This window comes from Rhodamnia argentea, chromosome 5 (assembly GCF_020921035.1).
Source record: "Rhodamnia argentea isolate NSW1041297 chromosome 5, ASM2092103v1, whole genome shotgun sequence".
Taxonomy (NCBI): Eukaryota; Viridiplantae; Streptophyta; class Magnoliopsida; order Myrtales; family Myrtaceae; genus Rhodamnia; species Rhodamnia argentea.
Genome location: NC_063154.1, coordinates 27397322 through 27503110, shown reverse-complemented (window position 1 = coordinate 27503110; position 105789 = coordinate 27397322). Strand labels below are relative to the sequence as shown.

The window sequence follows — 105789 nt, the reverse complement described above, 5'->3', positions numbered from 1 at the left end:
GATTCATTCTCGTGTTATGAAACCTCTTTGGCGTAGGATTCATCTTTCAAAGCTGATCCTAAGCCAAAATAAAAGAGCGCCGTGGTTGGCAGTTCAAAACACACAGGGAAAATGACGAAAGTGATTTTTGAAATTTGATGCAATGTGCTAGTTAGTTCTTCAATTTTTAATTTGTTCACTTTAATCCTTAAATATTTCATGAACTTTTAATTTGTTTGATATGGTTCTCAACTCTTTAGTGTTTTTCAATTTAGTATCGGACTAGATAATCGAGGGATTAGATTGAATCCAAAGATATAATTGAGGGAGCAAATTAAATATTTATAAAAAATTAGAAATTATATTTGAACAAATTAAAACTTTGGGGGTTAAAATTGCAAATTAAGTTAAAGTTTAGAGATTTTATTGAATAAATTAATATAGTTCATAGGCCATATTACATATACGGCCAAAGTTCAAAGACAATTTGAGTGATTATCTGAAAAACAGAGTTACTGAAAAAATAAGGTGCAAGCTCAAATGGGAATCATTTGCTATAAATCAGTTAAATTTGATTGCATATTTTTTTTTTATGGAAAATCAGGTTACATAGTACCGAGGTAGACATATAAATATGTGCAATCAAAGACCAGTTAAGGAATGGCATGTGCCAAAGTCCGGCATTTAAATTCTGTAATTTGGATGTGAGGGCTCATCCTCAGTTCTCTACTCACATGCAATCAACGATCATTAACCCTCTAGTTCATTAGGACCAAGTTGGTCCTATGCAATTCGGGTATCGGGCCAGGCTGAGCTCAGGTCGGTTCTCTATGATACCCGGCCCGACCGGTCCATTGACATCCCTACGACCCTATGCCAGAGCCAGGCCGCCATACCACTCTGGCAAACTTCAGACAGCCACAACCCAACCTCAGTTGATGCACTCCTTTCATCGAATAATTCTCGACCACAAGTACGAAGCTCAGTCCGTTGTATAAGATGAGATTAAGACAAAGTCAATGTCTCTACCAAGAGATGAAAGAAAATTTAACCATGGAAACTCAAGAAACCAGACACATAGAAGAAAGAATTTGCCATTAATGATTAAATCCTCGGAAAACCTGCAAATGGCTTTAACTGGAGATGAGGTCACTGAAAACAAAGTTACAAACTCCTTCTCGTGCAAACTGCCATGAAAACCTCCTATTCGTCACACCAATTTTAGAACTCTAACAACCCTTTGCCTTAGTATAGAACAGTTTTGCATCATCTTCTGCACCGAGGCCTAACCAGATTACGCGTTCGACAGGAGCATGTGGCAAAAGTCAACTGAATTTTCCGATTTCCCTCTTCTTGATAGCTTTTTGCCCATGGTAGATGAATGAATCAACTATGCCAGCAACCGTGAATACTCCTGAGCCAAGTAAATGATGTACATAACCGTTTCAGCCAATCAAAAAGCATGACCAAAGAACTAATATTAATACCCAGCAGAAAAACAGGACGAAACCTCGTTTCATGCTGAAATCCAATAAAATAAGCTCAGAATCTGCTCCCTGCTTTCTCATACATTATAGTGTGTAAATCACCCAATGATAAGGCTCCCATTCTTTCAATTTATTGCTCCCATTAGTTTAGTAGTTGAAACCAACAACATTTTATGTCGTACACAAATGTGCTACTGGCATCTCTTGCTAAAGCTACCAGCTCATAATTAGCGCGTCATGTTATGTATGTTATGTTCATGTTGATAACGAAGGTCTATTTGGAAATGTTACTAAAACAAAAGGAACTAAAAAAATTAATATTGGATGACAGAAAAAACATAACTTCAGAAAGGATCTCACTTTAGAAGGTAAAATCGACATGGGCATTGTTAACAAGTGATCCCTAGGGCACTAGATAAGTTAACGAAAAATGGAAATAACACTTTCCAAGACATTTTGAAAAAGGAAGAATTGCACATTTCACTAAAGTCACTCACTTCAAATGGTAAAATAAAATTAAACAAGTTCTAAGGGACGCTGTTTTAACATTTTCCTATCAATATATGTTTTACCCTAGTTAGGATTAAGTGTAATAGTTCCAAATAGTCAGATGGTAGAAACATATAATGAATAGCAAATTAAAATTAGAACAATCTATCTTGCTTGTGCAAGCACGTAGGGAATCCAATGTAATTGTGAGAAATTGTGGAGACAAAATGCGATCAATCCCCTAAAATAATTCCCTCGAGGGGCAATCTTCTCTCTAAACTAACTTTTCCCCTTATGACCTTGGGAAACACAGCCTAAATATCGGGTTTTCTTAGCAAACTTCTTCCTTGAATTCCCCCACCTCCCCTCCTTGTAAAGGGCATACAAGTGTCTCTAGGGTCAGGATTTGAAATGCTTTAAAAGTTGACACAACTCATGTTGTATAGATTGCTGGCTGTAGTGATAGATTCCAGAAGGAATTTGTCAGAAAAGTAGAAGCTAATAGGCCAGGGTCTTAATTGGATCAGCGAAACCAAATACTATGATTCCCCAACAGATTGTCATTATATAATAACATTGGAAAATCTTTGACTGCAGCAAAAGAATTACCAAGAATTGAGATAGGCAGCCAGTGTCAAATAAAGCACAATGTAAGAGTAGGCACACTTGGATGTACAGTCCCTCACACTGAAAAAGTATATGCATGCCTACATGCATGCATGTATGCACAAGAGTATGTTGGAAGGTGCATAGACAACAAACATGCATTGGAAACAGGGGCACACTCGAATCACCAACCACCCGCATGTGCGTGCACACGTGCGCGCGCGCAAAGAGAGAGAGAGAGAGAGAGAGAGAGAGAGAGAGAGAGAGAGAGATCACCCACCCCCAACTATAGCACAAATGTGGGTTATGAAGTGCAAAAACGGAACGTGCTCCTCTTTGAAGGTAACCTGCCACATGATATCCTCAAGTACATTGAAACAATCATAACTAAGAAAAATATAGACTTAATTGAACATTTTGCACACTGATGCAATTATTTATATTACAATGTAATTTTTTTGGCCAAAAACAGTGCATCGAAATATACTGAGAGTGAAGCAAGACTACCATGGAAAGAGTAATAAAGACAATAACCAAATCTCCACGAAAAGTTTATTCAGTTCGATAGTCATGTAAGTCTTCCAATAAAATACACAAATAGAAGACACTACCTTTATTGGAGAAAAATCATAGAAGAAAAATACTCCAGGAAGTAACTGAGGACGACCCATCTCAGAATTCCTAAAATGCTCGGTGACAGAATACTGGGCAGAAACAAAAGTGGTGCATCAAGACTTGTTCAACCAAACATTCCATAGCCAGAAAAGTATTCCTCCAATCTGTTAATATACCTGATTTGAGTTTACTGTTCGGCCTCTGATATCTTTATATATCGTGGGGACAACCTGCAGTGCAAAGTGATGCCGAAATAGATATTTAAGTCGCATGCTGACCAAGAAAAGTCATGTCCATATAGCCAAGATGAACAGAAAAGGAAAACTATACGAGGGCTTATGTATAGAAGAGAACAAGTTCCCTGTACTCTCTGATAGATTAAGCAATGTCAGAATGCTTTCATCACAACTAAGGCGCGCGTATTATCAAGAACAAAAGGAAAACTAGTGCATAACCAATAAAGTTGATGAATCGACAATCTGAAATTAAAAATAAAAGAAAAATAAAGAAGAAATGAAGAAGCAACTAACTAAAGATTCAGCAAAGTCCTTTTCACATGGCTTACAACTCATCTTAACTGTGAATCCATACTCATTTGCTTACTTTCATAATTCTCACACACAAGAGAGCGCGAACCTATAGAAACAAAAAGACAGTTTAGGACTCTCTACGTGTTCCCAGAACCTTACAATGAATTGTGTCAAATTAGGATGTGTTGGAATATATAAATATTAAATCACACCTTCTTCTATCAGCTTAAGCTTTTAGAACAGTTGACTGTGGTCCCACGAAATCTTTCGGGATGAGTCTTATCTTTTGCCAAGTAGATTCTCAAAGGTTATTGTTTTGTTGTATTTCATATCCTGATTCAATTCACTCCTTTCTTCACTTAAGATGGTTTCTTTCAAAAGAAACATTTTAGATTCAACGCCAAGAAAAATTCTTACAAATTTAAAAGAGTCACTTTTTGAATTTTTTCCTGTGAATCAGCTCTTTTTGACCTCTGCAATTGCTTCAATCATCATCTATTTCTATCAACGAGATGCACTAGTGAAAGCATGTCAACAGAATTGCCTGCACCCATTGGTTATTAGTCAATTACAACCCTTGTTTGTTTCTTCCAGAAGAACTTTCTTTATTTCCTTTTTTTTTTTTTGTGCACTAAAGACCACAATTCGTAGATCTAATGAAAAAGGATATAGTAGCCATATGGACAAGAATAATCCCTAAGTTAGAACAGTCGTGCATTAACAGAAGATATTGTTCATATGAATATAACAACCTTGATGAAGTACTGGTACATGCCATTGTGTGTTTCATGCGCCCATTGCACCCTATAAAGGTAGCAAAATGTCAACCAAAGAATCAAGTTCAAGGATCATATAAACAGAAAATCCTATCCAAATTACATCATGGTAGCTTGATTTCCAGAAAACTGTTTTTTGATGATTGAACATTATACCGCATGCAGGATCCACTTGTACTATAAGGCATTGGAGCTTAACAAAAGAAAGTAGGTCCCTCTGTGTTTTTCCTCAGTGGGTTTGTAGTTGTAATTTTGCTCAATTACCTTCACTCTCCTATCAATCAGGTTCTTAAAACAGGGGAGCAAATTAGGTCTTTCCAGTTGCTTCTTCCTATCATACATAGACAGTATGAAGATGAAACTGGACCCATATAAACAAGATTAAGGACTATAGCAACTATACTAACAGTCCATGTATAACAGGGTTTGGACAACAACTGCACAATGATGTAGCTTGAGTACTTGGCAATAGATATTCTAAAGCTGCGATACCTTAAGACTGGATGAGGCAGCTTCTCAAAAGTTGTTGTAACTGCCATAGCATGAGGGTGATGCAGCAATGAGGTGTTTTTAAACACATAATGAAAGTTTTGTCACCCTGTTTTTTAGCTATTAGCTGTTGCGGCCAAGCTGTAACAACAACCTCTTAAGGGGTTTAGCCTTCTCAAGAGGCAAATTCTTCACAAGTAGTGACTATAGACTCGACTCCCCTCTATTCCTAAGGAGATAATCCAAGAAGATGAGCTAATCCTTTTCTAATACCCGCAGAGTGGATAGAATATTCATATTCAAGGGTTTTACTTCGCCTAGTGGTGATTTTGACAAAAGACATAACAAGACAAAAGCGTACAGAATAAGACTTAAAAAGAGAAAGTTAGATCAGCAAATGGATGCTACAGGGCAATTATAGCATCCTTATAAAAAGGGTACAATAGGAAATTAGGACAATAAAATAAGTAATTAAACGTGTTGAAAATTAGATCCCAATTTTTGTATCACAGGGAAATTTCCACACTAATTCTACTAAGAATCAACAAAAGTTCCTCAGGTTTCTTCAATTTATAACCCTAAAATCACGCTATGCCATAAATGCCCAAAAAAAAGGGTTTCCCACAGTGCGGAGAGTTCCCTTTCCTTTAATTTTTGTTTTGGGTAGGGTGGGGTAAGGAGAAGGAAAAAATTACCCATCTAGAGGATTCACCGCACCGGGAAAGTAATCACCAAAACTTAAGCTGTTGATCTTGTGACTGATCTGATTCAAAATCCAGCAAGAGAACAACACTGATCAGAACATTTGGATGATAAAGTACAAATACTGGATTAATTCCTCCAATTGAATAGGCAAGTAAGTGTTGCGTCTTACATTGTAGCTCTGTGATTGGAAAGCAATCAAATCTTGCACATTGAAATTCGATAAGTGAAAACTCTTCCCAGCTGCAAAATGAAAATTTCCAGCCACTTTATTAACCTCTAGAGATCCGTGGATATTACATCCTTCACCTGCTTCATCTTTTATTTTTTGGACAAAACCTTCTCGCTTACACTGATGGCAAAGAAAATAAAAAGAACTTTAGCAAGATATACATTAAAACTGGTGAAATATAGGTAAAAAATTAGCTCCCCATACGCTCAGGTTTGAGGAGGCATCAGGATGACAACACCAAATGTTTATTGTTTCTAAACCTACATCAAAAGGAATAAGAAAGATTCAAGGCTTTCCAGCCCAAAGATGCACACATATAAATCAGGGAAAGTTTCGTAATCAGGCAATGTGAAGTTAACTTTGACAAACTTTTTCACATGCAAACCAAATGAAGAACGTTACATGAAACTGAAGAAGGGGAAACTAGACCAAAAAACTCCACACACAAGCAAAATGTAATTTGGATCAAGAAATTGGAACTTGGCTTTGATGAAAGGATGTTCTTAACTCAAAAGTTAGCTTAAGTTTCTAGAATAAGTGGCTGTCTGACGCAATTAATGCAAAGACATTGTTCTTGCCCTCTTCTTTCTTCTGCTAATTGGACATGCTATCAATAGTCAGATAACATGTTTTTCCCTTTTAATTTTGGTACTAACTCTTTGAGATTCCATATCCCATATTAAACAAGCATCTGGAGAAATGAGCTAGGCAAGGCAAGGAAAATAATGATTTTGAAGATATTAACAAGTTCATTGCCACCTACAGAATTTGTCAAAGGTGCTAAGTAATCTCATTGTCTAGAATTCAGTGGGTGGTTCGCACATACTTAACCCTACATTTGTACAATGGAGATTCATAAATGCCATGTGATTCCACAAGAAACTTCACATAAACTCATATTCACTAGCCATGTTATAAACATCTGACCCACAAAAAGAGTATTTCCGACATGCCACTGGCACTCAATGTTCAAACAGGCAATCAGCAATTTGAGAATAGCAAGCAAATCTTTGGTCTATTTTACTAGACCTAGTAGTACTTGGAGCAGCTAAATCAAAGTTATAAAAGCATGGGCTATTCACAAAGGATTGCTGTGTCTGCCCAAATTTCATATGGCCTGTTGCAGTGATGTAGGTGTGAATAAACCTAGTTCTAAATGAAAAAGTAATAAAACCTACATTTCTTGAGTTTCAAGAGAAACAATTTCAGGGGTCTTATAGGAAATTCAGACTAACCTGGTCGATTAGATCAACATTTGTCACCGCCCAACCTTTTCTTCTGTATGCCTCACGAACCTCTTCACAATTATTGCAACAATCGTCGTCTGACTGGACGGATATGAGACAGAAAGTGAGAACATCAGACACAAAAACGTGAGAATGGAACTACAGTCTCCAAGGTCCTCAGCAATCAGAATCGCATTCCAAGCCCCAGTCCAGTATAGGAAAGAAATTCTTGACACTTGATTTTTTAAAGTAGCTTTTGTAGTACTATCATGCAAGAAAGGGGAGGACAAACAAATGCGATCAAATCAAAGCAGATCGTCTATCCTGTTGCCCACTATAAATCGGGGACTTTAGAGTTAGTACCCCAGAGACAAGGTGAGCACCTATCTAATCTGTGTTACAAACTATTATTCAAAAGACCCACATGAGGACCTACTCTGGAGCCTCTTGGGTGGTGTTAAAGCAAAAAAAATTTAGGTCTACATGAATGTTTACCAACTAAATTAAGCAAAGTATATTGATACGTCCACCACCAGTATATATACTAAAAAATAAAAGCAGAAATAAATAGATTTAAATAGATTTCTCAAAAAAAGTAGAACCGGTGGTGACCATTTCCCATAAGAAAGCTATAAAATATGAAAAGGACATGGATATTGATTCCTGAAACAAGAATAAGCATATAAACCATCACAGGCAACCAACCATGTATATATATCTGACAAGAGGACAATGCTGCTATCATGGATAATCCAATCGATACAAAGAGTTGCCTCCCCAAAGTGCACACCACTGATGGCAGAGCCATTATTTACCGGGGAGAAAAAAAAAGAAGCAAGACTTGCAGACAACTTTTGCTGATAACTTACGAGGAGTGCAGCATTTTTCATGCAAATTTAGTAAGGGTTTGCCAAAAAATGACATCTCAGTGCATCTTGGTACCACTCTCGAATCTCGATCAATACACACTCAAGAAAATTCTAATACACTTCGTATTGTGCATTACAACAAGAGAAGGCATTAAGGATGGCATTCAGCATCTTGAACAAAGTGTCAAATATAGGTGCATATCAGACAATGCATTTCCACGCAGAAGTGCAAAATAGTGACAGAGACTAACAACAGTCATCATACCGCTTCAGCACCATAACAGGTCCCACAATACGTTTCATTATGCTCAAGCCTACCGCCATGTTTCTGTAAAGGCTTCTCAATCTGAACAAAGAAAAAGGGCAGTGATTAGAAAAAAATGAGAGAAACAAGATGAACCTGAATTACATATAGTGAAAAGTTACTAAAGAAAACAGCAATTACAGTAAATGATGTGATAAAGATAGCAAAAATGGCACCGCTTAAGTAACAACAATGCACGTGATAATACTCGCTCAAACAATTCAGCGAGATTCAAGTAAGAATTTGGTAGTAAACAACAAAGGGACCTATTGACGAGTTCTGAGAGTTCCTTTCAAGTGAAAGCTGACTAGCAGACCCAGACTTGACCAGCTGTTTAACAGGAAACAGGTGGACAGATGCTACAGACAAAAATCCAACGCTTAAAATGCTGGGCCTCTTTCCACAAATAGCATCATTTCATTACTTAAGTGCAGTAAAAAGGAAATCTGAATTTTTCATCCGTTTATTTGACCATTTAAAATGGTTGGTTCTGAGGTTTAGTGCACAACAATTCGACAAGCAAGAAAAAAATCCCACTGAACCCAAAAAGAAGAGGGGAACGAATATTGCCGGTCTCAAGTCCACTTTACTGTCCACCACAAAGTGAGAATTACCAAAAGACTAAACACAGTTCCAACCAAATTTAACACCAAAAAAAAAAAAAGTCTAGTAGTCACCTTTGGTGCACCGATCACATCAGGCCTGACTTCGATAACATTATGGTGAGGATCGATTCTTTTCTTGACTATGTCATGCCTCTGAGGAAAACAAATTAACATCAAAGACGAGTCAGAAATACAGCGAAAGCCTAAAATAAGGTAATAGGAATGCAAACCAGTAACAGTCAAACAAGTCTCATGGAAACAAAGGAGGAGCTATAAGTTACTTGGTCAAAGAAGTGCATACTATATCAAGGTGTTGCTCTCCACTGATATCCATCGCATCAACACTGAGTAATGAACACGGAATGTCGGGGAATGTAACATCAAACTGCACATTTACAAAGACGGAAAAGAGTTATGAGCCCAATATCAGCCATCCAAATGGAAACTTGGCAAACAGTAAAATTATACTAATATCAACGAGAATAACACAATACGGCAAGATTATTGAGAACTTCATGCCGCCAAAAATTTTAGAATACATTTATTTGTAGATGTGTTTCATTTCACTACATGGTAATCGTACTACTTTTTGATGTAACAAAACACACTTTTTGTCCCTTTATGTGATGGAAATGGATGGGAATTACATTTATTCTCAACTTTTCTCCTCTTGAAGTATCAACGACTAGCTTTGACTCAGTAACAGTATGAAGATAATTTCCTGCAAAATGACAGAGAAAGACAAATGTGAGTGGATAACCCAATTCAGATTTCACAGTATAACCAATGGGTGGTCGTGATTGCAATGATATTACAAAGGCACTTGAAGGAAAGAGCTAAGGCATCTGAGAAGGTAGGCAAGCAAACAACACCACGTTAGAGATTAACAACAATCCCAATGGCCCGATAGCTCTCACTCTTGACAGCCCCTGTTCTATCGAAAACCCGTCCAAGAACAGGCAACAGACGTTTGGAGTCAACTAGTTTAGACTCCATCCACACACTGGCGGGTAACAGGTTTCCCACCTCAAAACCCATCAACAGCATCACTCCTTCAGCAACTAGGCAATGTCAATGGGGGGGCTCAACTGCAGAATTCACACTCAAAATCTACTTTTAATCTTAGTCTGTCCCTAAAACTACCACCTTGCAAGCTCCAAGTCTGTTTTTTTCTCTTTTTGAACTTCAAAGTGGGTAAAAGAAAACCCAAATCAGCATCGAATTCGAGTTGCCTCTACTTCCTAGCCAAAAAAAGAAAAATAAATAAAAGAGAAAAAGAGAAAACAGACACCGGCGAAATTCAGCGGAACAAGCAGGCAGAGCAGGGCGACGGAGGAAGTGACGTACTGAACTCCGAGAAGAAGAGGAGGAGCATAACGATGGCGGAGACGAGGGTGATGACGCCGCCCGAGAACGTGCGGTTGTAGAAGTCCTCATTGATCTTAGGGTAGGCGTCCAAGTTCCGCAGCTTGTTCAACGCCTTGTCCATGTCCAAGCAGGCAAACCCCCACAACCCAAAAGCCCCTTCAATGCCCACCGATTCTTCTCTCGCGCATCAGGCGATTGTTCTCAGGAAGGAATCTCTCGCTCTCCCTCTCCTTCCCTCTCTCTCTCTCTCTCTCTCTCTCTCTCTCTCTGTGACTGAGAGCTTCGTGTTGGGAGAGAAAGAGAGATCTGATGGATCGATTGGGGTTTTTGTTCGATGAACTCGTCCGAAGCTGCGAAATCGAATGATTGAATTGAAGGGAGGATGGACGGAGACGGAAGAACTGGTCAACGAATTCGTCTTGGTGGATGCCTTGGCCTTGGTCAACCGTTCAACAGGAAACGTTTATTTTTATTGACCTAGGAAAAACACACTGGGGTTCAATAGAAAAGTTTGGATAAAATTCCAAATAAGAATTGGAAGTATCTTTATTCTTTTTTAATAAAAATCTGAACCGAATTTTATTTCAAATAAAATTTAAAGTGATCATATTAATCTCAAATAAAGGGTTGAAATGATCATGATAATTTCGAATAAGAGCATGACGTTGACTCCGTAAATATTCTCACTATTCAATGACATTTTCCATCAAAGAAACTTTTAATTCTAAATTATTTTTTTTCATTTTTTTTCTTTGCTCCGATGAGCGATGTTTCACTTGTGGCTTTCAAGGGCGGTCTCGCCCAAACGAGCGGGCACCGCCAATCGTCGGCAAAAAGAAAAGAAAAAAGGAAAAGAAAGTGAAAAAATCAAAATAAAAAAAAAACAAAAATACTCTTGACCAGCTTTAAGGTAAGCCCTTCTTTGAGATTAACATAGCGAATATGGTCAAGGTCCTTCTCAAGCTCTTCTTCGATAAATGAGGACAATTCTAACCCTTATTGGAAACAATAATGTACATTTTAGGCTCTTATTTGAGAAAATAATGACACTTCAAGTCCTCATTTGATACAATATCCACTTCAAACCTAATATTTCAAGCTCTTATTTAAAATTTTTCTAAGAAGTTACGATTTTTCACACCTACCGAGAGGTTCTTCTAAACTACAAAAATTGCTCCCACATTTGCACACACATCACAATTTTCAAAATTCTTAATGGTCGCTCCCAATTTTGCCCTTTCATTTCAAGTAGGGGCCTGCATGGCGACGATTTTGATCCGAAAAAGTGATTCCGATTAGAATTGATTTTTTCTAATTCAGTTCCTTAGACGAGTTTTAGAGAATCCGAACATTTTTAGTAACTAGACAAAATTTATGTACCTGGAAATAATTTTTCTTCTTAATTTTGGTTATTTGAGTCAAATAATTATGTAATTATTTTATGAAATTTTATCCTACATTTCGAATTAATTAAATATTAATTTATATTGATTCTTTCATGTAACATATTGCATATGATATTTCTTTTGTGCTATTCCATCTAACCTCCCGTGATAACGAGTCATTTTAAGCTTAAAATAAAAGAGATCATGTTAAGCTATGTGTGATTTCATATTAATTTAATTAGTTACCTTTTAATTCTCACTTATCCAAATAGATTTTAGGCTCTCGAGCGAGAACCGCCCATGTCAATTTGGGCGAGGGCTACCCTAATCGGTCTCGAACGAGGAGACCATGGATAGAACTGAGTCATGCAAAACTCACCAAAGTCGTGCGACGACGGCGGCGGTGGCGGAGCCGGCCGGTCCACCACCCGGTCATAGAAGCGGCGAACGAGGGAGTGAACTAAGACCTCATTTTGTTTTAGGTTGAGAGAAAGTGATGAGAAAACTTAAAGGAAAATGTGAAAGGAGAAGAATACCACAAAAGCGAAAAATTGTGTACAACGCTTACTTTAGTGATAAAAGTTTCGCTCGGATCACTTAAGTGCCGACTTCAATATGCTTAGCCGAAAATCCGACGTGATTTTTTTATTAATATATATAGCTGATGTGACTTGCCAGATGTCTAATCAGCAATAAAAAAAAAGATAAAATTTGGAAAAACATAACAAAAAATACAAAATTAATTAGATTAAAAATAAAAAAGCCAAAAATTCCAAAAAAAGAAAAAATTTTGGCTAAATGTTTTTTTCCAGAAATTTTAAAAAAATTAAAATTAGATGTAAGAATTTTCTAAATACTAATTTTTCTTAAAATACAAATTTTATGTAAATTACATTTAAAAATAGGCTTAAAATTTTACAAAAAAAGTTGGGAGGGGGGAGAACTAGGCGAAGGTAAATGTTTTTCAAAAAAATGTAGCTTTTTTAAATTTTAATTTTTTTCTATTTTTAATTTTTTTAATATCCCCTTTTAAATTTTTTCTTTTAATTTCTTAATTTTTTTTTAATATCCCCCTCTTTTTGAAAATTTTAAAATTTTTTAGAATTTTAGGTTTATTTTTAAATTTAATTTAAGAAAATCATAGTTAAAAAATATTTTTTTGCAATTTTTTAAAATCTAATTTTAATTTTTTAAAGTTGAGAAGTCCATGTAGACTTAATTTTTTTTAAAATAATGCCACTTTATATTAAAAATTTAATAATAAATGTCACATATTAATGTTGATCGGAATATCTTGCCGAAGGTACTTAAGTGATCGTTTTCTCGAATTTGGCACTTAAGTGTTCCGACGAAAATTTTTGGCACTAAAATGAGTGTTGTACAAAACTTTTGGTACTTTTGCAGTTCTTCTTCCGAAAAGTAAAAGATGTGGGACTTCATACTGTTTTGTGTTTTTGAAAAATGATTCTTTTTTCCATAATCAACATTTTTTAGTCTTGTTTTTGCTCTACAACTATTCCCGAGAACAAAATCATAATAACTTATATTACCAAATATGTTTCTCATCTTTTTTTGTTTTGGAAAACAGAACTAGAGAATCAAAATTGATGACATGCACGCCCTTACAACCTTTATGTTATTCACATGCTCGTTACGTTGCCCACAACTCCCTATGCTTTTGACATTGTACTTTCCAAGGTGGCAAATGAAAAAGGAAACATAATTTCTAGTCACGTATTTTTCAATGTTGTGTAGGGTCGAGTCATATGCGATATGGTCCTCGAGTGATCTTCAGTTGTGTAATAAACGGTTTGTATGTCAGTACAACATAACCAATTCATCAAAGCAGGACTATATGAAAATCTTCAATTTATGAAAAAATTATCATAACAATTTTAAACCTATTGAAATTTTTTCAATTCACTCATAAACATTTTTTTTCAATTTTGTCCTAAACCTTTTGCATTTGAACTAATTCAGTCCTTTTCGATCAACTTTGATCCGAAATCGCTTACTTAGTGTGACCGGTCCTGACGTGGCGCGACTCACACGTGACGCTTACGTGGATAAATTTTAATACTAATTTTATATTCTTTAATTTTAATTTTTCCTTCTTTCCCCTTTCTTCTTGTGAATAAATTTTTTTTCTAGTGCCTATCAAACTTACGAGTGGGTGACCAACCAGAGAAAAAAGAATGAGAAGAAAAAAACTAAAAAATTAGGAATATTAAAATATTATTAAGAATTGTCCACGTGCCACATCATCACCAACTGCACCATTTCAACAATTTTCGATCAAAATTGATCGAATGAACTGAATTGACGCAAATATAAAAGATTTAGGATTAAATTATAAAAAACAATTAACACAATTATAATAAATTTATAATCTTTTTGGTAATTTTTCCCCAATATAATAACTTCCAATTCGTTATGCAAAGCGAAATATACATACCATACTCCCCCGAACTGAACTATTTGCTCGCGGAAAATGTTTGGCTCTCCAACTCTTAGGAGCCGGAAAAGGATCCGAACGTCAAGCAGCGAAAAAAGCACCCTCTAAGTTGCTGTTAATTACAACTTGAGCCTTTTGAGTCTTACTTGGCGTAATTGCAGCTTTAGTGGTCGTACGCTGTCTCTGTTTGGCAATACTCAAGAAAAATTGGTCCAAGAGTATATATACATTAGACATCCCAAGACATTAGAACCTCCTATTCGTTACACTAAGAGCAGCTACAGTCCTAATGAATCCAGAAGCTCTCCGGCTAAATTGTATTCGGGTAGGTCTTCATACATGGACATACACGAAACATGACCGCAAGCAAGCGTGATAAGTGGCCCGCTATTCGCCCATCTTCATGGTAACGGCATTGACCGAGTTTGCGGCCACGATCCCATAAACCACAGAAAAGAATTTTGGGATGCACCTAAAGACCAAATTGTCAAATGGGAGAAAGAAGAAGCCTGAACCTCAGAAAGGTATGAGGGGAACCAACCTAGCTTTCTGTAATTACATCAGCGGAAGCAAGTAGCGACACGGCATAGACCCACGGAGAATGCAGTAAAATCCCGATTTGTCAGGTATTGTTTATACAGCGATCGTGTGGAAATTCACCCATAAATAGGTATGTGTTGTACAATGGCGAAAGCTTTCCATCATCAGCGTCAGTCCTAGGACGCCTTTTCCGCTTCAGCGACAGCTTCCTCTTGTCCAGCGTCTCTCTCATTCTTTACAGGTGGACTGGCGACAGACCTATGAATCTATTGATCAAGAAGGAACAGATGAGCACAATGGAAAAAATAAATGAAGATGAGGAAATGATTTGCCTGGAACATACGAAGCTAGTCAGAGCTCACCATGACAATGGACTTGGGAGAGGAAGCATCACTACCAGGCAATACAGACAGATCCGAGGGTCGGTGAAACAATAAATGCGCCACAGAACGATCTATTGGATTAGTGTCAGTTTCCATATCCAAAAATCCACTACACCTGAACCATAGATTTGTAGAAAATCAATAAACGCTTTTCAAAATAAGAGCCTAAGAAAGGTCTAACTTGTAACAGCAAGCTCCTCTGTGTAGCATAACATTAGGCTCAAATTACACCAAGTTAAGAAAATATGAAGACTCCTTCCTATTATGTAATTGATTTAAGTCTACCACACTAACCTAGCATCTAAGAAAAACGAATAACAAGAACAAAACCTTTGTGTTACTACAACACCTTTCTTAAAGTAAAATTAAGTGAAATCCATTGAATATTGTTGAAGAATGTGGGTTTCTATATTTCTACTGGCATGTCCTTCAATGCTTTATGTGCAGGATAAAACAAAGTAGCTGTGAACTGGTTTCCTTCTCCATCCAAACCAACCGGGGTAAACTTGTTTTCAACTACTTCAGATGAACTCCCAACCACATGTGATTCGCATGACTATAGCATGATGTTCTCAACCATATATCAAACAAGGAGCACCAATTATATGATCTATTTCACCTTAAAAGGAAAATTACAAGGTCTACTTAATTGTTCCGCTCTTTTGTTTTTGACAGGAGTGATACAGAGAACTTGGAACTTCTAGGATTCAACAATATTAGAAGAGAGATTTGACTTTATATAGGTGTTTTTAGCAACTTTTCACCCCCAACAAAGGTATATCAAACCTCCTAACATTTTGTGATATCGGATTTACTACAGAGATTGGGATTTTCCATTTAGTTGCATATTAGATCATCGTAAGAGATCATAAATTTCTAAATAGATTGCCCAAGTAGGATGAAGGACCAATTTACAGATGCAATTGCTTAATAACCAACCATATTGTTCTTGTCAAAGGATTGACTGAGGTTTGTATGGTGCCAAACAAGAATCAGTGTATAATCTATCTAAACAAGACTTACCAACAACCTGTTAAGGAAAACTCAAAAGGATGCAGCGATGCTTTTACTTACTTGTTTGTTTCTTCAGCAGTCATTACTCCACTATGAGCCCCATCGTTTTTGCTATCAATGACAGGAATCACACCATTATGCCTCTGTTCAGCACTCCTTGCTAAGCGGTACAGACTATCCCTTATGCAAAGCTTTGTCTTGATGTCCAACTAAGAGAGAAATAAGACAACAGTAAAAACTTGCACTACCATGAAAGCAGAGGGTGCAATGGAAAAAGTTTATTCAAAAAGACCCTAGGTCTATAAATCAAAGTGAAGGTTTAACAGCATAAATAATTACATATTGGAGACAATGGTCAAGACATGTACAAAGCAAAGGGTACAATATAACAAAGAGCAAATGAACTTACATGGACAACGATACTAATTAACCTTTATCCCCTAGGTTGGGTCGTCCATATGAATCTTTTCATGCCATTGGGCTAAATTATATGAAGCCCTCTGTAAGTTATAGGTGCTATATATCTTTCCTTACCGTCTGCTTTCATATTTTTTTGTGTCCTCCCCTTACCCCTCCTACCCAGATCTCCCTCGCCTGAACACATCTCTTCTATGGACCATCCGAAGGTGTATATCCAATGAAACAAAATCATCTCAAACGAGCCTCTTATCCATCCTCATCTGGCACCCTTTTTTTTTCCCCGGGTAAATTCATCTCTAGTACTGTCTTTTCTCGTGTGTCCGCAAAACATTCTGTTCTCAACTGGAACCACACGTACTTTCACGGCGTAAATTCATCTTCAGTACCGCCTTTTCTTGTCTGTCCACACATCCAACAAAACATTCTTATCAGCGCCATCTTCAATTCATGCATATCTTGGTATTTTAATTGTCCAGCATTCTATATCATAAAGCATCCCGGTCTTATAGCTGTCCTATAGGATTCTCCCTTGAGATTACATGGCATTTAACCTTCATGCAGAATACCAAACTCACATCTTACTTCATTCACCTATTAAATTTGCATAATTCTACCAAACTGAAGAGAACCTTTTTCCCAGACATAGCAAATGCAAAGAGTATCTCTCTTCCATTTTATGTTAACATGCCTTCAATAGGCAAGTAGTGGGGTAGATTGGAATTGCACCTGATGATCGTATCTTCATAAGAGTGGACCAACAACACATGAAAAGAAAATTGACACTCTATCAAATGAGAAATGAAAAATATGCAGTGCTCCGAACTCTATTAAGCAAAGTACCATAATTTCGGGTGCACTCTATTTAGCATACACCGGTTAAGAATAATAGCTCAAGACACAGGCAGGTTGACCAAAAATCCGAATTGTCTAGTCTAAGAAGGGCAAAGAATTGCACAGTGTAACAACTTGCACTGAATGAGCCGAGCTGACTGCCTAGGACCATCTTACTCTTCCTAAAGGCAACCCACTTGAAAGTTTCCGACAACAGGTTCTTTCCAGTAGCTCAAATCAGTTCTGTCTCTCATGAATCAAGAGAAGCACTTAAAATTGCTGCATTCTAATAATTGGCAATAACATTATTTTGATGGTTACATTGAATGATTTTTCCCAACCACAATTTATCTCCCTTGTGGACATTTGAACTCAAAACGGAGTTGGTGATAGGTACTTAAACCATAAAGCAGAAACCAAAATTCTTGTAAATGCAGCAGACACCCAACTTCATTTGAGAACTGAGATTCCCTGTTTCTCCTCATGTTTAGTGCTTGTTGGCATAACAGACAATGGTCATACATATTAGCCAACATAACACATCTATACACAGAACATACCTCTCACTAGAAGCACCAAATTAACAGTGAATCAACAGCTTCATCTTTATGTCAATCCAGGAAGCGCAGAAAAAAATTACTGCTGGTTCCATCAAGCATAAAGTGGACACTAAGTGAGAACAATTAATTTCTCTTCTATTCCATCTGACCAAACAAAAAAAAGTCAATCACGCCTGTTACCATCCTCATCACTGAAAGGAATGCCATTCTTCCATTACCACCATGCTATGAACCAGAATTGTTTATCTACAAGCCACCTGACCCCTTACAACCTTATTCCTTTCAGGAAAACAAAAAAAGACTTTTTTTTACACACAAAAGCATAAGGAATAAAAGAGGACCACTGATCCACCAAAATGGAAGCCAGCTAGGTGCATCACAAGTGTTCCTCAACTAACTCCTCCAATGGTTCTCCGTACTTAACATTGCTCCAACATCACCGGAAACATCCCATTTCCAGAGAAAGTGTTCAATCCAAAGATGTTTTTTCAGAGAAAAGAACATGTCAGACCATTGAGAAGGACCAAACAACCTAGAAGGATAGCTTTTCTCCTAATTTTGAAGAGCCAGCATTGAACTATATGCAATGATAGTAAACACTTCGCATTGCAGTGGCAATGGAATAATGAAAATACAACTTGTTTTACTATGATTACTCTCCTTTTCATTACTTTGTGTAGAAATGGCAACAAAAATTATGCTTCTCAATAGGGTTGGACACCCACAAGTTCAAAATGACTAGAATGATGCAGATCAGTAGACATTCTAGTGGCCATAACGTAAGAATGGCACTAGAAGCAGTCATCCCTCAGGAAGAAGGAAAAAGAAGAAACAGCAAACTATATGAAATGAACCAAAAGAGTAGAAACCTCAGACAAAGAAAAGATCCTATCTGTAAAAGTAGGGACAGTCTTTCAGTTGTGTGAATCAGTGTTAAATGCTCATTGTGCAGGAAGAAAATATCAAGTGATCTATCCTAAGGCAACAAGCAAAGAGTACCATAGATAAAGCCCATCAATGGATATTTTTAAGCTACACATAAACCAAAATGGAAGTCACATATCCATCCAACATATAGAAAATCAATTCTTTGAGATTCTCCATCCTCTGCACTTGGAGCTGCTGTATCAACTGACTGGAAGATTGTGATTACTTGTTTAACTCATAGTAAACTAGAAGAAACACGCAATAATAATCAAAGACCCCAAAAATAGAGAGTAGGAAAGCCTATCCCTTGTATCAAAGAAGGCCAGTCTACAAGTCAAAGAAACAGCGCTACAAGACAATAAATTGTGTATTGGGTAATGTACTAAAATAAAAACCCCAAGACATAATCCACTTTGACCCAAAAAAACACAATCCACTGGAAAGGCTCCCCCCATGTGGATCTAGTGGTTGTTCCGATTTCTAGCATTATTGAGTCAGCATGAAGCCACCAGACAATTTATTCTCCTTGGCAAGAAGATTCAAGATCAAATTGTATTCTGATTACGCTCTTTCATTATCGCCAGTTGTTCCCTATGTTCTGCCCACTTGCAACATACATTTCTTAGATGTTGTGTCTAAAGTAATCATTGGACCCAAGGAAGACTGAAGTTGAGACTAGTGGAGAATATTACCTGTTCCATGACTCGTTGAAGCTGACGAAAGCTGGCAGCTTCTAGTGACATTTCATCCAATGCAGAGCTCATGCAAGAGCTTTCCTGCATCAGGGAAGAGTCCATATCTGCTGGTACCCTGAGGTTGACTTCACCATTACTGCGACTTTCTATTCCATTTTCACTTGGATGCAGACATTTCAAAACAACATCTGGGTCACAGATTGATGCACTTGGACTTGTCACATCAGCGGGATTAAAGTTCGTAGCCAAAGAGACCTGCAAATTTGGCAGTCAGATGCTTTTCTCTCCTATCAATGTCATTATTGCCACTAATTAAGGCCCAAAATAAAAATGATTTGAAATTCAACGGACCGCACCTGATTAGACGAATAAGAAGATTCCTTTGGAGTAGGAGAGAGCTGGTCATCAGACTTTACACTAGATAAAGTTGAGCATCCTGAGATTTGGTTAACATGATGAAAGTAGCCCGAGTGCAAGTATTCGTTATGCATCTGCAGATGTATCAAAGAATTAGATCCTAATCTGGCAACAAATGATACAAAATATGACAAGAATAAACCTGGTTGGATGAGTCAGAAAAGGGAACTTCCACATGAGGAAATTGATCTAGGATGCTATGATGTCGGAAAGAACCACCATTTTCTAGGTATCTGTCTTTCCTTTTTAATTCTGATCGGTGTTGAAGATTTGACTGCTTTTTGTGCTTATTCATCTGTCATGAAACAGTCAGAATTCGAATAAGAACATTTTTGTAAAGACCAGCAATACCGCAAAAGCGCAAGAATGACAATTGTACAATGCCCAAATTCCAAGGAAACATTGTATTCAAATTTGCAAGCCAATGACAATCATAAAGGGCAAAGATATCTATTGAATGGACAAAAAGAAGTATTTCATGTGAAAAATTTCTTCACATAAAATGAGGTTGTTAACCACAAACTGCTCCACTAGAGTAGTATCTAATGCTTAGAAACAAACAAGGATTCACTCAAAAATAAACATTTGTTCTTCTTTGGCTCAATACTTAAAGAACACCTCAAGTTACTACAATTTCTGAATATCCTCTTATGTGTAGGTGTGTGCCACAGAAAAGAGGATGAGCAAAGTCATTATACATATCATTGATCGAAACCATGAATTAAAAAAAGAAAAGCCACACTGATAAAACCGGTTTCTGAGCATTTGAAATAAAGCAAGAATTTAGTAAAAAGGCCGACCAAAAATGGAGCATTTTAGTTGCACCGTTCGAATAAGAGATAGAAACTTGGGTGACAATGAATATTCTGGTGCTACTCGCCCCAAAAGTCGGAACCTGTGACAAGCTTATAAACCAATGGGAATGACAGAAGGAAGCTCCAAGAAGAATCCTAGAAAGGGTTTTAGTTCTTTGTAATATTAGACAATCATAGCCATTTCACTCATGCAAGAATCAAGTGAAACTGGAAAATTTGAAATATAAAACGTGCGTGCACACACAGAGTTCTGTCAAAAAAAGCAGCGGTGTGATGAAACATGGGCTATAAGTGAGGTCATGAGAAATTGCTGTCTCTTTCAAAGTTCAGTTCTTGTCATATTTTAGAAACCCTAAATCTGAAGTATCATTACAGCATCGCCATGCAGCTAGGTGCACCCTGAATTTCAACTGTAGTATAGTAACCATGGAACACATTCAAACATAATAATATGGAGTAACCTCACCAACAACAATCATATTGATAATAAGTACAAACCAGTAGAATTTTACAACCTCTTTTTCACTCATTGAGTCTTCCTTACTTTCTGATTGTGCACCTGATCCGTTCATAGACGATATGTGACCAAGAGCAGCAGTTTCACCAGAACCATTAACCTGCATGCTCATATTGTCACACAAGGTTGCACTTTTCTTCCTTGGATCATCGTGTGAAAGGAAATTGCCGTGTGGCAAAGAATTCCCGCAAGTTTCTGATGCTCTGTTAACTATTTTCGAATCCGAGCATGAAAATTCAAGCCCGGATTTTATGGCATCTTCAGATCCTTCAATAGCCTCAGAAGTTGAGAACCACCCCAAATCATCATCGTTACTCAGACTTCCAACTCCAAATGTGGAATCACAGCTCCTGGAAGAACTGATGTCAGGATAGATGCTCAAAAAGTAATTATAAACATCATGAGAAAGTACCACTAGCTTCAACGATTACCTGAATATTTTGTCAACATCTTCAAAATTCCCTATATCAGGCCATCCATAGTAAAGATCATTACTTTCTTTGTCTTCGTGATTGAAAAAGTTGAGATTATTCTCTGTTGGAGAAATATGGTTGAGAGAATAACTGTACATGCTATTGTCCACTGCTGCACATCTCTCATCAATAACATGACCATCAGCACAAAAAACACCATCGGCGTTGCTTTTGAAACAGTGTGAAGACATTCTTGAATCATCAGATGCCATGCTTCTAACTTCTTTTGAAGACAGGTTATCACATGAAGCAGGAAACATGCCATCAGGTGTGTGAGACCATGCATCCTTTTCCAGCATTTTCTCCTTCTTAATCAGAGTCTCTGAATTCGATTCTTCCTTTCCCAAAACAACAGAGTTAGTCCCACCGTCAGCATTACTTGTGACCCCAGTTAATTGAAGACGAAGTTTCTTGCGGCTATCATTCTGAACTAGGCACTGATCCTCGGCTTCATCAGCAGGATGGGGAACTATATGGTCATCATTCTCACCAAATTCATCCCACACATTGTCTTGAAGCTGTATTCATGATAATAATTAGCCAAGACCAAATCCAGTTGGCGGAAAATTCATACTGGACAGACAAAATTAGAGAAAGTCGTGGATGTTCAAGCTAAAATAGATAGATTTCCCCTTTTACGTCATACTATCACGGCCAGGTCAGAGCTCCCTGAGGACAAAGTTCATATGGCAGTGAAAGAGTTCTGTACCAGCATGGTGCCCCAAGACAGGGCAGTCTCTCTTTCCTTCTTCTAGCATAGTTAGAAAGAACAAAACAATTTTGTCCTTTTTTCTTCCTCAATTTTCTTTCCAGTGTGTGAAATATTTTGATCACCATTGATCTGAAAAGGTTAAGGCCAGACTTAAGGAATCATGCATATTGCTTACGATGGAGAGCACAGGCTAAAATACCAAGTGCAAAATTTTAGATTACAGGACTGTTGCTAGATAACTCCAAATTGCCTTTATTGAGGAGAAAAAGACATCCGTGAATCTCATCACTCTCAAGAAAACTTCAATCCAATTCTCTCTCGATATGTTCCTCAAACCCGATTCGGACAGATTCTTCCCCCAACTAACGAAGAGATCTTGGCGGAATTGCCACATATGAATTGAGCACAATTTTGCAAAGAATAGCCCGCTTGTTTATTGAGAAGAGATGGGGAAAATGCTCAATACCATTTGATTGAATAGTTATTGAGAAGAGATGGGAAATATGCTCAATATCATTTGATTGAATAGTTGACCTAGAAGAGAAGATCAAGCATCATGCATAAACTGAACATAAAAACAGTACATGACTCGAACTATGACCTTGATCTTAAGATGGATATGCCGGAAAAGAAAAATTTGGTCCTTCTCTTAAAATATTTGCTTTAAGCATCCTTATTTTCTATTGGTATTACTACGGGAACAATTAGGGAGATCTCTATCTTTTAACCAGTCTTCATCCTTAACTGGAGGTCCTGATTATCATGCTTCAGAAATAAGGCGACAACAGTATATTGATTCTGCGACATCCTGATGGCTCAGAAGAGAAGTTGCATGATCTTTTGTTCTCTCAGCACTGTTTTTACAAAGAGTGTCCACAATGTTAGATTTTCAACTAATGTACTCAAATGAGTTTCATAGTAAATGGCTTGTGTTTTTCATGTGCAACTGTGTATTAGGTGGGGTATTCAGTGAATCCTTTAACATGACTAGGGCTTGTGCTGCTTTCTTTTGGATATCAAAATTTTTCGATCATCCACACAAAAGAGGACAATGCAATACAAAATCGCATGTGTTTCTGATAACAAACGTAACCTCAACTCAAGTGGCTTATTCCAAACAAAAAAAAAAAAAAAGGAAAAAAAGGGAGAGGGAGGGAGGGAGAGAGAGAGAGCCTCAAGCAGAATGACTCATAAAACTGGTTAGACAAATTGATATTTAGGAATTCAACATGAAATAGAAAGGACAACATCTTTAACTACATAGGATAATTAGAAGAAGAATGTCAAACTATGACCAACAATAATGTACTGCAAAAGTATGCGACAAAATCGCATAATAGTCATGGCATGCAGTGCTAGCTTTATTGCAACATTTATAATTGGCTGAATATATAGCTTCAAACTTCCTAAGCTCCCATATTCGAGTGGCAAAATGGAATAAGATGCCTAGAAGCCCTTTTAAGTGCAGTAATGCTGAGACTCGTCTAAATAAGAGTGCATTGGAACAGGCAGGCCAATGAGGAAAGACACTTGCAAGTATTTGCTAGAATCGATTACTTCAAAGTGGCGGTTCTTTCTTTACTCTATAGTACTACTACAATCTATCTAACATGACTACACTCTCGTCTGGACTGAAATTTTTTTTGGAAATCTCATCGATCATAATGAGGCCAAAATCAAATTCATAAATGCTAAATTGGTTGAAAATTTGAGTAACAGCTATGTTACATGAGGCTAGAGTTGGCTTCTTTAACTTCGTGGTCACATTTGGAACATCTGTGCATAAGCTTGTCGTCACCAAACTCACCACTGGCCATAAATATCAAGAGACGGAGATAATTTGCAGCTCATGCAGGATAACGAACTCCCATTGACCTCATCATGGTTCGTGTGTCAAATGCAAAAATAATACATAAATCAGGAAAGTCCAACTAAAGATACAAAATTCCCACCTCATACATGCACAAGTCTCACATTCCTTTGAGATCTTTTACCCGCCCCCGAATACACATATAGCTGGATGATCCAATTTCATATTTTTTTGGCCGACCCACACGCACTTTTCTGCAAACAAAATTGACCATTCAAAATGGTGTAGAAAGGCGCTTCAAAGAAATGGTGCGGGCAGATATATCAAGGCAGGATTTTAGTTCAACTACCCAGCTAAATTACTATCAGATAAATAATTGTCACACAAGCATACCAGTTGAAATCCATTGCAGCACTACTCAGAAAATCACAACTTTCCTGGGTTCCTAGCAGATAACAATTGTTTGATTTGCCTAATCATTATTAGAGCTACCAATGACAAGCAACCGTAAGTCAAAAAATAAAGATTTGCATCGGTGTTTATCAGTGTATTAAAGATAAAGGAGACAGCGCATGAAGAATCCCATCTTCAAGCTCTGCACACGTTATAAGAACTGGCAGAAGATGAATCTCAAATGAAGAAGTAAGGGTAATGCCTTTCAGTTAGTTTCCGAAGTATCATAATTGTATTGGCAAGATTTAGTACGATCAATAAACAGGAAATATGCAGAAAAAACTCACTAAACTTAAATTATAATTTCAATATACAACAAAAAATCACATTCAATCAAGTTGGGCTCTGTTAAAGCAGAAGAACTCCACTTAACAACTCCAGTTAGTCGCATTAGATAAAAGTTGAGCATATCTTCACTCAATCGCCAAAGCAAATTGCAGCAACACCGTCACTCCAAAAAACTCAAGCATAACGTCACATTGAGAAGGTTCAGTCTTCATTTGTCAACATCTTCCAGCTCCACTCCACCATCAAAGAAATTCTTCTGAGTAGAACTAACAGCTTGGTTTTACTATCATAAACTTATTCAAATTTCAATACAAAAATCAATACGTCCACTGCACCTAACCCCTCATAATTCTTCCCTGAAAAACCATAGCTTTTTTCTACTTTGCACACAAAACAGGACCAAAATCAGCGAGTACAAATAGCAACCAAACAACGAAGCCCATCAATTAAATCATGTAAGACTAGCTTTTACCACTTCTAATTCTATCTATACTCCCCCCAATCCTGCTTCCACCGATTTTTTCAGCAAAATTGAGAACTTTCCTATCCTCAACTTCCACCAAACTGTAAAACTGGAACAAACACAAGCGAACAGAGCTTGGAGCGTGAACTACTTCAGCTCAAAAATCTCCTCTCCTTCTTCTTTTCCTTACAATCCCTCGAAACTTCAAATCCCAAGACCTCATCAAACACAGATCTGATATCCAAAACTCACCTCAAAACTCCAATCCCTTCGACGAAATGAACGATCCAACACCACCGAGCCGGTGAATATCCCCCGAAACGAAGCTCGATTCAGCACGAGAAACCCTAACTTCGAGCTCGACGATGGTTAAATTGATCTTCTGGGAGGTTCCGGAGCGCTCTCTCTCTCTCTCTGCTTGCGAACCACAGCACTCAACGAGTAGTGCCAATAAAGAAGTGTTTTTTTTTTTTTCAACTTTAGTTTCGTCAAATAAAGGGAGTCACGGAGGGAGCGCCACGTGGCCACGAGCTCGAAGCGAAGGCCGGGTGTTCGATGCGATATCAGAATTCGTGGACGAGAGCGCGTTGGGAGATCCGATCAGTTTAGGCCGCCTGGTTGGTCCACGTGGCTGCCAGCGCTGTGATGCCGACACGTGTACGGCTAGCACGTGCTCGTCGGGACTTGGATTCGTTTTCTTTAACTGGGGTGGGGGGACCCACGTGGTTCTGCGCTGCTAATCCGTCGTCGTATCGAACGTGCTCTGTGGTTTTTTGGCTTTTTTTTTAATAGAATCTGTCTTAAATTTAAAGACAACAAGTAATTTCATCTACGTAGTATTTCAAATAAATGAAAATATCGTTTGAAGACACGTGTCGACCCACGGTAAATCTGCATTCCACCGTAGGAATGAGTTAAAAATGAGCCCTCGTAATCGTAATTCATCTTCACATGTTGTAATTGGGTTTTATAATCGCATCAAATCGTGTTAAACTTGAATTTAGAAAAAGTTCTACTTATACTAATATTGAATTAAATGAAATTACCGTTATATTTTACCCTCTTTTTGTCACATATGTAATAGTTCGAATTTTTTTGCGATGCTAACTCAATTTGATGGAAACTAACGAATGTTAAATTTATTACAAATATACCAGTTTGAGGTAAATTTGTCACGGATATCTTGGTTTGAAAATTTTTATAATAAAAAAATTAGTTTGGGATAAATTTATCACATGTGTACCGGTTTGAAATTTTATATGGTAAAATAAATAATTTAGAATAAAATTGTCATAAGTTTATCGGTTTGAGGTATTTAGTAGTATTATCCTTTCTTTTTATAGGAGCATTTGTTTGGAGTGTTTTTTTTTTTTTTTGTGTCAAAGGAGTGCCCTTTATATATATTTATATATATATATTTTTTTTTTTTTTTTTGCAGCGGACGTAGTTTGACCTTTTTTTTTAAACATCTGAAATATTCATTATATATATATATATATATATATATAGTTTTTGCACGCGCACGTGTTGACAAGTCGATTTGCGAATAATAATAGTTTATCGAATATTGTCTTTTACAATTGTTGGCGAAAAGTGAAAGTTACTTTTTATTTGATAAGTCTGGACAAACAACCCTTCCCGGTTTTCACACTTTGACCTCTCTTTCAACGCGAAAAAGTTGAAGCTTTTCACAGAATTTTGACATGCAAAATCGCGTAGAATTCTTTCGATGATTTTTAAAATTTAGATAGTGTCTTTAGGTTGCGTTTGGAATGGTTTTTATCCAAGACTTTTCATTTTTATGAAAAAGGATATTTTACTTAACACGTTTTCATGAAAAAAGCAAAGAGTGTTTTTTTAAAGACCTTGAAAGTGCTTGAAGCAGTTTCTAGAAGGGAAGCACTTTTCCCGCTCGGACTTTGGTTAAAACACTCCCCAGCACGTTGTTTTAACTCGGGGTGAGCGGTTCCCGGTCCGGTCCGGTTCCCATAAAAAATCGGGAACCGAACCGGTGGTCCCGGTTCCCACTTTTTGGAACCGTGGATCGGACCGGACCGGACCGTCGGTCCGATCTGGTTCCCGGGCAGTTCTAAGAGTTTCCGGTCCGCGATTCCGAAAAGTGGATGCACACTTTGATAGAAGATGCGATCAAGCTCGAGGTTGAGGAAATAAGGGTCGGTGTAGCACGACCTCGGCGGAGTCAAGGCCTCTTCAATTGACTGCTCTGGATTGAACTCTAAATGACCTAAACCTAAACAATAAGTAAACGTTAGGTTTATTTTAAAAAAATATATTTAAAAAAAAGGACCGGTCCGATCTTGGGCCTTGGAACCGGGAACTGGACCGCCCGATCATCGGTTCCAATTTTAGGAACCGGGAACCCGACCATCGGTCCCGGTCTAGGCAGTCTTTTTTGCTCACCCCTAGTTTTAACAATATTAACCTTTGTGGGTCTCGCTTTTTTTAAACACTCTTCATTTGCTTTTCTTCTTTCTCTTTTGGGTTAATGCCATGAAAAATCCCAAACCGACACATCTCCGACAAATTTATCCTAGACTAATTTTTTTACCACAAAAAACCTCAAGTTGGCACACCCGTGACAAATTTTCCCAAGAACAATCTTTTGACCACAAAAATTACAAATTGATATACCCGTAACAAATTACTCGGAACCGGTACACATGTAATAAATTTACCCTCCGTTAGTTTCCGTAAAATTGAGTTAATATCATAAAACTCCAAATTGGTGCACCCGTGACAAACGAAGAGTGAAAATCCCAAACTTGTAAACATGTTAACTACCACGTGTCATTCAATTCAGCAATTTGACGGTTAAATTTAATGAAAATTAATGGAAGGGAAATTTGCCACATCTGTATTAGTTTGAGATAAATTTATCACATATGCACTAGTTTGTAATTTTTTGTGGTCAAACAATTAATTTGTGGTAAATTTATCATCGGTGTATCGGTTTGGAATTTTTTTATGGTCAGAAAATTAGTTTTGGATAAATTTATTACGGGTATATTAATTTGAAATTTTTCATGGATCACCCTTTTTTTTTATGTCACTTTCCTTCTTATTATTTATTTCTATGTTCTCTCTTTCTAAAACACTCGTCTCATGCTAATATTAGGCAACTTTTTGACACTAATGTTCGTCAGATTCGACAAAAGGAAGAAAAATGTCCATCATCGGCACAGAAGAAAAGTTTGTCAACAACTACATAGTTGAAGCCTAGATCTGCAGAAACCTATTACTTACCCAACTAGTCCTCTTCCATATCTACTTCTTCAATTCAAAACTATTGCAATTGAAAAAACCCATCTCATATCTCTTCACTCATCACCCTCATCCCATCTCTTTCACTCCTTGTTATTCGTTTTCCCATTTTGCATCAAGCACGTCAATTGATCGATCACGAAGACAAGAAGAACCCCCATTGAAGATTCAAATCCAAGAGCTGAACCGCTTGTCCAAATCCTCATCAAGCGTATTAGCAATGTCTACTTCTTCATCTTCGTCTTCGTCTTCTTGATCATAATCGTCACTATCATCATCGATTCGCCATCACCTAGTCGTCTCTAGATTTATGACCAAAATTTGCCCTTACTCTCACCGAGTTGTTTACGCAAACCAAGAATGCCACCTTCAAGGACAACAATCCTCAAGACCGACGAGGATCTGGCCCTCCTCGCACTCACGATCTCTCTTTCTTCCGTTCATTGAGTTGCCATCACAAGCAATTGAGAGGGCTGAAGAGGTGATTGCGAACTCAACCCTCCTATCTGAGCCCTCGGGCAATGAGGATGCTCCATTATCCGTCAATTGTTCAAATTTTCGTGCTCTGATTGCCGTTAAGAAGTTCAATGCAATATAACCTTTAGGTCAATTGGGTTCTTGCCTCTTGGGTATCAAGCTCTGTTACAGATTCAAAAGCCAATGAGCTCGACATGGCATAGACAACAAGTAATAGAGATAGACCACGAATGAGAGTGTTCCTTTTTTTTTTTTTTTTTATATTTACAAAACTACTACGACTCGAACCATGGTCAGATTAAGAGGGATAGAGAGAAGTAAAAAAGAAAGGAGGAAAATGGGACTCACGAAAAAAGACAGAAAGAAAAAAACGTGATACCATAATCAAATAAAAAGGACGTTTAAAAAAAGGTGGGATCCACAAGGATCAATATCGTTAAAATACTTTACTTGAGAGCGTGTTTAGTTATGGTGGAAGTGAAAAAAGTGCGACCCTTTTTAAAATACAAGAAAAGAGAACAAATTAGAGCTCAATCGATGGAGGAGACTTGAGGCGGTGAGCATCAATGTATGTCCAATCTTAGGTGAGATGACCCTGAACTTGCGGGGTTATCTCAAAGCAATGGGCCGTCGAGGTTGCGCACCCTCGAGCGGGGCAGCGCCAGCGCCAGCGCCAATGTCATGCCATGCCACCCCAATCGACGAGCGTCGAGATTCATGACGCAAGGCGATGGGCATTGCGACGCCGGTCGGATCTGAACTTGCCTTGAAGCCCCCTCGTGCTACTTGTCAAACCTACACTGGAAACTGGAAAGCGAGTTTCGAGGGTAAAACTGAAATTTGGGCAGCTTACAGAGGGCAAAGTTGGAAAAGGATTTCACTGGAGTATTAGGAATCACGTGCGCATCACGAGAGGGAACAGATATTTCTTCAAGAGGCTTCCATCCATCGTCTCCGCTCCTTATTTCCCCCACCACAGCCACCCAAGCCCTAGTCATCGGCGATACCTCATCCTCCTCACTCTCTCTCTCTGCGAGCCGAAGCTCGGAAGCGGAAGACGGCAATGTCCCACTTCGGGAGATCAGGTCCGCCGGACATCACCGACACCTACTCCCTCCTCGTCCTCAACATCACCTTCCGTACGTCGCTCCTCGCCTCGACTCCCGGCATCTGACGTCGTAGGCTTTTGTTGCTATGCTCGTTGGTTTTTTTTAACTGAATCCGTGAGTGTTTTTCGTTGCTTGTTGTGGCTTGGTGTAGGTACGACCGCTGATGATCTGTTTCCGCTCTTCGACAAGTACGGGAAGGTCGTCGACATCTTCATCCCTAGGGATCGCAGGTTCCTTCTCTTTCCCTTCCATGGGTTTTTGCGCTTTTCTTTGGTTCGGCCGTATGCCCTTTTTCGCTGCGTTGTGAGCAGTTCCTTCGAATTGTATCGGTATGGGGGAATTTGATTGAACTGACCCTGTAAGTTTGGTAGGGAAGTGGTGAGAGAAGAGGGCCCAGTTAGAAATCAACAAGAAGGGGTTTCACGTGAACTATTTCAGGAGAAGTAACGATATTGCCGCCTTTGTTACTGGATTTCCATCACAGAATTGAGTAGCGTAGGAGGGATGCGTGAATGCTACCTCAGCTTTTACTAGTGGCATTTCTTCAGTCAGCAGCAGCAAACTTTATTCAACTGTCTTAATAATCGCATGTGCACTGGAGCTGCTAAGAGAGCTTTGGCTTGCGTGTGCTGTGCTCATGGGTGTTCCGTGTTCTTGCAACTATGCCTCTGTGTTTGTGTGTTTCTACCTTACTTCCATTCTTTCGAGGAAGGTGAAATTTGTGGTGAATTTGTTCTGCTGTTAAAGGCACTAGCTTGATGAGTTTCGCATTTACTCTGTGGTGAACTTGTTCTGCTTTTAAAGGCCTTATCGTAACAAGTTTTGTATTTGCTGCATCAGATTGACGAAGAGTACTAACTTGTAGTTTTGATAGAGCATTCTGGTCCAAATTGAATGACTTTTGTCTTTTGTGCTTGCATTTTATATTCTTTTTTATGTTACATTATATAATACATAAAATTGTGTAGAAATTAAAGACAAGACTATGCATTTGATGAGTATTGCACTGTTTTATCATTGATAGACCACTGATTCTTTAATACCTGGCAATGCGATTAGGACGGGTGAGTCACGAGGTTTTGCATTCGTTCGCTACAAGTATGCTGATGAGGCTCAGAAGGCTGTGGAAAAGCTTGACGGTATGTCTTTCTTTCTGCATATGGACGTGTCAATTGGAGCATGTCTATGTTATCCATATTAGTGTCCTGCTTTACTTATCTGTTTGCAGGAAGAGTTGTTGATGGCCGAGAAATCACAGTGCAGTTTGCGAAATATGGGCCTAATGCTGAGAGGATGTAAGTGCTGATTCTTTGATCAATCCGGTTTTCAGATACTCTAGTATAGCTTTATTTACATTTTTTCCTTGTAAGCTGGGTTTGTAAATGCTGAAAGGACGTAATTCTGATTCATTGGTCAATCCAGTTGGGAGTTTACTCTGACATAGCATTGTGCTTTGGCTTTTCTGATAAATAGGAGATATAATTTATACAACTACTTTAGAAGTTGAATGACCAGCTTTTTTGTTTGGAAGAGAAGTACCTGCCTGGAATAATTGGACATGTTAATGCCTGAATTGGAGTTGATCGGAATATTATTTTTTGAGCTGTCTTTGATAGGATGCTTCTGTTGTTTTAACATGGCATTTCGAGGATAGGTAGGAGGATCTTTAGCTAGGTTTGAGAAGTTGCCGTCTCTCCATGTTTGGGCATACTCAACTTGGGATTGTGAGTTTTTAAACAAACTGCCTGCATCTTTGTTGTGGGGTCATTTTTAAAAAAAAATTAGCTAAACAGGGTTACTTCAAATGAGTAAAGTCTCCTGCACTGCACAATCCATGTGTGCTGGTCGTACTTAATGTGGTAGAACTATACTGAAACAAAAATAAGACCCTTACAGACTGATGATTAAGTATGAAGGCAAAAGGATGCATGGTCAGATGTGGATGTACTTGCATGGAAATGTTATAACATGGCAGATATTTATGCTAATGAAAGAAAACCATCTACTGGTTACAGCTATCTATGGGCATCTAAACACTTGGAGAGCTGATATTATTCTGTTTTGGCTGTTCACTGATGGTGCATTTTTATTTCCTTTTGCAGTCATAAAGGGCGGATAAGTGAAAACCTTCCAAGATCAAGGATCAGATCAAGAAGTCGCAGCCCTCGGAGGAGGTAATTTTCATGTCAGATCAAAATTTTGGTTACTTTCGGCGATGGTTTTCTTTAACACGTTTTACGATTGTTGGAGATCTTAAAAATTAGAAATTTAGGGAATATCTGGATTGTTCACTTGTTGTTTTTTGCTTCTAAATCTTGTGGCACCCAGTGTTTGATATTTTCCCATTCAAAACACTAAAACTCATGTATGTAACCATCGATATCTAGATTAACACATTATTTTTACATAAATTTTGTAAATTTGGTTTATTTTTGATCTCGTGATGAAAAAGCAGAATAATACATTCTGCATATACTTGATTATCCTCAAACAAACGAGCCTCTACAAGTTCTATTTTATTCATTCTGCAGTTTTTGAATTTTCATTAATGCTATTGTTTATTTGTACTCGGTGGAGGTAGCTCTTGGTACTCTTCAAACCATAATTATGCATTGTGTTTCCCTGGTTAGTGCTATTTTTACTGGCAAGTGGTATGAAATAGAATGTTTTCCTTCATGCGCCTCTTGTTTTTTTATTGAAAGTGTCATCTTCTCACCAGGTTTTTTCTTTCTCAGTTAGTACGCATGTATTGAAGTGGGTTGTTTACAGCTTCTGATGTATTGTAGAATATGACTAAGAAATTTGGGTTCATGATGTTCTGTATGATATCTGAAATGTTTAGTGCTGTCCTTTGCTTCAGAAGCATGGCTGGATTTGCCCAAACAAAAACAAGACATTTTCTTTCTCTGGTTTAAAAATCAGAAGAGAAATTTTGAAACGGAAAGGTTGCATATAATGTCAATATTTGTAACTTTTGAAAGTTGGCAAGCGTTCTGCATTTGATAAAAGTCAGATTGTGTCATCCGCAACATCTAAGAAATCCAAAAAGTACTTTATAGGAAGCTTTACCAAACTGTCGAAAGTATCAAAATTCACTTGTCTTTGGGTTTCCAGTCTTGCTCCACCTAATAGCCTAAGGGCCTATCTTGATTTTTTTTTACTTTGTGAAGTCTCATTCAAGTGCAAGAAGTTATTTTTATTTTTATTTTGCCTGTGAAAAAAAGTTGGCCTCTCTCTAAAATTGGTGAAAAGAACGTCAATGAAGTCCTAAGGTAGGTTGGGTTTTGACTATAGATTAGATAAATATATTGCAACTCATGTATCTAATCTGCGCAGTCCTAATTCCATCATCATAATTATGCGTCGTGTATTTCTCTTCAGGATTTTGTCGGCCCCATTCTCTTTGTTTTCTTTAAATTAACATATATAAGCGGCTTTCTGACCGCATTTGTTTTGGTCATAGTGTTTAAGCAACAATTGATGCTATAAGCTTTTGTAATTTGTTTGTCTTATACAAAATTTTTCATCTCCATTAATTACATGTTAACATCTACCAGGTATCGAGATGACTACAGGGACAGGGATAGGAGGAGAAGTCGCAGCAGAAGTAAGGATAGGTATGATCGTGATAGGCATCGTGGGAGGGACAGAGATGATCGTCGGCGGAGCAGAAGCCGTAGTGCAAGTCCTGATTACTACAAAAGTCGGGGTAGAGGCCGCTATGATGATGAGCGCAGGAGCCGGAGTCGCTCAATGGATAGGTTCTGTCATGATGATCTTCTTCGTGCTTTGCACAGTTTGATCTGCCGTTTTACTGATTTTTCTTTGTTTCTGTTTCCTCTCATAGTGCTTCCCCTCGGCGCAGTCCACCTCCTCGCCACAGTGCCAGCCCTGGAAGGAGTCCTTCTCCACGCAGGTCTCTCTCTCCTCGGGGTGAAAGCCCTGATAGACGCAGTCATGATGGACGATCTCCGGTTCGAAGTGTTTCACCCCGAGGTCGGCGATCTCCGGTTCGAAGTGTTTCGCCCCGAGGTCGACGATCTGATTCTCGAAGTCTGTCACCTAGGAATTCAGACGCTGACGTGAGTTATTGTTTGATTACGGCTTATTGTTGAGTGGGAGGCCCCATACTTGGATGCTGACATTTGCTTTTCTGCTGTGGCAGGAATAAGTGTTCTGGAAAGCGTTGAGCAGATGGGGAATGCCTGGCTCTTTAAAAATCTCTTTTCTGCGGCTCCAACTGTTGAACCTTGATATGGTCGTTGTTATCGGAACTTAAGTGCTGCTTTTGGTAGAACTGGATCTTTTAGGTGTTTTAAATACCTTCTGAACTTTCATGCATTCTAGAGTTAGACAGCCAGATGGTACTTATGAACAGTATGGTGTCCTAGTTTTGCTTGAATCTCTCTGTGTCTGTGTCTGTCTTTCTCTCTCCCTCACATGCCCTTTGCTATGTTTCTCTTAGATCCCTTAGTGTCTGTCCCCATTGGTTTCTATCCCTTGCTTTGGCTAAGAATCGATGGTTGTTTGCAGTTTGTTTTATGAGTCTTTATTCACTGTGTCCATTTACACGTTTTATAGTTATGCTGGGGAAGCTGAGTGATGGGCGTGATTTGTTGATACTGTTGCTGTTGATTCACATAATTGATCGTTGGTGGATGATCGAGATTTTGGTGATGGTTGCATCAAATTGGCTGATATAGCAGTAAATAAGAGGGCAGGACAATAGCTAATGTTGGCTAGATGTTCCCATATGGTAAGGTCTATCGCCATTAATCTTCATTTTTAGGAAATTTAATGTCCTTGCAGATGCTGATTCTCGACTTGATTGTTGCGATGGTTGATGCTGATTCCGTTCGTAATGAATGAACCTGTGAGTTTGCTGTGATGGTCTGAGGTGGCCAACGAGTGAAAATGCTTGATCTGTGGCAGTTGCTGAATCTGGGCTTTGTCGATTCATTAATCTCGTTGCCGATGCTTAGTAAGAATGGCTTTTGCTGATCTCTTTCCAGCCACACTGTAGGAAATGGTAACATCTTTATAGTTGGTTATGCTGTCCGGGATTTTTCTTTCCCTTCACTAAACCACCTTTAATTCAGCTTGGAGGGATTGTAACTTCTGTTGCTTAATGTAGTGAGGTGTAGACTGGTTCGGTGATTGTAGCAGTTGAAGTGGTAGCTGCTTTGTTAATGGTTATACGTGTTCGTGCATAACTTTCGGGCCTTAAGATAAAAACAACCGTAGCGGGCTGTTGCTGCCCTTGCTGGGATCGGGTCAGAAGCAGCAGCTATTATTGAGGATGATCGCTTCGTAGCTGGTCTTGATGGCTTGTGGTCAATCAATTATGAAGTGATTTTGTTGAGCGCTGACAAGTATGTTTTGTCTGCAACAGAGAGGTTTATCTTATGGTTAATGATATCGCAAATTTCACATTAACATAACTGGCAGTTTTTTTTTGGCAAACTAATCAACTGTTTTTTTTGTTTCATGAGTTAGTCGTTGTATACAAGGGGAGCATATAAAACTTATGACGTGCTTTTCTATAACTTATTCCACAGGTGCGCTTGTAAAGCTGTTGATAATGCATAATGACAAAAATTTGTTTCTTTTATATTTTTAGGCCTCTTTTGTTCTCGATGTTGCCCATACTGATGTCTGACCGCTTCCAAATATTTGTTATATTCCAACCGTTGACATGCCCGAACTGCTTTTTTCGGGCTGGCTGTGCATGCTAAGGTTTGCTTGTTTGTACTGTTGTGCAAAATTGAATTGGTAGGATACTCAGGCTTTAGGGAAGTGGCTTCATGCCCGTCGTAGCGACCTGTGGAGTGAGATTGCAGATAGAAATCGAGCTGATTCACTTCGAGTTGCAGAAGTTAGCATTTGCCATGTTTTTCCTGGTGATTATAGTCGCAACTTTATTTACTAATTAATTCCAACTGTATTCGAATAATCGGGTGAATGATACATACAAAATGTGATATTAGGTAGGTTGTGTAAGTGCATTTGATTTTTCCATTTCCGTTTCCTAACCTAAGCATCAGTGGGGGTTTGACTATTTACTGGTTGGGAATGTCTCGATGTAAGATGTGAGAGCTGAAGATGATGTCGGTTAGCCTTCCTTGGGACCATAAAAAGATTGAGAAACAGAGATTGCTTCGAGGGGAAATTAAGCGGAAGTCCATACTAGATGTTGCCATGTCATCAGTCAGCCATTTGGCTTTTGATTTTAGGTTTCTAGTGGGGTATGTCGTTTTAAGTTTTAAAACATTTGTAGAATCGATGTTTTCAATGACCTTTTGAATAGGCCTTAGATTTAAGAAACTTTTGGGCAAATACTACAAAGGATAGCTGCAAATTTTCACGACCGCATCCTCTTAATCAATGCTATGTGCATATCCAGTTTCGATTTGCGGCAAGCTTTAGGTAATCGTGAAAAGAATTTGATCGTCGGACCCCTCGAGTTAGCATCTTTAATTAAAACGTCATCGCTAGTTGATGCGGGCGTGCGATTGCTAGGTAGTCAGTTATCCATGAGTTGGCGATCTGGCATGCTGCGTGGCTCCAATTAGGAGGCAGCTCGAGTTTGAAACTAGGGAGAAGAAGAGGGCGAGGAAGCGGAGTTAGAATCCTTTGGACTCTAGTGGTGAGCAGTCGGGTCTGATAGCTTGTCTTAAAACTCTCCCATCTTCCCTACCACCCCCCCTCTTTTCTGTGTACCACCTAGTTTAGAGAGACAAGAAGCGATGACGCATTTCGCTCCTTACACGGCATACACTTGGAGGAACTTTAGGGACGGGCGGGAAGGTTGTACATCCCCGATTTCTGATCTTGATTTCTGGAATGATACATGAAGTAATTGTCACAGAAAGGAAGACAACATAACCACCAAAGATATCAATTTGCAAATGAAGTCAATTCTCGAAGCTCAATCTGTCATATCCACGTCAATGTAGTAAAAGGATTGGTCAGCCCGGTCTTCAAACTATACTGCGGCTTTAGGGGGCAAAGAAGGATTTAGGCAACTTCTTGCTTGGTGTAGCGTTTGGCAACCGTATGTATCTGGAATAGGGAAAAAGTTGGTAAGAGGCATAAATATGTCCTAAATGTAAATTTAGTAGACCAAGAGTTGTTCGTGCACTTCGATATCGTTACACGATTCTCACATACAAATATGCTCTATCTTCTTTCTCTGAGTTCCAATTACCAGAGCCATGAGTAAAGTGATAGAAGAAGACACAATTGCTGCAGCAAATACTGCTCGGGTATGCAACCTGCTTGGTCTCTACCTAATCCTATAACACAAGTGAACACAGTCAACAGACTATGATTTACCCGACACAAAGTTAACTTTGCAGGAATCAATTTTTCCACTCATTTTATATATCTCAGCAATGTACATGGGAAATAGGAAAATCCTGTGGTCATCTCAACCAGTCTCAATTAACATCGAATGTAGCTTTTGGTCTAACAGAAATTCCATCTGAATCCTCAGTGTTTGAGAAGAGAAGCTGTGGGCAAGTTCTTTTGCTGAGATGACTTTCCGTAAGTGCGTTGAAGTGTTCATCTCTTGATTATCGAGTTTCCTTCCAGCTAGCATTAGAAGAGCCCTTCATTTCCTCTTTCTGGTCCACAAGATTGGTATTCAAATAGATTTCGGTGCTTGAAGGCAATCTGGAAATCTTACTTTGTTTGGAGGAAAATTTCAACCTCAACAATAGGGAGTTTGCCATCACGCCAACCGAACTCAGTCCCATGAGAGCTCCGGCAATTGACGGAGTGAGTGTTATCCCGGTCATCGGCAGCAAAGCTCCAGCGGCAATTGGAATCCCCACCTGTGAAGAGTCGATAGTCAAATGTGGCAATTCGACGAGTGAATAATGCACTGTGCATGCATATCATAAGATAATTAAGAATGAATAGAAAAGTATGACTCTACGTGCAATATGCCAACTTGAGAAGTAACCTTTGGATCATTTACATGATTATGACAGCTAATCGCAGGCCATCTGAAACGAGTCACTACTTGCAACAAACCGGCTTAACTGCGATATTACTTCTCGCTCAATTATTCAGCATTTTGTAGCATTCTACTTCGTCACACATGAGGACCAACAAATATGTTTCTTTTTCTGACTTCATATGTTCAAACTCGCAATTGTTGGCAATGTTCACATCTTTTATCTTCAAGTCAATGTGCAGAAGTATCGGTGAGGGTTTCGAAGGTCCTATTAGCTAGGTGGAACCAAAGGAAGAGAGAAAATCTCACTCATACCCCAAAGTTCCCAGAATTTATTCGTGAGATGACGAAGATACAGGCAATTAAACTTGGTGATATACTTTACATTGTCTGCTATTTCTAGAGGCATAATTGTACTCGAAGAATGATATGCAAACCACATACATGTCACAGATATTCTTACAATGCTCGAAAAAGGGGGGTAACTGCAGAAAAGAACAAACCCCAAGTACTTAATGCACGACTTACAATGTTGTAGGCAAATGCCCACCAAAGATTTTGCTTGATAGTTTTCATCGTCAGCTGGCTCAGCTCCAAGGCATCAAGCAACTGCATGGAGACAAATCAAATTGAACCCAATGTTGGCAACAAAATGAAACAATCATTAAGATAACACCAGAAAAAGAAAGTCAAACATTTAGTGGAGCATGAAGTAGAGAGATCTTTCTACTGTGCAAAAATGCAAAAGGCTCTCAGGGGTGTTTGAACGAGGCATTATTCGGTCATCTCAAAGTATGAGGAAAAGATTAATTGCAACCATTTCCATTGGGCACGGTCAGTTGCATAGGTTTTTGTCAAAGTGTTCCAAAAAACAGTACGCTGTAGATATTTAGGGTGAAGCTTTCTAGACCAATGGACAATGTTTTTGTCGAAGAATCAGGAGAAGATCTCAGGGAGTCAGGAGAAGATCTTGGGATATGATATTAATATGTTTCCATTTACTCTTATTTCTGAATGCTCAAAATTAGGAGGTAGATCATCAGAATTAGGAAGTAGGAAATCTTTTCCTTTTTGCTTTTATTTTCTCTCTATTGTATAGCTGTCCTAGACTTTATTCATATGTAATGTTCGCTGTAACAATCATCAGAAAATAATAAATAGAAGAAACTACTTTTCTTCTTTGAAATTCTCACAGTTTTCCTGAAGTCTGTCTTCATAAGCCTTCCCCCCACCCTTTAAACAATGCTATAACTCTAAGAGTTGTATCTTCTCACTTGAGCATCTACTGTTCGTCTTTGCACATGTTCAAATCGTGAGAAACCTATATGGAATAATCTGATCCAATATAAGTCAGAAATGGATGTACTGTTCTGGACAATTATTACGAGAATACGAGAATTTAGCAGAAATGGATTAAAGTTAGTAGAAAAGGTTTGCTTGGAATATTTATTAAAAACAGGGGATTTCAGAGAGAGGGTTTTTAGTCTTTAGGCATCATATCTAAGGTTCTTATGCATCATAATTGAAAAAAAAGAATTGTATCATACAACTTAATAGCAAATGCTTGCTCAAAGTGCGAACTTTGTTACTTCAACGACTAACTGTAGGACAAGCATGTTATTTACAGACTTTACTAAACCCTGCTCCAAGTTGAAACAGGAAACTCTTAAATAGAAACATATCATCCTAACCAAATAGGAGTTGCAAACATGATATCCATCTCCAAAAAGAAAATTACAAGAAGTGAGGAGTGACAGTCTCTTGCTGATTTGAGATGCACCAAAATTCTCTAATAAAAGGTGCAAAAATGTCTCTAGGAATTGTACTAACTGTTATTAGAGTGCAGATGTAATATGTAACTTAATAATGAGGTTGTAAACTGTAATTAACCGATGAGATAGAATGTAAAACGTAAGGAATGAAGTACTTTACTTACCTGAGAGAGCCTGTTTCCCATCAGGACAACAGAAGACACCTCACTAGCAGCTCCAACACCATTGCCCATTGCGACTCCAACATGAGATGAAGCCAATGCAGCAGCATCATTTATCCCATCGCCTACCATAGCTACAACTTTATTATCCTGCTGTAGTTCACTGATGAATTTCTTCTTTTGATCTGGTTTAGTCCCAGAAATCACCTGCTTATTCAGCATGCAAGCATTTGTAAGCAATTCCCTCCAGCTTTTCTCAGAGCAATGAATGGCTGTCTACATTCTACATTCTACATTCTCATAATTAAATACCACAAAAAGGGTGAACAGGGAAAGTGATCAACAAAAAATGTGTCTTTCACTAAATAATTGTTTTCAGAACAAAACCAGATTAATTGGTGTAGCTACAATGTTTGACGCTGCAACAATCATAAAAAGCGAAAAAAGAAGAAGAAAAAATATTATCCAGGTGTGATCTTACTTCTTAGCGATTTTCTAACTAGAGAATGGAAATCCTGTAAAATGGTCTTAAGCTATATATACGGATAAAATGAAAAGATGGCCAATTAACCATTTTCAAATTCAGAAACATTTATACGTTCAGGATACTTAACAAATCGAGGCCATTTTCCGCGATTTATGATTCTGAATCGAAAATTGTGGAAACTTATAGGAGCAGGCAGCAAATTCAATGAGCCTGAAAATCAAATTTCCTTTTTCAGTCAAACTAAACAGAAATATTGATCTGCCACCCTACATACATCAATGATGCTTTGCCATGCACACTCAATCTTCACATCCAGACGGCTCTCCAAGAAATCCTTCCTCCAGTAAAGAAACATAAACTATCCTCCCCATAATTCCCACCCTTCCATGGCTATTTTTTGCATGTTAATTCTAGTTATCCCTTTGTGAACCAAGATTTCCTACTCATTTCAACTATCAGGAGTTTGACTCTTTGCTCTTTCTTCTCCTCTTTATTCAGTATAAATGGTCATTCCCCAATGAACGGTTTTTATGGAGCGCTTCTTTGAGTAAAGCTTTCTCGCTTAAATCTTACTATTTAGCTTGTGGCAATTTCTCAGAAGGCTCTACTAGTCGTTTTCTTGATAAAGCTGTCTGGCTTTCTTATGTTCCCTTCCAGCAAAAGTTTCCTTCTTTTGTTGGACTGTCTTGGAATAGAGCATCACCATCGAATCTCAGGAAATAGAGTAAACTCGTTGGAATTTGTCCATGATTTTGCTATAATAGGTTTAAATTAATTCCTATGGGCATCTCGAAATGGTTTTGTTGATAGAAGGGCCTACCTGTGAGTTGCAAAGTTTGCCGAATGTTTGCTGTCAAAATTAAGATAGAGCTGCTGGTAGATTATGGGAAAGAATTAGTGTCGACAGTCAACAAGTTGTATTTGAAATGGAAAATGTGCTTCCTAGAGCTAATTGCAGAGTAATTTTTGTGAAATTTGGTGGAATCACTACTGAGTGTTCTAAAAGCTTAAACTGTTATATGAAGAAGTGGTTTATTATTCAATATTCTAACACTTCCCCTCACGCTTAATCTGGTCTTTTTTGCCTAGTACTAAGCGAGGAAATATTTAATTGGGGAGGCAAATAGGGGCCTAAAAAATTTGAACTCGGGATCTCATGCTCTGCTCTAATACCATGTGAAATTTGGTGGAACCAACATCACGTGTTCTAAAAGCTTAAGCTGTTAGATGAAGACATGATTTATTATTTAATATTCTAACAGTTTTGATAGTGTTGGAGTCGTTCCGTGATTGAGAAGTCTTTTCTAAGTTTGGACGGTCAATTGACAAATCCAGATAGAAAAATTGGGCTTCTAGTACAGAATAGTCCTCCCACATTTCAAAGTCCTCCCCCCATCCACCTCCATTCTCACAATCAGATAGTAGGATAAAGAGATTAAAAAAGTACCTTTTCCAAGGGAATGCCGACCATGGATGCAACGTAGTCAGCAGCACTTTTTCTGTCCCCCGATAGCATGTATACATCAACTCCATGGCTGGACAATGACGATACAACATGCCTAGCGTCTTCTCTGATTTGATCCTCAATATATATAAGACCAGCAAGACTATTATCTACTGCGACATAGACCACAGACTGATTCTTTGGCTCTTCCATCAGTCTGATATCCGCATTGACTCCATGCCTAAAGAAGGAACATATGAACAAGGAGAAACAACAGGAAACGTTTTCAGCAGTTTGAAAGTAGCAAGATCCCACTGTGGTAATGACACATGCAAAAATAAATAAAGACAAATACTCAAAGGTAGCTTGCATGATCTGAGCTGTTCGGTTGGAACTATGGCCATAGCCCTACTGAGCTTCAGTTGATTTTCGTTATTCACAGTTAGCAGAATGTTTTTGTACCACCATGTTATGTTGCGCAAGGAGGTTCAGGCAAGGATCACACACATGTCAAAATATCATTTTTCCCGTGTTCGTTAAATAGGCAAAAGGGGGAAAAAAGCAATTGCGATGAGAGAAATTAAAAACCTGACAACTCAATGCTCAGTTGGATTCCTATCTGGTATTCTCTTTGGTCAGTGGGTACACTCGCATCATGCTTTATTACTAATGTCTTTTTTAAGGTATGACATGCCTCACTCTGTTAATAGAAGTGATGCTTTGAGCTTCATAACTGAACTAGAAATGCCTCTTAAGTGTTTTTCTTTAAATGTAATGAACAGATGGTTACAGGTTTTGGATTTGGATTACTGAAAAATTATAGTTTCCTGGACTTTGTAGACTCTCTTTCTCGAATTTTTGCATAGGGGTGGTACCCATCACTCACATACTGGAACAAATTAATGCCTCCTTCACTGACCTCAAACACAACAGAGGATTTCTCACATGCAACTGATTGAATGGACAAATTAAGAGGTCATATCTGTTGACTCATAAGAATCATGAATGTGGAATGTACAGTCACGAATCAAACATCAAGAATCAAAGCAAGTCAACAACTCTGCAAGTAATTCCTATAATCAAATCCCAGTGAATATGCATGTTGACGTGCAGGATAATAAGGCGCTATATAATGTCTAATAAATTATCTGTTCACGTAAAGGGTATTCATCTATTGAGCTTTGATGATTTGTACTTTCAATCCCCGTTATCAGCGGTGCTCCATAAAAAAAGAATACATCATAGCACCCTTGAAATTGAATTCCGATGATACGATAATGCTAAAAGATGAAAATAAACAAGTAGAAGATATTTATCAGGTCTGATCAGAAATAAAAAAAAATGGCATCTTCTGAAAAGCAACGCATGCTTAGTCAATTTGGTAATAAGACATTCTCTCCTTCCCTATGAGGATATAATACGTCTATAATCTCAATGAGACATTGTAAATTCTAGGTAAACTGTCAAGAAAATGTTAGAAGACATAAGCAAGCAGCAGAAACATCTTTCAGAGAGTCCATGGCAGAACAGAACTAGAGCAAGTGTTAAGTTGTCCATTATAAAATCATTATATGGGCACGTATAGAGATGTCTTGATAAGTAGACAAAAATCAACTAAGATTCAATTGCCGAATAGATAAACAGATTCTTTTCATTATACAAACAAATGCCAAACTAAGTAAACTAATGAAAACAATACAAATATTTGGTGACTGAGTTTATATAAAGGCAAACTCATGAAGAGATCATGCAAGGATTACAATTAGATTCTACGGAAAAGAACATTATTATTTACAAATGATATAGGAATATAGGGGTGAGCAAACTGGACCGGACCGAATTGGTTGGGTGGTCCGGTCTCGAGGGGGGTGGTCCAGTCCCTGGTTCCATGGTGGACGGGACGGGACCGGACCGTTCAGAACACACACACACACACACACACACACACACACACACACACACACACAAAATAGAAATTTTGAAGAACTAGTTAACCTAATTTCCCCATCTTCTGCTTGACACTCACTCCTCTCGTCTTGCTCGATGCTCGCGTCTCGCCTTCGCCTCTCCGCTTGCTCCTCTTGCGGTCCTGCCTCTTGCTTGTTGGCGTTGTCGCTCTTCTCGCGTCTTGCGGGTACCGGCGAACCCTATCGTGGCCACTCACGTCATCGACTCGTCGATCCTCTCACCGCTTCCTCTCCTCGTCTCTATCCTAATTTAGTCTTTTCTTATTATTTTAGGATTATAAGTACTCATGTGATAGTTGTACGATCGTGTATGTTTTATTTGGTAGGATGGTTGAAAATGGAAGTTGTTAGTTTAGATCCAAGGGTTAGATTTCTATAAGCACCTGGTGTTAGCAATCCCACTAGGATCGGACCGGACCGGACCGTTGGTCCCGGTCCAGTCCTTGGTCCCGAAAATTTGGGGACCGGGACTACCGGTTCCGATCCTAGTATGTAACTAAGGACCGGAACATGCACACCCTTAATAGGAAAGTATTAGAAAGTTCAACTCAAAAGCTTAAGCTAATAGGTGAAGGGAGACCACATGAATATAAAGAGCATTTAGAACCCATTGTCAAGCATTCTCACTCACGTGCAAGCCGAATTACAAGCAGCACGTGAAAGTTTGATTACGCACATTCACGTGGAGTTTTTGAGGAATTTTTTACTACGCACATTCGCGAAAGGGATAGCACCGGCTCTGATACCATGTTGAGAAAAAAAAACTGAATTAAATGCTTTAATTTATCTCATAGAGGCGAGATTTAGGGCAAACACTAGATTCAAAGAGCCGCCTCATTAGTGCTGCCCTACACTATGAAAGAGAGCAAAGAAGAAGGTGAGAAGGAACTGCGATGGGGGAAGAGAGAGAGAGAGAGAGAGAGATTGCGGGTAGAAGAGTTTACGGTTAGGGTTTCAGTTTAGCCCTTGCTCTGATACCATATTAGAAAACTCAAAAGCTTAAGCTAATAGGTGGAGAAAGACCATATGAATATAAAGAGTACTTAGAATCTGTTGTCATGCAATGTGGGACAAACTTCAACAGAAAGAATTTGGAACTTAATTACTAATACTGATTCAAATGTGGAGAACAGTACAGAATAGATGGTACCTCCTAATCCATTCCAAGTTCCCTACAGAAACTCTTTTGTTGTGAATAACGGCCACTGCACCAGAACCAGGTTCTTCAATGAAAGTTCCATCTACCACCTACAAAACAATTCAATCCTTACAGAGAGAAAAAAAATTGTGGGGTTGTTGGGGGTTTTTTTTTGGGGGTTTGGGGGTGATGCAGTAAATTTTGCAGTAAGAATTTCAAACTGGCAACCCATTACCCAAACAAGTCTATCATGTGCAAACTAATATAGTAAATACAAAGTTCATTTGTTGACGCAATTTGTTAATTTCAATATTCCTTCTCACAAATGTAAAGCATAGAGAATATAATAGAAGGGGAAACACGAGTTGACTGTGCGATTGTCATGCATTGTGACAAAAGCATACTGTTTGCAGGTTGACATAGAAAAAATCATTGAGCTTTTAACCAATTGGATCATTGCTGAGAACAACCATTCATGATCCAAACAAAGCACCTTCACTTCCGGGCAATTACGAGCTTGAGCTGCTTGTACAATTGCTTTGCCAACAGGATGAATTGTATTTGATTCTACTCCAGCAGCAAATTGAAGAACCTCAACTTCTGACCATGTGTCGTCTGAATTATGCCTGTATCAATGAAACATGTACGGTTACTTACCTCATCAATAGTAATAACAGCTCATGCATACAGCACTTCAGATTAATCATCTTTCACAGTGCCCCAATGTGATACAGAAGTATCAAACAAGACTAGGTAGATAGATATTGAGCAATCATTCATTTTCTGAGAAGAACGTGTCATGCATGTTGGAGAATGCACCACAAAGTTTCCTAGCTTGTTTTGTACATAGACTAAACAGAGATTTTCAGTAGATTTATGCAGATGAATCAGGGTCAACTAGTTTGAAGATGTCTTAGTAACATTTAGCGTCACTTGAACATCGTCAATCCTCATCAGGATAACTTTTATGAAAAAATGTCATCTTATGGTAAAGACGATGAGGCCATGAAATAATCATGTGTAGGACTAAGCAAGCACCTCCTCCAAGCAATTAACAGTTCTCAAGAATTAAATTTTATAGGAAAACATTTCTTTGGATATTTTCATTGCAATAATCATCCAGCTCCCTTTTTCGATGGATTTGGATCCTAGATTGGAGAATATGAAGTATTTCCACTCAAAGGAATTACGTTCTTACTGATCCTGCGAATAAAAAATTGGCGCGAGAGTAAATGTAGTAGCTTCCTGACATTGAACTAATACAGTTCCACATTGATCTGATTGCAAAGCACATTACTCATCCAAAATGGGCGACATAGCGTGAATTACTGACCACAAGAGAAACATCAACCCTTTTTCTTCCAAATTGGCATTCACAAGCAAAACATGAAAGCAGTTTTTTCTTTCCAATTATGACAGAAGCTATACCCTACCTAAAAAAATATCATGCACAAAAAAAAAAAATGCAGGTAAGTTGACTCAATATATAATAAAAATGACCTAGTCTCTGCTCAACCTGGAATCTATTTGTTGTGTGCATCCAGGAGTCACAACCTTTGTCACAACAGGTTTGCCAATCGTTAAGGTCCCGGTCTTATCAAACACAATTGTGTTTACCATGGAAAACTTCTCCAGAACACTTCCACCACGTAAAAGCAAACCTTTTGTTGCTCCGAGTGAAGTTCCAACGAGCACAGCAGTAGGTGTGGCCAAGCCAAGTGCACATGGACACGCAACTACCTATAGTTACAAGTCAACAAATCCAATAAACATCTGAAACCAACAGGCAATGGTTTTGTAGCCAAAGATAATAATTCTTTATGTACTTATTTTTTATTTGTTTTATGCATCTAATGCCACAAGGCCTTACTGTTTCTGCCATTCTGGCAACACTCTGGCCAAGAACTGGTTGTGCAATAATAGTAATTAGATTCATCACATGACCAGGAGTGTGTACGATTTTGCAAAACTCGACTATGAGTGACGGTTTTCACCGTACAAATTTTTTCAGTTCATGTTGCACAAGCATTTATGGCCCTTTTGCTGTCCAAGAATTTTCCCTTCTGCTTTAGCTAGTGGCATTCAATGGTTGCACATGACCAAAATGCACTTCCCCACTCCATTCATCTTACTAGTACTCCACAGGCAAGATCTCCACCAATTCCTCCATTCCTTTGCTAAATGGATCCAGGAGATCAAAAGCGTTCACATTTTAGGTCCTTCTAATCTCCAATTCTCACCATTTATCACATTTTAACCTCTACTGTCACTTAAATACACTTCATAGACTCTCTCTCAGATCAAGTTAAATAAAAATCCCTACATTCCAATGTCCAACATCTCCTAAAAAATCCTAGTTCCTTATTTACTCCAGTTTGGTTTCATCTGCTAACACCATCATTCGCAAAAGGCATACACCAAGGAATATCATCTTGAATGCATCCTGTTTCATCCATTACCGGTGCAAAGAGCAATAACTTAGAGATGAGCTTTGATGTAACCATATGGTTTTAGGTTTCAGTTTCTCAACCATATGGTTTTAGGTTTCAGTTTCTCTCCCTGCATAACCACTAAAGTTTTTGCCCCATCATACATGTCCTTCGTCAGTTATATATAGAAAGCAAAATATCTCCTCTCTTCTCCACAATCCTGTAAAAAATTTCTCTTGGGACCCTATTATGTTCTTTTATAAAATCTGCACATCCTTTTGTCTATCACTATAACTTTGTACCTGTATTGCTGAAAAGCAATTTCTTCCAGGATTCATTTCATAGAGTTCAACTTAAGAAAAAAAGTACTCATGCTCCATAACACACACCATTCCCTACTCCTTTATTGTGGCTAAGGTTCCAGCCCAAGAGGCAAAACTGAAACAGGCGGAATTCTAGCCTATCGTGTATAAGAAGCTCATATTCGCTCTAAGGAGTAACTATAAACAGCATTTATCCATAATGTACAGTACTAAAATAAATTAATTCAGTATCGAAAGTACTAAAAACATACTAGAATATGGCAGAGTTTAACTTGTGAATTCTATCTTTTTCTACATAAAATATGTTTAAATCCAAATAAAACAATCTCTCTTTTTTCTTGTACAACATTACCGTAGTTTTGAAATTAAAAAAAAAAAAATGTTATTGAATACATAAAAAGAAGGTGAAAACACAATTGGTCTGGTGCAGCTCACAAAAATATCCAACCAAAATGTTGAACCAAGTTTGTTGGTTTTGCTATTTCCCCTACTAAAACCAAACCGATATACCAAAAATCAAAGATACTGGTGAGGTTTTATAAGTCAAATTTGCTTATTGTAGCAAATAGTGCTTCTTCCTGTTAGATCTGTTTAGACAGAGAAGTTCCCCAAACTCGAGAATTTGGTATCCCTTTGGGCACTTCCAACTTTTGTCAACTAAAGAAGAAAACTGGATGAAAAACAGCCGAGACTAGGAATGGCTACTTGTGATATCAAGAGTCAAAAGTACAATCATGGTTGACCAAATTATTGGTGACTATATAGGGGAATTGACAAAGCATTGCAGCAACATGTGAGCACATGAAGTGAAAATAAAACATCAGAGGAAGTTTCGACATACCAGAACACTGCATGAAAGCTGCAGTGCCAAAGATAGAGAACTTCCTTGATTAAGAGCAGCAGGTAGAATTCGTGAACCAAACATGTTCCAGAATACAAATGTAGCAGCAGAGAGAGCCATGACTCCATAAGTAAAATGCCCGGACACCTGATAAATCATCAGCAAGAATGGGTAAATTAACTTCAAGGAGATTTACTTTTAACTGCTGCTCTCTAGTGGTGAGACAGATTCCGATCTTTCTGTATAGTTGCAATCTTTAATTCAATTCCCACGCCTTTGTAGTAATTGGCAGCCTACTTTCCAAATGCCCCATGCCAGTTTTGTTTAGCACAAACTTTTTAGATTTGTATCCTCAATACTGGTAAGTTGTTTCCTCTTTCAAATGTAGATATTCAGTAAAATGGTGCCACATCAAGGAATGCTTACAAGAAAGAGCGTCCACCATACATTTATGAATGAATGATAAATAAGATTTCATCAAGGGGACACCTCCCCCATACAAAATGGCTTCAGGTAGAAGCCACCCGCATACAAAATTAGCAACAAGACCGTTTCTAACATTTCAAACAAAGTAGAGTGCACCAAGTACAGAGATTATGACACAGTTAACTTTGCTTGAACCAAATATCCGGCAATACAAAATTTATTCCAGATTCTTGCCTTTTGAAAGATTTAAGAAGTTTTAACCTTTCAACTTAACTGGAAAAAAAAAAAAAAAATCTTTGGAGGCAAAGAGATAGAATTTTCTAGTTTTCCTTGTCATAAGCAAATGCAAAATTTTGGCCAAGTTCATTTTACCCTAGTTTTCAAGATCGCTATTAGCATCCCTTGGGAGTGCATCATATCAAGTGTAACATGAAAGAGGTTTTGACTCGATGTGGGTCCTTAGAGTTGACTTATCGTAGGTAGGAAGTAATTTATTTGTCATTCTATTGCAGACACTGGTTAACAAGAGCAATGAATTCAACAGGAGAATCAAGAATATATGCAACATACAGGATATGAGGCTCCTGTAGAAATCTATCTAAAGCAAATGCCAAACAGAGTAAGTGCAAGTAAGACTCGGTTGAGTGGTTGTCATGTCGCCTTGTTGCTTGACCACATCCTACACCAGTGGAGGTTTCGAAAAAATCACTAAGAAGATTGCTGCTAAGACCAGAGTTCTGAGGCAGTATGGATCATGCGATACGACAAGGAGAAGTCATGTAGTCTCTATCTCCTAAGGGTATGTCATAGTCACTTTGCTTACAAAATACTATATTCCAGAACTTAAATTGACAATCAAGTTGTGAGCAAGCTACCATTTGTGTATGTAATCTGTGATTTGTCAAGCATGATCCACCCAAAACCTAGCAGCAAGTAATCACATCCTAACCACAAGGGGGATAACCAGATCATGGTAGCAGCAAGTAATCACATCCTAACCGCAAGGGGGATAACGAGATCATAGTTCAAGAAGAAAGTGACACAACCCATTCATTGTCGAGACAGAAATGTCGTGAAGCAGATGATAGTCTAATTTAGAGTTGAAAAGGCTAAGATTTCCAGTCGTTCTAAAAGCAGAGTATTTCATCACAGTCTATGGCATGTTTATTCAGTAACACTAGGGTAAATTATAAGAACCTTGTCAGCCAACCGCTGCACAGGAGCTTCCCTAGTCTGTGCTTCTTCCACAAGACGAACTATATCTCCCATAGCAGTCTCACCTCCTGGCCTTTGCACTTCAACTGTAAGCGTGCCATTAAGATTTATACTTCCGGCAGCGACTTGGCTCTGGTACAGATGAAAACAAGCAGCAACAAAATATAAAAGCCTTATAAATCTGGAAAAGAGAACCTCCAGCAGCAACAAAAGAATTTCCACAAGAGTCAAAGGGGAATAAAGAACCAAAACTTGGTCATAAACAATTTATGAGGGGAATGAAGAGATTAAAAAAATGTAGCAATTTCGCAAATGGAAAACTGGAGAATATACTTGAAGAAAATACCCCTGGTAATTTAGTTGCTGGTAATGGCTCTCCTGTAAAACTAGATTCATCGACAGTGCTTCTACCAGCTCTCACAACTCCATCTGCAGGAACACGGTCCTAAAATCACAGAAATTAAGATTAAGGATCATAATCCTACCAACCATGTCCTGCAAGTGTACTTAGATATTTCAATTATAGGTAAATAACCACAACCCTTAGATAATTTCGCAAATATGAGGTCCTACCATTGCACATATAAACGAAAAGGTGAGACGAAAATGACAAAAAGAAAAAAAAATATTTGCAAGACCTGCAATCAGACAGCTAATGCATTTGCTTTGACCCAAAAAACTAAATCAAAAAAATGAGCAGAACCACATTTTTCCCTCGAATTGCGTTATGAAGAAGATAATAGTATCTTCTTCGATTTGGTTGTCCAGGTGGATTATGTCAACAACAAAATGATTCTTCTAATATTTTTGAAGTGCCTTGTTGCAGAGACGTGAATAGAGTTAAATTCTGTTAAATAGTCCAATAAAAAACTTAGCTATTAGGCGGAGGAAGACTACACGAATATAAGACCAATATTAACCTTGTATACGAGCGACATGAGATACTATAACATCCCCTCTCACATGCAACCGGGTCAGAGAACATGCGGAATTTACGAACGGAAAGCCTCACACAAGAACTAATCTAGGGCAAAACTTGGCTTTGAAATCAGGTTAGAAAGTCCAACCAAAAGCTTAAACTATTAAGTAGAACGAGACTATATGAATATAAAGCCCATATAAACCCGTAGACAAGCGATGTGGAATATTTCAAAAATTCAAAAAGAGACAAGGTAACTAGATCTCCAATACAGGGAAAATTTTTAATAACAAAAATTCCAAACGACCCAGAGAAAAATGAATAGCAATTTCACGAAGACATGTTGATTCGTCACACTCCTAAAATTTAAATTTTAGATGTTTTAAGGGTGAAAAACGGTAAAATCTCCATATCAAACAAATAGCGACCTAATAGAGCTTGCAAAACATAAATAAAATGCAAGTCTCTAGCTGTAGAATTTATGCATCATGGTGAAGTAAAAGCACATTTACTCACTCCAGGTAGAATAACAATCCGATCTCCAATAGAGAGAGTGTTACAAGGAACTTCCGCAATTGAGCTGAAGTCTTCTTCATCACCAGAAACCAATAGACGAGCTTTTGATGGTAGAATACTTAAAAGTCCAGTCATATCACTTGTGGCTTTGATTTTGGCTCTTTGTTCAAGGTTTCTTCCCAACAAGACAAATGCTATTAACATTATGGGTTCCTCAAAGAATGCCTTCCAACCCTGCATTAAAAACTCAGTTAAGAAAAAATTAAAAAAAATAGAGACTTTTTCTCAAGTTAGCCATTAGGCCCATTACTAATTATTAGTCCTTCACATATCATGGAGAAAACAACCTACAGAAAAGTTACAGTATGACAACAACTGCAGAGGTTACACCACAGTTAGAATTTATTTTCCCATAATGTAAAATGTACAAAAGCACTAGAAGCCCAAGCTTTTGAATTTTCATAATTAGCATCCCAATAGTCCTCATACTGCTCTGCAAGCATATCTAGACAAAACAAAAAAAACAAAAGAAAGGAATCAAAGTAGCAGAGACATTCATGTAGGCAAACTAGCAGACATAAATAAGTTTCAAAATCCTTCTCTTATTTCATGCAGCGTAAACTTGCCCAAATGGAACAAAATGTAAGGCTCATGGGTCATAATCAAAGACAGAAGAATCAAATGCGAGAGTAGATATGAGATCTGAGAAAGAGAAACTTAATTGATATGTGCGTGCTCAATTCAAAGAAAAGGTAATTTATGCATTACAGGCAAGATCCCCATAGAAGATCTAAATATTACAAAGCCAAAAAAACGTTCAGGTTTTCAGGATGCCAATTTTTATTTATTCATTTATTTTAAATCCTGTAGCTATTCCAAGTATACCTGAATCTCAACCTTTCAAGGTACCAGAGACAGCAAAATTTCATACATCAAGGAACTTGATATATTTCCAGGATATTGTCCACAATAGGCTATACAAAGCAGCATGTCAACATGTGAGACTCCCATAAACACTATAATACCTTAGACAGTTGGAAGCCCTTTTTTTAATGCTTTCAACTAATGGATCGATGCAAGAAAAATAAAGGAAAAAACTTAATAATGCACCTCCATGTGCTTTGGTCAAATCACATATTTGCCCCTATATTAAAATAGCCTAAACTTTGTTCCCCATAAAAAAAAAAAAAAAAGAAGAGTTATTCACACCAATTTTTTTTTTTTTTCATGGATGCAACTTTGCCTGCACTCTATGTCCTAAGCCTAAACATAACTTCTCTCAAAGGGCGTTTAACAGACCAAGTCCTTATTTTTGGATGTAAATTTAGTCTAGTCGGCTAATTTTAAGCATCAAATAGTAGATAGCTAGACTAAATCTATAGTAAGAGCGTTATTACAAAAAATGTAAGAACACTTTCACTACAGAACAAAGAGTAGGATTTTGAAAGAGTATTAATCTGTGAAATTTTGTGGGATAAGAATTAACTGCTCTAAAAACTCAAGCTCCGAGATGAATGCGTGGTATAAAATTCAAACACTAACACTCACTCTTGTGTGTAGGCTGCACTTTGGATATAAGACTACAGTGCAGAAATATATATAATTGGGAAGGCGAATAAAAAGCTTGACAAAAATATGAACCCAAAAACTCACTCTCTTGTGTAGGCTGCACTTTGGATATAAGACTATAGTGTGGAAATATATATAATTGGGAAGGCGAATAAAAAGCTTGACAAAATATGAACCCAAAAGCTCGTGCTGTGATACTGTAAACTTCTGTAGGACCACAACCAACTTCTCTAAGATCTTATGCAGTTAGAAAAAGGCATGGTTCAATATTCAAGTACTTCAACATAACCAAAGCTTATGGAGTTTCAATAGAATTTTCCCACACAACACCACCATTTAGTTATAGAATGATGTAAACTTTCCCTTAGCTTTGATGGTACATGAAAGCTGCAAAAGTCTAAAGTCACACGCTTTGCAAAATTGTGAATTCATGGAAGACACTGTCGCAGGTCAATCTCAACCTGAGAAGATGGAAGGCTACCAAAATCAACTTTTCTTAGGATTTAATTTAAAAAATGGCTAATACTAGCAAAATGACTAAAGGAATGGACAGAAACATGTATGCAGCTGCTGCTTCTGTCCAGCACAAGCATTTACAAGACAAAAGATGGGCGGCAGGCATGATGCTTCAGACCAATACTACAGAATATCGGGAACTACCAACAGGTCTCAGACGAAAAGTATTTTTATAGAAAAGTCAACTGATATGCAACAAAACTTGGGAATGCCACCAGAGCTATATAATACCATTTTTCATGACATACCAGTCTTGGCACTGAGGCAGCCAATGTACTGACACAAAATGAAGATAAAGCCCCCAGACCAACCAAAGTGTTCATGTTTGGAGCCCCCTTTAAAAGGTTTCTCAGACCATCAAAGATTAGTCCACGGCCCGGACCAATCAAAGTAAACAGTGATAAGGACAGATGAAATCCAGTTGAATGAAAAGCATGGATCCAAGGAGCCTTAGCGCCAAAGAAATGTGAGAGATGGCCCAAGAGGCAAACAGCACATAGGGCCCACGAAACTGCAAGCTGGTGACCTGTAAACCAATAAATTATGTATATGCTAAGTTGTATGAAAAAAAAGAAAAAGACTAATAAAAATGTTCTGACAAGAATGCCTAGTTTTTTTCAATGATTTGGAAGAACAAAATGTCCAGATACGAACCACTTTCCTTGAGGCGATCACGCTTTTCATTCATCTTTCTCTCAAAAACTTTGAAAAAATCGTCTCCTCCAGCATCTGCATTGTCAAATTATAGGCATAAGAACTAGACTCCCTAGAGGAAATCATACATACCAGCATAAAGCTAAAGGAAGGATTTATCTCGGTTTTGAACTTCTATAATTGACCCCCCTTTGAGACATGAAATTTTTTTTCTTTCCCATTCTTTTTCAGCCAATATAAAAGAAAGATGAGGTAAATTTGAAAAGCTCAACTGACCTCTTTGGTAGGTTCTACTACTACACTTCCTAACTAAACCCTTAGAGACAATACAGAACATATTCAAGAATGCAAATAAAGCTTAGTTGGTAAATTTTGGGTTTCGGCCCATGCACATTCTCTTTCTGCTCGTCCACATTTCGTCTCTTCTTCTGACCCTTTAAATCCAGCTTTCTAAGTCCGAATTTAATTGCATGTGTTGCAAAAAGGTGGAGGGTCAGATCAGGATGATCGAAAGAATGAAAGTTGCTCGTTTCATCATTTAAACATACCATAATGCTTGATTGCATGTACTTATGTGTATGGTTTACGCATGTGTACATAATGAACAAACAAATAGCCTTTCCTAGCAAATGCAAGAATCTAGTTATACTTGGAGCAACACCCTCCATCATTTGCAGATTTTTCACCATGTCATGCATATGGAAAAAGAGCTGAAAAAGCAATTACTGCAGGTTTTCCAAGTGCGCTCTTGAAATTATCTATCGCAAAAGTTTACAGGTCCCAATGGGAAAGTAGCATAAAAGTTGAAATGAAATTGATAATACAACATGATTTTAAAGTGAACAGGATTCTTTGATGCTGAGAAAGACACAACAGCAGTCAGCAAAGAAGTACCATTTCTATTAAGGTATATTGAGACACACAAACCAGCTACATCCAAACCTTAGAAGGTCAATGAATGATATGCAAAAGATCTACATCTGGATGAGATAAGCACCGTTCCTAATAAGTTTATACTTTCATTAAGATCAAATGTTCAGCACCACTCCAATTCAAATTGACTTTGTATGGCTTATTAATACCCAATACCCATCCCTATATTTCAAATGGAGAGAATCAATTATGCACCACATCTACCACTCCTTATATATCCTCAAGAGATCCGCCATTTACTTATTTCATGTTTTATCTTTGTAAATACTTTATTTATAAGGAATGGTCTAGTATGTAAAAAAAATGAGAAAAACAGCATTAAGTCATTGAGAGATTAAAGCCCGTCAATGCTTAAAACTGAGAAAGAAGAATGTGAAAATTCAGATCCTTTCAACATGGAAGTCTTTCAAATAGAATGCTATTACTTATATGCCAGATAATAAATTCTAAAAAAATTTCTTCCCTGAGGAAAAATTGAGTCTCCCTTTTTGTGATAAAAATTTGAGTCAATCATCGCATGCTGCAGGAAGCACTAGTGGGCGGGATGTGTGTACGCGCAAGAGCAAGAGAGGGAGGGAGGGAGGATAATGCAATATATAGATGTAGTAATGCAAGTCCGAAGCCCAATTTAAGCAGTAAATTACCAGCTTGCATCATCATGAATGCCCCAAAAATGGGAGGAAAATCATGGACCAACAGTGACAGTCCTCCTTTGCAGAGTGAAAGATAATATTCAACAATTTGCAGCCTTATTGCGATCCCGACATTACTGGCTGCTGACACTGTGCACTTAGTAATATCAAAATAGATGTAGGTTTTGCAGACATAATTTAGAATGAATTCTTCGCAAGTGTTGATAACTTGATTTTCATCAGGGGTCTTTCTTCTTATAAAGATATTCAACAAGTTCGATATATATAAAGGTCATTTCCGGAAAGTTGTTTTCTATTCTCATGCTGTCAACAATCAACTCGAAAGGGCCTGTGGTATTAACTTATATGTCAACTTCCATGTTGGTCCCCAAATAAAGTCATCCTCAGCCCCGTGTTAGATCTTATTCTATACTTTCCCAGGACATCTTGGATGCCCGTAATCACACAACAGTATGCATTCAACTGATTTTAGACGACCCGCATATATTCCTTAAATAATCCTTTCTGAAATACAAGAGGGTAACCCAAATACATTACAGTTGGAAAGCGAGTGAGATGGATAAAATACAAATCACCGCCTCATGTACAAATTCAAACCAACCGTTACAAGATCATTCTCCCTTGTTTCCTAACAACAACTAACTCAGATTTGCTTCCCCCATTCACCCATCCAGCATTGATGATCTCGAACCAGTTCCTCGAGAGGCCACCGATACTCACCTATTGAAGGGATAAATTGCAATCATTAATTGAGAACCTAGGTTTTCATATTCGAGGTATGAGACTAGTGTCCTTACTCACAAGTTCAAATTATAGAAAGTTTCAGAACACAATGGAACAAGGACATACCAAAGTTCACTACAGTTACTCCTCACTTGGATCTTTATCATTCCTATGGTACAACATCGCCTTCAGTAGCTTCCTGACCTGCGACTCGTTTGTCCATCTTTCCATCAATGCATATTACACAATGAACTTAAATAAGGCTAATGTCTCAACTAATTCAATTTGATGTTGCCATAATCCATAAGGTAAAAAATATGTTAGTTTTCTCTCACTTAGGAGGCTGCATGTCTATGTTATGATGTTTAAACATCTTTATCTCATTGACAAAATTTGCAGTCATAATGAGAGAAAGAAAGTGCGAGGCAAGACATTCACTATCAAGGCTCATGATGGAACGCTTTAGATGGAGTACTTGAAGTTTCTTGCAGAAAAGAAGCTTAGATACAGGTAGTTTTACTCCCACTTATAAAAAGCATATGCAATAGATCATCCAAACATTCTCGATAACTAGTATTTCAAAGATAACTTATCACAAATTTTCAGTTATAGAAATTCAAAACTTTAGCAAGAAAAGGCTTTGAAATAAGAACTTTTGTACATATGAAGGCTCATGATGGAAGGCTTTAGATAAAGTGCTTGAAGTTTCTTGCAGAAAAGAAGCTTACATACAGGTAATTTTACTCCCGCTTATAAAAAGCATATGAAATGGATCACCCAAACATTCTCGATAACTAGTATTTCAAAGATAACATATCACAAATTTTCAGTTATAGAAATTCAAAACTTTAGCAAGAAAAGGCTTTGAAATAAGAAATTTTGTACATTCAAATAATTCAGTTGGAGGAATCGTCATGGTACATGAAAACATTTTAAATTACTTATGGAATAAATGTTTATCTGTTGATTCATGTGAAACTTTTAGCCAGGCTTCAATTATTGCAAGACTCGCAAAATAATCAGGTTTGCTATTCAACTAAATTGGATAGATTCTGATAAGCACCACCCGTGAGAGTCAGAATGCAAACAAGACCAGTCACCATTTATCTCTCTAGAACCTACCTGACAGACTAATGCTTAACCGCCAAAAGCAGCATGTATGGGATCATAGAAATTAACAATTGCTGATAAACCCTTACTCGCAAAATGTCATGATAGAACTGGAAGATAGGACGACCCAAAGTAAAGAGAAGTCCACAGGGACAAGTCAGTTGTCAAGAATCTTAAAATGTTATGCAGCACTTGATTGAACGAATTTAATACTTATAAAACCATTTGTATTTGTAACGAGCCAAATAGATATAGAAGTTTGTACTTCTAACTAGTAGATGGAGTCATTGACACAGAACCATCTGTGATATTCACAAATATCAGCCAAACATCATTTTACAGCAACAAGCAGATGGTGAATAAAACTGCCTACCTCGAGGGTTAGACTTAAAGCCACAATTTGTCAAGTGTTTTGCAAGGGTTTCTCCCAACTCTTTTTGCCAGTTAGGTACAGCCTTAGCTTCAGATACAGGCCATACAATTGCTGTCTCGGTTGTAAGATTGACACTGGCAGTAGATACTCGTGGCTGTCCAAAGTTAGAGCAGACAAAGAAACACAAGGTTAGAATCTTAACTCAAAAAATGATGAAACCCATTTCTCCGTAATTCTTTCCACCCACATAAGAGATCATTTAAAACCTTATTTGTCTTCGTGTTTATGAGAGGACAAAATGCGTAACCCAGTGGATGACTGTTCCATCACACTTAGTTTAATTCAAGTTGATGACGATTTTCTTCATATAAAAGAATGGACGATCCTAGAGTTTACTTAGAAAGTATAATAGCAAACTCCTTCCAAGAATTACAAGAAAAACAAAAAGCAATGGTAAACTCACTTGATTTTCCAGAATTCTCTTCACACTCGCTGCACATCCCCCACAAGTCATACCCTGCAGAGACGAAACAGAGACATTCAAGTGGTCGCCCAAAAAAGAAACATGACACGTACCACGGAATAACATCTTCAGCAATACAATGCAAAGAAAGTTGGACATACACAGACAAAATCGAGCTTTAGCTTGTTCATTCACATAAAGTGCGAGAGACATAGAGAGCGAGAGGCTTACTCCGACGTCGAGAATTATGACATCAGAGGAGACACCTGAGGCTTCCTCGGCTCCATCCACGACCGATTTCGCCTTCCCATCCTCACCGTCAACTCCGCCGCCGCCACCGCCGCCTCCTCCTCCTCCGCCGCGGCCATTACCGCCACCGCCATGTCCGCCGAAGGCACCAGAAGGAGCAGCGGAGCTCGAGACGCACTGCAAACGATACCTCGCTGAAGCGGGCGGAGAAAAAGACGGGACCGAACCGACGATCGGGCTGCGGATGCGGTCAGCGTAAATGCAGCGGAGTCTGTGAGCGACGAGCCGCGACGGGAGGCACCGGCGATGAAGCGACCTGGAGACGCAGCGATGGAGGCGGAAGACGAAGGGGTTGAAAGAGGACGGAGTGGATAGAGAGAGAGTTTTGGATATGGTTGACTCCATCGAAGCTCGTCTTCTCTCTCTCTCTCTCTCTCTCTCTCTCTGACTCTCTCTGGACGCCTCTCGGTTTGAGCAGCCACCGGACGGAAGGGAGGAGATGAACATGGTCAGAAACTGATGGCGTCAATAGATTGACCTGATCCGACCAAAAAAAAAAAAATATTTGGATTGACCTGTTTGAAAACATAATTATAAAAAAAATTACATAGTCCTCTACATTATGATCAGTTGCAATTTGGTAATGTCCAATTTACCTGGTGTTGTGAGAAAATATTTTAATAAGCCGGTTTTTCTTATTAACGAGAAATTTTCTCACATGCCACCGAAACGGGGTAGGCCAATATAAAAGAGTTGATCACAATCAAACAATGTTATGAAAGAAATCCCAGCTCGACATGCGGGTGGATTGAAAAATCATGGCTGAAATCCAGTATTCCGTGACAAGTGCGAAGCATAACGTCTAGAGAGGTAATCGCTGTGATTGCCTATTTCTACCTTTTTACCAATGTAATAAATCCCTATCTCACATTTAAGTTTCCTAAAGTCTGCATAAATTATCTAATATTTGAATTGCAATGTCAAGGTCATTAGGAACTTACCAATTTGCATTTAAATTTTATTTATAGTTACCAAATCTTACATCTATGCTGCAATACAATGTGTTTAGTAAGATTAGATCCGAGGAGAGCGGTTTCCAAATTTATAGGCTAATTGACAACACGCTCAAGTCTTGACAACTCAAATATTTAGCACTCAGTAAAATTAAACACATTTGGTAATCCTAACCAGATGAAGCTTAAAAGGTTTAATCAAGTCAGAAAATCACTAATTTGCTAGGTGAGGTAAGGCCACTTATTCATTCTATGAAAGAGAGAGGCACTTAGAATCTTGCTAGATGTTTTGCAAAAACAGTTTTTTTTTTTTCCGGCTTAGTTAACAAACATGTATTGTTTAGTATTCAATATTCAATTATTATCAAGCATACTTTATTTTCATTTTCAATATTCAGTTATTATTAAGCATACTTTATTTTCAGGGGTGACAATAATATGCTGAGTGCTCTATCACAATTAAGAATGCTTAACTGATATAGAAGGATACCTTTGATATCAGAAGTGAACAAGGAATTAGACATGGATGTCTACAAACTAGAAGTATCTCTACAAAGGTGAACAAGTTGGAAGGACCTTGATCGAGAGAACAAACGGAGAAGAACATTGATGTTTATGATGGCTTGAAAGGACCAAGATAAGGTGAAAAGTTAAATGAACCTTAGTGATGGTGAACAAGCATGCAATTTTGATGTTTGTTGAATCTTAGAAAGACCACAATTGTGAATGTGAATAGCTTGGTAGAGTCGCAATTGATAATTTGCTTGGAAAGACTAGAGATAGAAGAGCAATAGATTGGTATCGCGACATCAGATTATTGGCTGGAGCAGTTCACTTTAGATAAGGTGGAAAGAAGGTGTTGTTCATTTGCTCATTTGATATGAATGTTGATCAAGATGAAACTGCCGTTGCAAAGGCTAGGAGTTCGCATTAGGAGCATTAGAGATGTATCAGAACAATTATGATAATTCTGTAAGAAGACACACCCTAACAACAACAATCTAATTGGTTTGGAAAAACTGCCACAATCAGTAGTCGTTTTGACACTAGTAAGCGATAGAGAATTGTTTGAGTGCTGGTGATGGTAAAACCAACAACTAGTTCATGGAGTTCAGTGAGAAATGGTCATCCAAGGTTGGATGGCTATATATATACTCAGTCCAAGCGAAGTAGTGAGGTTGGGTGGAAATGAACAAACCGAGTCTATAGCTCTTGAGTTTTCTTCTTTGTTTTGCTTTTTTTCATTATAGTACTTGCATTACTGATTATGTCTCCGTGAGGTGCTACTGAGTTGTAATCATAGTAAAGTTAAGTGTATAAGTGTAAAAACATGGTTGTGTCTTGATAGCATAATTTAGCACGTGAAACAAACAACGCTTATCGGTTGTAACTTGCAATGCTGATTACTAGTGGATTCCAGCCTCGTTAGTCTAGAGAGTGGAAGTAGACTTGAGGATAAAACCGAACTACTATAAATCCTAGTGTGCTATCTTCTATCTCTTTATTTTCAGCATCACTGTTCTTTATTAACAGTATACGTTTATTAGCAACGCATCCGAGTCCATATCTGTTCATCAATAGCACTATTGATTGTGTTAAACTGTTTTTGCTGTGGCGAAGTTTAACTTGTTATATTTTGCAAAAGTTTTTTCATGTTTCTCATTCAACCTATGTAACTCCATCTACGTTATATTGTTAGGCTCCACACTTGGTATTAGAGTCTCGTTGTTTGTTTTTAGAATTGTTTTACTTCCGAGCATAAAGATCTTTTTTTATTTTATTTTATGATACATTCTTTAAAACTCAAGATTTCTGAAATTATTTCATTGCTTTTAAAGATTTCTTTGTTTTGAATCAAAGTCTTCCAAATTTATATTTTACTAAATGATCTTCATTACTTAAAAAAATTCATAAACTCTTGTTCTTGGCTTTGAAAGAATTTTCTGATTACTTTGATTAAGTTATTTGGACAAAAAATTATTCCAGTCCGAATGAGCAATTATACTTTCCAGTAATCCTACTTTGGTGGATTCTTTGAACATATGAAGTTGTTTAATCTTAGCATCTTTAAGTTTGTCTTTTTTTCTCACACCACATGATATCACTATAAGAAATTGGAAAGACAACTAGAATTCTAGTTTGTCGATGTATTCATCCACGACAATATATATATATCTACTTCGAGCGAATGAAAGGTGCAGTTGGATCAATGATCTGATGAACAAGCATAGCAAGAAGAAGTGGGAATAGTGAAACACTTCCTTACTACTACTAAATCAGCCCATGTGCTTCATGTAGAGTTAATAGGAAAGCAATGGCAGCAAGAGCAATCATTACTCTCGAGAAAGAGAATAACAACCTTCATCTCCACCTACTCCTATTCATCACGATATTAAGAGAAAACTTGTACTAATCGCTTAAAGCTATTCACTTCGCATATTGTGCATTGTCTTATTTTAAATTTATGAGTGTTTCTTCTTGTGTGATAGTTAAAGATATTTGAGATCAACTCCAAAGTCACATTTAAAGGAATCAATGGAGTAAGAGAAATGAGGGTGAACACTTGGAAATCAAAGGAATGCTCATGTGCTGTAATGCCATCATGAATGAACTTGCTGAACATGGCTAGATAAACATAAATGAGGAACATTCAAGCAAGATTATTGAAGTACTACCACAAAAATGAGTTCATGTGAAAATCACCAATTCATGAAGCTCAAAGATCTCAACTCTTGACATTGGATAAGATTACTGGAATTCTTGTGTCTTATGAAATCAAATCCAACATTGAGCCAAGAAGATCCAAAGGTAAAAAAATCTATTGCGTATATAACTAACACCCTTCATGGAGATTTTGAAGGATTGTCCTCCAATGACAATGATGATGATGTTGATAATGATAGTTGACCACTTGATGATAATAGTGTTGTGGCGAGGAAGACATTCTAATAGAAATGTTTGATCATATTAGCATGAAGCAAATTGCTAAATTATCTGCTAAGAACCTAGTAAGCTGGTATGAAATGAAATGTGCAATGCATGCTAGTTAGGAAAGCAACATATCTTTCAAGTCTACAAATGTTATTGCTGCTAACCAAGCCTCGCAGATGACCCAAATAGACATGTTCGACTAACAAGGAATAAAAGTGTTGGCAATAAAAGAAAATCCCAAGATCATGATGAGAAAGAGAGAAGGAACAACGAAGGTGATCAAATCAAATTCCCAGCAATATTCTATGTAAGAAGAAGTCTCTCCCGATGATCAAAGCAATATTCCATGCAAATCTACCTTTTCCCGATCGAGATAGCTTCATCTTTTCTTTTGAGAAAGAGAGCTTCGTTGACCCTATTGAAGAAATGGCCGAAATCATCATTGTCTATTTCTATTTCTTCAGGGAAATATCAAAGAAAGTTGGAATTCTATCATATACAGATCTCATCACCCTTATCCTGCTTTCAAAAGGCATCAACATCATCGACGATTAAGACCGAGAGGATGATAAGCTTCAAATCTAAAAGAAAAAAGTTTTTTCAAGAAAAATGATGCCGCGAATGACATTTGAAGGGTCAATATGCACAATGTGCTCACGCAACTTGGATCAAGAAGAAGGCAAAAGCATATATGCCTATCTAGGAGCAGAAAGCTACTTGTACTCGTTCCAAAAGATCATATTCTTAGAGGGAGCTATTTCTGTTGAAAGAAACAACTCATGGTGAATCTACCAACGTGTATCTTCACGAAGAAATCAAGGAAATCAAAGCCTCCATCAACAATTAATACCAACAACAGGTATCAAGGGATGTGAATATTATATTTCCAAGAAAAAGAGAAGCAAAAGTCAATTATGGGCAAATTTTGATACATCCGCCCCTATTTGAGCACCGATCTTGATTATCAAATTGAGGATAGAAGAAAATGTGAATTCATGGATAGAACTTGCTAGTGTCGACATAGTACGATTAGTCCATCTTCAATATATCTTTGTTATTTTCGAAATCTCTTGTTGATATTGATAATCATGAAGTGATAATATTGAGATGAATGTTCACGATATTATAAATGATGATCATACAATGATGATGGTATTGAGACAAGGGGAGTGACATTAGTCTTATTAAAAGTTCATATCATCTGTCAACAACTTGGCTCTCACAACCGTATTTCAGGATACAATGCTTTTATATGTCATCTTTTCTGTATTATCATGAATGCTGATTGGCTTAGTTATTCCTTGATGATTATCATGACTGGAGATAGTGACATCTGCTAGTGTGCAAATTGTTAAAATTATCTAAGCAGTTCCTTATGTTCCTTTTGAAATATCATTTTTTTTCTGCCATTCGGTGTGGAAAATGGAATTCTATTTTGCTCCATGCTCTCCTTTTAATAAAAGCGGTCCCCGATCAAACCACTACTAGTGTTCGTTTAAATTTACTTTTTTATTTCTATTGTTACTTTGTGATAGAAGTCTCAAACTTGTGCGAAAATCCAATTGAGTCTTAAAATTTTCAAAAAGTGCAATCATTTACTAAAACTTGTTAAATTGATGCAATATAGTTTTTCCATTGACACCGTCAACTTATCTAATGGAAAATGTTGACGTGGCATTTTAAAATTAGTTTATCTCTCCTACGTGACATTTTTTATAATAATATTTTCAACTCTTTTTTAAATTAATAAGCAATCAAGAAAAAGCTAACATTTAATTTCAAAAGAAAAAACTTAAAAAAACAAAAGAAAGAAAAAGAGGAAGAGAGATGGACGGGGCCTCGCCGGTGAAGCTAGGTCGTTGCCTCCACCCATCACTTGCCCCGGCCGAGGGTGGCCAGCTGTCGCTAGTCCCGGGTGAGACCTTACCGGCCCCAAGCGAGAGCCGGCGAGTGTTGCTTCCTTAGCTTGCTCAAATCTAGGTTGAGGAAACCCAAACCTGGGAGATGCCGGCCCTTGGCCAAGCCTAGCGAGGGTTGCTGGCCCTCGCCTAGGCCTAGCGAGGGTCGTTGGCCCTAGCCGGGGGCCGAAAGGAACTCGATTAGGGCCGGCGTCGCCTAGTTCTAGGTTTCCTCAATCTAGATCCGGGCGAGCGATGCTCACCAACCCTCGCCTCGGGCCGATAAGGTCTCACTTGGGGCTGGCGCCGTTTCATCCAAGGGTGACGAAGGCCGACCACCCTCGGCCAAGGCTGGTGGCGGCAACCTAGCCTAACCGGCAAGGCACTGCCCATATGCTCTTCCTTTTTTTTTCCTTTTAATTTTTTTTTAAAATTGAAATTTAGCCTTTTCTTGGGTTTCTAATTAGTTTTAACAAGATTTGAAAAAGAAAATAATAAAAAAAATGCTAACTAGGAGAGAGAAACTCCGTTAAAAATGCCACATCAGCATTTTCGTTAGACAAGTTGACATTGTTAACGGAAGAACACGATTGTGCCAATTTGACAAGTTTTAGGGCTTGATTGCACTTTTTGAAAGTTTTATGACTCAATTTCTTTTTCGTGGCAAGTTTTAGGACTTCTAGTTCACATATTTTTATTTTTGTTTTCCTTTTCATTCTGATCTTTTAAAATTCTGGTTTTTATGATTTTTTTTCTTTTCTCTTTACTTTTTCTTTTGAAGTTTTATCTTACTCATCCTTTTTCCTTTCCCCTCTTGACCGGCGACTGGCTATAGGTGGAGCTAGAGCCTCGACACAGGCCAACGATTGGCGCTGCCAAAGGAAGAAAGGACAGAAAAATAAATAAATAAATTGATAAAATTAAAATTTTAAAATAAAATCAAACGGAGAAAAGAAAAATCAAATAATTAATAGGAAAAGGAATGTGGAGTGGATGGAGAAAAGATGTAAAAAGAAAAAAAAATCATTTTCCCCACTTTTGGAAGATGTTTTTTTCGGTGGATGGAAGATGTTTTCCTTGGTTCATTTGTTTTCCGTGAACCGAACGCCGGAAAATCTGAAAAATATTTTCTCGGAAGTTGTTCTATGAAACGAACGGAGCCTTAGATTAATGTTTTACCGGGCGTTTAACTAGTTATATTGATATGCCAAAGCCCAAGCTGTTGTATTACGATCTATAACATTTAATTTAGTCATATTGTCGTTTAGAAAATTTATTGGAATTGCAAAAAACTAGGTATGTATTTGATCCCAAATGGATATAGCTAGTAAAAAAATGTAAACAAGGTGTAGTTGGCGGATGATATCAAATTTGCATTCCATGCTGACCAAATTTCCTCCACGTATAGGCCCAGTCGATCGTAATTGGAACTTACTCCTTTAATTATGTCCAAATTATCCGTTAATTAGTCCTGAAGTCCCCGCGTAAAACATAAAAAAAATAATTTTTAGGGTGGTCAAATCTTTTTGGCGCGCAATATAACTTAAACGAATTTATTTTTTGACGCAATCACCTAAAACATATTAGAACTAGCCAAACAAAAAATAAATATTTACCATCTTTGGGATAAGACTGTAATCAGGAGATAAGTAAGATTCTTGTCGCACAACATGATCCTTATCCAAGGGTCATTTTATCTTGACCTATTTTTTTTGGTCGGATACACTTAAATATTATATACATTCTTTTTATCCACTGTTAAGTTTAATATATATTTAATAAGTGATAAACGTTTGAGGATGACAAATAACTATTACATTTCACTACTTTTTAAAAATTTTAATACTATTTAAATTTTTGGCAGAAGGATTTTTTTTTTTTTGCCGATTAGAAAGCCAAAAAAAAAAAAAAAAAAACAGGCCTAGTTTGCGAGAGAGCAAGACAAAAGTCCTTGTTACCAGATATCTGGAGGTACTCATTTTAGAGCCATGCTTTAGCGATTTTTCTTTTATTACACTTTCTTAGTGCAACTCTCAATCAGGTTACAATTTCTATCTTTTGGGCTAAAAGCCAAAACAAAGTACATTTATTTTTCATACAGCCGAAAGACAGTGATCATTTGCTTGAGACAACATAAACAATTTTGATCTAGCCTGGATTGCTATGTCCCTAGTCTCCCACTTCTTGTTGCCAGATTCAAATTGTCTATGAATGGCAAAATTCCATACCCAAAGCAATGACCATAAATACCACACGACTTCACATGAAGCTCAGATTTTACATCAACTAGGCAATGACGATGAACTCAAGAAGTTTCTTCTTGATTCCTTGGAGTTTAGTCAATGCATCGCCTATGTCCATTCGTTCCCTTGGAGACTCAGAAGAGCAAGTGACCCCTATTTCGATGACCGAAGCCAAACACTCCAGAGTAGTAAACGAGCTTTTGTTCTTGCCATCCGGAGCGACGGTTCGTCTCTTCTCCGATTCCTGATTTTCATGGAGTAGAATGGGATCGATTACCTTTTCCACTTGGTCAGTCAGAGATGCCTTTGCGAAACGATGAAGGTTCAGCCCATTTTCAAGCATGTCATCGGTCGGCCTCTTGCCTGTGAACATCTCCAAAACAAGGACTCCAAAGCTGTACACATCTCCTTCTGTGGATACCGCACTACCTAAGCCGTACTCTACAGCAATCAACAAAGCATAGTGATGCAGAGTGAATAATTAAGAGCGAAATATAGTCTTGATGATGTTTCATGTTTCCGCCTTTTGTTCAAGGATCGCTCTCAAATTATGATTTCGATAAAAGGAAATAAACCGAAAGACCTAATTGCTACATCATTACCTGGAGCTACGTAGCCAAAAGATCCTTTTACCCCGACAGAGCTCGATTGATCGACTAGTAGCTTATGTGTTGCTTCTGGAAGGAACCTAGCAAGCCCGAAATCGCCTACATGTCCAGTCATTTCATCATCAAGAAGTACATTGCTAGGCTTTACGTCACAATGAACTATTGGCGTTTCACAGTGATGGTGGAGATAATCTAGTGCACAGGCAACATCAATTGCAATATTCATTCTCTCAAGTAGACTCAACTTGCTTCTCTCTGTATATTGCGATGCAGTTGGGTGCAACCATTCATCCAAGCTCCCGTTCGACATGAACTCATAGACCAGTGCCTTGAAATCTTTTCCATTATGATCAAACCCAGAACATGCTGTAAGTAACTTCACGAGATTACGGTGTCGGATTCTTCTCAGGGCCCCACACTCTGCTATGAAGCTCTTGGAAGCTCCGTGACGGGTAAGGTTGAGAATCTTGATGGCCACTACCGATTGAGTCTGATCAAGAAGCCCTCTATACACAGATCCAAAACTACCTACACCGAGTAGATTGATGGAGGAGAATCCACCTGTCGCTCTCAGTAGACTATTATAAGAAACATGCAAAAGCCCTTCTTTAGAAGAGCTTGAAGCTGATGTGTTCTTTTTGTGTCTATACCCGAATAAGTATATCAAATAGAGCATGCAAGATATTCCTACAAAAGTAGAGATTGTGGATACCAGAACTTTTGCAGTTCCACTTATTCTCGCTCGTTTTGACTCTTTGTAGTCGCAACTGGGTAGTCGAAAATCTGGCAGACCCCCACAAAGCTTTCTGTTTCCAACAACTGAAGTTGAAATGGCACTTCTAAAAACTCCTCCTGTAGGTAATGCACCCTCGAAATCATTGGAAGATAGGCTCAAATTTGTCAGATTTAGCGATTCTAGATATTTTGGGATTTGACTTGACAATCGGTTGTTGGAAACATTCAAAACTCGAAGGCCTCTCATGGAACTCATAGTTGATGGTAGGGACCCTTCAAAAAAGTTATCTTGTAAATATAGGCGTTCCATGCTTATACAACTACTGATAGTGCTCGGGATCTGTTGATATAATCTGTTCCCGTCAACACGTAACTCACCAAGATTTTGCAATTTTTCAATTTCTTCCGGAAGGGAGCCGGTAAGATTATTTTGAGACAAGTTGAGATAAATCGACAAAGATGATAGGCTCACAATCTCCGGGGGTATGTTACCGCTGAGACCATTGTACGAAAGGTCTAAGAGAAGTAGATTCTGGCAGTTTCCTAGAGACGATGGTATGGAGCTCGTGAGATTATTGCCATACAGGACCAATTTGGTTAACATCTTCAAATTCCCGATGGATACTGGTATATGGCCAAATAATTCATTTTGGCTGAAATCCATAAACTTCAATTTGTTCATATTCCCTATCTCGGAAGGAATGTCTCCAGAGATGTCGTTGCCCCCCATGTGCAGCAATTCTAAATCGATGAGATTTCCGATTCCAGAAGGTAAGGTTCCAGAAATATCATTGTCCTCTATCCCAAATAGCGAAAGGGTGATAGAGAGGTTACCGATACAGTCAGGTATTGGTCCTCCAAAAGCATTGTTCTGTATACCCAATATTCTTAAGTTTGTGGAATTGGTTAAAGAGCAGAGGAAGTCCAAATTAGCAAATTGCCCACTTCCTAAGTTGTTATAGTCAATGGCAAACTTAGAGAGTCCTCTCATCTTTGAGAAAGAAGGAACTTTCCCTGTAAATTTGTTCCACCCGTTTTCAAAATGAGCAAGATTAGAGGCATTGGATATTGACTCAGGAATTGGTCTGGTAAGGTGGTTGAAACTCAAACCTATTAGCTCGAGATTCGGAAGAGTGAAGCCTAAGTTGCTGGGCAAACCCCCCTCTAATTGATTTTCAGTCACATCAAGGATTGTCAAGGTAGATATATTGAAAATTGAGATAGGAATCTTACCGACAAAATTATTCCCGCCAAGAGCAAGGATGTCTAGATTTCTCAGCTGGCCGAGAGTCTCCGGTATTGTACCACTGAGGAGGTTAATGGACGCTATTGCGCAGACTTGAAGAGAGGATAAGTTTCCAAAAGATGGTGGAATGTTTCCCGCCAAACTGTTGGATTGAAGTACAAGTACTTGGAGCTTGGACAAGGAGCCAAGTTCCGCAGGCAAATTTCCTTGGAGCATGTTGAAGCCTATGTCAAGAGTGAGCAAATCAGAGCAATGAGAGAGATTTGAAGGGATTTGTCCACTGAACGAGTTGTTATTAAGGAACAACTGCTGCAACCGAAACAAGTGGCCGAATTGCGAGGGAATTTTGGAGAGGAAACTGTTGTTCTCCAGATTGACTTCCCTCAGAAAGCTCAAATTACCAATATGGGGCGGCACGATCCCGGCTAGATTCGTGGAGCGAAGGTCCAATATGGTAACTCTTCGGTGTCTATGGCCGCATGTTACACCGTGCCACTCGCAGAAGTGGCTAGTATCATTCCACGAGCTCAAAACCTTGCCAGGATCGGTTATGTGGGCCTTGAATTCCAGCAAAGCAAGTCGATCGGTCTCATTCCCACCAGCTTCTATTAGAGTCAGGACACTCCATAATAGAAGAATGATAGCAGTTAAGCATGAGAACGATCCTGAGAAAACCCGATCCCTATTGGGAAGGTCCATGAGAATTTGTAGCAAAACACTCTCAGCTCGAGTTCTTTCGATTTTCTTGCGACATTGCTTCAAAACCATTTCACCAATATATTTATAATGGCGGGCAACGTGATCTTCCATACTAAGATATGTTGATGTCATCAAATGAAAGTTGAGAAAATTACAAGGCCGTGACAAGCAAGTTAATAATGGATTGTCAAGTCAGTCAATGAAAGGTGAAACACCACGGGGGTCTTCTTTTGTTCATTGTCAATTGCGTCTTCCCAATCCCTGAATTTCCGGGCCGTTTAGTAGTGGCAACGACTTCAGTCTTTTTCGGGCGTTTAAAATCTTGATTTTCCAGTGCCCATAAGCAGCATATTGTTAACCGTACAAGTAACTTGAAAGTAGGTCTATTTCACAATTTACAATCAACTTTACCTTCATTTGTCAATTGTATTATATATCTTTTTCTGGATTGAATCTTTAAATATAATCTTTTGGTTAATTATAATGTTTTTCTAGAATTCTTGGAAATGCTGGCGAGAAGGGAAGAGAAAAAAGAAACACAAAACCCTACCCCAATCGTCAAACTACCCGAAATCAGTTACTCATAACCCAATACATGACCCAAATCAAAAATCCCTAAAAATTTCGGGTGGGGCCGGCGAGGGTATTTTTGACACCCCCAAGAACTAATATATTGGATTTTCCGAGACCATCTTAGAATATTTTGATCAGTTAAATCGTTACAAAAGTGTAGCTTTATCAAAACATGAATTGTTAAGTCATCACTACCATTTCTATAATTAAATGAAAAATTGTTGCAGTCTCTAAACGCGTTCTTCCGGTGGGAAACTTGTCAAGGAAATACAAATAGAAAAATTCGTTTCCGAAACAGAAATTATTTTCAAGAACAGAAATGTTACTATACACACCCTTAGTAGGGGCAACAACTTTAGTCTTTTCCATGCATATAAAATCTTGACTTTCGGGTATGCAAAAGCAGAACACTATTAACATGACATGTGAGTAGGCCTATATACCATTACTTACATTTGTCAATTATAATATATATCTCTTCTACAAATTATAAATTATAAATTCGTAATGTCCCATTTTATGCGGTTGAAATATCGTTTGTTTTTATTGAAATCGAAAATAATACTTATAAATAAAGGAGTGGCCCGTGGAATTACTTATAATGTACCTTCCAATTTCTGAATTGTCCGTGCCTTTCAGTACTGGCGACGACTTTAGTCGTTTCCGCACTTACAATGACTTGACTTTCTTGTACTCAATCGGTCAATGAGAGCTGAAATATCATCGTGGCCCAGTTTGGTTCATTACCACTTAAGCTCTCGTCTTATAATCCACCTCCAATGTCTGAATTGCGCGTGCCTTTTAGTAGTGGCGACGACTTCAGTCAATCTTGACTTTCTTGTGCTCATAACATTATTAGCACGAGCAGTCAACGAGAGCTGAAACATCATATGGCCTAGTTTGGTTCATTACCACTTGTGTGCTTATCCCGCTGAGTTGCCCTTGCCGATTTGTTCTCGCGACGACTTTAGTCTTTTCCGCGCAAATAAAAATCTTCACTTTCCGGTACTGATAACACTATTAGGGTGTGTTTGTTTGAGTGAAAGTATTTTTCAGAAATTCATTTTCTGAACTTTCACCTATTTGGTTTGTCGAAAATGACAAGTCAACCGTAAATACTTTTCGGTCAACGAGAGTATTCATGCATAAAATCAGGAAAGCAATTACCTTGATCTGAAGAGGTGAAAAGACTTTTAGAAATTCCTACTCTCGAATTTTTAAAATTTTTATTTTAATATTTATTTTAACGTTTTAGTATATTCTAATATTTCTTATTTTATCTTTTCTTTTTCTATTATTTCTTTCCCTCACCAGTCGGTCAACCTTGGCGACGACCGGCGAGCCACAGGCATGGGCCTTGGCGACGGCCATTGAGCAACGGGCGCGGGCTGGCGAGGCTCAAGCACGCCTCAACCAAATCCCGGTGAGTCTCTACCTTGAGCTTGCCCAGCAAACCTCAACCTCGCTCGTCCTGAACTCGTTTGGCAAGGCTCGGCCTCGTCTATCTCAAGCGAGGCCAAGCCTCGCTTTGGCTTGGCGACCAATGAAGTAGAAGAAAAATTTAAAAAAATTGGCATTTCAAATTTAGTTTTCGGCCTAAGATAAAATTATGAGATTGAAATCATTTTTCAAATGAAAACAAACACCAGAAAACGTTTTCGTTCACATATCGTCAAGCGAAGGAAAACAAACTGTTTTCCCGCACTACAAAAAAATAAGGATTTAGCCACGAATTTTGCCAGGAAAAATTGACCAAAATTCGTCGCTAAACCGATTTGCGACGAACATTAGCGATGGAAAAATATTCGTCTCCAATTCGGCGTCACAAAATTTAGCGACGAAAAAAAAATTTGTGACTAATTAGCGACGAATTTTGCGACGAATACCTATCCGTGGCTAATTAGCGAGGAATAAGTTTCAACGCTAATTGGCCCCGAATTTTGCGACGAATTACCCTCGGTGGTAAATTAGCGACAAAACTTATTCCTCGTTAATTAGTCACAAATTTTACCACGAAAATAAGTTTCGTCGCTAAATTTAGCGACGAAAACACAATGTTTCGTTGCTAAATTTAGCGACATCGGATTAGCCACGAATTTTTTTTTCGTGGCAAAATTCGTCGCAAAACCCAATTTAGCGATGAAAACACAATGTTTCGTCACTAAATTTAACAACGCCGGATTAGCCACGAATTTTTTTTCGTGGCAAAATTTGTCGCAAAACCCAATTTAGCGACGAAATTTTATTTTTTTCATATGATAAAATCATTTCTTTTACTTTTCGATTTTAAATTTAATTAAAAGAAAAATTAATTTCTGCAATTTATATTTAACATTGATTAAGCACTTAATAATATCATGGTTCCGTAGGAGTCGGCGGGTTTCTTGGGTTGGGTCAACTTAACGGGTTTGGGTCGCGAGGCTCACGATCCCACAATTGGCGGCTGGTTGTTGATGGCGCCACGGACGGTTGGGGCTTGGGTAGTGGCTGGACAACGGTGCCGGGGCTATTGGGGAAGATGGTGTGGCACGGCGGGGCTGCTAGCTCGCGGGTCGGTACTTGGGCCTCACGGATCTCAGAGCTCCCGAGCTCAACTAGGCTTGCAAGCGACGGCTCGAGCTTGTGGCGTCATGGTGATGGCGGCCGGAGAGGTGCAACCGGGCTGCGAGGTGAGGGTCTTGGGTTGCAAGTTTCGGGTGGTGGCCAAGCAGAGCAATGGCTACGGTGGTTCAGGTGGGTATCGGGTTCACGAGCGGGGAGCTCAAATCGTCGTCGCGGTGGGCTTGTCGTCAAATCTGTGGGCCTCGGCCAGCTCACGTGGCTGGAAGTGGCTGGGTAATGGTGATTGGTGGCGGCAGAGCTCGGGTGGAGGAGGGTCGTGGGTAGATGTGGCCATTTGAAACCGTGGGCCCGAAATCGGCCAAGAACCGCCGGTTCTGACCCGTAATTATAAAAAAAAAAAAAAATTAAGTGCCAGTGGGGCAAAGAGCCATTGGGCTCTTTGCCCCACGGTGCCGGGCCCCCCTGCGGGCCTGCTTCCCTTCCCCCCCCAAACAACGGCTCTTATGCAACGGCCACTTTGGCCGTTGCACATGCATGCAACGGCCAAATTGGCCGTTGCCTTTTAAATAAAAAAAATGAATTATTTTTATTTTTTGCCTATAAATACCTATCATATCCCTTTCATTTTTATCAAAAATCCTCTCAACAATTCTCTCAAATTCTCTCAAATCCGCTCAAATCCTTTCAATTCGCTCAATTCTCTCAATCCCGGCTCAATTCTTTCAATCGGATTTCCGATCAATTCTCTAAAAAATGGCAAGTGGAAGCAGAAATGCTGACAATGGCAAGATGACTATGGGAGATTCCGAGTATCCCATTCCTGAATATGATTCTCGTGAGTATGCAAGTTGGGAAGACAATGACGATAATATCAACTATGTCCCGATTTCAAACGTCGAGCACATCCCAACACAAGAAAGTCTTCATCCTCCCACCGGTGTCGAAGAAACGTCAACGGCAAATGAGCTGGAACGGAAGGGCCGAGATAATACATCCGACTTGTGGCTACACTTTGACAAGGTACGTGATAAAGGCGAAGGTAAGTATAATATAAAATGTAAATATTGTTCGTAAACATATAAATTTACGAAAGGAGACAGCTACGGAACATTCCATCGGCATTTGATGAAAAAACATCCAACGCAAGCGGGGATCGACAATACGCAACAACAAATTTCCGGGTATGCCACTTCTAATCCTCATCCTATATTCCGTTACACCGATGCACTTTATAAACAAACATTAGCTGAATATGTTGCCCTTGATCATGCTCCGTTTAATATTGATGAAAATTTTAATATGAATTATTTGATAAATACTGCGTTGGTTCCGCAAGCACCAACTATTTCAAAAAATACTCTTAAACGCGAACTTTTTCATCTTTATAAAAAAGGAAAAAAATCTTTAGCAAATTTTTTTGCGGAATTCAATGGACGTGTGCATATAGGTAGCGATATTTGGAGTGATCCTTGGCAAATTCATTCTTATATGGGTATCACGTGTCATTGGATATGTGACGATTGGGCCATTCAAGAAAGACTTATTGCATTCCGAGTTTTTGATGAAAGACATTTGGCTCATAATATTTATAGAATAATTAGGCAAGTTTTAGAAGAATATAATTTGATAAATAAAGTATTTTCAATTGGTTTTGATATTGCCGCCGTAAATACCGCTTCTATTCCCGAATTAGAAAATATTTGCAAACCCACTTTTGGCAGTCAATTTTTTCACATTAGATGTGCTTGCCATGTTTTAAATTTATGTGTACAAGAGGGTTTACGAACTCTTGATACTTCTCTCACCCCAATAAAGGGTGCAATTAAATTTTTATGGAGTCGTCCCCATTTTATGAAATCATGGGAAAAATTTTGTAAACAAAATGGGAGAAGGGCAAGAAGATTTCCAAAAGATATTCCGACTCGTTGGAATTCTATGTACGAATTGCTTCGGCAAACTTTTGATTACAAAAATTTATTATGTATGTTTATTTCATAAAATATTCCAGTAATTATTTTACTTCCGCAACATTGGAACGTTTGCAAAAAAATTTTAGATTTTTTGAAAATTTTTAATGATGCTACTAAGAATTTATCTGGTATTTATTGTCATACTACGCATTTTTTTTTAATAGAGTGTGTTAATATTGGTAGTGTTTTTAGTGAACATGAAAATGATACTGAATTAGCTCGAACTATTTTAGTAATGCGAGAAAAATGGTTGCATTATTATTTGCAAATTCCTTTTGTCTATTTAGTTGGTATTGTTTTTTATCCACGTATTAAATTAAACGGTTTACTAGATTATTTGAATGTGTATTATCATGATTGTTTACATTTTGAAGATTCAATAAATATTTCAAATAGACTATGAGATGTTAAAGAATCTATAGTAATATTATTTGGAGAATTTTGTAGTAGATATGGTTTAAGTGATTCCGGATCTTTACAATCTACTGTCTCACATAGCGAAGGTGGTAGTTCACTTAGTAGAGGGTATAATATGCTCAAGAATAGGCAAAAAAATAAAATAGAAATGGGCAACGGGTAGTATTTTTGAATTAGAAAAATATTTAACCTCTCAATTTGAGTTTCGTGATGCAGAACATAGTATAGATTTCGAAATCCTAAAGTGGTGAAAGAGTCACCAAATCGATTACCCAGTTCTCGCCCTCATCGCTCGTTAGATATTAGCAATCCCTTCTTCAACGATTGCAGTTGAACAAGCATTTAGCGCTGGAGGATTAGTTTTGAACTCTCGCCGTTCAAGATTAAGTCCGGAGTCTGTGGATGCTCAAGCTTGTGTCGACGATTGGTCGAGGGCAAAATTTCGACACCAAGAGCTGGATCGTGAATACGAATTTTTTAGCGGTGATATTAGAGATACCACCGCCACGGGTACCATAACGGGTAGCGACAATTGACGATGAGGTAAGTTGGGGTTATCAAAGGTAAAAGAACTACATGAGCTTTGATTCTTCTATCCCCAAGAAGATATATAGGCGCTTAATGATAATTCATTAAGTTCAAGCCCATTCCTCCTCTTTTTTTTTTCCCATATTTTATTACAATTTACAATTTGATTATATTTTATAATTTATAGTTTATTATGTTTATTTTATTATTTATTATTTTAAAAATGAAAATTAAAAAAGGAATCGGAATGAATCGGCCCAGGAACAGGCTTGGAACCGGAACCGGAATTTTCAACGGCCTGTTCCGGTTCCACCTTTTCGTGGAACCGGAACCAGCCATGTATAGTCGTGGGCGAAGGTCCTAGGTTTACGGCGACCGGGCGATGATCTCGGCTGGTTGCGGCTCGCGCGAGGTCGGTTGACCATGAGGCGTGGGCGGCAACGGGAGTGGACGGAGGGTGGTGGTGCAGGCTGTAGTGGCGGGTGGAGGTGGGTCGCTCGGCTGAACTAGAAAAAGAAAGGAAGAACAAGAAGGAGGAAATGAAGAAGATGTAGAAGCGAAGAAGAAGATAAAGACGTTGTACAAGCGGGAGAGAGAGAGAGAGAGAGAGAGAGAGAGAGAGAGAGAGAGAGAGCAGAAGGTTTTGAGAAAGTAAATCAAAAGAAAGATTAAATGAGATAGGAGAGAGAAATCTAGCGACGAAAAAAACATTTGTGGCTTATTTAGCGACGAACAAAACAATTCGTCGCAAATTTAGCGAGGAAAAATCTAATTCATCGCTAAATTAGCGACGGAAAAAAAATTCGTCTCTAATATTTTATTTTTTATTTTTATTTATATCATATTAGCTACGAATAGTACATTTCGTCGCTAAATTAGCAATGAAAAAATTATTTTCGTTGCTAATTTGAAATATTTTCTTTTTTATTTTATTCACAGTGCTAATTTTGCGATGAACAAAATTGTTCGTCGCTAAATTAGCGATGAAAAAGCTAATTCGTCGCTAATTTTAATTTTTTATTCTTTACTTTTATTTTAATTTATTGCATATTAGCGATGAAAAAACGAATTTCGTCGCTAAATTAAAGCTTGCATGGTAACCATTCTCATTTTCTGATTCTCATTCTGATCCGGAAAAACCGATTCCGGTTCAAATGAATTTTTTGATTCTATTCTTGAATGAGTTTTAGAAAATCAGAACGTGTTTGATAACTGCACAAAATTTTTTTGTTTAAAAAAAATGATTCTTTCCCTATTTTTTTCATTTAAGTCAAATAACTATGCAATTAATTTATAAAATTTCATCCTAAATTAAAGACTAATTTTCTATGCACACTCCAATAATTTAAAATACATTATTTTTTAGCATGTCATGAATGAAATACAAATTTTAATACATGCTGTTTAAAGTTCTTTAAATGTAGCGTTTTCTAAATACATAGAAACATCTTGTGACGCACGGCTACCAGTATGCATGTTGGATGCCCTCATCCTCCGTAATATTCTTTGTAGGAGAGTGAAATCTTTGAAATTTATGAAATTTAGGCCCAACTTTATGAAAATAAGGTCAAACTAGCATAATCTAAGTTTTTTTCGATTTTTTAGGATTTTCTAAATTTTTTGTTAATTTTTTTTGTTATTTTTATTTTATTTCATTTTATTTTTATTAGGTAGAGGGGAAAAATGACGAGAAAATTACAAGGAAAAAGTGAGAGATGTGAGACTTCATTCCGTTTGCTATTTTCAAAAGTTATTCTTTTTCCGGAATCAACTTTTTTTTGCTTCTGGATTTTACTCGAAACCTGATTCTGATTCTCCAAAACCGATTCGGGGAACGGAATCAGAATCAGAATTATTTACGTTACCAAATAGCATTCCCATTTTTTACTGTTCTGGGATGAGAATCGGATAATGAGAATGGTTACCATGCGAGCCCTTAGCGACGACAAAGTTAATTCGTTGCTAAATTGAATATTTCCTTTTTTTATATTTATATAAAATTAGCGACGAAAAATATGATTCATCGCTAATTTTAATATTTTCTTCCTTATTTTTAGTCATAGTGCTAATTTTGCGACGACATCAACGTTCGTCGCTAATTAGCGACGAACGGCAATTTTCGTCGCTAAGTTTTAAGAAGAGAATTTGCAACAAATTAGTGACGAAAAACGTGGTTTGTCGCTAATTTTTTTTTATTTTTATTGTGATTTTAGCGACGAATTTTTTTTCGTGGCTATATTAGTCGCTAATTAGCGACTAATTTTTTTGTCGCTATTTTCTTCGCAAACAGCGATGAATATTCATTTTTTCGCTATTTTCGTTGGAAATTAGAAACGAATTTTTTCCGTCACAAATTTTTCGTGGCTAGGTCCGTGATTTTTTGTAGTGCTGAAAAATTATATCCCGCAAATCACTTTCCTTTTTCATAGAGTTTTCGGTGAAACAAAGACACGCTTATTGCGAGTTTCAAGAAAAGATACAATCAGTGTCTTCCAACCAAACCCTTAAATTCAACTAGTAATTTTTGTCTATGCATGGCACAGGCAAGACTATCGTTGTCCATGGACGTTCTTGTCCCAATCGAAAGTGCAGTGTGATAGGAGTACATGTCTCTTCGATTACGTAGTCAGAATGAGACATGATTTTCTAGTTACAGTAAAGATAATGAAGATATATAATGTATTACTAACATATGTTGGAAAATAATACGCACACGTTAACGTATTGGGACAATACATAACACTGTTTATTGTAATTAGAAAAAATAATAAGAAGAAAATGTCGATAAAAAATTCAATAACAATAATCAAGCTAATAATTTTATATTAATTTTTACACTTAAAAATTACAAAACAAATAAAATTGCTAGATAATGTAAACTAAAAAAGAATAGGAGAAGAGGTCGAGTACGGCTAACCGAATTTCCTTAAGGCGATTAGTTTCTGCCAACGGTGTTAAGCAACTTCACGAACTATGCCTCTCAAGATACAACACCTCGAACTTGTTTGTATCAGTACTATACGAGTAGGATCTGTTGTACACTTCTCGAAATCGGCACACTTAGAAGATGACTATGAAAGAACTAGAGGAAAGTGTTTGGAATTGTGACTTGTGATTCTGAACTACGGTTAGAAACACGTTTATTTATAGACTGGGAAAACGTCGGTTATGCCGGCATTAAGCCATGTTGGTTATGAGGACATTAATCCACATTGGTTACGCGAACATTAATCCACGTCGGTTACGCGAACTTGATTGCATGTCATTTACGCTGACATAAATTGAGCCATTAACATGTATAATTACAACAATCCTCCGCATAATGACTCAACAGAACTAATACTCGAGGAATTCCAAGTGTGCCTGTGGAAATACACTGCATCAAGATCGGTAACTTTCGCTTTGAACCTTCTTTAGTGAAAGCCTATTGAACATACTTAATCGATCGGTCAACTTAGTCTTGAACTGCCAGTTTTTGGTGTAAGCCTCGACAATATACCTCACACAGAATATCTCCGAATCAAGATTGGTTTTCGGTTGCGTTCATTCTTTTGGTACTAAACCTGTCGGGATTCATGCGTGCTTTAAAAAATCTAGCCTTTAAAGATTTTTATAGAGTTAGCCAGCTCCACGCATATATGTGCATTCCTAGTAAAGGTATCCTACCATACTTTACTAGGATGTTAAAATCCAACATATATGAATCTTTAAACGCGTAGCGCACCCTTAAAACACTGTAGGAAGCACTGTTGTATCATAGGAATATGAGACAGTGCTCACTCTAGAGTTTTTGAAATTTAAGCTGTCCTATTAAACTATTCCATGGCATCTCCAATTGCATATGTTGGGTTTCTACCTCAGAAGCTTTTTATTGGGTTAAGGCATTTAACCCCATTTCCCTCGATGCGCAGTTTACTTGCTCTCTTAACAAACCTCTTGTCGGTGGATCCGCAATATTTTTCTTTGACTTCACAAAGTCCAAAGAAATTATTCCATGCAAGAGAAACCGCCTTACGATATTTTGTCTACGACGAATGTGTCTAGACTTACCTTTATATACCACATTATGTGCCCTGGCGATCGCTGCTGCATATTGTAGGCACGGGTTTTGGTCACAACGGTACATCCACTAAAAACTATTGAAGCTACTCCGCTTCTTCAGCAACATTATCCAAAGTAATAAACTCTGATTCCATTGTGGATCGCATTATTAGAGTTTGCTTTGAGAATTTCATGATATTGCGGCGCCTCCTAGCCTAAATACATACTCGCTAGTCGATTTCGATTAATCAAAATCTGAAATTCAGTTAGCATCACTATAGCCTTCCAACATAGCTGAATATTGACCATATTGTAGAATATAGTTTTTGGTATTTTTCAGATACCCTAATATTTTTAACAAAGCATTCCAATGCTCGTAACTAGGATTGCTTGTATATATGCTCGGTTTTCCTACTGAATATGTAATATCCGGTTTAGTGCGGTTTATGATGTACATGAGACTACTGATTACTTGAGAGTATTCCAACTATACGATACTGCTTCTAGTATTCTTTCTTAAAGTTAGGTACAATAGAAAAAGATTATTCGTATCTTTAATGCCGAATCCTTTAAACCTATCAGTTATCTTTTCAATGTAATGAGATTGTGTTAAATTTAAGACATCGGAATTCCTTAGAATTTTGATGCTGAGTGTTGACGCCTAAATTTTGACTAATCTATTTTTTGCATAAAAATTAGAACTAATTTTAGTTCTAAATAAAAATCATCTCACATATTTATTTTTAGCGTACATTGCATTGGCATATAATTGGGCAAGCGGAACACTTAATTTAGCATGCGTCTAGACTAGGCACGGGATGGAAAAATACACCGAGAAGATTTGAAACTTCAGGGACTGTATTGCAAATACTTAAAATTTCGAGGACTGCATTGCAAATACTTGGAACTTCGGGGACTGTATTGCAAATACCAAAAGAAGATGAAGAAGGGAAGATGAAGAAGGGAAGATGATGAAGGGAAGGTGATGAAGGGAAGATGAAAATGGAAGGTGAAGAAATGAAGATGAAGAAGGGAAGATGAAAATGGAAGGTGAAGAAATGAAGATGAAGAATGAAGGGTGGAGAAATTTGGCTATAAAAGAGGGAGAGTTCTTGAGAATTGAGGAGGAGAATTTTGGTGATAGAGAATTGAGAAAGTTAGAAAGGGGGGAGTGGAAGAGAATTGAGAGAGTTTTGAGAGAGTTTTTTTAGTGGAATTTTTAGAGAGGAAAAAGAGAGTTCTTGAGAAAAATTAGAAGAGAAAATTCGAGAGTGAAGAAAAGAGTTTTAGTCGAGCATCATCTTCGACGAGTCCCGACACATATTTCGCCTCTCGCCACCCAACAACGCCATTGCTTGCCATTTTCGACGACAGCCGCGTTCTTCCAGCTCCGAGATCTTGAAGGGAACTATAACGTGTATGTGAGTAAGATTTTGTGTAATAGAAGGTAATCCTTTCCATCTCGATCTACAAAAATGTAATCGTTTGGTTTGAACATTTGTTTGTTTATTTTAGACATGCTACGTGTTCCAAATTTTAGCATTATTACATGTTAATTTATTTTTATAAATACTCGTGACTGGCTGCGTTTTCTTTCTTTCTAAATCACCCATGGTGTATATCGTACAAAGTTCAATGTTTTACATCCCCATAAAAAAGAAGAAAAAACCAAAAAAATTGCATATTTGAATTTCAAGTAAAATCCATCAAAATTGCCAAATCAAATATTTTTTTTCATGAAAATGGTACCGAAAGGGCGTTAGAGTAATCTAGCGTAACCAAATCCCCGAATTCAAAATCTCCGGTTCGCGGAAATAAGATAGTTTTCTCCCGCTATTTTATTTAGGTTTCTAATCAACCTACCGAAAATGATTAGTGGCGACTCCAAATTCAAAACACGTTGCATGTTAATTATTTGAACCTTAAGTTGCGATTTGGTATGGACTTGGGAGAGTCCGAGTTAGGTTAGTTAATTAATTAACCTGATAATCCATTAGCCCGGAATTTAACTCGTTTATTTTTTTTGAAGGTCGCGACAGCTTGGCGACTTATTTGGGGAAACAAAAGAGGACTTAGGCCAGATAATTTCATGAAAAAGAAATCACTTGATTTGGTAACCTTTGGTTGAATTCTCATTCTTAGGTGTTAAATGTTTTTGCAGATTGGGAGTTATAAGGGGAGGAGTGATCGGCTAACCCTTTGTTTTGCAGGCTTGGTGAATTGGAATTGTGATTTAACTTTTGAATCATTGAAGCGGTGTTTGCCTTTAATTGTTGTGCATGATTTATCGTATTTGCACTACACTGCACATAACCCGTGACCGGACCTGGGTCACACTAATAGTTTTAAGATGGTATTTAGATGGTTCTTTAACCTTGGTGGTAAGGTTTCGCTAAAGGTTATCCCATCCGGATCCCGAAAATTTTTTCAAAAAATGGCTCAAGGGTTGTTCTCATGCACGTGAGGCTACGATGCATGATAATTGCCCTTGTCAACCGAACCAAGCCGAAGTGATTGGACCCGACTAGTCATGACTATTGTACGCGAGGTTGCGACTAGTCATGATGATTGTGCACGAGGTTGCGACATGTTGTTTCGTTCATCATTTCACTTTGCAAAAGCCTTTTGGATAGATAGAATAAGATTTAAACTCACGATTCATGCGCATGTCTTTGTGATTGACATTTTCTTCGTATGAGAGGTAATTTCTTGTCTCTTGTACCCTGTTATCTCATTTTTATTTTGGGCCGGTCCATGGTTTAGGTTGATTGTTTAGAAGTTTCATTGTCTTATTTCCAATTTCGCACTTTGCTTCCGTAGCTTTTACAATTTCATCGGTTGTCCTCAATTCTGATTTGGCTTATTCCTGTTGTGCGATTTTTACTAAATTCTACGATCGAGCTTTGAGTAAGTGCCAAACACGAAAGTTGTAAACCTATGTTTCAACTAATATCTTACAAAATTTCAGAATTAAATTCATAATTTAAGATGGCCCTTCATTTTTTCAATAACATGCGGTTATAATAGTTTTCTGAACATGATTTTTTTGGAAAGACACATTAAACTGATTTGATCCGCGCATTTCTAGTCCGATTGGCCAACATAAAAGTTGTTCATCACCTTCTCAACTACAAGCTCGTAAAATTTGGACATGTTTTGATCAACGTACGAATTAATACGAATTTTTTCGTAAAAGCGGACAAACTGAAAATTACATGTTTCAATCCTTTGGTCATAATCACTTTGTTCATTTGAGTCTAGAGGGATGCCATGGGCCGGCTCGCTATTCTTGCTCCCTGTACTAATTTTGGGTTTGTTAATGTGTACAGGTAATTTATCACGGATCCTCCACATATTACTCGATCAGTCGCAAAGAGGATGGCCGACATTAACGCCACTATCGGTCTTGCCCTAAACGAGAAACTTAATTCCTTGACCGAGCGCTTCGAAGGGTTGATGTCCCGAAAGATGGAAGAAATGATGGCCGCCTTCGCCGCCAAACTTCAATCATCCACCGCCAGCCCGCCGCTAACCATTCCTGCTCTAATTCCTCCTATGGACAACTCCGGTAAAGCCCCGGAAACTGCTCCCTATCAGACAATACCGCTAGAAGATGTGATCTTCACGAGTGTGAGCTCGGGCACGCCACCCGTAGTCCCAATCCCCCAAGCCAGCCCCGTGGCCCCCGGGTTGAATGGTGATACGGCCAAACTATTGGCCCAAATGGAACAGAGGATCCGAGAGGTTGAGGGGACTCACAACATACCCCGATTGACTCGTCTGTCTTTTCAAAGGTCACTGTGCGAAAAGTTCAAGATGCCCGACTTTGAGAAGTATGATGGAACTTCCAACCCGATCCAGCACGTCCGGATGTACCAGGCAAGAATGAATAAGCATGCGACCAACGGCCCCTTAATGGTTCAGACCTTCCAGGCTAGTTTAAAAGAAGCTGCCATGAGATGGTATACGGACTACGAGATCTACCGGATGGATGATTGGGAGAAGGCAGCTAATGCTTTCATCAAACATTTCAGCTTTAACTTGGACGTGCTCACCACCAGAGAGGACCTTGAGCGGTTTGAGATGAAAAAGGAAGAAACAATCAAGCAATATGCCACCAGGTGGAGGAACGTGGCATCTCAATTGAAACCAGTCCCTCCCGAACGGGAACTCATGAAATTGTTTGTTTCCACCCCGCCGCCGATTATGAGAACTCGAATTTTGGGATCTGTTGCCACGTCATTCAGCCATCTCATCGCAATGGCTGAAGAAATCGAGAACGGCATGAAGAAAGGATGGTACGGTGATGTCGCCATGACAACTAAGAGGTTTGTGGTAAGGAAAGACAAGGAGCCGGCCCCACAGGTCAACATGACCTACGGCCAAAAACCCACGACCCGGACGCCGGTCGTGCAGATTCCTAATCAGCAGCATGCTAATTTCGGCATGCAACGACAAAGAGAGAATCAACGGTCTCCTCGGCGGTTTACCCCTCTACCAGGAACCCCGTCGCAGGTACTTGCGGTTCTGCGTAAGAGAGGTTTACTGACTTCCGAGCCTCTACGACCTAGTGACACGAGCTCGCCGAGATATGATCCATCAAAGAAATGTGATTACCATTGTGGGGAGCTCGGACATGACACTGAGGGCTGTTTCGTCTTGAAGCATCGGATTCAAGATCTTCTCGATTCTAAGGCATTCTCGTTCCAAGACAACAAACAGCCAAATGTCCAGAATAATCCTTTGCCAGATCATTCTGGTAAAATTAATGCTGTATTCGGGCTGGGAATCAGACAGGTTGGTGCTAGTAAGGATGAAGGAGTCTTCGATATCGCCGGTTATTTTGATGATGTAACCATTGCTGCTATATCTGAAGACGGAGCGCATAAGGAGGAACCTTACCTGGCGCCTAAACCTTCCAAATCATTCATTAATGCCATATGTGATGATCCACTGGAGGGTTTAGATTCGTAGTAAAATCATTATGTTTATGCAATCCCCTACGTGGGACATTTTCTGTTTCCTTTAGATTTTGGATTGCATTTGGATTTCTATTATGTTTTGCACTCTTGGATTTTCTTTCCTAGAAGATGTAATTTCATATCAATAAAATTGCACCATTTTTTGAATCTTGTTGAAGTATCCCAAACCAACTCGATGACGATAACCAACGACCAACAAGTTTGTCATAATGGTAAGAACCGAGGGTTGGGCTTCTTCAAGAATTCATGTCCCACGGTTTTGAAAAAAAAAATAATAACAAAAATAAATAAATAAAGTTTCAAAAAAAAAAAAAATCACACCACAATTAAACCTTGTTTGTTTTTCTGATTTTGTTACTTTATGTTTTAGGGGGAAACATGAGGAAGGAAACCTAGTGGATTTAGAAGTATACGACCTAGATGAGTCCAATCCAGATTATGAGGAAATTCGTCGGGATTTCGAACGACATGAGGAGATCAAGCCCTTGACAGGTGAACAAACTATCTCGGTCAACCTAGGCGATGCGGAAAACCCTAAAGAAGTTAAGATCGGGGCAAACCTTTCCAAAGAGATGACCGAGCGCTTGATTAAGCTCTTGAAGGATTACTAGGACATTTTCGCCTGGTCCTATGCAGATATGCCCGGTCTTGACCATTCTATTGTCGAATATTGTTTGCCGATCGATCCTTCGGCTAAGCCGATGGTGCAAAAGTCAAGGAGGGCCGGACCAGAATTGGTCCAGAAGATCAAAGAGGAAGTCATGAAGCCGCTTGACGTCAGATTCCTTGAAACTACAGAATATTCCGATTGGGTTGCCAATATAGTCCCAGTCATGAAGAAGGATGGACGTATTCGAGTCCGTGTCGATTACCGAGATTTGAATAAGACCAGTCCTAAAGATGATTTTCCCCTCCCACATATTGACATGCTCGTTGACGATACTGCGGGGTTTGAATTGTTTTCATTCATGGATGGTTTCTCCGGGTACAATCGGATCCTGGTGAATGTCAATGACAAGTTGAAAACCACTTTCACCACACCATGGGGAATGAATTCCCGGGTGATGCCGTTCGGTCTCAGATTGAGGTTTACGTCGACTCCAAATTTTTTTGCTTGGCAGTTCAATGCCGGTTGAAGCTCAGCCCAGATGATTACAAAACCGGAGAGATAACATCCCGGACATACAATCCGATCCAGATGAATCGATCTTTTCAAATTCAAAGTTTGCAAGGAATACGTACAAGGGTAAAGCGGTATCGTTTCAACTCGTTTAGGACATGAGAACGTACATTGATGCTTTCCCATTTGATTTTTACGAGGGTCATTGCCTTTTCGGATAGGGAAGTATCCATTCTCCCTGAAAAATTAATGAAATAAGAAATTCCTGGAGCCTTTGACAATCTCATGTCTCGAACCAGATAATGAAGTTTTGCAACTCATTTGCATGAGCAGGGGCAACTCCTAATCTACGCCCCTAAAAAGTTTCTTATGTGCTTGCGAATTCTGTCCACCAAGATAAAAAGTTGCTGCATTTTATATGCTCAAAAACACTCATACATTGCATAGTTTGCGCATGATTGTTCCTCATGCTTAATTTACCAACTCTAAATAAGGAACATGAACTACATAAGATACATCGAATGTATGGAATGGGGCAGGGCGGGATGATGAAAGGCAATCATTTCCCAAACACGTCCCATTTTTTCAGGAGAGTTGAACGGTGGCTAAGTTTCGCATTTCACAAGGTAAAAGGTTTTCTCGCAAAAGGTACGATAGCCGAAATGACAGAGGCATTCAGTTCTCTATCCCAAACACTACAGGTGATCCATTGATTACCCCTTTTGAGCGATGGTTTCATTTCTTTACCCCTGTCAAGAACCACCCCACATCGGGGTCCGGACGGGTTAATTCTAGCAGCAACACGAGGTAAATGGTTAGAAATTTTCTTGCTCGGACTAACATTAATCTTCGGGTGTTTCTTTGCATTTATGCTCGAATTTTAATTCAAGTGCCTTAGGATGATGAAGAGCATTCACTTCTCTATCCTATACACTTCATTCTTTGCATAGCCCACTTGAGCCTGCAAATTCATTTCTTAAACCCCTGTTGGTGATCATTTGCTCATTCCAAAGACGAAGATAGCATTTTCCCAAGGATTAGAATTGGAGATGGTCGGGTCAACAAAGAATTCCCGAATGGACTCATTTCTTGTATGCTAGATTTTTTATGTTTACATAATTTTTCTTTGTAAATGTTTATGTTTGTTGTAATTCCTGGTTCAAAATCATGGGATTGTAAAAAAAAAGAGAGGCAAACTCAGCTTAAAGGAGAAGGGCCCGCTCTCGAAAAAAAAAAAAAAAAAAAAGCAAAATAAAGAGATGTCGAAGAGCTCTCAAAGAAAAAGAAAAAAAAATCTCTTCTCGAAAAAAGAGAAGAAAAAAAGAAAAATGAGAGTCGGGAGTAAGAAAAGCAAAGGCCGATCTCATATGAAAATTTCGAGCATAGGAAAAGCAAAGTGCCTACCAAAAGTGAGGCCAATGCACATTCATTTGTAAAGTACTTCTGAATTTTGAATGTACATTTTTGCATGTTAAGTTGTAAATTCCATGTACATGTTTGCATTGTGTCTCTTGCAAATGGTCGACAGACACTTGTTGTGAAGAAGACTCTCCAAGAAATCGGTTTGCAAAGTGCAATTTTCAGTAGAAAACTACCATCCCTCATTCAATGATGGTATTCTTTCTGAAGACATTTCCGGAAGACCAAGATCGGTGACTAGTCGGCGATGATCACCAACGTCAAGCCCCTTCTCCTTTAATTTCTGAGCCAAAACGAGCCTTTTCGTTCCTCGGTCCCCAATCCTAGCCTACGTTATAACCCTCCAAAGTCTCTTCTGATTAGGACACTTGAGTTAACGTAGAGTTAAATGATTTTAAGCATCACTCGAAGAAGTTCGAGCAAGATTATTTCTCTCTCATTTTTGCGGGATTCTTGACTTGTAAATCCGGAGCGAGATGATGAAGAAATTCATTTCAAAGACCTTGACTCAATTAGAGTCCCCTTTGTAAACCTTTGACCTAGCCCTCATTACGGTCCTAATCAAGACCTCCAGATCGGCTCGGTCGTATCAATTGCGAGATTACTTGGATCCTTATCGAATGCGATGATGGAAAGATTGAGTGATTTCTCTTGAATCCTGCAGACAGGATAAATAGCTTTTCTCGAGAGTGAGAGAAAGCCCTTTCGGACCGAAGTCCCCCATTCAGCTCACATTCGAGGTATTCGTAATGTGAGAACCTCCCTGGACAAAATTGGTAATGCAAACTTGGCAGAATGGTTATGCATGAACCATAGTATGAGTGATTGCATTATACTCATTGTTGAATATGTTTGTGTGTGTTACCTCTGACATTCTATGATAGGTAATACATTCCCGATGTTCGAGTTCCCTCCCAAGGTCTCGAAATTCATCCAAGGATTATTGAATGAGCAAGTTTTGCTGGCAAATGCCTACCAGGTGCGATACGAGCAATCTGTTTCGTTCCTTGATTAATTGTTTGGAGAACCCGGGTAAGTTTTCCGAACCCCTTTTCAAATTAACAACTCTTCTGATGATAGTTGTTATGATTCAATTCAGGCAATATGCCCCTTTTGTACTTGTCGATTCCATTCGGTGGTACTCCTCTCAAATATTGTTCAAATCAAGCAATATGCCTCTCCCGTCAAGTCGTGTAGACATATGCACTGACGATCTTGACATCTTATCAAATCATAACGACGTAGCTCTTATGATTTCGATCTCGAATCACGAAGACGTATGCACCGGTAATCTTGACCTTTAGTCGGCTCATAATGACATAGCTCTTATGATTTTCGGCTCCTTTATCAAATCATGACGATATAAGCACCCATGATTTTGATCCAAACCAAATCATAATGACGTAGCTCTTATGATTTTGGTTCTCCTTTGTCAGGTCGTGAAGACATATGCACCGGCGATCTTGACATCTTATCAAATCATAACGACGTAGCTCTTATGATTTCGGTCTCGGATCACGAAGACGTATGCCCGGTGATCTTGACCTTTAGTCGGCTCATAATGACATAGCTCTTATGATTTTCGGCTCCTTTATCAAATCATGAAGACATAAGCACCCATGATTTTGATCCAAACCAAATCATAACGCCGTAGCTCTTATGATTTTGGTTCCCCTTTATCGAATCGTGAAGACATATGCACTGGCGATTTCGACATTTAATCAACTCACAACAACGTAGCTCTTGTGAACTTGATTTCACTTCTTTCGACTCACAACGACGTAGCTCTTGTGATCTCAAACGACACACATATCTTGCGCTGTCTTGCATTAGGGAGAAGTCTCTGATAACAGATAGGCCAAATACCTTAAAATCCTTGCATCCGCAAAAAGAAGCTTGGAAATTAAGAGAACCGTCAGCTTACGAGGTATTTGATAAAACATGTATTCTCGTATGCGATCCATGTGCAGGTTTCTTTAACAAAAAAAGAGGAGGAGAAGTTTTAGCACATGTTATTTACAATCTTGCATATCATGCATCACTTCATAAAAATGAGATTAAAACTCCCGCCAAAAAGTTCATCCATAATTTGCACCGTCAAAATTTAGGATTCAATTTTGTCTTTGAGCGGAACCTCTACAAGCTTCCACTCAAAGAGGGGCAGCTGTTGACGCCTAAATTTTGACTAATCTATTTTTTGCATAAAAATTAGAACTAATTTTAGTTCTAAATAAAAATCATCTCACATATTTATTTTTAGCGTACATTGCATTGGCATATAATTGGGCAAGCGAGAACACTTAATTTAGCATGCGTCTAGACTAGGCACGGGATGGAAAAATACACCGAGAAGATTTGAAACTTCAGGGACCGTATTGCAAATACTTAAAATTTCAGGGACTGCATTGCAAATACTTGGAACTTCGGAGACTGTATTGCAAATACCAAAAGAAGATGAAGAAGGGAAGATGAAGAAGGGAAGATGATGAAGGGAAGGTGATGAAGGGAAGATGAAAATGGAAGGTGAAGAAATGAAGATGAAGAAGGGAAGATGAAAATGGAAGGTGAAGAAATGAAGATGAAGAATGAAGGGTGGAGAAATTTGGCTATAAAAGAGGGAGAGTTCTTGAGAATTGAGGAGGAGAATTTTGGTGATAGAGAATTGAGAGAGTTAGAAAGGGGGAGTGGAAGAGAATTGAGAGAGTTTTGAGAGAGTTTTTTGAGTGGAATTTTTAGAGAGGAAAAAGAGAGTTCTTGAGAAAAATTAGAAGAGAAAATTCGAGAGTGAAGAAAAGAGTTTTAGTCGAGCATCATCTTCGACGAGTCCCGACACATATTTCGCCTCTCGCCACCCAACAACGCCATTGCTTGCCATTTTCGACGACAGCCGCGTTCTTCCAGCTCCGAGATCTTGAAGGGAACTATAACGTGTATGTGAGTAAGATTTTGTGTAATAGAAGGTAATCCTTTCCATCTCGATCTACAAAAATGTAATCGTTTGGTTTGAACATTTGTTTGTTTATTTTAGACATGCTACGTGTTCCAAATTTTAGCATTATTACATGTTAATTTATTTTTATAAATACTCGTGATTGGCTGCGTTTTCTTTCTTTCTAAATCACCCATGGTGTATATCGTACAAAGTTCAATGTTTTACATCCCCATAAAAAAGAAGAAAAAACCAAAAAAATTGCATCTTTGAATTTCAAGTAAAATCCATCAAAATTGCCAAATCAAATATTTTTTCATGAAAATGGTACCGAAAGGGCGTTAGAGTAATCTAGCGTAACCAAATCCTCGAATTCAAAATCTACGGTTCGCGGAAATAAGATAGTTTTCTCCCGCTATTTTATTTAGGTTTCTAATCAACCTACCGAAAATGATTAGTGGCGACTCCAAATTCAAAACACGTTGCATGTTAATTATTTGAACCTTAAGTTGCGATTTGGTATGGACTTGGGAGAGTCCGAGTTAGGTTAGTTAATTAATTAACCTGATAATCCATTAGCCCGGAATTTAACTCGTTTATTTTTTTTGAAGGTCGCGACACCGAGTATAACATTCGCAATACCTAAATCTTTCATTTCGAAGTTCTTCTTGAGAACATTCTTGGTGATTTGGATAACCTCAACGTTATCTTCGAGAATGAGCAAGTCATCGACACATAGATAGATACGTACACATCCAATGGACGCAGATTTGGTATACACACATTTGTCACATTTATTGATTCTATACCCATTTTAGATCACCACATGGTCAAACTTTTCATGCCATTATTTAGGAGCCTGTTTGAGTCCGTATAATGATTTGACAATTCTACACATCTTTTTTTTTTCCTTTGACCTTGAATCCTTTAGGTTGTTGCATATAAATCTCCTCATCGAGATCACTATTTAAGAATGCAGTTTTCACACCCATCCGATGTACCTGCAAATTGTATAGCGAAGCTATAGTAATTAACATCCTAATCGATGTTATTCTTGTTCTTGGTGAATAATTATCAAAGTAGTCTAGACCCTCTTTTTGTTTAAACCCTTTGGCAACAAGCTGTAGCTTTGTACTTATCCATGGAACCATCAACTTTATGCTTCTTCTTGAATATCCGTTTGCATCCAATTGGTTTATTTCTAGATGGAAGATTAACTAATTTCCAATTATGGTCACTTAGGATAGAATCAATTTCATTGTCAATAGCTTCCTTCCAAAAAGGAGCATCTAGAGATGACATAGTCTCTTTGAAAGTTTGAGGCTCACCTTTTAACATATACGTCAGAAAGTCATGTTCGAAAGATTTTGTAATCCGTAACCTCTTGCTACTTCGAAGTTTGGCGTCCTCAGCCTCAACTTCATCATTCTCATATTATGAATTCTTGAATGTTTTCTGAGAAGGTTCACCCTGATTTCTTTTCGCAGGATATATATCCTCAAAGAATTCAACATCCATTGATTCTAAAATAGTATTGACATGGATTTCCGCATTTTCAAATTTGTGAACCAAAAATCTGTATGTGCTGTTATTTTGAGCGTAATCGATGAATATGCAATCCGCCGTTTTAGGTCCCAATAGAGTTTGATTAGGAGGAGGCATTGCCACCTTAGCTAGGCACCCCTACACTTTCAAAAAATTATAGGATGATAGCCTTCCATTCCATAACTCATATGGAGTCTTACCCATTTTATTGTGGGGTATTTTATTAAGATAATTAGAACAACCGTGTTGCACGACTAACTCTTTTCCCAATCCATTCAAACGTTGTGGGAATTGTCTGGCGAGCCCCGCCGCTTTCCTTCGCCCAATTCTGGTTTCCATGTGCCGGCTCCGCTTGGGCAATTGCAGCCACCCGAAATCGACGACGTCAGGCCAAGTGCTGGAAGGTAGTGGCGGAGAAAATGTTACATAGAACGATTTGCAAAATTATGTAATGCCAACTTAGGTGGACAAGGCATAACGAATTGGAGTTGATTTTCCATCAATCATCCCGAATTTTGGATCCTCGCGATCTTAATGACCTTGTAAACTTTCAAGATGTCTCCTCTTATCAAGTAATTGAAGTAAATGGAGAGCTTCCTATTCATAAACAAGAGAGGAGCCTTTGTCCCCGAAACTGGTAATTTTCTGAGATTTTCCATCCATAATTCGAGTTTTAATAAAAAAAATCCAATGTATACAAATTTCATCGTGTAAATGTCAATTTAAGTTATGTATTTCACTTCTTTTATAAAAAAAAAATCAATTTCAAATGAAGTAGATTTTGGAAAAAAAAATCATTTTCGTTTTCATTTATTGCTAAACAAATTTGTTCCAATGATAAGTTGGAATTTTAATATACTGAATATTAAGTGAAATTTACTCAAGTAATAAAATAAAGTGCCCTTCACACTACATCATTTCAATTTTGAATTAACTGGACAGACTAATGTCGTTGGTCAGGTAATCAGCAAAAAGTAGTACTTTTTTTTTGGTCGGAAGCAAAAAATAGTACTTCAATCATGAGAATTATTCGGCCATCAATCGAAGAAGTAAAAATAAGATAAATAATTGCGAAGGATAATCACAATTTACTTCAAGATTTTCTATTTTTATCTTGACCTACTTTTTTGGTCGAATACACTTAAAAGTAATATACATTCCGTTAATCCAGAGTTAAGTTTAATTTTAATTTAATAAGTGATAAACATTTGAGGATGACAAATTGCTAAATTGATGCCAAGTAGACGTATATGGCCATGTGGCACATTTTTGCCCGCTGGTCTTCCTCGTGGTGACGACACATATAAATTTAAGTGCCACGTGGCAAATATAGGAACAAGCAGTCTCTTAGGCTTTAACCCTAAAATATAGATATGGAAACATGATAAATATTACTTTTCCCCTTTTCAAAAAAAATTAATACTATTTAAACTTTTAGCGGATTTTTTTTTTTTTTTGAAAGCCAAACAAACAGGCCTAGTTTGCGCGAGATCAAGACAAAAGTCCTTATTACCAGATATCTGGGGGCACTCATCGCAGAGCCATGCTTTAGCGATTTTTCGTTTGTCACACGTCCATGGTGCAACTCCCAAGCAGGTTACAATTTCTATTTTTTGGGCTAAAGCCCAAACAAAGTACGTTTATTTTTCATACAGCTGAAAGACACGGATCGTTTGCTTGAGACAACACGACCGATTTTGATCTAGCTTGGATTGCTATGTCCCTAGTCTCCCACTACATGCAGCCAGATTCAAATTGTCTGTGAATGGAAAAATTCCATCCCCACTTCCAGACAAAGCAATGACCATAAAGACGACATGACTCCATATGAAGTTTAGATTCTACATCAACTAGGCTATGACAATGAACTCAACAAGTTTCTTCCTGATTCCTTGGAGTTTTGTCGATGCATCGCCCATGTCCATTCGTTCCTTTGGATATTCAGAAGAGCAAGTGACTCCTATTTTGATGATCGAAACCAAACACTCCAAAGTAGTAAACCAGCTTTTGTTCTTGCCATCAGGAGCAACGGTTCGTCTCTTCTCTGACTCCTGATTTTCTTGAAGCAGAATGGGATCGATTACCTTTTCCACTTGGTCTGCCAGAGATGCCTTTGCAAAGTGATGAAGGTTCAACCCATTTTCAAACATGTCATTGGTTGGCCTCTTGCCCGTGAACATCTCCAAAACGAGGACTCCGAAGCTATACACATCTCCTTCTATTGATATCGCACTTCCTGAGCCGTACTCTATAGCAATCAATAGAGCATAGTGATGCATAGTGAATAATGAAGATTGAACTATAGTCTTGGTGGTGTTTCATGTTTATGCCTTTTTGTTCAAGGATCGCTCTAAAATTTCGTTTTCAATATAAAGAAATAAACTGAAAGAACCAACTTTGTATCATTACCTGGAGCTACATAGCCAAAAGATCCTTTTACTCCAATAGAGCTCGATTGATGAACCAGTAACTTATGTGTTGCTTCTGGGAGGAACCTGGCAAGCCCGAAATCGCCCACATGTCCAGTCATTTCATCGTCAAGAAGGACGTTACTTGGCTTTAGATCACAATGAACTATTGGCGTTTCATAGCGATGATGGAGATAATCTTGTGCACAAGCAACATCAATAGCAATATTCACTCTTTGAAGTAGACTCAACTTGGTTCTCGCTCTATGTTGCGATGCAGTTGGGTGCAACCATTCATCCAAGCTACCATTCGACATGAATTCATAGACTAGTGCCTTGAAATCATTTCCATTAGAGTCAAACCCAGAACATGCCGTGAGTACCTTCACAAGATTACGGTGTCGGATTCTTCTCAAAGCCTCGCACTCGGCTATGAAGCTCTTGGAAGCTCCATGACGTGTAAGGTCAAGAATCTTGATGGCCACGATCAACTGAGTTTGATCAAGAAGCCCTCTGTAAACAGATCCAAAACTGCCCATGCCGAGCAGATTTGTGGAGGAGAATCCACTAGTTGCTTTCAATAGACTGTGATAAGAAACATGGAAAAGCCCATCTTCGGAATAGTTGGAAGTTGATGCATTGTTATTGTGTTTATACCAGAAGAAGTATAACAAAGAGAGCATGCAAACCACTCCTACAAGAGTAGAGACTGTGGATATTAGAACTTTTGCAAATTTGCTTATTCTCATCCGTTTTGACTCTTTGTAGTTGCATTTTGGTAGTTGAAAATTTGGTAGACCCCCGCAAAGCTTCTTGTTTCCAACAACCGAAGTTGAAATGGCACTTTTGAAAACTCCTCCCGTAGGCAATGCACCTTCGAAATCGTTGTAAGATAGGCTCAAATTCATCAGATTCAGAGGCTCTAGATATACTGGGATTCGGCCAGACAATCGGTTGTTGGAAATATTCAAAACCTAAAGGCCTCTCATGGAACTAATAGTCAATGGTAGGGGCCCCACAAAAAAGTTATCTTGTATATATAGGCGTTCCATGGATATACAATTGCCGATACTGCTTGGAATCTACTGAGATAATTTGTTCCCATTAAGAAGTAATTTGTCAAGATATTTCAAGTTTCCAACTTCTCCTGGAAGAGAGCCGATAAGACTATTTTGAGACAAGTCAAGATAAATCGACAAAGATGATAGGCCCACAATTTCGGGAGGTATGTGACCACTGAGGTTGTTGGTAGAAAGGTCCAATAGAAGTAGATTCTGGCAGTTCTTTAGAGACAATGGTATCGAGCCCCAGAGATTATTTCCATACAAGGACAATTTGGTTAACATCCTTAAATTCCCGATAGATTCTGGTATCTACCCCGAGAAATTATTTGGGCCAAGATACATAATCTTCAGTTTGTTTAGATTTCCAATCTCGGAAGGAATGTTTCCCGAGATGTTGTTGCCCCCCATTGCTAGGAACTCTAAATTGATGAGATTTCCAATTTTAGAAGGTAAGGTTCTAGAAATATGATTGTAACCTAATTGAAACCACCAAAGGGTGATAGAGAGGTTACCGATACAGTCGGGTATTGATCCTCCAAAAGCATTGTCCCCCATATTCAATGAATATAAGTTTGTGGAATTGGTTAAAGAGCAGAGGAAGTCAAGATCAGCAGATTGCCCACTTCCTAAGTTGTTCATGCCAATGTGAAGCCTATAGAGTCCTCCCATCTTTGATAAAGAAGGAACTTTCCCAGTAAAGTTGTTGGGCCCGATTTGGATTTCACTGAGATTAGAGGCGTTGGATATTGACTCAGGAATGGGTCCACTGAGGTGGTTGTCACTCAAACTGATCCTCTCAAGATTTGGAAGAGTGAAGCCTAAGTCACTGGGTAAGCCCCCCTCTAATCGGTTCCCGGCTGTATCTAGCATTGTCACAGTGGATATATTGAAGATTGAGAAAGGGATCATACCGACAAATTTATTCCTTGCGAGAGTGAGGATGTTTAGATTTCTCAGCCAACCAAGAGTCTCCGGGATCATACCACCAAGGTTATTATCCGATGTTAGAAGGACTTGCAGAGAGGATAAGTTTCCAAACGACGGTGGAATGTTTCCCGTCAAGCTATTGACTTGAAATACAACGATTTGGAGCTTGGACAAGGAGTCCAGTTCCGTAGGCAAATTTCCTTCAAGCCTGTTGATACCTAAGTTAAGAACAAGCAAATTAGAGCAATGTGAGAGATTCGAAGGGATTTGCCCGCCGAATAAGTTGTTATTAAGAAACAATATCCGCAGCCGTAACAAGCGGCTGAGTTGTGGGGCAATTTCGGAGTGGAAACTGTTGTTATCCAGATATACTTCCCTTAGAAAACTCAGGTTACCAATATGGGGTGGCACAAACCCGGCCAGGTTTTCAGAGCTGAGATCTAACACAGTGACTCGTCGATGTCTACGACCACATGTGACTCCGTACCACTCGCAGAAGTGGCTAGTATCATTCCATGAGCTCAAAACCCTACCAGGATCTGCTATTTGGGCCTTGAATTCCAGTAAAGTGAGCCGATCAGTCTCTTCATTGCCAGCTTCTATCAAAGCGAGGACACTCCCTAACAGAAGAATGACGGTAGTTAAGCATGAGAATGACTTAGATAAAACCCGATCTGAATTGGGAAGGTCCATGAAGATTTGTAGCAAAGTGCTCTCAAATCGAGTCTATTTCAATTTTATTGCGACGTTGTTTCGCAACAATTCGCAAATATATAATAGAGGGCAACATGATATTCCATACTAAGTCAAGTCAAGTAAACGATCCTTCTCCTTCTTTTGACAAGCTGTAATCGAGACAGTTCACGTGGGAAAAGTCGTGGGAACGTCAATCTATTTCCCTGGAATCAAGGAATTATAAACAAATACCCAATGACGTCGAGTGTTATACTTTCCAAAAGCAAAAGAAGAGAAATTATACCTTACAAAAGCAAAAGTAGAGAAAAAAAAAAACCATAAAAAGAAGGTGGGAATCCAAAGCTGTTCACACATAAGAGAGCCACTTAGGCGCATCGCCTCAAAGTGCACGGCACGCTGTTCAAATTTCCTCCGGGTATAGGCCCATTCGATCGTAATTGGAATTATTTTACTATATTTAATTAACTTCAAATTATCCTTTAATTAGTCGTGACGTCCACGTAAAAACACTAAAAAAGTAATTTTAGGGTCGTCAAATCTTTGTAGTGCTAAATAACTAAAAAGAATTTACTTTTGTAGCAATCACCTAAGACCAATGAGAACTAGAATCTTGATTAAATGAATTTGGTTTTAATGGGATTCAATTTTGAATTAATTATGGCCAGTCTTGAAACACGGGCTAGGCCCCAACTCCTATTCACAAATGTGCAATTTTTCCCTTAGGAATTGTCAGCCCCGGACCAAATAAGCAACAGATGCTCCGAATCCCGAGTTCACCCCATTGCGGAACTGTGATTCCCCGTGTCCCTCTTTTTCCCATGTCACCTATTCACATTGCCTTCTCCTGCCGTTCTTGTTTGATTCCCCTTGGATCAGGATCATGTTGTGCGACAAGAATCTTAATTATCTCCTAATTATGCATTCTTTAAGCAAAGTATTCGTCGATAAGTTTTAGTATTATATTAATAAGATTCATGTGACTTGTTATATAGAGCTGTACATATTGTTAGGATTTGGCACACAAACTCCAATGAAGTAAAGAGTAAAAGCGAGAAAGAAAATCGAAAAAGAAAAATCGAGATACAAAGATTTATCCTGATTTGCCCTTAAATTAGGGCCACATCCAACAAAGGATTTTACTATAATTGGAATCTCACATCTCTCTGTTACACCTCTCAATTATAAGAGAAAGATGTCATATAAAAATGGTAGTTATTCATGGGTCAAAGTCCAAACTACCAATAAAATGAGCTCAAATTCTAAAAATTCTTTTGGGGAATCCGTGCTTTCTTGTTGATGGGGAGTATCCTTACCCCAACACACATCACTCCTTGACCATGGAATTTGTAACAAGGGAAACACTAATTAAGTTATAAAGAACAACTTCTATAATCGAAACAAGCAGCCGAGTTGCGAGAAATTTTGGAGTGGAAACTGTTGCTCTATAGATTGACTTCCCTCAAAAGCTCAAGTTACCAATATGGGGTGGCGCAATGCCATCCAGGTTCTCGGAGTTGAAGTCTAATATGGTGACTCTATGGTGTATACTGTTGAGAAAACCTCATTTTGAATATTTTGATTCCGGCAAAACTATCATGTATCTTATAGAATCTAGAAAATACTCTAAGTGTTTTTGTCTCGGGCGTTACACATGAATGGAGAAGCTTATATCGATCTTCATTGGTGTTAAAACTCAAGACGAAGTTATCGCATATTTATTTCTCAAGGAGTTGATTTATATTATCTAGATTAAGTGGCATATCACTTATGTAGATTCAATTACACATTTGAAAAAACTTATGTGCGAGCATCAATGAGGACTTTATTGAGCCCACATTCGGTGTTCCAATCGGTTTAAACTCTAAATACTATTTCCATTTCTCAAGACTGTCGAGAATCCGTGGTATATCTATTCCGGACTACGAAAACCCACATTTGATGATTAACGATATGGCTAAGAATTCATTTTATGGAAATTTGTAATATTTGATAGTTAAAATTATTCTACAACAAATTAGTAGAATATCTTTGATTGGAAATTACTTTCTAAGAGACAAGACAATTTTCATATGTGAAGAACTCCACTTATTAAAATTGAAGATTGTGTTGTACGGGTGATCGAATCCGAGGAATTCGGATTCAACACCAACGGTCACCAAATCTTCCTAAATACAGTATCGTTCAATCAAGATTGATGATGTCCAATCAGTACTTGAAGGATGATCCTTTGAAGACCAATCCAAAGGCAAGTTTGGGGGTGAAGGAGTATATAAGGAGATCCATGGTGCAGCTGCTATTGTGCGATCAGAATCATGAATTCCAAACCGCTAGAGTGATTTAGATTCTATACTTGTTCTTGAGAGCTACATACTATATTCTTTGAGTGACTTTATAAGAGTGTGAGAGTGTAATCACTTGTAAACCTTCATTGATTTATCTTGTGGAATCCAGTCAATCGGCTATCGGCGTGGGAGAGTGGACGTATGATTGATATAAACCGAACCATTATAATTGTCGTGTGCAATTTTCTCTATCCCTAAACTCTTTCTATTTTGTTTCATAAAGTATTGCATATTTACGTTCAAAATCATATATTGCATAATATCCATATTCTGAATCGGTGCTTAATTTGACTTGATTTTTTTAATTCCGCAATTGAGAGTCAAATTTGTTCGGAATCATTCATTCACCCCCCTCTAGGTGATATTGTTAGATTCGTCCAAACATGTGACGCCGTACCATTGGGAGATCTGGCTAATATCATTGCCTAAGCTCGAAACCCTGCCAAGATCAGCTATTCGGGCCTTAAATTCCAATGGAGCCGGCCAATCAATCAAACTTTTCCCCATTCGCTTCTACCCAAGCTAGGACACTCCCTCACAGAAGAATGATTGACCCGGATGAAACCTGATCTTTGTGGGAAAGATCCAGGAGGATTTGTGACACATCTTTCCCAGCTCAGATCTCTTTAGGTATTCTGAAACAATTTGCGACATACATCAAAGGGCAACAAAATCTTCGATACTAAGGCTTGTCAATGACAGAGATTTACTGGGTCCCCTGAGAAAAACAACGAGGCTGCGAGTTGCAAGGAAACTACTGACGATCGAGCCAGTCAATGAAAACTGAAACATCATGGGGCCTAGTTTGGTTCATTGTCACTTGTGTCCTCGTCTTATAATCCATTTTGCCGTTCCTTTTAGTAGTGAATTTTTTCATGGGAAAAAAAAAAAAACAAAAGTGTCATAACTTTTTTTTGTTATTTGAGTGCCATAATTTATTTCAGAGCTCATTTTTTTTTTGGTCAAATCATAGCTCATTTGAATGCCATAACTTTTTTCAGATCACTTAAGTGCTACATAATTTTTCAATCGATCGCTTGGTTCATTATCACCCATGCCCTCATCTTCACCTTCAATGCCATTTAATCCCCTTTTTCCTCTTCATCTTCCTTGTTGACACCTAAATTTTAGCTAGCACACTCATCACTCATTTTATAGAAATTTGGATCGAGCTTGTCAATAAAGATATAATTTTATCCCTATAAAAATCCACACTATGCATTGTTGCATATTCGTTCTTATTACAGTCTTCCGCAATTTAAAAATTAAGGAGATTTCTAATTTAAGAATGGCATGTCCGCATGGAAGTTGAGTAATAGGGGGACTTGAGAAAAATAATCGTGAGTGGGAAACAACATAAAAGAACAAGAGGGAAGCATGTCAAAGGGATTCGGCCATTATCATCCACTATCAACACCCTGTTTGCGTGATTCATATTGGATGTTTCTTGCGTGTATGACTAAGGATGCATTTGGTTGGACTTTACAAATCGGTTTTGGGCTCTAAAGGCAACTTAAGACATGCGGGAGTTACATTTCTCATTGATTATAGTTTCCATTATCCCTCACGGGGGTCTTGTCCAGGGTACAATAACAAGGATTTGTATTAATTTTATCTGATACAGCTCGGGCTATTTTGCTTTTTATACTGTATATGATTAATTATGATTGATTTTCTTGAGAACTTGTGCGAGGTCATCTAGAAGCATGTTGAGGAGTAAAATTGAAAACATTGCATGAGAAACGTCTTCACTGTAAAAGAAAAGATATTAACAGAGTGTTAGATTAGTCTAGCGTAACCACCAAGTATCTGAACTTGTCAATCTCTGACTTGCAGTAGTAAGACAGGCTCCACGCCTTACTTTCTTTCATTGTCAATTGTGTCTTTCCAGTCCTTGAATTTCTGGGTCTTTTCTTAGGGGTGCTAACTCTAGTCTTTTCCATTCATATTTAAATTTTTCACTTTCCAGTACTCGGAAGAAGAACCGTATTAACCGTACATGTTAGTAGGTCTATTTAACAATTATAATCAACTTTACTTTCATTTGTCAATTATACATTTTGGAATATTGTTTGTTATTGTGAAACGAAGAGTATATTTTGAAATATTACCTTTGAGATTAATGTTGTACCAGCGCATAACTTGTTATGTTGATATGCAAATTGAATTTTGATTCATGAGTACTTATAGATAAATTATTAATCAATAGTAACAAAATCCATGCTACAGTCTTTTTATTGGAATATGTGCATAGAAAGTTCTAAAACTTATCACGAAAGTGCAATTGAGTCATAAAACTTACAAAAAAAAAAAAAAAACAAGTCGGATTTCCGGTAACGCGTATCGGAGTTGACACTCAAACGATTATTTTCTTTTTAAAAAAATTAGTAATTAATGATCTCGATGAAACTTTTGACATCAAAATGAACATCTTACACAACTTTTGGCACTTATACTGTTCTTCTTCCCATATTATGGCTATTTCGATTGTAAATAAACTAGGTATTATAGTGAACCCGGCAGATATATAGCTAGCTAAAAAAGCAAACAAGCTGCAATTGGCACATGCAATTTAATTGAGGAAGTGCAAGAATTCAAATCCAGTCGACGCTTCTCCGTCTTCGTCTTCTGACATTGACGTACGCTTGAAGTGGTTACAGGAAGAAGCCGATAAGGCAGCTTGAGAGATCCGAAAGCAACTTGGCATGGCCGCTTGAATTTTCACAAAGGGAAATTGTTCAAGTAGCAATTCATGTAAATGTCATTTCAAGTAAAGTTGTCCAGTGTCACATAGGAAGGCATGCGAGGACTAAACGCCATGTCAGCAATTTTCAATGTCAATAGTCCGAAAAGACCACATTAAAATTTCACACAAACTTTCAAGACTTGCTTGACAAAATCGTAAAGTCTGGGACTGAATTAGCTCTAATATGTTTAGGACTAATTTGGTACTTATCCCAGCTATAAATAAGGCCATAAGAAGCATTTGCTTGGCAAGCCACAAAATGGTGAGCTTCAGGGAAAATCACACAAAACGGTAAGCTAGTTTGCTTAAGTGCTTTGTGGTATGAGAAAATTATATCGCAATAGTTGTGTGAGACAATATTTTATTTGAATTTTATACTTTTATTGCAATTTGGTATAAATGTGTCTCAAATTACCTGTTATCATTTTTTCGTATCATCTCCATGACGTTCTTGCACCCAACAAGTGGTATTGGAGGCGCGCTTTCTTGCTCAACAACCTTGCATGAATCCATTGGAGGAGCAACGTTGTTACTGTTGCTCAAAAATCATCCCAACCAAACCAAAACCAAATGCTAATGACCACATGGTCTAGTCCCCATGTCCAATCAAATCATCACTTGTCTCAACCAAATCACATTATGTTAATGACCACTTGCCCGTTGGAGTCAGGTTGTCCATAAAAACTGCCCAAGCGATTCAGATAATGGTTTTAGTCTTCGGCTCAATATTATTCTCTCACAACTTCAAGTATCAAAGGGACAATCCATATAAATTGCTCATATCTGTCTCGCATGTTATCATAGCCGTCTTGGCCTTTGTCACGTCTCATTTAATAGACTGATTCTAATTGATGATAGACTACCTTGTAGTTAACAAAAACTATACTTGAAATGATCAGTGTACTCATTTAGTACGATATATTTCTCTTTATGAAATATTTTCAGAAAAGGACTAATTCTATATTTGAAGGCACTTTATCTTTGCTTGCTTTTTTTTTTTCAAATAAAAAAATCAATGACATAAGTCGAAAGAAGATAAATATTTGGGAAAGATAATCGAAGTATAATTCAAGATTTTCGTTTAATATATCTTCTATTCGACGAATCCATTTAAGAATAGTATACTTGCTTTCTATCCCTTCTTAAATTTAAAGTTGTATGTAATAAATAGATAGAGCAGGAGGATGACAAATTGCAAAACTAATGCCAATTGGACCAATTTGGGCCATGTGGCATGATAATGCCACATCGCTTGCCATGGGACGATCATAGAGATAAAGTTTGCCATGTGGCGATTACAAAGGCGAATATTCTCTCGGCTCTAGCTTTTACTGACAAACATTGATATATGTAATCGCACTCCTTTTCATAAGCTATTATAACATTTAAACATTAGGAAAGTCATTCACTATTTTTTGTTTTGTTAATGCCATGAAAAACCCTAAATTGATACACCTGTGATAAATTTACCTCAAACTATTTTTTTGACCACCAAAAATCCTAAACCGATATATCTGTGACAAATTTATCTTAAACTAATTCTAAACTAATTCTTTTGACCACGAAATACCCCAAACTGGTACACATGTGACAAATTTACCCCATGTTAAATTGATTTAATGTCACAAAAAATCCCAAATTGATAAACCCGTGACAAACAAAGGGTCAAAACCCTATACTGGTATACCCGTAAACAGTCGCGCGTCATCAAATTAGAAATTTGATAGTTAAATTTAACGAAAATTAACAGAAGGTAAATTGATCACATGTGTACTAGTTTAGGGTAAATTCGTCACAAGTATACCAGTTTGGGATTTTTTGTGGTTTAAAAAATAATTTGGGATAAATTTGTCACAAGCGTATCAGTTTGGGGTTTTTCGTGGTATTAACCCTTTTTTTTTTTTAAGCCAAATCAAACGGGCCAAGTTTGCAACAGAGAAGTCAAAAGTCCATATTACCATATTTCTGGAGGTACTAATATTAGGAGCTATGCATTAGTGATTTTTCTTTTATTACATTTTCCTGGTGCAACTCTCAAGCAGGTTACAATTACTATTTTTTTGAGCTAAAGCAAAACAAAGCACATTTATTTTTCACACAGCTGAAGGACAGTGATCTTTTCCTTAAGACAACATAGACTACTTTGATCTTCCTTGGATTGCTAAGTCACTAACCACCATCACTTGTGGTTTTGCTGTCGCCAGATTCAAATTGTCTTTGAATGGCCAAATTCCACATCCACTTCCATACAAAGCAATGACCATGAAGACCACATGACTCCATATGAAGTTCAGATTTTACATCTACTGGGCAATGGCAATGAACTCAAGAAGTTTCTTCTTGATCCCTTGCAGTTTAGTCAATGCATTGCCAATGTCCATTCGTTCCTGTGGAGACTCAAAAGAGCAAGCGACTCCTATTTCGATGATCGAACCCAAACACTCCAGAGTACTGAAACAGCTTTTGTAATTGCCATCCGGAGCAACGGTTCGTTTCTTCTCCGAGTCTTGGTTTTCTTGAAGCAGATTGGGATCGATTACCTTTTCCACTCGATCTGTCAGAGCAGCCTTTGCAAAGCGATGAAGGTTCAACCCATTTTGAAAGATGTCATGGGTTGGCCTCCTGCCCGTGAACATCTCCAAAATGAGGACTCCAAAGCTGTACACATCTCCTTTTGTGGATACGGCACTTCCCGCGCCGTACTCTACAACAATCAATAACACATAGTGATCCATAGTGAATAATTGAGATTGAAGTATTGTGTTGGTGATGTTTCATGCCTATGCCTTTTTGTCAAAGGATCCAGCTACTGTCACTTGTTTTATATAAGGAAATAAACTAAAAGGCCCAATTTGTGTATCATTACCTGGAGCTACATAGCCGAAAGATCCTTTTACTCCGATAGAGCTAGACTGATTGGCTAGTAACTTATGCGTAGCTTCTGGGAGGAATCTGGCAAGCCCGAAATCGCCTACATGTCCAGTCATTTCATCATCAAGAAGG

General features: G+C 38.1%; 7 protein-coding genes across 19 annotated transcripts in view; 1 reads left to right on the top strand and 6 right to left on the bottom strand.

The window, feature by feature from the left end:
• Positions 1-1062: 1062 nt before the first annotated feature.
• LOC115755155 (endoplasmic reticulum-Golgi intermediate compartment protein 3-like) lies at positions 1063-10400 on the bottom strand. Its single transcript, XM_030694465.2, has 13 exons — positions 10257-10400; positions 9557-9630; positions 9211-9294; positions 8982-9062; positions 8266-8346; positions 7141-7233; positions 5846-6025; positions 5667-5734; positions 4459-4510; positions 3353-3406; positions 3173-3265; positions 2842-2908; positions 1063-1393 (listed from the first exon to the last, which is right to left on the bottom strand). Exons 1-13 carry the CDS (start codon positions 10396-10398, stop codon positions 1305-1307), a joined length of 1158 nt encoding a protein of 385 aa, XP_030550325.1. The 5' UTR covers positions 10399-10400; the 3' UTR covers positions 1063-1304.
• Positions 10401-10432: 32 nt separating this feature from the next.
• LOC115755156 (serine/arginine-rich splicing factor SC35-like) lies at positions 10433-35913 on the top strand. Of its 11 annotated transcripts, XR_007198376.1 has the most exons (12): positions 10499-10530; positions 30215-30333; positions 30455-30533; positions 31363-31442; positions 31532-31598; positions 32406-32477; positions 33861-34064; positions 34151-34299; positions 34336-34385; positions 34469-34561; positions 34885-35332; positions 35438-35913. XR_007198376.1 is itself a non-coding variant. In XM_048278824.1 (9 exons), the coding sequence occupies exons 1-9, from the start codon at positions 10439-10441 to the stop codon at positions 34491-34493; spliced, it is 1023 nt and encodes a 340-aa protein (XP_048134781.1). In that variant the 5' UTR covers positions 10436-10438; the 3' UTR covers positions 34494-34868. The 11 variants fall into 11 exon arrangements, 2 of the variants coding, with proteins under 2 accessions (XP_048134781.1, XP_030550327.1); XR_007198372.1 differs by having other exon boundaries at positions 10433-10530; positions 33861-34299; XR_007198371.1 differs by having other exon boundaries at positions 10434-10530; positions 33861-34299; positions 34469-34594.
• LOC115755154 (protein LNK1) lies at positions 14480-25894 on the bottom strand. The gene is made up of 10 exons (XM_030694464.2): positions 25688-25894; positions 24374-24485; positions 21668-22227; positions 21235-21586; positions 20047-20199; positions 19844-19978; positions 19485-19742; positions 16115-16263; positions 15020-15155; positions 14480-14923 (listed from the first exon to the last, which is right to left on the bottom strand). The coding sequence occupies exons 2-10, from the start codon at positions 24380-24382 to the stop codon at positions 14834-14836; spliced, it is 1842 nt and encodes a 613-aa protein (XP_030550324.1). The 5' UTR covers positions 24383-24485; positions 25688-25894; the 3' UTR covers positions 14480-14833.
• Positions 35914-37227: 1314 nt separating the features above from the next.
• Positions 37228-59663, bottom strand: LOC115755134 (copper-transporting ATPase PAA1, chloroplastic). Of its 3 annotated transcripts, XM_030694436.2 has the most exons (16): positions 59127-59663; positions 58896-58949; positions 58433-58586; positions 54641-54715; positions 54235-54512; positions 51902-52135; positions 50813-50911; positions 50449-50598; positions 48826-48972; positions 46749-46972; positions 45726-45858; positions 45245-45342; positions 42131-42368; positions 40200-40403; positions 38792-38872; positions 37228-38138 (listed from the first exon to the last, which is right to left on the bottom strand). In XM_030694436.2, the coding sequence occupies exons 1-16, from the start codon at positions 59649-59651 to the stop codon at positions 37878-37880; spliced, it is 2955 nt and encodes a 984-aa protein (XP_030550296.2). In that variant the 5' UTR covers positions 59652-59663; the 3' UTR covers positions 37228-37877. The 3 variants fall into 3 exon arrangements, with proteins under 3 accessions (XP_030550296.2, XP_048134779.1, XP_048134780.1); XM_048278822.1 differs by lacking the exon at positions 48826-48972; XM_048278823.1 differs by lacking the exon at positions 50449-50598.
• A 7609-nt stretch (positions 59664-67272) lies between these two features.
• On the bottom strand, positions 67273-70586 carry LOC125315292 (putative receptor-like protein kinase At3g47110). The gene is made up of 2 exons (XM_048279739.1): positions 67832-70586; positions 67273-67670 (listed from the first exon to the last, which is right to left on the bottom strand). The coding sequence occupies exons 1-2, from the start codon at positions 70584-70586 to the stop codon at positions 67273-67275; spliced, it is 3153 nt and encodes a 1050-aa protein (XP_048135696.1).
• A 23867-nt stretch (positions 70587-94453) lies between these two features.
• Positions 94454-97695, bottom strand: LOC115755142 (probable LRR receptor-like serine/threonine-protein kinase At3g47570). Its single transcript, XM_030694449.2, has 3 exons — positions 96588-97695; positions 95013-95885; positions 94454-94851 (listed from the first exon to the last, which is right to left on the bottom strand). Exons 1-3 carry the CDS (start codon positions 97693-97695, stop codon positions 94454-94456), a joined length of 2379 nt encoding a protein of 792 aa, XP_030550309.2.
• Positions 97696-104807: 7112 nt separating this feature from the next.
• Positions 104808-105789, bottom strand: part of LOC115755161 (putative receptor-like protein kinase At3g47110) — a 3549-nt gene continuing 2567 nt past the window's right edge. Inside the window, exons 1-2 of the mRNA XM_030694471.2 lie at positions 105653-105789; positions 104808-105490 (exon numbers count right to left, since the gene is read on the bottom strand). The exon at positions 105653-105789 is cut by the window's right edge and continues 2567 nt beyond it. Of these exons, the coding sequence (XP_030550331.2) occupies positions 105090-105490; positions 105653-105789 (538 nt within the window). The 3' untranslated portion in view covers positions 104808-105089. The remainder of the gene's footprint in view (positions 105491-105652) is intronic.

Excerpts from the sequence above, each read along its gene's own strand:
- LOC115755142 (XM_030694449.2), bottom strand. The coding sequence starts at position 97,695 with ATGGACCTTCCCAATTCAGATCGGGTTTTATCTAAGTCATTCTCATGC. Across the intron at positions 95,886-96,587 it reads ATCAATACCCGACTGTATCG|GTGCATTGCCTACGGGAGGA; the intron begins GTAACCTCTCTA and ends ACGATTTCGAAG. Across the intron at positions 94,852-95,012 it reads TTTTGGCTATGTAGCTCCAG|AGTACGGCTCAGGAAGTGCG; the intron begins GTAATGATACAA and ends TGATTGCTATAG.
- LOC125315292 (XM_048279739.1), bottom strand. The coding sequence starts at position 70,586 with ATGGTTTTGAAGCAATGTCGCAAGAAAATCGAAAGAACTCGAGCTGAG. Across the intron at positions 67,671-67,831 it reads TTTTGGCTACGTAGCTCCAG|AGTACGGCTTAGGTAGTGCG; the intron begins GTAATGATGTAG and ends TGATTGCTGTAG.
- LOC115755154 (XM_030694464.2), bottom strand. Across the intron at positions 21,587-21,667 it reads GATGTTGACAAAATATTCAG|GAGCTGTGATTCCACATTTG; the intron begins GTAATCGTTGAA and ends CAGTTCTTCCAG. Across the intron at positions 19,743-19,843 it reads CTTCTTATTCGTCTAATCAG|GTCTCTTTGGCTACGAACTT; the intron begins GTGCGGTCCGTT and ends CCAAATTTGCAG.
- LOC115755156 (XM_048278824.1), top strand. The coding sequence starts at position 10,439 with ATGCCCACCGATTCTTCTCTCGCGCATCAGGCGATTGTTCTCAGGAAG. Across the intron at positions 31,443-31,531 it reads GGCTGTGGAAAAGCTTGACG|GAAGAGTTGTTGATGGCCGA; the intron begins GTATGTCTTTCT and ends ATCTGTTTGCAG. Across the intron at positions 34,300-34,335 it reads TCGAAGTGTTTCACCCCGAG|GTCGACGATCTGATTCTCGA; the intron begins GTCGGCGATCTC and ends TTTCGCCCCGAG.
- LOC115755155 (XM_030694465.2), bottom strand. The coding sequence starts at position 10,398 with ATGGACAAGGCGTTGAACAAGCTGCGGAACTTGGACGCCTACCCTAAG. Across the intron at positions 6,026-7,140 it reads ATGTTGATCTAATCGACCAG|TGTAAGCGAGAAGGTTTTGT; the intron begins GTTAGTCTGAAT and ends CTTTGCCATCAG. Across the intron at positions 5,735-5,845 it reads TCCAATCACAGAGCTACAAT|ATCAGTCACAAGATCAACAG; the intron begins GTAAGACGCAAC and ends ATTTTGAATCAG.
- LOC115755134 (XM_030694436.2), bottom strand. The coding sequence starts at position 59,651 with ATGTTCATCTCCTCCCTTCCGTCCGGTGGCTGCTCAAACCGAGAGGCG. Across the intron at positions 45,343-45,725 it reads GTAATTGCCCGGAAGTGAAG|GTGGTAGATGGAACTTTCAT; the intron begins GTGCTTTGTTTG and ends ATTGTTTTGTAG. Across the intron at positions 38,873-40,199 it reads TGGGAAACAGGCTCTCTCAG|TTGCTTGATGCCTTGGAGCT; the intron begins GTAAGTAAAGTA and ends GTCTCCATGCAG.